Source organism: Cannabis sativa, chromosome 6 (assembly GCF_029168945.1).
Source record: "Cannabis sativa cultivar Pink pepper isolate KNU-18-1 chromosome 6, ASM2916894v1, whole genome shotgun sequence".
NCBI classification, from domain to species: Eukaryota; Viridiplantae; Streptophyta; class Magnoliopsida; order Rosales; family Cannabaceae; genus Cannabis; species Cannabis sativa.
In genome coordinates this window covers 54,047,137-54,191,315 of record NC_083606.1, presented here as the reverse complement: position 1 = coordinate 54,191,315, position 144,179 = coordinate 54,047,137, and the positions used below count along the sequence as shown (strand labels likewise).

Genomic DNA, 144,179 nt, shown 5'->3' with positions numbered 1-144,179 from the left:
AAGTCAAGGTGTGATCCCTTATAAATTCCCTTTGTGTTCTTCTTGAATTTTAAGTGAAAATGGATGAAATGCATGCTTGAATAGTTGTTGTTGTTCTATTGCTGAAATATGATTGTTATTTTGAGTTTAAGCATGTTAGTTTAGGGTTGTTTATGTGATAAAGAAAGCATGTTGTATTGATTGTTTAAAGCTTTTAGTTTATATGTTAAAATAGGTGATTTTTGAGAGAAAATGCCATGTTTTGTTTCTGTGAATTGCTGGATGTTTCTGTTTGTTTTCAGAGATGTTTTTAGGCTTAGTTAAGTAGAATTAAGCTTATGGATTGCATGTTTAGGTGGTTTTGCTCAAGCTTGAGTTTGGAACTCAAAGCTTGAGCTCCTATGGTGAATTTTGCATGTGTGGTTTTTGGGTAGGTTTGATGCCTTTGAAATGTCATTTGGGGCATATAGAACAGGTCTGGAAAGTTTGGGACCAATTGGGATTGAATTGGTCAAGTTATGTGATTTTTAGTTGGCTGCCTGCGAGGAACCGGAATTCCGGTTGAGCATCCGGAATTCCGGATGGGGGTTCAGAATTTCCCAGAACCGGAATTCCGGTTGGGCAACCGGTCTGCCGGTTGGGGGATTTTTCAGAACCCTAGTTTTCCTCGTTTTTGGGTTTTTAGGGGTATTGCCATGCTTTTTATCGATAGGGAAACTTTTAGTTTCAAGTTTTAGTCCCCGGGAAGTGATTTAGCGTGTCACTTATAGCGTTGTGATTTTTATGGTTTAGGAGCCAGTAATCCGCCGTTCAGCTTCAGTTCCAGTCAGGTTGACGGCACACCCGAAATCGGAATCCGGAGTAAGATTAGTATAACGGTATGCATATGTAGATTACATGTTTAGCGTGCATGTAGGAAGCCTGCTAGATTACATTAGATATGTATTTAGGCTTCGAACCACCCAACCCCGTCACGTCGGTACAGCCGGAGTATGACCAGCAGGCGGAGTATGACCGGTTCGACCGATCAGGCTGACACTTGGTTGGTGGTTCAGTGCTATTGACCTATCCCGTCGGTACAGGCTGGAGTATGACCAGCAGCCGGAGTATGACCGGTTCGACCGATCAGGAGGATACTTGTCAATAGTACCGTCCCCTGAACGTTCAAAACTTAGTTTCATGTTGGACATGGCAGTAGTGCTCAGTACCATGTTGGACATGGCAGTAGCGGGACTCAGTATCGTGTTGGACACGGCAGTCAGTTTTATGTATGATATTAGTATGCTTTTCTTACTGAGTCTGTCGACTCACAGTTTATGTTCATGTGTAGGTAAAGGCAAGGCTGTAGCTGATGGACCGTGACCGAGCATATGAGATTGTACATGTCGGGGCGGTTAGGCCTGGAGCGTACGATCCTCGGGACAGCAGGGCTGAGATTTTTGTAACTGTCGTTAGACGACTTTCATTTTGATGTAAAAGTTAAACAGTTAAAACGTTTGTAAATATTTTTATAAATCGGGATCCCGAGACTTTTGTAAAATGGTTTATAAGTTTAATGAAAAAGCAAAATTTTAATTAATCACGTTTTTCCATAAACCTCGTTGATTAGCAACGAGCTGCACAGTACGTTTAAAAATCACGTAATACGCCTAAGATAGTTAGGGTGTTACAGTTGTTGCTTGATTTTATTTTGAAATCATAACAAAATGACTATGCAACTGAATATAACTTATATGTATTGGTTATACCTGATTTGGATTGATTGGGAGCTCCTGATCTTTTCGTTATTTCAGGTAAGTTCTTACTAATTGTGAACCCTGTGCTTTTAATCAGATTTATTTGAATCAGATCATTTTCCAACTATTATAAAACTAATTTATAACTATTTGCATAAAACTTACCATGTATAAATATTATTTGTTGGTACCCGTCAACTAAAATTCCTGCATAATTTATAAACTATTATAAAACGATAATGGAACTATAAGGCAACCACAAAATATAATAAATGGACTTATACGTAACATGTTGTCCCTTAATTCGAATTTGATCTTCTTATTGTGTTTTTAAAAAACTGAATTGCACATTGTAAACCAGCAATCAACCAAAATACAACTGTATATAACGTAGATTTATTATTTATGAGGTTTTTTATTTAAAAAAATTTCATATCATACCTTGTTTTGGATCCGAGGGGGAGCTCCAGATCTGTTTGATACAGATCTACATTGCATGAATCTGGATTTCGATATTAGAGGGAGTTGTTTTGAACGATTAAAACCGAAATCAAATGTTTAATTTCAGTTTCTTCCCAGTTTTTTTGGTTTTTTTTTCTTCGTAATTTTCTGTTTAGATAATTGCAGTTCTTCTTTTCCAAGTGATTTTCGTCGGAATGAATGGTTGCATTACCCTCGTTTTGGTTTCATTCTGGTTGTGTTGCTGATTTGAACAATGGAGGTATGTTCATCTTCTTCGTTCATTCCGTACGGCTTAAGGTTTAGACTATGTGGTATTTTTATAAATATTTTGTTCTGGGCTATATAAATGTTTAATGGGCCGGCCCATAGTAATTTTGTAATTTTTTTTTCGTTTTTTGTATTTTCCTGTTTTTTTTCTCTTTTTTTTTGATTATATTGTAACTTATTAATTTATTAAATAGACTTGGAAGTAACAAAAATATTTTTACAAAAGTAAAATAAAAAATAAGTAACGTAAAAGTATTTAAATAATAAATTACGTAATTAATATAATCTAAAATTAAAAACATAAATTTTAAAGTAAAAAAATTATATATTAAATAATTGGTAAATAAAATAGTAGTTTACTGTATTATATGACAACTCATTAGATTCGAAAATAAATTTTAAGGTTACGCAAATGTAGTTCAAATAAAAAAAATAGCACAATATAACTTAAAATTAGTTAATTGATTATTAAGATATTTACAAATAAGGTTTTAGAGGTAACCAAATTGTATATCAAATTATATAATTTAAAAATAATTTTTTTTTACGTGAAAGTAATTAATTAGTTTCTTATCAGCATTATAAGTAACCAAAATATTATTTTTAAAAACTCAGGAAAATAATAAAAAAAATGGAATTTAGAATTAATTTTGTTTCAGGCATATTATTTTAAAATAATTTTTAATAACGTGATAAGATATTATTGTAATTGAAATTTATTAAAGTAATTTTGTAAATAATTTATATTTTTAAGTATATTATTGAAAAAATTCATTTTTTAATTCATGTTAAATTGGTAAAACCCAGTGGGAAATACAAGCGTGTCGTACACAGTACATATAGGCCCAACGCATATATTGGACCAAGCACAATAAGCAGTACCAAAAGCCCAAAATACAGAACAATTAGGGCATTTTACAAAAATACTGGATTTGGGGTAATACTTTTCAATTTTACTGCCACACGGCAGAATTAACATTTATACTGTCCTCCCCCCCCCCCCCCTTTTTTTTTTTTCTTTTATACTGTCAATACCAAAACAAAAGTATGAGGCCTCCATCTTTGACAATCACAGACATAACCGCCACAACAACACCAAGACAACCGGAAAATAACCATTAATTCCGACAAGATTGAACAAAAGCAGTAAAGTCGACGTCAATAAATAATCATGGCAAAACAATGGTAAAACAACACTAAAACAATCAAACAAAACAAAAGAAAAAAATGATTAAAAAAACAAACAATCTGCTGCACAACCTCAACACCAGATGCAAAATCAACTATATTTGCAAGTCTATTCCTAGAAAATTATAATAAAAAAAAACTACTAAAACAACACTGAAACAACACAAAAACAAATGAAGCAAATATAACTACTTAGAAAAATATAAAAGAAACACACACCTCAAAACTCTCTTGTGAGTGAGCTCGTCAAATATATTTATAGGAGAACCAAAAGAAAAAAACCCCAAAAATAGCCAAAGAGAACGAAGAAGAAATGTATTTATAGACTCCATCTTCCACACTCACATACAGAACCATCACAACAACACGAGAACACCCAGAAAATACCTATTAATTCCAGCGAGATGGAGCAAGGGCAGTGAAATCGGCATCAAATAAATAAATCATGAAAAACAACAGTAAAACAATACTAAAACAAATAAAACAATAAAAGGAAAAAATGATAAAAAATTAACTATGTTGTGCACATCCTCAATACTAAATGCACTATATTTGCAAGAAAGTTCTAGAAAATTAGAACAAAAAAAAACCACACTAACTCTTATATTTTCAAAAAAAAACATAACTAAGAACTTCAAAAAATTAAAAAAAGAAAAAAAAAAGAAGAAAAGAAAAGAAGATGAAGAAGAAGAACTAAACATGAAAAAAAAAAATAAAAATTATGAAAAACAACAGTAGAACAATACTAAAACAACAGTAAAGATGAAGAAAAAAAAAACTTGAAGAAGAAGATGAATATTAGAACATGGGGGTGAGATTTATGTGAAAAGCTAGAAGATAAAGATGAAGAAGAAGATGAATCGTGAGAAATGGGAGTGGGATTTTTAAATCTATTTAAATAAAAGAAAAAGAGTGAGACATAAGGTGTGATTTTTAAATTTATTTAAATAAAAGAAAAAGTAAAACATGTCACTTTTATGACACATCCCATCAACCTTTTCATCAAAATAATAATTACTAAATTATCTCAAAAAATAATAATTATTAAATATTAAAAATAATAAATAATAATTTTTACATCCATTAAAATAAAAAATTAAATAAATAACTTAGCCCATGTCCCAATCAATCAAAAAAAAAAAAAAAAACAAAACAATAACATATACAATTTGGCAGTATACTGCCGAAATTAAAAAAAAAACAAAACAGTAAAAACGTAAATTTGGGCGGGTCACAGTATTTTTGTAATACATGGGAAAAAGTTAGTAAAGAGTGTAAATTTCCCAACAATTATCATATTTCTGTTATCTATCTCCATCTCCATATAGCTTACCAAGAATGAAAGAAAAGATACAAAAAGGGTTGTTTCTATAATTTGATAGTACGGAATAATTACATAAGACACTATTTTTTTTTTTTTTTTTTGTAAAAGAATTACAATTTTACGTTTAAAGAATTCTTTTTTTTTTTTTTTTTTTTTTTATATTTTTACGGTTTTCTACAAAAAAAAAATACTAAAACAACAAAAAACCTATATAAAACTAACAAGAAAATAACATCCAAATAACATCAAAACAACAGCAACAAATTAACAAGAGTACAACATAAAAACACCGTATTTTTTGTAAATAAAATAAAAAAAATCGTACAAATATTTAAAATTCCGTAAAATTGTATTTGTAATTTTTTTGTTAATTTTGTGTATTTGTGAAATAATGGCTTGATAGTAAGGAGGACCGTGCCATATAATTGCAAAAACGACAATCATTGTCAAGCCAATATCGCACAAGGCCAACTTGTTGGGGGAAGAACTTTCTAGCTAGATACACATTTAAGTATAGTAACCTTGAGCCTGACAAGAATATATATACTTTAGAAATACTTTACAAACACATGCAATGCACTTCAATGTATATTAAAAAGGGTTTTTTAACAGTTAATGAAACCAAAAAAATAATTAAAAAAAAATGTAGGAGTTCATAAGGTATATAGAAATCTTGAGTAGATGAGATGATTAGTCATCAAAAAATTCTTAAGAAGTGTTACTTAATGTTGATGGGTCCAATGTAGAATATAAGATACAACTTTTGACACGTCTATTTGTATTTGATTCAGCTACTGGAATTTAAATATTTGAACTTCTAACTTTTAACTACTTCTATAGTCTTATGTACTGTAACCATTAAATTGAGTAAGATGGGGCCACGCTAAAATATGCATGTGAATTCTAACATACTCCAAAAGGTTGCTCTATCTAGAAAATATTAGAACACACAAGTGGACGACGTACGTTAGGTAGCTTTTATGGGCTTATTAATCACCATAATATTTCTTCTGTCTTTACATTTTTAGAAGCATTTACTTGTCCAAAAATAAATGTTGATTTGAGTAGGAAAAATATAATTTTGCAGAATTATAATTGTTTGAAGCCAATATATATATATGTATTGTTATGTTTGAGAAGACAGAAAATGAATGTGTAATATTTATTGATTGGAAATTGAAGCTGATAAAATTGTTTATATGCAAAGGGATTACACCAGCTAAGAGCTAACAGAAAACAATTAGTAGTAGAATTAACAAACTAACTGTAAAGAACAAACTAATCCTAACCAACATCACGAGCTGTATTAGACAGCTCAACAAGTTTTTTTCCTTAATATATAGGCCACCTTAAACTTAGTGTAGTGGAGCAAACCATCTCAAGTTTGTCTCTTAAGAAAGGAAACTTTGAATTCGAGATTGGCTTTGTAAGTGAATCTGCCACTTGATGTTCTATAGGAACACGGTGATCAAGAATTTCCTTCCGAAGCACCTTATCTCTGACAAAGTAGAGATCAATTTTTATGTGCTTGGTACTAGCATGAAGAACCTGATTTGCTGCAAGGAGAATGGTGCTGAGATCTTCACACCAGATGAGAGGAGCAGAGGAAAAAAGCCCATTAAGTTCAGAGAGAAGAGATTGAACCCAACTGATTTTAAAAACCACAGAGGCTAAACTTTTGAATTCAGTTTCAGTTGATGATCTCGAAATAGTTTTTTGTTTCTTTGATTGCCATTGAGATTTTATCCCCAAAAGATGCGATATCCTGTGATAGACCTCCTGTCATCAGGATTAGTTGGCCAATCCACATCACAATAAGCTTTAAATGCAACTGTGAAGAGTTTCTGATGTGTAGACCATAATCTCCTCTCTTTCTCTCTCTCTCTCTCTCTCTCTCTCTCTCTCTCTCTCTCTCTCTCTCTCTCTCTCTCTAAAAGGAAAACAAAGAGCAATTTAAACCTTATTCAGCAATTTAGCAAGGATTTCAATAAGAAATTAAGTGGGGATTTGAAAGAAAAATCAAGGTAAACCATAAGATATTTTCTTCTCTTTCAATTTGTAAGAAAATATTGGTTTTATGTGTGACTTGAGGAATTCAGTTAGTTTTGTATGATTTTTTTTAAGTTAGAATTTGTTTATGGTTAGTTTCAAAGGCAAGTAGCAGTTGTAGGTTGGTTTAAGTGAGTTTGAGTTTTTAAACTCAAACATAGCTTAATAATGATAGATTTTTGTTTCAGTGGATTTTTGGTATCTTTAATTGTTTAATTTTATTTAGAATGTATGTTTTTGATGTTTTGGAAAGTTTGAGCAAGTTTGGGTAAAAGATTGAGTTTGTAATTTCTGCACATGATCAGGTCACTGTTTGACCAGGCAGGACTAGGTAAATGGTTACCCGTTTGGGGTAATTTTTGGGTACCTTAATTTTTCAACTTTTCTTGATACTGAGGGTATTGCAACACTATTTATCGATAGGGAAACTTCAAATTATAAGTTTAAGTCTCCAAAAGTATTTTATTGAGACATTTACTAGTTTTACATTAATGTAGCTTAGGGCCTCTGATCGTTGAGCATTTTTTCTACTTAGGTAGACCGACACACCTGATTATAGAATTGAGGTAAGATTAGTAACACATATTCACATGTTTAGCATGCATGATCTAGAAATCCAACAGATTAATATATCAGGGTATTGTGAACACAGAATTGCACTCAAATACAAACAGATATATGTGCAGCGTTGCAAAAAGTACAAACTAATGCTGCCAACACTAGTTCGCCTAGAGTACTAGGTCCATGTAGTATTATGGTTTGTTATGCTTGTAGTATGAACTAGTATTATTACCAACACTAGTACGCCTACAATATTGAGTACATGTGGTATTATTGCTAGCTGTACTTAGAGTATGATTGATGGTACCAGCACTAGTATGCATAAGAGTACTGATTGCATGTGGTAATATAGTTAAGAACGTTTGAGACTCATACGCATTAGAAGCGTGTTATAGACTAAAGCTAATTAGGTGTACGGATGCCTAATTACAAGTCAGATATATGTTTATGTTTTACGCTTTTCTTATCAACTCGCAAATATATTTTCATGTGTAGGTAAAGGTAAGAATAAAGCTGAATCATAGTGTTTGGAGCTCAGTGAAGATTGTACATATCTAAACTAATAGACATGGTGTGTTCGGATCTTCAAAATAATGCGAGCTTAGTTTTATTAGTGGCTTGGCGACACTTTTATTATATTATATTATGTTCATGTTTGAAAAATATATTGAGATCAAGAGTTTTATAAATAGTTTGTATTTACGATGTATATTTATGAAAGTATTTTGTTATCATTAAGTTTTTATTAAACAGGATTTTATATTGTACCCTTTGAATAACAAAGCTTAGCACACTAATTAAGAAAATATAGTAACGTGCCTAAGCTAGTACGACATTACAATTTGGTATTGGAACCTCTAGGTTGCTTGTTAATGATCGTCAAGATATGTACAATCATCATCAGAGACAAGCTCGACTCATGGTCCATTAAGTATTTACATGCTTTAGTAGTTTAAAATTAGATAAGCATGATAGGAAGCATGTTAGCTGTGTGAGCAGAATAAAAGCATGTTTAAGTTTCCATGTTATGTGGTATAAGAATACGATTAGGACCATCACCTAATTTACCTGATTTTTTATCGCAAATTAAGGTGATCCGATAGGAATCATGGTATAATAATTAGGGTTGATGATGGTCAAAACAGTTAGATTTTCCCCTCTAGTTGTTGCCATAGCATAGGTTGTAGTTTAAGCAATATGAGTGGAGATTTAGACCCACCATAGGCTTTGTCGAATTGGGAACAAAGGGATAAGTTAGAGTGATATATCAGTTCAAACAATATACCCCATAGGGATTAGTATCATGTGTAGTGTGATCAAAAGCAGATGTAAAAGATTCTAAGGAAAAAATCTCGCATTTCAAGGAAAATTCAAATGTTATGTATGCAAAATTGTGTTTAAACACTAATAGATTTTTTAGTTTATGAAAGGTACGAAGGTTGGGTAACTTGCAGTACGTTCCAATTCCAGGAAGATAACCTGGTTTTGTGGATAGGTGGTATCACTTAGTTACAATGTGTTGTGAAAATTCTAACACGTAAGTATACATATCACTTACATGTAATAACCCACAAGAATGAGATCGATCCCACAAGGACTGTAGCTAAGTACTAAATAATTGAATCTTTGTTTATATTTGGCAAACAAATTGTGTGATGTTGATAGTAACAAAAATAATAGAAATAAATGAATAAATAAGAGAAGAAAATAAGAATAATTTAGAAATATAGGAACTTTAACTTCAATTGCATCAACTTTCTATGGCGAAATACAATCTAATTACTCTTTTCATTTCATGTGATAGAAGATTAAAATTCAATCTATATTCTTATTAGGATATATAGAATCTCAATCATATGGAAAAATCTTACACTTCTTGTAACGCCCTAAATAATTAGGCACGCTACCCAATAAACTTATGAAACCATAATCCCCTAATCGGGATTACTAGAAAAATAAGCGCAGAAATTAAATTTTATTAATAAACGGAATGAAAATAACTTGTAATAATTTAAACCTTATAATTTAAAAGTTACAAAAGTTGGGATCCCAAAAGTAATTACAAAACACTATTACAAGTTCGTTTCCTCTAGCCAACCTAAGCGGCAAAACAGAGTCTCAAAATACATCACTGGTAGACCCCAACCCGCTTGGTCTAGTGTAGCCCGAACATGTACATTCCTCGTCCAGCTCCTACACTCATGGCTGATCAAACACAACTTTACCCTTTCCTGCACAGTAGAGCACCTGTGAGCCAAGCCCAGCAAGACAGTATAAAACATAACAATAATATACTCATCATATAATATAAACAGTAATGCCATTTAAATCTGTCTCTGTGTCACAGACCTACATATTAGGCTCACATGCCTGTTTATGTTTACGTGACGTAAACCTACGTGCTACTCTCACACGTCTATTTATGTCTACGTGGCATAGACCTACGTGTTGCTCTCACACGTCTAAATACAATAAGGCCTTAGAATGATTCATCTCGGTTATGGTTACCGAGTCCAACCCGATTACGCCTTTAACGCATAACCCTTAAATCTCAATATAATCATATACTTAGCATGGCATAGCATTTACTCAACTTATATCACTAGGGTTATAACCCTAGGCTATTAACCGCTCATATTAGAGTAATAACCCTAAGCCCAGTTACAATTACTTACATATATCATATTCAACATAAGCGCCACCGCGCGTACTCTATGTGAAAACTACTATCTTACCTGTTGTCCCGCAATAACAGAGATTCCAAACCCCTGGGTGCTCCTGATCAAGTGCTGGTAATCCTAGTCACACAACTCGGGATTTCACAAATAGGCTAATCCCTAATTTCACTTTCACATAATATAAACATGGCATTTAAAACACAGATAATCAAATAGGGCTCGGAATGAGCTTTCTAACGATATAAAGAACGTCCTAAACGGAGTCCCGAGTCAAAAGTTATGGCCAAAACAAAATTGGGAAAAATAGACTTTCTCACTGCCAAACCCAGTCGCGACGGCCAAAAATCCCGTCGCGGCGACTGGGTTTAAAACACCAAAAAACTCCATTTTAAGGCCTAAACATGCCAACTTTTTCATAAATTCGAACCTCAATCATACCATACCCAAAATTAACTTCTTTCAGATAAAATAATAACACAACAAAGAGCTAATAACATCAATTCCAACATTAATCAACAACATCCAATATTTCACCTCATAGTCATCAACATGCACCATTAAATCACAAGAACATCTTCAAGCAACTTATTTTAGAGCTCAGAATAAAAACACTAATAAAATTCTTTCCAAACCTAAACCAAAATAAACTCAAAAGATCGAAGCATAAAGCATGCTAACAACAACAAGAACAACCCAACTATCATCAACATGATCTCAAGATTATAAACACACTAAAACATGCTTAACTCACTTCAATTTCAGCAACAATTAAAAGGCAACAAGAGATAGAAACTACCTCAAGATCCCAAATCACCCTAGCTCCAAAGATTATCACACCTCAAGCTTGAATCCAAGATATTTCTCAACAAAAATCAAAACTTGAAAAGTTGAGTTTTGAGAGAGGGAGGGGGTCGACCAAGAGGAAAATAGAACCCAGAATTTCTAATTCATTTCCTCAAAAATCCAATTTCACAACTTATAACACATAAAGGCCAAATTACTAAAATGCCCTTAGGGCCAAATAACCTTCACTTAAGCATACAAGCGCAAAAATGACATTTCATGCATATTCAATTCCAATTAAATTTCAGATTATCACCAATAAATAAAAATGCCAATTATTTCAATTCAAATTACATTTCGGGCCCGAACCCGGTTCGGCCCGAAATACCCGGTTGTGTTTATATCGCGCCAACCTGTCAGAACACACCTGAAAAGACAACACATGCATACTATATAATAATATAGTTCCATTAAGCACATAATTAAATTAATTTCATCATTTACCCTTCTCGGGTCATAATTACGAAAATGCCCCTGGCTCACCAACGGGGTCTTAACATATAATTAATCAAATAAATTCTGATATATTAAACTATATAATAATATAATTCCTCAATTAGACATAGTTATCTAATTAGGGTTTTGCTAATTCATTTCTTAATTCTAGGGTATTACACTTATGTTGTAAATTACACATAGAATTTGCATTGAACAAAGAAATCTTAATTGCTACATAGACCATACAATTACTTTCGTCTAATATCAAAATCTATGTCTATTTCACTATAGCATAATCAATACCCACTTTATAGATTTGAATTGAAATCATAAGCAAATTATTAGTGATCAGAAAATTATAAGTATTACACACGAATAAAATAGAATGACATAAGGAATTGGACAAAAAACTAGAATTGCATTAAATCATAGTGATATATTAAAAAAATATCCATTAAAAACTCTAAATATGAGTTTAACTCACAATTGTCATTCTAAAAAATTGTAAATAATAAATTGGAAACATAAATTAAAATATAGAAGAGAAGAACTGATGAAGAACTATGGTTGTGCTTGAAAAATCCCCCTTTCCACCCTAATTTTTTTGCCTCCAAAGTTGCCTAATGGAAAACCCCTTGAATTTTGAACTAGGGTTCAAAAATCCTAATCAAGTCAATTTTAAGCATGCGGGCCGTGACATGATAAAACCCATGTCGTGGCCCGTTTCCAATTTATGAAATACTAAAAATCTAAATTTTTGGGAGCGTGCCTCGACATTATCTGGACCATGTTAAGGCGCATGTAGGAACTTTTTGGGTAGTAAGCTTCCTGGTGCGGCGAGCGATAATGTTTTATAGCTAACTCCGTAGGTGATAATTTTTTCAATTTTAATGAAAAACCCTATGGAGTCAATTATTTTGTAATGACCGACTTCGTAGGTGATTTTTTAATTTCAATGAAAAAACACATATGGCGTCGATTATTTTGTAATAACCGTTGCCATATGTCTTTATATAACCCTCTTCAGCTATCGTCTTTCTCAAACCCCAAAATAACTAGCAACCCTTCTTCCTCTTAAACCCACAAAACCCTCGCCCAACCACCCCTTCTTCCTTCCATTTCTTCATTTTTCATCCATTTTACCCATTCTATTAAATCTTGCATTTTTCATACCCAAAAACATATCTCTGGAGTTTTTCATCTTTTGTTTGGTTTTTTAGGGTAAACTGAGCTTAGAGGTGGTGGTTGTAGTGGTTGTAGCTCCGACCGCCGATTTTGGTGGAGAAATCATTGAATCTTAACGTCTATTACGATATAATTTTAATCTCTAAAAATTTTATTGATGTAAATTACTTTATTTTTTATTTTGTAATATTTTTTAGGGTTTTATTTATATTGTTAATATTGTATTCTTGTGGTTGTGCATGGTGGCCGAATTTTTTATTGGTAGTTGGATTTCAATAATAAGGTAAAAAACTAAATTTTAATAGTATGTATGTATGTATTTTGTGTTTTATTAAATGTTTTATGTATGTATTCGTATTTTGTAATTGTATATATATGTATATGTATTATATTGTATTGTATATGTATGTAGACAAATATTGTAATTATATTTTATATTTTTTATGTATTGTATATGTATATATTGAATATTCTAACTAAATAGTTTTGTTAAATATTGTGAATGAGAATGAGATAGAAGAATATTAAAATAAAAATTTAGAAATTAATTTTTTAAAATTAGTTTAGAAATTAATTTTATTTTTTATCATTTTTTTTTTTCAATTTTATTCATGTATTTTTATTTTTTTAGTAGCTAGTAAATAGTTAGTTACAACTACTTAACAAGTTACTAAGTTTTATTCCTATTGATGTATTTTTATTAATTACTAACTAGTTACTCATTAGTAATTAGTTAGTAATAAATTAACTAGTTACTCATAAATTATATAACTAATAACTAGTTTAACAAAGATTTTTTTATTTTTATAGTATTTTTTTTTACATTGTAGGTTGTGAGGTCAATTTGTAAGGATCTTGCTTATTTGGTGTTGATCGGTTTCTAGCTAGCTCGAGGTATACATTTACTAACTTTTATGATTAATTAATCATGAATGCTTAGTAGAGTTTGAATATCTTAAATATTCATCCGTAGTGGAGTAAGTTCTGCGATAAATTGTACTGCGATCAGATGGGTGGAGTAATATGCATGTTAGATGAGTTTGAATATCTTAAATATTCATTCATAGTAAAGTAGGTTCTGTGAATACATATACTTCGGTAAGATGAGTGGTAAATTTTTGTATTGCTAAATGTTATTGTGATTGTTTTATATTAATTTGGATAATGTTTTATTGTTATTAATAGCTTTAAATTTTTGGGAAACGTTCAATTATAGTTGTTATGCTGCTAAAATTTCTGTAGAATTAGGACTAGTTTAGTTAGTAATTTAGTATACTATACTTAGTTGCTAGTCATTAATTTCGTAAGTTTCGAGGCGTTTGACGCGTAAGCCTCACAAATTATATTAAAATAATATTTTAGAATACATATAAGGATGACAAAAATGTCACATAAAATTTAAACATACCAAAGATGTATGATAATACTTAAACTAAAGATAATTATGTTTCTAGAACTAGAACCCTAAATTCTATTATCCTAGAGCACACTTGACTCATAAAAATCAAATTCAAATATTAATGGGAAACACAAAGATGATTAGAAATCATCTAACTCATCATTACTTATTTTTCCTTGTTTTAGATTATTTTTTGTTGTTATTAATAACTTAAAATTTTTTGAGAATGTTCAATTGTAGTTGTTATGTTGCCGAAATTTTAGTAGAATTAGGATAAAATTATTTGATATAAGTTTCTCTTAAACTTTGTTGTCAAGATTTTTTTGTTAATTTTTGTTATGGATAAATTATGGATGCGTGAGGAGTGTTAGTTATTATATAGTTAGTAATTTAGAGTAAAATTAATTACTAGTTAGTTACAAATGATATTTAGTATACTATAGTTAGTTACTAACTAGTAATTTAGTAGGTTCAGCGATATATTGTATTGCAGTCAGATCGATGGGTGGAATAATATGCATGTTAGATGAGTTTGAATATCTTAAATATTCATCTTTAGTGAAGTAGGTTCTGCAAATACATATACTACGGTCGGATGGATGGTAAAATTTTGTATTGCTAAATATTGTTGTGATTTTCTTATATTATTTTATTCGTATTTTTTTTTGTTATTAATAGCTTTAAATTTTTTGAAAACATTCAATTATAGCTGTTATGTTGCTGAAATTTCGGTAGAATTAGGTATGCTTTTTTTATCCTACTTTTATAAGAATTAACAAATACATCCTAAACATTGATTCTAATACTTAACATAAGAATTCTATTAATTTATTTTAAGTAAAACAACAACTTAAAATATTGCACTTATTTATTATTCAAAATACTAATTATTATACAAAATATAATTTAAAGAATTATAAAAATGATACTAATATACTAGAAAAATTCAAACCCATATTATAAAATTAAAATGTATAAAAATATTAAATTACATTAAAATTAAAATATTACATATTATTTATCATTCAATATACTAATTAATTATCATACAAAACATAACTTAAAAAATTTTAAAAAAGTGATACTAAAATAAAAATACAAACACATATTACAAAATATAAAATATTAATAAAAAGATAGCTTATATACAAACCCAGTGGCGTTTGGTTGGAGGTAATGAAATGGAATGGAAAGGAAAGAAAACAATCTCCATTCCATTCCTTTGTTTGGTTGCATATTAAAGCATTGGAATGTCATTTCAATGGAATGGCCTTTCCTGTTGGGATTTGTGCCCTAAATAAAACCCATTTCAATATAATCAGATTTACTAGTTAATAAAGATCGAAATAACATTTTATGTTGCATGGTTCACATGATTTATTTCATGATTATTGTTTAATGTATAAATTCTATTAAGTCCAGAACATATTTATTTGTACATGATTATAGTGTTATCAGCACAGTAGAATATAATCATGATTATATGTTCGAAAGTTTAATTCCCTGATTTGTCAGTCCACTAGATTTAGACTGATATGACAATCAGCGATAGGTATTCTTACACCTTGGATAAGTGTTATGTCCTTTCCAAGGCATTGGCAAAGTTTACCAGTATCGGATGTATGGAGTATACATTGGATGGGACCGATATTGAACTTTGATTAGATATGTTAAATTTACCGTAATATCTATTCAATTCAATATCACCTAGTTGATCCTAGATCAAATGATCTTAATCCTGACATGATTAGGTTCGATCTCAAGAGTATTATACATGTTCTCTGATTTGTTAGTTAAGCCTACTTTCGGGTCAGGGTGATACGCACATTTTGGGAACATGATAGTAATTGAGTGGGAGCGTTAATCATAGATATGGAATCTATAGCTTCTATAGGTATTTATAAGTGAAACGATGATTTCCTTCAAGCTTGCTAAACAGAGATAAATGATAGAGCGCTCATTTTAGTGATTATATTAATTCACTATAATATCATTTATAAGGGGCAAGTTTTTTAAGGATAAAATACATTGAAAGGGTGTAACGGTAATTTTATCCCTATGCAATGTAGATCATCTATAGAGGATCATTGATTATTGGGATTATAACAATGGATAATTTATAGCGTATCTATATCGTGGAACATATAGAGCGTTCTATATGACTGAGAGTGCAATTCTAAGTTCTATGCGTGGATGCAACAAGGAATTAATAAGTCAGTGATTTTACTTGGTAAATTCTTGATCTGCTTATTGGAAGCTCAGTTATATAGGCTCATGGTCCCCATACTAGCTGAGACCATACTGCTTGTAAGACTCACTTTATTGATTTTAATTAATCAATTACAATTCTAAAATTAGACTATGTCTAGTTTATGAATTTTTACTAAGCAAGGGCAAAATTGTAAGAAATGAGATTCTAGGTCTTATTTATTAATTGAAAGACTTTATTAACTCTAATTAATAAATTTATTAAATGACAATATTTGTAACCCCCTAACTAGCATAGGCGTATTACGTGATTTTTAAACATACTGTGCAGCTCATTGCTAATCAACGAGGTTTATGGAAATCGTGATTAATTAAAATTTTTGCTTTTTAATTAAACTTATAAAATATTTTATACAAAATACTCGGGATCCCGATTACAAAATACTTTACAAAAGTTTTACTGTCTAATACAAAATACTTGTCGCCTAGCGACTAATTACAAAAAGCACTGCTGTCCCGAGGATCGTACGCTCCAGGCCTAACCGCCCCGACATGTACAATCTTCATCGGCTCGTCCTCACGGTTCCTCAACTTTGGCCTTGCCCTTACCTACACATAAACATAGCACTGTGAGTCGACAGACTCAGTAAGAAAAGCATAAATCATAATCATACATAAATCCTGGGTTATGATCAGACGCCCATACCCCTGACCATAACCCTAACTGCCATGTCCCACACGATACTGAGTCCCGAACGTTCATAAGACGGTACTATTGACAAGTAACAGCCTATACTCGCTTCACTGGTCATACTCCACCTGCTAGTCATACTCTAACCTAACCGATGTGTTACAGTATCAGCCTATACTCGGTTCACTGGTCATACTCCAGCTGCTAGTCATACTCTAGCCTAACCGATGTGATACGGTCAAATAGCACAGTACCACCAACCCTAGTATCAGCCTATACTCGGTTCACTGGTCATACTCCAGCTGCTAGTCATACTCTAGCCTAATCGATGTGATATGGTCGGATGGCACAAAGCCAACATACATATCTAATGTAATCTAATAGGCTTCCTAACATGCACGCTAAACATGTATTACATATGCATACTGTTATACTAATCTTACCTCGATTCCGAATTCAGGTGTGCCGGTCAACCTGAGTGGAACGAACTGCACGGCGGTTTACAGGCTCCTAAACCAAAACAATCACAACACTGATAAGTGATACGCTAAATCACTTCCCGGGGACTTAAACTAGAAACTAAACGTTTCCCTATCGATAAAAAGCATGGCAATACCCTAAATAACATAAACACGAGAAAAACAAGGGTTCCTAAAAATTTCCCAACCGGCAGACCGGTTGCACAACCGGAATTCTGGTTCTAGGAATTCCTGAACCCCATCCGGAATTCCGGTTGCACATCCGGAATTCCGGTTCCTCGCAGGAATCAATCAAAATTCCACAACTCATTCAAATCAAACCCAAACTACACCAAAACTTCCAGACCTGTTCTAAATACCCCTCTAAACATTTCTAAAGCATCAACACAGCCCAGAAAGCACAGAGTCAAAAATCACCATGTGAGCTCCAAGCTTTGAGTTCAAAACTCAAACTTGGCTAAAGCTCACCTACAAGCCTCAAAACTAGATTTAAACTACATAATCATGCATAATAAAACTGCAGAAATCATTCTCAAACTCATGCAACAAACACAACAACCAATTTCACATTTTCTCTTTGAAAACTATAATTTTTGAGTTAAAAAGATCCAAACTAGGTTAAACCATCTAGCATGCATCAAACCTACTCAAATCCAATTACTTCAAGCATATAAAATCACAGAAAACAACCTAGAACTACAGCAGCAACAACATCATCAAAATTAAACATGCAACCTATCAACATTCCTCAAAACTTCATAAAACTTAAAGAAAAGCTAAGGGAAACATACCAACAACTTGTGATCACCAAATTTGATTAAAACTAGCTTGAAATTCCAAGAAAATGGCCAGCTTCTTGCTGCTCCAAGAGGGCCGAGAGAGAGAGAGAGAGAGAGAGAGAGAGAGAGAGAGAGAGAGAGAGAGAGAGAGAGAGAGAGAGAGAGAGAGAGAGAGAGAGAGAGAGAGAGAGAGAGAGAGAGAGAGAGAGAGAGAGAGAGAGAGAGAGAGAGAGAGAGAGAGAGAGAGTTAACTTTTCTTTCTAATTTTTTTAACTTTTTTCAATTTTGAAATAAAGAATAAAATGAATAATTCCACCCTTATTCAGCCAACAAATAACATTTAAAATTATATCCTTTCACCACATAAAGTCCACTAAAGGACAAAATATCATTGGGGCAAAATGACCATTTTGCCCCTCCACACTAAAATAACATAGGGTACTAAAAGGGTATTTTGGGAAATTCTAAATTCCCGACCACTCCCGACATTCCCAATGTCTAATAAACCGTCCCAAAATACTAACATACTAAGTTGTGATTTTACTGAGCCAAACACCGAGTTCCATGTTGCCAGGCACCGGAAATGCAAAATTATAAAATTCACTATATGACATAAAATGCATTTCAGAATTCAATAAGAACAACATAAATAATTATTTAAATATCTATGAATAATTTTCATAATTAATCATAATTAACTGCTAATTTTCTAAATTAAACTAAGCGGTCTTTAAAATATTATTTAATAATTAATTTTTAGTTATTAAATAATTGGAATTGGTATTTAAGTGGTTAAATTGGAAAATTGGCGTTTTTGAGAAAATGGGATGGAAAAATGATAAAATGGCAAAATTGCAAAGTGGGCCCATTATCTATTCTAGGGCCGGTCACTTAGTGTGAAATTTACCATTTATTTTTCTATTATTTTAATGTCAATTAAATCTAACCTAAACCTAGGTGGTTACCTATAAATAGATAGTGATGGCTCACATTCACACTGAACTCTGTCAGATGAAAGCTGAGCCTCTTTCTATTCTCTATAGCCGAAACCAATTCTCTCTTTTATTCTTCAATAATTTCGAACCTTGAGTGATAGAGTAAGTGCCCACACACATCAAGTGGTATCTCAATCATAGTGTGTAAGACTGTGAAGAATCCAATCAACAAGAAGGAGAATCAGCATCAAGGAAGGAGTGAAAGAGATCCAGGTTCAGATCTTGATAATGCTCTTCTACAGAAAGGAATCAAGGGCTAGAGATCTGAACGGAAGGAGTCATTATATTCTGCTGCACCCAATGTAAGGTTTTCTAACTTGATATGTGTTTATTTCATTATTTTAGAAATTCATATTAGGATGTTAATGAAACATACTTGTTAGTAAATCAAGTTCTTGGTAAAATATTTCCAACAACTGGCCTTTGAGCCATGGTAATGATTTAGTTTCATGAAATATGAATTAAATCGATGTTATGTGTTGATTTGGATGGCTTCATGTGGTTTATGTGTTATTTGATGAATGTATGTGTTGTACAGAACTTTTTTCCATGAAATATACTTTTTTATTTTTGAACATATTTTATTTGGGTTCCTTGTGAAAAATTAAGCAATTTTTGTTTTTACAGAACTCGATTCCGATAGAAATTGAGAAAGTTATGATTTTTTGAAAATTGGGTGCCATGGCTGTCGAGTGGGTGCATCGCGTGCACCAGGCACTCGGACAACCAGGCACACGTGCGCGCATGGGCTTCAGACAAGCCGTGTCTACAGACACGATCAACCCCACGCCCAGATGTTACATCCGCCCGCCTTGCACCCTGCTAGCGCCGAGGTTTCTCGGCGTCCGCTTCTACTCCACCCGCGTAATGGATGTTTTGCAGCCTCTAGAGGCTGCACGTGCAGCCTCCTGGGCAGCCTACACTCCAAACCCGATTTCTAGGGATTTTTTTTTTCCAAAAACCCGATTTTTCTAATTTTCAAACCCCAAATTTAAAATAAAATATTATTTTTAAATATATTTGAACTTAAATATCATATTTTAAATTAATAATATTTATTTTTCAATAGATTATTATTAATTTTGATATTTTGAGGTTTAAATATAAAAATTGATTATTTTATTTTTTAAATTATGGTCAGATTTAAAATTTGTTAATTTCTTTAATATTTATATATTATTTAATTATAAGATTAGATATTTTGATATTTAACATATTTTAAATTAAAAGTTAACTTTATCTTTTTTATTTGAAATATTATATTGAAATTATCTTATATAAAAAATTAAATAATTAATAAATTTGAAATTAACTTAGATATTTTTATAGATATTCTAACCATAATATTTTCAAATTCAAAAATTTATTATTTTGATGAATATTTAATTATTTATAAATTATAAGTTTGAAAATGATATTTTACTATTTTATATCATTTTTTTTACTTATTGGAAGTTTATGAATTATATTTTAAATATTTAAATTACTTAGATATTTTAGTAGAAATTTGAATTATGCTTAATTTAAGATATTTTGACATATAATTAGGATAATTATTATTTTATTCTTAAAATAATAATTATCTAACTATATATATATTTTAAAATTGGTTTATTTTATTATTTTAATTTTATTAGATTATAAGATTTGAAAATGATATTGAAGATATTTTTTTTTTTTCAAATCATTGATCTTATTTGATATTTAATTTAATTTGATAAAAATAATTCAAATAAACCTAGATATTTTAAATTAGTTTTCATTTTTGAATTTTAAATTTTGAGATTTTTAAGGTTGGTTTTAACAACCCTAAATTTTCAAAATTTTAAATTGGTTAGGTTAAGAATAATAATTTAATTATATTAATATCTTATTTCACATCTGTTACATGGACAATGTTTGTTTATTTATTTATATTGTTTATTCAAATTATTTTAAACAAACCTATTATTTATTTGATCTAAATTGCTATGATTAACTTGTTGACATATCCAATGATCTGATTTTAATCATAGTCCTATTGTCAATAGATCTTATAAATAATTTGTAACAGGTAAATTTTGTACTTCTTTCATCTGTGTAAACCTAGTTACATGATAGGGTCCATCCAAATCATTTGACCTGTGTGAACCTATATGTTTGCTATTGGGCTTAGATGCATATAGGAAGCCCATTTAAGTTTTACTAAGTAAATGGACTAGGTTGCTAAAATAAATTTACTTATAAATTTTGACATAAGTAAATTTATTTAGGCCCAATTAGATTTGGGCTTATTCAATGAATAACAATTGTTTATTTAAAGGTTAAATTCCTCTCTTTTGGGCCTTGTGTGAGAGTTAGAGGGCCAATAGCAGTGGGTACGACATACTGAACCCAGCTTTCCCTAACATGAACTACCCCAATTGTGAAGGCCCATTTGCCTTATTTAAATAATTGTATTAGGTTAATTATATTAGTCTAACCTCATTAAAATTGAATTAGCAACATAATTAGCTTTAAAATATATGAATTTATTTTTCATTTAATATTTTAAAGTTAATTTTAGAAAAACACTTATTTAATTGATATATATTCTAGATAGTTATTTTTTGTACTACTTATGTAACGCCCTAAATAATTAGGCACGCTACCCAAAAATGCTTATGAAACCCTAATCCCCTAATCGGGATTACTAACTAAAATAGCGCAGAATTTAAACTTTTATATTAAACAGAATGAAAATAAACTTGTAATATATTTAAACTTCCAAAATAGTTGGGATCCCAAAAAAATATTTACAAACTTATTACAAGTCTTTTCTTTCTAGCCGACCTAAGCGGCAAAACAGAATTCAAAAGTTCAACACTAATAGACCCACAACCCGCTTGGCCTGATATGGAATGAACATATACATCCTTCGCTCTGCTCCTGAAACTCATGGCTGATCAGCTAATGTCTTACCCTTTCCTGCACAGTAGAGCACCCGTGTGCCAAGTCCAGCAAGACAGTATAAATCATAACAATTATAATATGCTCATCATACTATTTAATAGATATGCCATTCACATACGTCTGTATGACACATACCTGATTATTATACCAACATGCCCATTTATGTCTACGTGGCGTAGACCGATGTGTTGCGCTCACACATCTATTTAAATCTACATGACGTAGACCCATGTGTTGCTCTCACACGTCTATTTACATTAAGGCCTTAGAAGTGGTTCATCTCGGTTATGAGTACCGGGTCGAACCTGAATATGCCTTGAGCGCATAATCCCTAAATCTCATTTCAATTAACATGGCATGGCATTTATACACATATATCACTAGGGTAATAACCCTAGGCTACTAGACCGTTCCTATTAGGGTAATAACCCTAATCCCAGTTACTTAAACATTCATGCTTACATTTCATAATATAAGCGCCACTGCGCATACTCTACGTGTTAATCACTGTCTTACCTGTTGTCCCGCAAAGGCAGAGATTCCAAATCCCCGTGTGCTTCTGACCAGGTGCCGGTAATCCTAGTCACACACAATCCGGGATTTTCACAAATAGGGTTAACCCCTGATTTCACATTCATCAAATAAATTCATTGTTGGAATTATTTTACCAGGATCTTAGATCTACTCACAAGTATGTTGATTTAACAACCTAAATATGAACTTCTAAAACGATGGAAAATTAAACACATAAAAGTAAGAGAAATCTTACATTGGGTGCAGCAGAATATTTGTCTCCTCCCACTCAGATCTCTAACCCTTGATTCCTTTCTGTCGCAGAGTATAATCAAGATTTGAGCCCGAATGTCCTTCTTTGTTGAATCTGAATTCTACACAGCCTTACTCACTATGATTGAGGTATTACTTGATGTGTGTGGGAACTACTCTATCACTTAGAGAATTTAGAAAACAGAGAAGGTAGAGAGAGAGAGAGTGGCGGCTTGAGCAGAGTTTTTGTGTGAGAGAAAATTCTATCAAAAGTGTTACAAAAACTGAAGCCTTTACCTTCTATTTATAGAAGACCACTTAGGGTTATGGTTGAATTACTTGGCATTAAAAAATTGAACAATCAATGGGAAAAGGGAAGCAAAGTGGCCGGCCTAGGCATTGTGGAAACAAGGCTTTCCACTTTTCCAACTTTCCTTTTCCTACATTGCTAGTTTCATATTTTGTCAAAAACTGCCAATTCCTTTATTCAACTACATAAATGTCAAATCTAATTATTTAATAATTAAAATTAATTATCAAATAATATATTGTCATTTATTTATTAATAATAAAACTAATTAAAAGTTTCCCAATTAATAAATATACCCTTCAAATTCTCTATTTACTGTTTTGCCCTTAATAAGTGATAAATTCCCAAATAGACACAGTCTAACTTGAGAATTATAATTGATTAATTAAAATCAATTAAATGAGTCTTACAAGTAATATTGTCTCAACTAGTGAGGGGACCATGGGTCTATATATCCGAGCTTCCAATAAGCAGATCAAGAATTTACTTCTTAAATTCACTGACTTATTAATTCTTCGTTGAATCCACGCATAGAACTTAGAATTGCACTCTCAGTTATATAGAATGCTCTATATGTTCCACCATATAGACACATCATTAGTTATCCATTGTTATAATCCTAATTTGATCAATGATCCTCTATATGGATGATTTACATTGTAAAGGGACTTAATTACCGTAACACCCTACAATGTATTTTATCCTTAAAACACTTAGCCCTGTATAAATGATATTTTAGCTAAGTGAAATGAGTACTCCACCATTTATCTTCGTTTGGTTAAGCTCGAAGGAAATCATCGTTTGCTTACTATTCGCCAGATAGAAGCTATAGATTCCATGTTTATATTAGCGCTCCCACTCAATTGCACTACCGTGTTCCCAAAATGTACGTATCACCCTGACCCAAAAGTAGGCTTAACTAACAAATCAAAGAACACGACTAATACTCTTGAGATTGAACCTAACCATATCAGGATTTAGATCATTTGATCTAGGATCAACTTAGTGATATTGAATTGAATAAATATTACAGTAAGTTTTATAAATCTATTTCAAAGTTCAATATCGGTCCATTCCAATGCATACTCCATGTATCCAACCCGAGCTTTACTTTAACCAATGTTCTGGAAAGAACATAGCATTTCTCTAAATGCAAGTAAATTCTGTTGTAGATTGTCATATGAGTAAAACCCAGTGTTCTGATAAATCTAGGAATCCTTTATTCACATAGTCATGTTTACTTTCCACTGTGTTGACAACACAATAAACATGATCAAGTATGTGAAAAGGGTTTGAATGAATTTATAAATCAAATAGACAAACAATTGATAAGGTTAACCAAAACATACACAAATGAATGAAAAATACTTCTGTTACTTTATTGATATTGAATAATCTGGATTACATTGAAATGAGGTTTTATTTAGGGCACAAAACCCAACATTCATGGCATTTCAAATACAGATAATCACATAGAGCTGAAAAAGAGCTTTCCAATGGTATAAAAAACGTCCCAAACGGAGTCCCTAGTCAAAAGTTATGGCCAAAACAAAATCGGGAAAAAGATGGCCTTCTGCTGGGTTTATGGCCGCGGCGACCATAGATCTGGCCGCGGCCACTGGGTTCGAAAAACCCAGAAAACCAGATTTTAAGGTCTAGAAATGCCCACTATCCATATAATCAAACCTTAACCAAACCATACCCAAAATTAATTTCTTACAGATAAAAATCCTCACAACAGAGAGCAAACAACAACAACTCTCAAAATCCAAACTACAGAATCAATTCTAAATCATGCATTAATCCAAGAAAACTCAAGCTCAAGAACTTTGAGCTAAAACCCAATACTCACACCTAATTTCCAGCAACAACCAGCCACAAGCAGTAAATAAATAAACAAATTCAAGCTTGAAAACACCCATGATTTATTCTCTAAACCCAATCCAACACAAATCAAGGATTTAACAAGATTAAGCATCCCTTTTCACAACACATGCATAACTAAACAATCAAACAACCTAAGCATGTTTCTACCACAATATTTCAGCAAGGGCAACATAATTTAAAACCAAGAAAACTACCTCAAACACTTGCACAATTAAGCCTCAAGCCTTCAACACCTTTCTTTCAACCCACAAGCTTCAAATAAAGCTCCAAATTTTCACAACTCAAGTTGAAATACATCAAGAGGGTAAGAGAGGGAGAGGGTTCGGGTGAGATAGAGAAAAGACTAGAAAATAACTTTGATTTTCCTTCAAAATTCACATTTTGTCAAAATAAGTCATATAAGGTCAAAAGACCATTTTGCCCTTAGGGCTAAATAACAAGCATACATATTCTCAAGGGCAACAATGCCATTTCACACTCAAATATTGCCAATATTTCAGATTATTACATATCAAATAAAAATGCCAAATAACCAATCCAACTTACATTTCGGGCCCGAACCCGGTTCGGCTCGAAATTCTCGGATGTGACTATACCGCGCCGACCTGTCAGAACACACCTGAAAAGACAACATAGGCACACTATAGAATAATATAGTTCTATCAAGCACGTAATTAAATTAATTTCATCAATTTACCCTTCTCGGGTCATAATTTCCAAAATACCCCTGGCTCACCAACAAGGTCTTTAACATATTAAAATTCATATAAAATCACATATACTGAACTATATAATAATATAATTCCTCAATTATTCATAATTATCGAATTAGGGTTTGGCTAATCCATTTCTTAATTCCGTGTATTACAATTATCCCCTCCTTATAGAAATTTCGTCCCGAAATTTACCTGAACAAATCTGGATATTTCTGCTGCATATCCGTCTCGAGTTCCCAGGTTGCCTCTTCTACCTTACTGTTCCTCCACAGTACTTTCACCAATGCCACTGTCTTGCTTCTCAAGACTTTTTCTCTTCTATCAAGTATCTGCATTTGTTGTTCCTCGTATGACAAGTCCGGCTGAAGTTCCAATGCTTCATAACTCAGAACATGAGACGAGTTTGAGACATATTTCCAAAGCATTGAAACATTAAACACATTATGTACAGGTGCCAACGCTAGGGGCATAGCCAACCTGTACGCTACTTGCCCTATCCTCTCAAGGATTTCAAAAGGTCCAATGAACCTTGGGCTAAGTTTTCCTTTCCTCCCAAAGCATTTTATGCCTTTCATCAGAGATATTCAGAGAAATACCATGTCCCCGACCTGGAAATCAATATCTCAACGCTTTGGATCGGCATAACTCTTCTGCCTACTCTGAGCCGCGAGCATTCTCGCTCTAATCTTATCAACTGCCTCACTTGTTTTCTGAACAGCTTCGGGACCCAAGAACTTTCTTTCACCCACTTCATCCCAGTGAAGAGGTGATCTACATTTTCTTCCATATAAAGTTCATGAGGAGCCATCCCGATTGTTGCCTGATAGCTGTTATTATAAGAAAACTCGATCAGGGGAAGGTACTTTACCCATGATCCTTCAAAGTCAAGCACACATGCCCGTAGCATGTCCTCTAAAATTTGAATGGTCCTCTTGGATTGCCCATCTGTCTGAGGATGAAAAGTTGTGCTGAACTTTAACTGAGTTCCCATAGCTCGATGCAGACTTTCCCAGAATCTTGATGTAAACTTCGGATCTCTATCTGACACAATGGACTTTGGGATACCATGCAGACGAACAATTTCCCTGACATACAACTCAGCATACTGGTCAATGGAGAAATTCGTCCGAACAGGTAAAAAGTGAGCAGACTTTGTAAACCTGTCCACTATGACCCACACAGAGTCAAATTGTCCCGTGATTGTAGGCATACCTACCACAAAGTCCATAGCAATATCTTCCCATTTCCATTCTGGTATATTCAGTGGTTGCAGCAACCCTGCAGGTCGCTGGTGCTCAGCTTTCACTTGCTGACACGTAAGGCACTTTCCAACATATTCAGCGATGTCTTTTTTCATGCCTGGCCACCAGAACATGGCTTTCAGGTCTTGGTACATCTTTGTCGACCTTGGATGAACTGAATAAGGAGTCGTGTGAGACTTATCCATGATCTCTTTCTTGATGTTCTCATCCATGGGCACACAAATTCGATTCCCAAATCTCAACATTCCCGTTTCATCTACTGAGAAGTCACTAGCCTTCCCAGCCGAAACCCTAGCTCAGGTTTTTATCAATTCCGAATCTTGCTTTTGTGCTTCTTTAATTCTCTCTAAAAGAGTGGATTGCAGGGTAATGTTAGCCAATTTCCCCACAACCAACTCAATCTGAGCTCGAGTCATTTCATTTGCTAACTGTTGGGAGATTTGCTTCATAGAATTCAACTGACTCTGACCTTTTCTACTCAAAGTGTCAGCAACCACATTAGCCTTACCAGGGTGATAAAGGATCTCACAATCATAATCCTTCACCAATTCTAGCCAACGTCTTTGTCTCATATTCAAGTCCTTCTAGGTGAAGAAGTATTTCAGACTTTTATGATCAGTGTATATCTCACATTTCTCGCCATAACGGTAATGCCGCCAAATCTTTAGCACAAATACCACTGCTGCGAGTTCTAAATCGTGAGTAGGGTACCTCTGCTCGTACTCCTTTAACTGTCGAAAAGCATACGCTATTACCCTCCCAGCCTACATAAGCACACAGCCGAGACCCTATCTCGAGGCATCACAATATACCACAAACTTTTCCTTATCTGAAGGACAGGAGCGGTAATCAAGCGTTGCTTTAACTCCAGGAAACTTTTCTCACACCGATCAGTCCAAACAAACTTTTGGTTCTTTCAGGTCAGATCCGTTAAGGGTACAACAATCTTTGAGAAGCCCTTAACGAACCGACGATAATAACCAGCCAAACCCAGAAAACTTCTGACCTCTGTAGCTGACTTCGGTGCTGGCCAATCCCGAACAACTTCAATTTTGGCCGGATCCACCATGATCCCATCTTTATCCACTATGTGCCCCAAAAATGAGACACGAGATAACCAGAATTCACACTTTTTGAACTTAGCATAAAGCTTGTGATCCCGTAATCTTTGCAAAACCGCTCTGAGATGCAACTCATGCTCCTCTTCTGTCTCAGAGTACAGCAAAATCTCATCAATAAACACAATCACGAACCTATCCAGGTAATCCTTAAACACCCGGTTCATCAAATCCATGAATGCCGCTGGGGCATTAGTGAGTCCAAAAGACATCACAAGAAATTCATAGTGTCCATACCAAGTACGGAACGCAGTTTTCAGGATATATTCCTCTCGAATTCTCAGCTGATGATAGCCTGAGCGAAGATCGATCTTGGAAAAGACCGTCTTCCCCTTCAATTGATCAAACAGATCATCAATTCGAGGCAAAGGATACTTGTTCTTAATGGTAAGCTTGTTCAACTCCCGGTAGTCAATACACATTCCCAGGGTTCCATCTTTCTTCTTCACAAACAAAACCGGAGCACCCCAAAGTGAGTAGCTCGATCTGATGAATCCCAGATTCAGTAACTCGTGCAATTGTACCTTCAATTCCTTCAACTCAGGTGGAGCCATTCGGTACAGTGCTTTAGACACTGGATCCACTCCCGGAGCCAATTCAATAACAAATTCAATCTCCCGAACAGGTGGCAATCCCGGCAAATCTTCTGGAAAGACATCAAGGAACTCGCATACCAATCTCATATCCTCAGGCCCTGATGTCACAGGTTGGCTAGTGTCCACTGCAGTAACTATGAACCCTAGACAACCCCTACCCATCAGGTCTTTAGCTTTCAAAAGCGATATTCTCGGTATGCGTGCCCCTTGAACTTTACCCATGAACACCGCTGGGTTAGCACTATCGGGCTCAAACACCACCATCTTCCGTTTACAGTCAATCATCGCTCCATACTTAGACAGAAAATCCATTCCCATGATTATGTCAAAATCAGATAATTGCAACTCAATGAGATTGGCGGTCAACTCACAACCGTCAATCCAAAAAGACAAGGACCGAATCCACCTTGTAGACACTATCAGTATAAATCATAATAAGACAGTATAAATCATAACAATTTGAGCATATTATAATTGTTATGATTTATACTGTCTTGCTGGGCTTGGCTCACGAGTGCTCTACTGTGCAGGAAAGGGTAAGGCATTAGCTGATCAGCCATGAGTTTCAGGAGCAGGGCAAAGGATGTACATGTTCATGCCATATCAGACCAAGCGGGTTGTGGGTGTATTAGTGTTGAACTTTTGAATTCTATTTTGCCGCTTAGGTTGGCTAGAAAGAAAAGACTTGTAATAAGTTTGTAAATATTTTTTTGGGATCCCAACTATTTTGGAAGTTTAAATATATTACAAGTTTATTTTCATTTTGTTTAATATAAAAGTTTAAATTCTGCGCTATTTTGGTTAGTAATCTCGATTAGGGGATTAGGGTTTCATAAGCATTTTTGGGTAGCGTGCCTAATTATTTAGGGCGTTACAAGTTATATTTTCTAATATTTAATTAGAAAAATATTTTAAGTTGAAAATTAATTATTTATTTTAATTAATTTTTGACCAACTTAATTATAGAATATTTTTCCTAGTATTAAATTAGAATTAATAATTAAGTTTCTTTCATACTTGATTATTTAATTCTTGTATTTAATACATTTAATTAAATTAAAAATTAAATATTTAAGTTGATTTCATTCTTGATACTTAAATATTATTATTTTCATGATATTTAATTAAATAGAAAATAATTTTAAGTTTGAAATCTTATTTTAGAATAAGTTAAATTTGAATAATTTTCAAAATATATTTTATTTTATTAATCATTTTTTTTATATATTTTGAAATTGCATTTCTTAAATGCAGAAAAATTTTGAATTTTATTTGAAAAATAAATTAAAGTTGAAAATTATTTATTTTAATTTTAGATCAACTTAAATCATTGATTTTTTCATTTAAATGATTGTTTAAAATAAATGAACTAAAATATATTATAATTAGAAAATGAATTAATTAGTCAATGAAAGTCTAGATAGATATTATCTATTTTGCTTGAAGTATTTTTCTAGTGATATTTAATTAAATTGAAAATTAATATTTAAGTTGATTTTAATCATGATACTTAAATATTTGAAATTTTTCTTAATATTTAATTAAATAGGAAAGTTATATTTATGTTGAAAATTAATTTTTATTAATTAATTTTGGACCAACATAAAATTAGAATAATTTTTCAGGATTTATTTTATTTTATTTTGGAGCATTTTCGAAAATTATATTCTTAAATACATTAATTTTTGAAATGCAATATATATATTTATAGAAAATTAACTTTGAATTGTAAATTAATTTAAATTAATTTTGAAACAACTTAAATTGAATATTTTTCTAAATATTTATTGAAAATTATTACTAAGATGGAAAATAATTCATGTTATTCTTCATATCCATCTAAGTATATTTTATAAATATTAAATTCAAATTTATATTTAGAATTTTTCATTCTAAATTGGTAATTTTAATTAAATTAATATATATATATTAAAATAAATAGATTAAAATAAGTATCAAAGAAAATACAACCCTCTAAAATAATGAGCTTTTAGTTATAAGGATATTCGATCTCCATTGTTGGTCTTACAATAGTTAAATATTTTCAATATAACCTCGAGACGCTAGACTTCGTCCCCCTTATGGATGGTTATTCGTTGAACGCATTTAACAAAGTAAGATCTCATTTGATAAATGTTTTGTAAGTTTTCGTCTCTATTAGACTCTCCCCTACGGTGAATACTTAGATATAAACTTATAAAACATGAAACAATGGTGGAAGCTCATAAAATGAGAATAACCTTGACTCTCGCCTACCGGGACAACGTTGGATTCTTATTTTGATCGAATAAAAAGGTTGCTAGAATGGTTTGTATTTTAGATGAGCTGACAACTCTATTCAGTGAATGATACTTTGACTCTCGCCTATCGGGACACTGTATCAGTTTGTTGGAAACCTTAGAAATTATTTAAGATGTGCCTGTTTTGTATTTTCACATGTCTTTGTTATTTGCTAAATGCTTGATAATTTCTGAATTGTGTATGAATTTATATTGAACCATGTTATTTTCTGTTATTATTTGTAGTTTAATTTCAAATCTTCATTGTTGGTCTAACTAGCCTTGTTGTTTTAATGGGACAAATCCCTAATGGATTTTCATCCATTAAACAAACTTAATACTGTTAGATCTCGATAGATAAATATTGTAAATGCAACATCTAGCTGTTCATCAATTGATGACACCTTAGACTAGTATTTACAATATGAAACAAGAAGATTGTCTAAATAAGAATAACTTTGACTCTCGCTAATCGGAGCATCGTTGGATTCTTATTTAAATACGAAATTATCCTAATTCCTCTTATCTTAGTCATTTCGAATTAGCTCAATAATATATCATTGGATGAATGGTTTATAAATCACATATATGTCATTCTATATTTTCTCTTAAAAAATTGAATGACCAATATGATTATATTCCTGATATTCTATCCCGCAATGATATAAATCCTCAATCTTAGAAATCTCCTGCTTGTATATATATATGGTTACTTTGGGCAAATCAGACTTAAAGTTAGATTAGTAGTGGTAGTACAAGAAAGAAGAATTACTCATGTATATTTGGTATAAATTTAAGTCCTTGACTTTAAATTTCAGATTCCAAATAGAAATTTCTTATATTTCTATTTCCAGAATACAATACAGTTACACTTTCACATGTGTTTAATATCCATTTTTCTATTAATGGATTCAAACTATGTTAAAGTATGGATATGAGTTTAGTATTCTGCGACCAGGATCCACTTGGACTATTCTAAAAACTCTTTAATGTAACTATACCTAAGTCATCGAAAAACCACAACCACATATTTTGTAAATCTATGGCATTTGTATCTTGTTCATAGTGGTTTTGACAAGATCATTCTCTACAAAGAGTCATATGCCTATATCCACTAAAAGTATAACCATCTCATTCGCAGATGGATGTACATTCAGGGGTGGATATGAGTTTTTGTTATGTTCTTAAAACGATCACTCTAGATTTTTACCTTAGGCAAAGAAATTTGAAATCTTTGATAAATTTCATGAATTTCTAGAAATGGTGAATAACCATTAAGGTAAGTGGTTAAAGATCTTGCGAACTGATAGGGGTGGAGAAATATTTGGTAGATATGCAGTTCAAAAATCATTAAGTTGATTTTTGAATTATATCCAAACTTACCTCCCCAGAAATTCGATTTGCATATTGATGATTAGTTACTAGTTATTGCCTAAGTCCTTCTAGGGATATACCCTAGTGATAGGAAAATTTCAGAATGATGAAATGGTTGGGTACTTAGTGTAAACCATTACTAGATTTATGGATGACCTAATCGTAATCTTAAGAAAAGCTAGAACTATTAACCAAGGTTTGCATGTTTGTTAGCTATTCTAAGTGATTAGGGATGGGCCATCCCATAGTTATTAGATAAGAAAGTGTTTGTTTCAACAAATACTACTTTTCTAATAAAATGACTAAGTTTGAAAACAAAGTAGAAAAATAGACGAGATATTTCTTTCTTGTTTCCAAAAGTGATCTATCATCTTATTCGAAACAAGATGATCCCACTGCCTCTGTTGTTTTGACACAACCAAAGAGGACAATACCATTTAGATTCTTAGACAAAAGTCATGGTACCTTGTCGTAGTGGGAGGGTTTCAAGGAACTCACATTGTTATGACTTGAAAGAAACTTGTGATAAAAATCCTTTGTGAGTTTAAACAAGTAATGGATTGTCAGAATAAGAAACTAAGAAGCAAAGCCAAGAAAACTATGGTTAAAACAATTCATGTGGAACAACCAAAAGTTTTCTATTACAAGGACATGAAAGGAAATTTTCGTTAATAAGTCTATTCAATGGACTTAACAAAACTTCCTGTTCCTAGTATTAAAGGTTTGAGTTTATCTAAATCTATGACTTGTGGTATGCCTAGTAATTTACTTACTCTAGTGCAAGCAACTTATTTTAGAAAGATGCAGGAGCATTTTTTTAATGGAAATTTATAGAAGCTTCTTGACTTCTAGACATAGATTTCATTTATCTAAGGAAAAGTCTCTACTATTCCAAAAAAGATAAAAGCCATGAAAGAATTCCTTGAATCAACAGTAAATGGTCTCAGATATGCTTTAGTATGCCTTAGACCAGACACCTGCTGTTGAGTCGGAGTAATGAGTAAGTATCAGATTAATCCAGGAAAGGAACATTGGAAGATAATCAAGTAAATCTTAAGATTAAGAAGAGGAACTATATGTTAGTCGACAAGAGTATATTTAATACTCGTAGACTACACTAAATCAGATTTCAAGACTTGCCTTAGTGCTTGAAGGTCTGCTGATGAGATGGTGATTACTCTGGGGGTGGACTAGTGATTTTGGAGAAGTGTAAAAACCTATCTGAAATCTCTAAGTCTAACAGAGAGAGACTGAATGTTAAAGTTGTAGGAAAGATACTTATTCAGTCTAAGGAAAGTGTTATACATTTTTGGCATTGTTCCAACATTTCTTAATTACTAGTGTTACTTCCAGACTAACACAAAAGTAGTTGCCAATAGTAAGGAATCTAGTATCCCTAGAGGAGTTGACATATAGAAAGGAATTTCACAATGTCAAGTTTTTTGTGATTAAGGAAATGTAATGGTGGAGAAAAGGTTGTGTTCATTCAACATGTCAGATCCCATTACGGAGAGTATACTACATACTACACTTGGTTTGTATATCAAGATATTAAGATTATTTGAACTTTTGTTTTATATTAGTGCAAGTAGGAGTTTTTCGGGATTTGTGCCCTAAATAAAACCCATTTCAATATAATCAGATTTATACTAGTTAATAAAGATCAGAAATAACATTTTATGTTGCATGGTTCACATGATTTATTTCATGATTATTGTTTAATGTATAAATTCTATTAAGTCCAGAACATATTTATTTGTACATAATTATAGTGTTGCCAGCACAGTGGAATATAATCATGATTATATGTTCGAAAGTTTAATTCGTTGATTTGTCAGTCCACTGGATTTTGACTGATATGACAATCAGCGATAGGTATTCTTACACCTTGGACAAGTGTTATGTTCTTTCCATGGCATTGGTAAAGTTTACCAGTATTGGATGTATGGAGTATACATTGGATGGGACCGATATTAAACTTTGATTAGATATGTTAAATTTACCGTAATATCTATTCAATTCAATATCACCTAGTTGATCCTAGATCAAATGATCTTAATCCAGACATGATTAGGTTCGATCTCAAGAGTATTATACACGTTCTCTGATTTGTTAGTTAAGCCTACTTTCGGGTCAAGGTGATACGTACATTTTGGGAACATGATAGTACAATTGAGTGGGAGCGCTAATCATAGATATGGAATCTACAACTTCTATAGGTATTTAGAAGTGAAACGATGATTTCCTTTGAGCTTTCTAAATAGAGATAAATGATAGAGCGCTCATTTTAGTGATTATATTAATTCACTATAATATCATTTATAAGGGGCAAGTGTTTTAGGGATAAAATACATTGAAATGGTGTAACGGTAATTTTATCTCTATGCAATGTAGATCATCTATAGAGGATCATTGATTATTGGGACTATAACAATGGATAATTTATAGCGTATCTATATCGTGGAACATATAGAGCGTTCTATATGACTGAGAGTGCAATTCTAAGTTCTATGCGTGGATGCAACAAGGAATTAATAAGTCAGTGATTTTACTTGGTAAATTCTTGATCTGCTTATTGGAAGCTCGGTTATATAGGCCCATGGTCCCCATACTAGTTGAGACCATACTGCTTGTAAGACCCAGTTAATTGATTTTAATTAATCAATTACAATTCTAAAATTAGACTATGTCTAGTTTATAAATTTTCACTAAGCAAGGGCGAAATTGTAAGAAAAGAGATTTTAGGTCTTATTTATAAATTGAAAGACTTTATTAAGTCTAATTAATTATTTCAAAAAAAAAATCTAATTAATAAATTTATTAAATGACAATATTATTTAATAATTAATTTTAGTTATTAAATAATTGGAATTGACATTTAAGTGGTTAAATTGGAAAATTAGCGTTTTTGAGAAAATGGGATCGATAGAAAAATGACAAAATGGCAGAATTGCAAAGTGGGCCCATTATCCATTCTAGGGCCGGTCACTTAGTGTGAAATTTAACATTTATTTTTCTATTATTTTAATGCCAATTAAATCTAACCTAAACCTAGGTGGTTACCTATAAATAGATAGTGATGGCTCGCATTCACATTGAACTCTGTCAGATGAAAATTGAGCCTCTTTCTATTCTCTATAGCCGAAACCAATTCTCTCTTTTATTCTTCAATAATTTCGAACCTTGAGTGATAGAGTAAGTGCCCACACACATCAAGTGGTATCTCAATCATAGTGTGTAAGACTGTGAAGAATCCAATCAATAAGAAGGAGAATCAACATCAAGAAAGGAGTGAAAGAGATCCAGGTTCAGATCTTGATTATGCTCTGCTACAGAAAGGAATCAAGGGCTAGAGATCTGAACGGAAGGAGTCATTATATTCCGCTGCACCCAATGTAAGGTTTTCTAACTTTATATGTGTTTATTTCATTGTTTTAGAAATTCATATTAGGATGTTAATGAAACATACTTGCTAGTAAATCTAGGTCCTGGTAAAATATTTCTAATATTTCCACCATTTGGTGGAACTACAATTCCATTTCTAGATGGAAGGAAAGACCATTCCAGTGCATGATGAGAAAAAAAATTAATAATTTTTTTATCAATTTTTTTATACATTTAAATTTTATTCCATTCCATTCCTATTCCCATTTCCATTCCTATGTTTTCATTCCGCCCAACCAAACGCCAAGTAATGTGAATGTGTATTTATTTAAATTTTCAATTTAAGTTTTATTTATGCTTATTATATATAATTTATGCTTAATTTAATTAATTTAAAAATAAAATAATATATATGAAAAAAAATAAAATTAGATTTTTATTAAATATAAAAAAATAATATTAAAACATAAAATTTAAAGCTTAAAAAAAATTATAGGAAGCCCCTCCACTCGCTCAACTGCCTTCAAGACGTGATGCGTCGAAGGGAAAAGCTCCGATGCTTTCTCCACAAGGCGGTAGTGCACCAAAAGATGAATTGTTCTCGGAAAAGAAGATGGCCTTGATCCCTAAATCGCTAAAATGGATGGTTCTTGAACTCCTGAGCCTCAAAGATAAACGTGATATAATCACAATTCCTGTACCCTGAGGATTCATAGCACCGCGTACCCAGATCACGTTATCTGGAGAGGATTTGCAGCAGGTTGCTACGTGTGACTTCATCGGCAACCAGGGAATGCTGTTTGGAATGATGTATACTCTTCTTAATCTAATTAACCTCATATATGAAATTCTAGTAAAATTATTGTAAGACACTAACACTTTTTTTGGCAGGCACATCTGGGAGAGCATCAACGGTATGAGAAAAATATTCAAGTTTTACGACCCAGAGCTTCTCGTAGTGCATGGGAACACCGATGAAGAAAAGAGTAAGTCTTTTGACGATGCGACAAGACGATTGGATGATTGGTTATCATTAATGAATAACAACCACCAAATGTTCTTCATAATTCCTTGGAATATCGGGTAAACTCTATTTAATTCTTTAGTGCTAATTGTTCATTTCAATATTATGACTTCAAATTCTTTTTATACTATCTTACTTATATTCCAATATAATTTTCTAGTGCGCATTGGACGCTAGTGGTGGTTACGCCAAGAAAAATTAACCATTTAAACCCTGTACAGTTGGAATTTATTTTACCAGGATCTTAGATCTACTCACAAGTATCTTGTTTAAACACCCTAAATATGAACTTTCTAAAATGATAAATTAAACACATATAAAGTTAAGAAAACCTTACATTGATGCAGCGAAATTAATGTCTCCTTCCACTCAGATCTCTAACCCTTGTATCCTTTCTGTAGCAGAGTATAATCAAGATTTGAGCCCGAATGTCCTTCTTCTTTGAGTTTGATCCTTCACAGTCTTCCAATCTATGATTGAGTTACTGCTTGCTGTGTGTGGGCACTTACTCTTTCACTAGGGTCACGCAATTTATGAAGGGAAAAGAGAAGAGGGATTTCGGCCAGGTATAGAAAGTGGGGAAGGCTTAGTTTTTCTGAAGAGAGAAATTTCTGTCAGAAGATGTTATGAAAACTTGTAATTTGACTGAGCCATCACTTTCTATTTATAGGCAACTACTAGGTTTAGGGTAGGAATTATTTGGCATTAAAATAATGAAAATATTAATTTGAAATCCCACAAATAGTGGCCGGCCATGGTGTGTTAGTGGGCCCCACTTGATTTTGCAGTTTTAACAAATTTTATTTCTATTTTTTCAAAAACGCCAATTTTCCAATTCTAACCATTTAAATGCCAAAACTAATTATTTAATAACTAAAATAGATTATTAAATAATATTGTCATTTAATTTAATTATTAACTAGACATATAAAGTCTATTAATAAATAAATAAACCTAGAATCTCTTTTCTTTACAATTTCACCCCTGCTTAGTGAAAATTCATAAAATTAGACACAGTCTAACTTTAGAATTATAATTGATCAATCACGAATCAATTAATGAGTCTTAAAATAAGAATGTTCTCAACTAAAATGGGGACCATGGATCTATATGCTGAGCTTCCAATAAGTGAACCAAATTTAATAAGTAAATTTCTACTTATTAATTCTTCATTGAATCCACTCTTAGAACTTAGAATTGCACTCTCAGACTTATATAGAGCATTTTATATGCTACACGATATCAATATGCTATCTCATTTAACCATTGTTATAAACTTATTGTGATTTAAAGATCCTCTATATAGATGATCTACATCAAGATGGGATTTCTTTACCGTTCTCATCCCTCAATGTATTTTGCCCCTTAAAACACTTAGCTACCTGTAAATGGTGTTTAGTGATCTAATAATTAGTCAGTTAAACAAGAGCTCATCCATTTACTTCTATTTGCTAAGCTCGAAGGGAATCATCACTTGACTTCTATACACCAGTAGAAGCTATAGATTCCATATTTATGTTCAGCACTCCCACTCAATCATACTATCATGTTCCCAAAATATACGTATCACCCTGACCTAAAAGTAGGCTTAACTAATAAATCAAAGAACATGAATAGCACTCCTGAGTTGAGCCTAACCATATCAGGATTTAGATTCTTTTAATCTTAAGATCAACTACTTATATTGACTTGGAAAGATATATATAACGGTAAGTTTGTAATATCTTAAATTAGTTGCAATATCGGTCCAGTCCAATGTATACTCAATACATTCGAAACTAGTATACTTTACTAATGTCCTGGAAGGAACATAACACTTACTCCAAGTGTAAGTACACATCATCGATGATTATCACATTAGTGTAAATCCAAAAACCTGATGAAACAGGGACCAAGTCTTTTGATTCATATGATCACAAACACATTCCACTGTGTTGACGATACTGTAATTGTGAATAAACATATGATCTGGATTTAACTGATTTTGTGTGTGTGAATGTAATAAACATATTAAACCATTAGCATGTAAAATTCATGCAGACATTAATCACTTCAAATTTCTTGTATTGATAACTAATCAGATTGTAAAGAGTTTTATTTAGGGCACAAAATCCAACAAACTCCCAGTTGCACTAACATAAAACAAACTGTGCAAATAGGTCAATCTGATGTCTTGATCTTCAGATCAAGTGTAGTATATTTGAATCCACCCAAACTTCTGGAAACTAGTCCATAAAAAAAACTCTTATGAAACATCCTTTACTATATGCTTTACTCATCAAGGGATACTGAAATCTTTACTGTTTTAAAAGTACATCTGAATTAACAGAAGACATATCTCTCATATTTTAAAATATGTAATTGAGATAATACAGTGTAGACTTTTCTTCAGTGATATAACATTCTTGGATTTTCGAATACACAAAGTTATAGTTCTTCTCTGGTAGAGCTTGAATTATCATAGAATAATTCCTCCACCCCCAAAGTAAGCACCATCTCATAGATCTCAAAATGAGTTGGTGAGATACCAGGACAACTGATACACAGTTCCTTAATATCTAACATATAAATCACTTTCATAAATCTTTCTTGAATATCTTCTAATGTTCCTTATTTGATTACATCTTAGATAGCTCCCACTCAATAGCAGATGTCTGGTTAAATAATACTTATAACCTCTGATTGTTTAAAGAGTTACCTAGTTGTGACTTTTGTATTAGTCTGAAACTTAAGTCAAGACTAAGTCATCAACATAGCAGGCTAGTATTTGAAGTGAAAAGTACATGCCAGAGATTAAGTAATTAAAATTAAGATACCATAAAATTTTATGAGGATTAAGAATTCTTGGTTCAAGTCATTCGAATAGACTGAACTAGAGTTCTCTATCTTATTCTCATAATTCTGATAAGTTATACCTATCCATGTGTATGGTTAGATTTGCTTTTCAGTAGAGTTCTTAAGTACCTATCAGAAGTATCAACCTGATGAAGATGGGTATAGAATTTTAAAATTCTCCCACTCAATTAAGGTAGTGTGAAACTGTATCAAAGATCTTTTATAGGTATCAAACTTTTACTTACAACAGTAAAATCGAAATGGAACATACAATCAAGATCAAGGCTTTATTTTGATAATAGCTAACTCATTATATTACTTCCATGTTTAAAGAAAATATGTGTTATATCGGGAATTGTGAAATAGACTCCACCCCTAAGTATATACATACATATAGGGTACTATGGATAACCTCCACCCCTAAGTATATAGAGATTATGATCCACCCCTAAAGGCTGTAAAGATCATTATTCTTTAAGTGTGATAGAGTTTATGTGGAGTTGAATACTATCCAGAGTTCATTAGATATAAAAGATCTTTGAACTGCATAGTTTTCTTAACTTTTCTACACCCCTATCAGATCAAAAGATCCTTTTATTAAACAAATTCTTAATAATTGTGTTAGAATTAACAATTATTAATAAACATAGAAATAATCTAGTGTTTATTTAATGTAACTCTATGAAGAGTTGTAAATATTATAGAATTTGCATCAATAATAAAAACACTTACACATACAAACATATAAATATAATGTGGTAATAATTGATGAAGATAAATTAAATGAAGCTCAATCTCATAAATTGCAATTGCGGAATTTCGAAAATAATAAAAACTTTATTAATAATAATAAAAAAAATGTATCGCAACAATATGAGAAAAACAGGGATAAATATCCCTAACTAAAATTTGAAATCCAAATTGTCTTTAAACTAAAACAATTAATTCAAAAAAAAAAAAAAAATTGAAGAGCTTCATCTTCATCTGGACGATTTCACCCTTGGTTCAGCTTTTTGGTCCAACTCATCTGAGTTCAAGTAGCTTGGCCTATAAGAAGAAGAATACAAATAAACAAAGTTAGTCCAGAATCATAAATCCAAGTGGATAATAATTCACTAAAACTCTTAAAGTTTATAAATAGAAATACCTTGTTTCTTTGCAAGATGTTTAGGACATTGGGGTTTCCAATGACCTTTCTCATTGCAGTAGAAACACTTTCCCTTAAGTGGAGCATCACCAGAAGGAGCAGCCTTTTTTATGCTCCATGGCTTTTGTTCGCTTCTTGGTGTTCTTCCACTTCTTCTTCGATTTGGGTTTCAAAGCAGAGGCAATATTTGCTTTAGGTTTGTTCGTCCCATTACCATTCCCAGGATTGTGAGGTTTACTCCCTTTCTTCATGAGTCCTCCAATCAAATTTTCATAAGTTTGAAGGTCATTGACTAATTCATGAAAGTCAATTTCCTTCTTATTCATGACATAATTTGATGTGTATGGTAGAAATGCTGGAGTCAGGCTATTCAAGATAAGGCTTACTTGAGTAGCACTGTCCATTTCAACACCATGATCCTGGGCTTCTTGGAAATAACTTGACATGAGGAGAAAATGGTCACGCACGTTTTGATGAGGTTCCATACGTGCATTAATGTACTTCTTAGTTGCGTCAAAGCGTGACTGAAGTGATGCCTTACCGAATAGCTCATTTAACTTCGTCATAACTTCAGCAGCCTTCTCGGTTTTAGAAAACCGAGTTTTGAGGGTGTCAACCATGCTAGAAAGCATAAAGTATAGAGCTTTGTCATTTGCTTTCTGCCAACGCTCATACTTTTCTTTCACAGCTTTGGATGCATTGTCCCCAGGCACTTCAGGTGACGGCTCAGTTAAAACAAACAAGGCACTTTCTCCTATGAGAGCAATATTAATGTTCTCATTCCACTTAGTAAAGTTAGATCCATTCAGCTTGTTTTCAGTCAACAGTGATAACATGAGATTCATTTTGATAATACAGGATACTACAAGATAATAGAAATCAACAAATAGAAATTAATAATGGTTTACACACAAAATCAATTCAGAAATTATAAGCACATAGCAAGTAAGAATGATATGAGAAAATACTTAAAAAAATTCAATCCTAAATAATTTCCAAGGTTTTTCAATAAACTGATATCAGTGTCCCGTTTAGGCGAGAGTCAAAGCTACCATCTATTGAATAGAGTTGTCAGCTCATCTAAAATGTTAAACATTCTAGCAACCTTTTATTCGATCAAGATTGGATCCAGCGTTGTCCCGTTTAGGCGAGAGTCAAGGCTATTCTATCTTATGAGCTACTACCATTGTTTCGCAATTTGCAAGTCAAATATGGTCGCCACCATTAGGGTGATCTATACCATATAAAACACTTACAAACTACTTATCTTTCGAGATTAAACGGTGCGAAATTGCTAATGAACGTTCCTCCATTAGAGAGGATTACTCACTAAAACAAACGCGATGTAAAACCAACAATGGAGATCGAATATCTTAATAATAATAAAGCTCATTCTTTAAAATGTATTTTCTTTATTATTCTAATAAATATATTCATTAAATTCGAATTTAGAATTAAAAATTCAAAAATAAGAATTTAATATAATATTTATAAAATTATACTTAGATGGTGATTTGAAATAAAATTAATTATTTCCATCTTAGTAATAATCTTAAATATAAATATTAAGGAAATTAATTTAAGTTGTATTAATTGAAATTAATTAGCAACTTAAAAATTTCCTTGAGAATATATTTATTCTATTCGAAAAATAAAGTATAAAAATTATACAAATTTCGAAAATAATAAAAATTAGAAAAGAAATACTTCAAGCAAAAATATCACCTATCTAGATTTTCTTTTGACTAATTAATGCAATTTCTAATAATATATATATATATATTTTAAATTTCATTTATTTTAAATTAATCAATAGATGAAAAAATTATTGATTTAAGTTGGCCCAAGAATTAATTAAAATAAATAATTAATTTACAACTCAATCTATTTTTCAAGATAAATTCAAAAAAAATATTGCATAATTAAAATGCAATTTTTCGAAATTGATTAATAAAATAAAGAAAATATATATATATTTTGAAATTTATTTAAGTTGAAAAATTAAATTTCAACCTAAAAATAATTTTCAATTTAATTAAGTGTCATGAAAAATAAATATTTAAGTATCATGATGAGAATCAACTTAGATATTTAAATTTTTCAAGTTAATTATATGTATTAAATTCAAGAAATAAATAATTAAGTGTAGAGAAGGCTTAATTATTAATTTCTAGTTTAATACTAGGAAAATTATACTTTAATAAAATTGTACCAAAATTAATTATTTAAATAATTAATTTCACAATTTACAATATTTTCCTATTTAAATATTATAAATAATACGTAGTCTAGAAATAACTATCTAGAAAATATCTTATTTGACTAAGTATCTTTCCAACAAAAATTTGAAAACTATCTAATTTAAGTTGTTTAGAAAAAATCTAGAACTTAAATAATTTTAAATTTAGATTTGATATCAAAAATTAAGTTGTAACCACTTAATTTGAAAATATTTTTAAGTTAATATTCGAAAAGATATTAACTCAAAAATTATCTAAAATATTCCATTTTAAGTTAATATTCAAAAAGATATTAACTCAAAAAATATCTTAAGAATCTTTAATAACTAATGCCTAGGATTCCTCAACTTAATTTAAAATTTAAATAAAATATTCAAATTTAAGTTAGATAAGAAAAATCAGTTGATGCAACTGATTTATAACTTAAATAGGAATATTTAATTAAATAAGCTCCAGAAAGAATCTAGTTAGTTAAAATTCTTTATTTAATTAAATACAAGAAAAATACAAATAGTTTGTCTAGAAATAATATCTAAAACTAAAAGTGTTTTTCTTAAAATTAACTTTAAAATATTAAAATGAAAAAAAAAATTCACATATTTTAAAAGTTAATTATGTTGCTAATTCAATTTTATTTGGTCAAACTAATATAATTAACCTAGTACAGTTATTCAAATCAGGCAAATGGGCCTTCACAATTGGGGTAGTTCATGTGAGGGGGTGCTGGGTTCAGTATGTCGTACCCACTTCTATGGCTTCCAACTCTCACACAAGGCCCAAAAGAGAGGAATTTAACCTTAAAATAAATAACTGTTATTAATTGAATAGGTCCAAAAACTAAATGGACCTAAATAAAATCTATCATGGTGTGACATTTTATTTAGCATGGTGTGACATTTTATTAACCTATATGCATCTATATAATAAAATAAACACATAGGCTCACACAGGTACAAACTTGGATGGATCCTATCATGTTGCTAGGTCATACACAGATGAAAGAAGATTGTAAAATTTACCTGTTGCAAATTATTAACTTGACCAAGTGAGCCATCAGATCATTAGATCTGGCAAAAAGTAATAACCATGGCTATTTGCAATCAAGTAATAATAGATTTTAAAAACTTACACACAAGCTAAAACCACATACTCTTGGAACAAGGTTAGCTGGATAGTTGGAAGTAGGATTTATTTAATTTTTTTTAAATAAATAAATTTCGAAAATAATTAAATAAATAAAAAAATAAATATTTAATTTTAAAAAAAATTACTAATAATATTAATTTATTTTTCGAAAAAAATAAAATAAAATTTAATTTTCGAAAAATTAAAAAAATATTTATTTTCAAAGAAAAATATTATTAATTTAAATTTCGAAATTATTAAAAAAAATATTTAAAATTAAACCAACAATTTTGAAAAATTAGGTTTCAACTAACCTAAATATCATTTCAAAATTTGCTAACTACTTTTTAAAAATTAAATGTTGTTTTATAAATAAAAATTAAAAAAGATAAATTAAATATCTTTTTCAGATTTTATATTTAATTTAAATAAATAAAATAACAAAATTTAAAAGTTAAAAAAATATCTTATATCTATTTAAAATTACATGATTATAATTATCTTATTTTAAATTTAAATAAGGTCAAAAAATTTTAAAAAAGATAATTTAAAAAAGTTTAATATCTGACCTTAAATTTAAAATTAAGATAAGATATAATCAAATTTAAAAATAAGATAGATAATTAAGCAAAAAGATAGATATTTACTAATTTCAAATTCAAATTACACTAATAACATGAATTAAATTTAAAAAATATTAAATTAATTCATTATGACAATTAGAGTTGAATTAGCAATAGTAAATATATAAATACAAAACTACAATAAAAATCAGAACTTAAATCCATGAAAAAGCATGAACAAATGAAGAAAAACGAAAATTTTGGGAGTTGTACGGACGGTATGCGTTGCATACCGTCCGCGCGCGCAACTTGGGACGCTGGCCGAGAAACCTCGGCGGACAGGGTGATCTGCAGCATTCCCGCGCACGTAGGGAGGCTTCAGACAGTGATCCGCATGCGCATGAGGGATTCAGACAGCAAGCTCGGTCGTTGCTATCTGAATCCGCGCGCGCGTGAAGGTGCACAGTCACCTTATTTTTTTTTCGATACTTCAAAAAATCATAACTAATTCAAATTAAATCGAAATTGAGTTCTGTAAAAAAGTAACTTGCTTAATTTTTTCCATACTATCCAATAAAAATAATTCCAGAAACAAATTTCAATTATTTTACACGAAAATTCACAAACATCAATCAATCATCATATAACACTCAATACAACATGAAACCATCCAAATAACAAATAGTCGTTTTAAAGTCCAAATTTCTTGCAAGCAAATCAATTACCATGGCTCTGATACCAGTTGTTGGAATTTATTTTACCAGGTTCATAGATCTACTCACAAGTATCTTGTTTAAACACCCTAAATATGAGCTTTCTAAAACGATAAATTAAACACATATAAAGTTAAGAAAACCTTACATTATGCAGCGAAATTAATGTCTCCTTCCACTCAGATCTCTAACCCTTGTATCCTTTCTGTAGCAGAGTATAATCAAGACCTGAGCCCGAATGTCCTTGTTCTTTGAGTTTGATCCTTCACAGTCTTCCAATCTATGATTGAGTTACTGCTTGCTGTGTGTGGGCACTTACTCTTTCACTAGGGTCACGAAATTTATGAAGGGAAAAGAGAAGAGAGATTTCGGCCAGGTATAGAAAGTGGGGAAGGCTCAGTTTTTCTGAAGAGAGAAATTTCTGTCAGAAGATGTTATGAAAACTTGTTATTTGACTGAGCCATCACTTTCTATTTATAGGCAACTACTAGGTTTAGGTTAGGAATTATTTGGCATTAAAATAATGAAAATATTAATTTGAAATCCCACAAATAGTGGCCGGCCATGGTGTGTTAGTGGGCCCCACTTGATTTTGCAGTTTTAACAAATTTTATTTCTATTTTTTCAAAAACGCCAATTTTCCAATTCTAACCATTTAAATGCCAAAATTAATTATTTAATAACTAAAATAGATTATTAAATAATATTGTCATTTAATTTAATTATTAACTAGACATATAAAGTCCATTAATAAATAAATAAACCTAGAATCTCTTTTCTTTACAATTTCACCCCTGCTTAGTGAAAATTCATAAAATTAGACACAATCTAACTTTAGAATTATAATTGATCAATCACGAATCAATTAATGAGTCTTACAATCAGAATGTTCTCAACTAGAATGGGGACCATGGATCTATATGCTGAGCTTCCAATAAGTGAACCAAATTTAATAAGTAAATTTCTACTTATTAATTCTTCGTTGAATCCACTGTTAGAACTTAGAATTGCACTCTCAGACTTATATAGAGCATTTTATATGTTCCACGATATCAATATGCTATCTCATTTAACCATTGCTATAAACTTATTGTGATTTAAAGATCCTCTATATAGATGATCTACATCAAGATGGGATTTCTTTACCGTTCTCATCCCTCAATGTATTTTGCCCCTTAAAACACTTAGCTACCTGTAAATGGTGTTTAGTGATCTAATAATTAGTCAGTTAAACAAGAGCTCATCCATTTACTTCTATTTTCTAAGCTCGAAGGGAATCATCACTTGACTTCTATACACCAGTAGACGCTATAGATTCCATATTTATGTTCAGCACTCCCACTCAATCATACTATCATGTTCCCAAAATATACGTATCACCCTGACCTAAAAGTAGGCTTAACTAATAAATCAAAGAACATGAATAGCACTCCTGAGTTGAGCCTAACCATATCAGGATTTAGATTCTTTTAATCTTAAGATCAACTACTTATATTGACTTGGAAAGATATATATAACGGTAAGTTTGTAATATCTTAAATTAGTTGCAATATCGGTCCAGTCCAATGTATACTCAATACATTCGAAACTAGTATACTTTACTAATGTCCTGGAAGGAACATAACACTTACTCCAAGTGTAAGTACACATCATCGATGATTATCACATTAGTGTAAATCCAAAAACCTGATGAAACAGGGACCAAGTCTTTTGATTCATATGATCACAAACACATTCCACTGTGTTGACGATACTGTAATTGTGAATAAACATATGATCTGGATTTAACTGATTTTGTGTGTGTGAATGTAATAAACATATTAAACCATTAGCATGTAAAATTCATGCAGACATTAATCACTTCAAATTTCTTGTATTGATAACTAATCAGATTGTAAAGAGTTTTATTTAGGGCACAAAATCTAACAAACTCCCAGTTGCACTAACATAAAACAAACTGTGCAAATAGGTCAATCTGATGTCTTGATCTTCAGATCAAGTGTAGTATATTTGAATCCACCCAAACTTCTGGAAACTAGTCCATAAAAAAAACTCTTAGGAAACATCCTTTACTATATGCTTTACTCATCAAGGGATACTGAAATCTTTACTGTTTTAAAAGTACATCTGAATTAACAGAAGACATATCTCTCATATTTTAAAATATGTAATTGAGATAATACAGTGTAGACTTTTCTTCAGTGATATAACATTCTTGGATTTTCGAATACACAAAGTTATAGTTCTTCTCTGGTAGAGCTTGAATTATCATAGAATAATTCCTCCACCCCCAAAGTAAGCACCATCTCATAGATCTCGAAATGAGTTGGTGAGATACCAGGACAACTGATACACAGTTCCTTAATATCTAACATATAAATCACTTTCATAAATCTTTCTTGAATATCTTCTAATGTTCCTTATTTGATTACATCTTAGATAGCTCCCACTCAATAGCAGATGTCTGGTTAAATAATACTTATAACCTCTGATAGTTTGGAGAGTTACCTAGTTGTGACTTTTGTATTAGTCTGAAACTTAAGTCAAGAGTAAGTCATCAACATAGCAGGCTAGTATTTGAAGTGAAAAATACATGCCAGAGATTAAGTCATTAAAATTAAGATACCATAAAATTTTATGAGGATTAAGAATTCTTGGTTCAAGTCATTCGAATAGACTGAACTAGAGTTCTCTATCTTATTCTCATAATTCTGATAAGTTATACCTATCCATGTGTATGGTTAGATTTGCTTTTCAGTAGAGTTCTTAAGTACCTATCACAAGTATCAACCTGATGAAGATGGGTATAGAATTTTAAAATTCTCCCACTCAATTAAGGTAGTGTGAAACTTTATCAAAGAACTTTTATATGTATCAAACTTTTACTTACAACAGTAAAATTGAAATGGAACATACAATCAAGATCAAGGCTTTATTTTGATAATAGCTAACTCATTATATTACTTCCATGTTTAAAGAAAATATGTGTTATATAGGGAATTGTGAAATAGACTCCACCCCTAAGTATATACATACATATAGGGTACTATGGATAACCTCCACCCCTAAGTATATAGAGATTATGATCCACCCCTAAAGGCTGTAAAGATCATTATTCTCTAAGTGTGATAGAGTTTATGTGGAGTTGAATACTATCCAGAGTTCATTAGATATAAAAGATCTTTGAACTGCATAGTTTTCTTAACTTTTCTACACCCCTATCAGATCAAAAGATCCTTTTATTAAACAAATTCTTAATAATTGTGTTAGAATTAACAATTATTAATAAACATAGAAATAATCTCGTGTTTATTTAATATAACTCTATGAAGAGTTGTAAATATTATAGAATTTTCATCAATAATAAAAACACTTACACATACAAACATATAAATATAATGTGGTAATAATTGATGAAGATAAATTAAATGAAGCTCAATCTCATAAATTGCAATTGCGGAATTTCGAAAATAATAAAAACTTTATTAATAATAATAATAAAAATGTATCGCAACAATATGAGAAAAACAGGGATAAATATCCCTAACTAAAATTTGAAATCCAAATTTTCTTTAAACTAAAACAATTAATTCAAAAAAAAAAAATTGAAGAGCTTCATCTTCATCTGGACGATTTCACCGTTGGTTCAGCTTTTTGGTCCAACTCATCTGAGTTCAAGTAGCTTGGCCTATAAGAAGAAGAATACAAATAAACAAAGTTAGTCCAGAATCATAAATCCAAGTGGATAATAATTCACTAAAACTCTTAAAGTTTATAAATAGAAATACCTTGTTTCTTTGCAAGATGTTTAGGACATTGGGGTTTCCAATGACCTTTCTCATTGCAGTAGAAACACTTTCCCTTAAGTAGAGCATCACCAGAAGGAGCAGCCTTTTTTATGCTCCATGGCTTTTGTTCGCTTCTTGGTGTTCTTCCACTTCTTCTTCGATTTGGGTTTCAAAGCAGAGGCAATATTTGCTTTAGGTTTGTTCGTCCCATTACCATTCCCAGGATTGTGAGGTTTACTCCCTTTCTTCATGGGTCCTCCAATCAAATTTTCATAAGTTTGAAGGTCATTGACTAATTCATGAAAGTCAATTTCCTTCTTATTCATGACATAATTTGATGTGTATGGTAGAAATGCTGGAGTCAGGCTATTCAAGATAAGGCTTACTTGAGTAGCACTGTCCATTTCAGCACCATGATCCTGGGCTTCTTGGAAATAACTCGACATGAGGAGAACATGGTCACACACGTTTTGATTAGGTTCCATTCGTGCATTAATGTACTTCTTAGTTGCGTCAAAGCGTGACTGAAGTGATGCCTTACCGAATAGCTCATTTAACTTCGTCATAACTTCAGCAGCCTTCTCGGTTTTAGAAAACCGAGTTTTGAGGTGTCAACCATGCTAGAAAGCATAAAGTATAGAGCTTTGTCATTTGCTTTCTGCCAACGCTCATACTTTTCTTTCACAGCTTTGGATGCATTGTCCCCAGGCACTTCAGGTGACGGCTCAGTTAAAACAAACAAGGCACTTTCTCCTATGAGAGCAATATTAATGTTCTCATTCCACTTAGTAAAGTTAGATCCATTCAGCTTGTTTTCAGTCAACAGTGATAACATGAGATTCATTTTGATAATACAGGATACTACAAGATAATAGAAATCAACAAATAGAAATTAATAATGGTTTACACACAAAATCAATTCAGAAATTATAAGCACATAGCAAGTAGGAATGATATGAGAAAATACTTAAAAAATTTAATCCTAAATAATTTCCAAGGTTTTTCAATAAACTGATATCAGTGTCCCGTTTAGGCGAGAGTCAAAGCTACCATCTATTGAATAGAGTTGTCAGCTCATCTAAAATGTTAAACATTCTAGCAACCTTTTATTCGATCAAGATTGGATCCAGCGTTGTCCCGTTTAGGCGAGAGTCAAGGCTATTCTATCTTATGAGCTACTACCATTGTTTCGCAATTTGCAAGTCAAATATGGTCGCCACCATTAGGGTGATCTATACCATATAAAACACTTACAAACTACTTATCTTTCGAGATTAAACGGTGCGAAATTGCTAATGAACGTTCCTCCATTAGAGAGGATTACTCACTAAAACAAACGCGATGTAAAACCAACAATGGAGATCGAATATCTTAATAATAATAAAGCTCATTCTTTAAAATGTATTTTCTTTATTATTCTAATAAATATATTCATTAAATTCGAATTTAGAATTAAAAATTCAAAAATAAGAATTTAATATAATATTTATAAAATTATACTTAGATGGTGATTTGAAATAAAATTAATTATTTCCATCTTAGTAATAATCTTAAATATAAATATTAAGGAAATTAATTTAAGTTGTATTAATTGAAATTAATTAGCAACTTAAAAATTTCTTTGAGAATATATTTATTCTATTCGAAAAATAAAGTATAAAAATTATACAAATTTTGAAAATAATAAAAATTAGAAAAGAAATACTTCAAGCAAAAATATCACCTATCTAGATTTTCTTTTGACTAATTAATGCAATTTCTAATAATATATATATATTTTAAATTTCATTTATTTTAAATTAATCAATAGATGAGAAAATTATTGATTTAAGTTGGCCCAAGAATTAATTAAAATAAATAATTAATTTACAACTCAATCTATTTTTCAAGATAAATTCAAAAAAAATATTGCATAATTAAAATGCAATTTTTCGAAATTGATTAATAAAATAAAGAAAATATATATATATATTTTGAAATTTATTTAAGTTGAAAAATTAAATTTCAACCTAAAAATAATTTTCAATTTAATTAAGTGTCATGAAAAATAAATATTTAAGTATCATGATGAGAATCAACTTAGATATTTAAATTTTTCAAGTTAATTATATGTATTAAATTCAAGAAATAAATAATTAAGTGTAGAGAAGGCTTAATTATTAATTTCTAGTTTAATACTAGGAAAATTATACTTTAATAAAATTGTACCAAAATTAATTATTTAAATAATTAATTTCACAATTTACAATATTTTCCTATTTAAATATTATAAATAATACGTAGTCTAGAAATAACTATCTAGAAAATATCTTATTTGACTAAGTATCTTTCCAACAAAAATTTGAAAACTATCTAATTTAAGTTGTTTAGAAAAAATCTAGAACTTAAATAATTTTAAATTTAGATTTGATATCAAAAATTAAGTTGTAACCACTTAATTTGAAAATATTTTTAAGTTAATATTCGAAAAGATATTAACTCAAAAATTATCTAAAATATTCCATTTTAAGTTAATATTCAAAAAGATATTAACTCAAAAAATATCTTAAGAATCTTTAATAACTAATGCCTAGGATTCCTCAACTTAATTTAAAATTTAAATAAAATATTCAAATTTAAGTTAGGTAAGAAAAATCAGTTGATGCAACTGATTTATAACTTAAATAGGAATATTTAATTAAATAAGCTCCAGAAAGAATCTAGTTAGTTCAAATTCTTTATTTAATTAAATACAAGAAAAATACAAATAGTTTGTCTAGAAATAATATCTAAAACTAAAAGTGTTTTTCTTAAAATTAACTTTAAAATATTAAAATGAAAAAAAAAATTCACATATTTTAAAAGTTAATTATGTTGCTAATTCAATTTTATTAGGTCAAACTAATATAATTAACCTAGTACAGTTATTCAAATCAGGCAAATGGGCCTTCACAATTGGGGTAGTTCATGTGAGGGGGTGCTGGGTTCAGTATGTCGTACCCACTTCTATGGCTCCCAACTCTCACACAAGGCCCAAAAGAGAGGAATTTAACCTTAAAATAAATAACTGTTATTAATTGAATAGGTCCAAAAACTAAATGGACCTAAATAAAATCTATCATGGTGTGACATTTTATTTAGCATGGTGTGACATTTTATTAACCTATATGCATCTATATAATAAAATAAACACATAGGCTCACACAGGTACAAACTTGGATGGATCCTATCATGTTGCTAGGTCATACAAAGATGAAAGAAGATTGTAAAATTTACCTGTTACAAATTATTAACTTGACCAAGGGAGCCATCAGATCATTAGATCTGGCAAAAAGTAATAACCATGGCTATTTGCAATCAAGTAATAATAGATTTTAAAAACTTACACACAAGCTAAAACCACATACTCTTGGAACAAGGTTAGCTGGATAGTTGGAAGTAGGATTTATTTAATTTTTTTTAAATAAATAAATTTCGAAAATAATTAAATAAATAAAAAAATAAATATTTAATTTTAAAAAAAAATAAATAATAATATTAATTTATTTTTCGAAAAAAATAAAATAAAAATAAAATAAAATTTAATTTTCGAAAAATTAAAAAAATATTTATTTTCAAAGAAAAATATTATTAATTTAAATTTCGAAATTATTAAAAAAAATATTTAAAATTAAACCTACAATTTTGAAAGATTAGGTTTCAACTAACCTAAATATCATTTCAAAATTTGCTAACTACTTTTTAAAAATTAAATGTTGTTTTATAAATAAAAATTAAAAAAGATAAATTAAATATCTTTTTCAGATTTTATATTTAATTTAAATAAATAAAATAACAAAATTTAAAAGTTAGAAAAATATCTTATATCTATTTAAAATTACATGATTATAATTATCTTATTTTAAATTTAAATAAGGTCAAAAAATTTTAAAAAAGATAATTTAAAAAAGTTTAATATCTGACCTTAAATTTAAAATTAAGATAAGATATAATCAAATTTAAAAATAAGATAGATAATTAAGCAAAAAGATAGATATTTACTAATTTCAAATTCAAATTACACTAATATCATGAATTAAATTTAAAAAATATTAAATTAATTCATTATGACAATTAGAGTTGAATTAGCAATAGTAAATATATAAATACAAAACTACACAAAAAATCAGAACTTAAATCCATGAAAAAGCATGAACAAATGAAGAAAAACGAAAATTTTGGGAGTTGTACGGACGGTATGTGTTGCATACCGTCCGTGCGCGCAACTTGGGACGCTGGCCGAGAAACCTCGGCGAACAGGGTGATCTGCAGCATTCCCGCGCACGTAGGGAGGCTTCAGACAGTGATCCGCGTGCGCATGAGGGATTCAGACAGCAAGCTCGGTCGTTGCTATCTTAATTCGCGCGCGCATGAAGGTGCACAGTCACCTTATTTTTTTTTTCGATTCTTCAAAAAATCATAACTAATTCAAATTAAATCGAAATTGAGTTCTGTAAAAAAGTAACTTGCTTAATTTTTTCCACACTATCCAATAAAAATAATTCTAGAAACAAATTTCAATTATTTTACACGAAAATTCACAAACATCAATCAATCATCATATAACACTCAATACAACATGAAACCATCCAAATAACAAATAGTCGTTTTAAAGTCCAAATTTCTTGCAAGCAAATCAATTACCATGGCTCTGATACCAGTTGTTGGAATTTATTTTACCAGGATCTTAGATCTACTCACAAGTATGTTGTTTAAACACCCTAAATATGAACTTTCTAAAACGATAAATTAAACACATATAAAGTTAAGAAAACCTTACATTATGCAGCGAAATTAATGTCTCCTTCCACTCAGATCTCTAAACCTTGTATCCTTTCTGTAGCAGAGTATAATCAAGACCTGAGCCCGAATGTCCTTGCTCTTTGAGTTTGATCCTTCACAGTCTTCCAATCTATGATTGAGTTACTGCTTGCTGTGTGTGGGCACTTTCTCTTTCACTAGGGTCACGAAATTTATGAAGGGAAAAGAGAAGAGAGATTTCGGCCAGGTATAGAAAGTGGGGAAGGCTCAGTTTTTCTGAAGAGAGAAATTTCTGTCAGAAGATGTTATGAAAACTTGTTATTTGACTGAGCCATCACTTTCTATTTATAGGCAACTACTAGGTTTAGGTTAGGAATTATTTGGCATTAAAATAATGAAAATATTAATTTGAAATCCCACAAATAGTGGCCGGCCATGGTGTGTTAGTGGGCCCCACTTGATTTTGCAGTTTTAACTAATTTTATTTCTATTTTTTCAAAAACGCCAATTTTCCAATTCTAACCATTTAAATGCCAAAATTAATTATTTAATAACTAAAATAGATTATTAAATAATATTGTCATTTAATTTAATTATTAACTAGAAATATAAAGTCCATTAATAAATAAATAAACCTAGAATCTATTTTCTTTACAATTTCACCCCTGCTTAGTGAAAATTCATAAAATTAGACAGAGTCTAACTTTAGAATTATAATCGATCAATCACGAATAAATTAATGAGTCTTACAATCAGAATGTTCTCAGCTAGAATGTTGACCATGGATCTATATGCTGAGCTTCCAATAAGTGAACCAAATTTACCAAGTAAATTCCTACTTATTAATTCTTCGTTGAATCTACTCTTAGAACTTAGAATTGCACTCTCAGACTTATATAGAGCATATTATATGTTCCACGATATCAATATGCTATCTCATTTAACCATTGTTATAATCTTATTGTGATTTAAAGATCCTCTATATAGATGATCTACATCAAGATGGGATTTCTTTACCGTTCTCACCCCTCAATGTATTTTGCCCCTTAAAACACTTAGCTACCTATAAATGGTGTTTAGTGATCTAATAATTAGTCAGTTAAACAAGAGCTCATCCATTTACTTCTATTTGCTAAGCTCGAAGGGAATCATTGTAACATCCCCGCTTCAAGCCTCCATTGGGTCCTTACACCCACGGAAATAATGGCTCTTATACACGAGTATGTCACTCTGGCTGCATCATGGACTGATGACTGACCCTACAGATCAACACAAGTGTTTTCAGCGTGCTTTGTCCTCACTCACACGCATCCTGGGAAAACTTCCCAGGAGGTCACCCATCCTAAAATTGCTCCAAAGCCAAGCACGCTTAACTGTGGAGTTCTTTCGAGATGGGCTACCGAAAAACAAGATGCACCTTGTTGATATAGGTAGTACCAATCAATCCATTTAAGCTCTATTCAACTGTGTAGTCCCATACCTACACAGTCTTAGAATCATCCCACTTGACCTTCCCCAGGCGGTGTGAGATTGTACAGCTTACCCAGTGTTTCCCCTTATGGATCACGGGACTACTGACTGTCACAATCACCCCCCCTTACGGGGTCCGACGTCCTCGTCGACCACACTTCCGGCTGGGTCAAGGCTCTGATACCATTTGTAACATCCCCGCTTCAAGCCTCCATTGGGTCCTTACACCCACGGAAATAATGGCTCTTATACACGAGTATGTCACTCTGGCTGCATCATGGACTGATGACTGACCCTACAGATCAACACAAGTGTTTTCAGCGTGCTTTGTCCTCACTCACACGCATCCTGGGAAAACTTCCCAGGAGGTCACCCATCCTAAAATTGCTCCAAAGCCAAGCACGCTTAACTGTGGAGTTCTTTCGAGATGGGCTACCGAAAAACAAGATGCACCTTGTTGATATAGGTAGTACCAATCAATCCATTTAAGCTCTATTCAACTGTGTAGTCCCATACCTACACAGTCTTAGAATCATCCCACTTGACCTTCCCCAGGCGGTGTGAGATTGTACAGCTTACCCAGTGTTTCCCCTTATGGATCACGGGACTACTGACTGTCACAATCATCACTTGACTTCTATACACCAGTAGAAGCTATAGATTCTATATTTATGTTCAGCACTCCCACTCAATCATACTATCATGTTCCCAAAATATACGTATCACCCTGACCTAAAAGTAGGCTTAACTAATAAATCAAAGAACATGAATAGCACTCCTGAGTTGAGCCTAAGCATATCAGGATTTAGATTCTTTTAATCTTAAGATCAACTACTGATATTGACTTTGAAAGATATATATAACAGTAAGTTTGTAATATCTTAACTTAGTTGCAATATCGGTCCAGTCCAATGTATACTCCATACATTCGAAACTAGTATACTTTACTAATGTCCTGGAAAGAACATAACACTTACTCCAAGTGTAAGTACACATCATCGATGATTATCACATTAGTGTAAATCCAAAACACTGATGAAACAGGGACCAAGTCTTTTGATTCATATGATCACAAACACATTCCACTATGTTGACGATACTGTAATTGTGAATAAACATATGATCTGGATTTAACTAATTTTGTGTGTGTGAATGTAATAAACATATTAAACCATTAGCATGTAAAATTCATGCAGACATTAATCACTTCAAATTTCTTGTATTGATAACTAATCAGATTGTAAAGAGTTTTATTTAGGGCATAAAATCCAACATGTACGTGGCCACCCAATTCCCGAAGAAATTACTCAAATGATCGGAAGGTAATAATTTAATGACTTCTTATGTAACAAATTTAAATTTACTAACGAATTGAAATGCTAATATAATTTTTCAAAATTGTGCATTCAGATATATAGGGGTCGCACATGAGTATCTTGGCCCGTGGCTAGGAATTTCACAAGCAAACTGTCCAAGACAACCTAAAGGCCAAGAATGTGGTTTTTATGTTTTGAAATATATCGCTCACATCGTCGCACGTGCAAACCCCAGCCGTTACATACAAGATCAAAAAGCTGTAAGTTTTAATTATTGATTATAGTATTTATTATAATAACAAATATATAATATACAAATATATATAAACTAATATAAATTTTTAATTTTTTTAACAGTTTGGGAGTAAGAAGCAATATAATCCAAAAACTGAATTGTCACCATTACAACGAAAGTGGATAGAATAATTGATGGCGCTGATTCACGTTGACGATTGAGGTTGAAAGGCTCAAGAATTTTTCTTCATTATGTAATTTTTATAGATTAACTTGTAGTTTGATTTATTAACTTATTAATATTTTTGACTAATTTTACATTAGTGTTTAAGTAATATTTAATTACTTTTATGAAATGAAATTATGTATTTTAGCCAATTTTAAAATTAATTTAAATAATATTTAATTTTCATTTCAAAAAATAAATATGTAATTTAAATTAAATAAAATAATATATAAATTAATAAATATATAATTAAAATAAATTATGTAATTAAATTTGAAAAAACTGAAATTTGCTCCCTTTTGGCGTCGGTTGCTACGCCACCTATGGCATTGGTTATTGGCTAGGAACCGACGCCATATGTACCCCTATGGCGTCGGTTCCAAGCCAATAACCGACGCCATAGGGGTACATATGGTGTCAGTTCCTCAAAACCCTTTAGCGTCGCCCTGATCAGCGCCGATAGCGAATTTCGTGAAAACCGACGCTGAAATAGCTTAAAAACCGCCTCTAAAGGGGGTTTTTGTAGTAATGATAGAAAATTAGTTAACAGTAGAATTAACAATCTAACTGTAAAGCAGAATAAACTAATCCTTACCAATATTATGAGTTGTATTAGACAGATGGTCAACATGCAAGATTAGGTGGCGTTTGGTTGGGAGGAATGAAAACATAGGAATGGGAATGAGAATGAGAATAGGAATGAAATGGAATAAAATTTAAAATCCATAAAAAATTGATAAAAGAATTATTAAATTTTTTCTCATCATGCATTAGAATAGTCTTTCCTTCTATTTCAAAATGGAATTGTCATTCCACCAAAATGCTAGAAAGGTCATTCTGTTGGAATGACATTCCAACAATTTAATATGCAACCAAACAAAGGAATGAAATAGAAATTATTTTATTTCCTTTCCATTCCATTTCATTACCTATAACCAAACGCCACCTAATTTCGTTAACATGTATATTATATCTCACATATCATATACATAGTACTATGGTGAACTAATTCATTATGAGCCCGTTTGGTACGCAGGATTGGACTGGTTTGGACTGAAAAGGATTGGACTAGACTGGACAAGATTGGATTATGCTGAAAATAATCCTATGTTTGGTATAAGAATAGACTGGACTATTTTATTTATTTCTTTTTAGAAAAAAAAAACTTAAATTAAAACAAAAATATATAATATTAAATTAAAATTAAAATATATAATAATAAACAAATAAAAAAATGAATGATCCACAGCAAAAATAAAAAAAATAAAAAAAAAATGAAAAATAATTAAATTATAAAATTAGATTTAATAATATACCCTATATAATCAAGTATATATCTCATAAATATATAATAAAATAGTTTAGCATATTTTTTATTTAATAAATAAATAAAATAGTAAAATAAAATTACTTGAATAATAGAAAATTGTTTATGTTAAACACTAATTTAATATAAATATTAATTTTTTTAAAATATTTATACAAATTTTCTAGTCATTTAAAAATAATATATAATTTTATTGTCATATTGTTTCTCTTGGAATCAATTTAAGTAACAATTGTTTAATCAACAATATTTTAAATTTTGAAAACTAATGTATAATAATTTAAAATTATACATTTTCACTAATTTTAATGAATAAGTTTTTGATAAAAAATATTATAAATAAATGTGTGATAATTGTTTCATTTAAATTCTTATTAAATTCAAAATATATTAATAAAATCAAAATTAAAAAAACGATAAAAAAATTCTCATCTGCATGAGATTAATTATCCCACCCTGCTGGATGGGATAAATAATCCCAGAAAGATGAAATTAACTGGATTAATTATCCAGACTTCTGCCATGCCCAAACACTGGATTGGACAACTTAGGTGGCGTTTGGTAACACTTTTTTAATCAGTTTTCTATTTTTAAAAGTGGAAAAGTGAAAATATTTTTCAAAAACATGTTCTATAAAATTGTTTTTACTTTTCAATTTTATAATTAGAAATCAAAATTTTAAAAACAAAAAATAAACACTTTCAATATTTTTTTAAACAATATTTTTTCTTAATCAATCTTTTGGATTACAACCAGACCCGGACCCAAATCCCCTCCTCACGGCCTTGGCGCTGAACCCGGCTTCTAACCCGAACCCGAAGCCAACACCGGATCTTGACCCGACTTAAACAAAATCAAAAAATGAAAATGAAAATGAACTTTACAGAACACACTTTTGTTTTCTGTTTTTAAAATTGAAAAACAAAAGTGGTTACAGAACGCATTTTTGTTTTTCAAAAGTAAAATTTTTAAAAACAAAAATTTTACTTTTATTTTGTGATTAAAAAATTAAAAAACAAAAGTGTTACCAAACGGCACCTTAGTTTATCTAATTCAATCCAGTTCTGCGTACCAAACGGGCCCTATGAGTATTGATCGTTATAATTTTCTTTTTTGACACAAGATAAATTTTAACTGTCAATGTTATTAGGTTTTACTTTTGTAGGACTAAAATTGAAGATATTTTTTTTTTTTTGACATGAAAATTGAAGATATTTATTAAATGTATATTATTCTGTCCGTATTCTTAATTATTAGAAAGATAGACTTATACCTATACCAGTCCACAACATTAAATTACATTCATCTAATCTAAAAACTCGTCTCACTCTTTCCTTTCTCTTCACAAAAACCATTCTGGATTCTGCTTTTTCAAGACCCTTCTCTATTTTTGTCAGAAAAAAAAAGACCTTGCCTTCTCTATTATGGTACGTAAAGTATTTATATATATATATGCTAAGTATTATTATGTATCGTACGTAGTTTCAGTGCTATTATTATTATTTGATACATTTTATCATTATTTTTTTTTCTCCCCGATTAATCTCAGTACCAGAATAACTGTTCTGTGATAAATATATGTATTATGACTCACCATCCATGAAAAACTGGCTTTACTAATATAGATGGTATAAGGATGAGTTTCATTCCTATATATGGTTATATATATATATATATATTTAATTTATATATGTATATATATTCATATCCATATTTCTTTTTAACAATAGGAGAACAAAAATTAATGACATATAAAAATTATTTCTATGTTTGAGGTGTTAAATATATATTTGTCCGGCCTACTATGTTTTACACTATTTGGTAATTTAGTCCTGGAAATATATTTTTGGCAGGCAATTAAATTTTTCCACTTTTAATATTACAACTAGTAGGTAACATATGGTTGTTTCTTCAATTAATTATTTATTTGAAATAGAATTTATTATTTCTTTTTTAGAAAGAATTGGCCATTGTTAAAACCAAAAACAAAAGTTGGTGCACATACTATTGCTGATCATCTTCTTAAATCAACTTATATAATTGTAATTCTGTGAATAACATGTATATATAAATTGTTCTGACTGTTTGATAACGTGTTACGTGGCCATTTTATAGTCCATAAATATTAGTCTGAAAATCTAAATATTCTATATCAACTCCTCATTAATGTATGAGAAAACAGAAAAATGTCAATGTTTTTGAAACAGTATATTTATTTAATATTGTTGTCACTGTTTATTTTTTTTTTTTTAATTATGAATTGTGCATTTTTTTTTTTTTTTGATAACTGTTACCTCCAAAAGGTGCAACACAAGAACACACGAAACAGAGCAAAACAACACAAGCAGCTAGAAGCTAAAACAGAACAAAACTAAGGGATGAAACCCTGCTAGACGCGAACTAGGACAGAAAAATAATACAGTAGAAACAAACAGCAGTAAAAAATGAAAAGCAAAAACAACCAGATTCAGCCATCTGCCTCCCAAGTCGGCAGGGAACTGACAAAATTGGTCAATTCAATTGTCCCAAACTGCCTAGATTGAATTGCCAAGTGAGCCACAAAATCGCTTACACCGTTGAGGCTTCTCGGAACCCAAGTAGCCTCCCATAACTCCATACGATGAGCAATGGTGTGGAACCTTTGCACAAGCGGTTGGTGTTAGACTATATATATAGTGTATGTAATATAGCATATACAATGATATGAAATGCGGAAAATAAACTTTAATCATATCAATAATATATGCAATGAAAGGATCGATGTACCTCCAGCCATTGATCTTTGAGCTTCAATCCCTGCGATAGCTTCGGTATTGGAGTTCGGGCTTCCTCGCTCTCTCAACTCTCTTTAGATGGAATTTGCTGAATGGATTCAGAATGAGTGAGGAGCTCGGGGACCGAGACCCTATATTTATAGGTGAGATACTCCATCAAGATACGCGCCACATTAATTGTCAGAATATTTTGACAATTAATTCAGGAAATCAAATCAGGTAATGAATATAGAAATCTGACCATATATAGAATATTACATAATTGATTTTGTTCAGATTCAATGAATATAAAATATTCATTTATCAGAAAATCAATTATTTATTTATTTCCTTAAATAGAAAATCATTTCCTTAATTAGAAAATAATTTCCATATATAAAATATTCTAATATTCTCCCACTTGGTCAGCATTTAAACTAAAATATTCAAACCCAACGTTCCTCATTATATAATAAACATACGAATCATAGCGACATGTCCTCATTATGAATCGAGTATTATCTTCCATGTATTACAATACATTTATTATATAACAATGTACTTTATGTGGCAATGAACTTAAGTGAATAAACCCTAAACCTTATGTTTATTCAGGTCCTCTGAAATTTTTCTCAAATGTAAAATTAAGATGCGCATAAATATGAGAAAAATCAAAATAAGAGTTTCATTAATAATAACTTTATTTGTACAAATTACATAAGGGAACCAAGTCCCATGTTCTCTACATGATCCTTGAATTTATGAGGTGGCAAGCCTTTTGTCATAGGATCAGCAATCATCAATTCAGTGCTAATGTGTTGAATGACCACTTTATTTTCCTTAACACGTTCTCTAATAGCTAAGTACTTAATGTCGATGTGCTTGCTTCGACTTCCACTTTTGTTGTTCTTAGCCATGAAAACAGCAATCGAATTGTCACAGAACATCTTTAGCGGCCTTGCAATGGAATCAACCACTCTAAGGCCTGAAATGAAACTCTTTAGCCATACACCATGTGATGTAGCCTCAAAGCAAGAAACGAACTCAGCCTCCATAGTAGAAGTAGCAGTCAAGGTTTGTTTGTTACTCCTCCAGGACACAGCTCCACCAAAGAAACATAAACACGTAACCGGATGTAGATTTACGTGAATCAAAGTGCAACCAGCGAAATGCGAGTCCGAGTAGCCAACTACTTCTAGATTGTCAGGTTCGTTTGAACATCGGTTTGTAATCCTTAGTACCCCGAAGATACCTCATTACTTTCTTTGCGGCTTTCCGGTGGTCTATCCCCGGGTTACTGCGAAATCTTCCTAACATTCCGACGAGAATAAGCAATGTCGGGTCTTGTGCACACCCGAGCATACATTAGGCTTCCGACGGCGAAGCATAAGGAATGTTCTTCATTTGTTCTCTTTCAAAATCATTCTTTGGGCACTGGCTCAAATTTAATTTATCACCCTTCACAATTGGAGCAATGCTCGGTGAACAATCTTTCATATGAAATCTTTCTAAAACTCTGTTGATGTAGGCTTCTTGAGATAAACCTAAGATACCTCGGTATCTATCTCTATGAATCTTAATGCCTATGACATAGGATGCTTCACCCATGTCTTTCATCTCAAAGTTCTTTGAAAGAAATTGTTTCACTTCACGTAGCAACCCTTTATCATTTGATGCAAGAAGAATATCGTCCACATATAAAACAAGAAAACAGATCTTACTCCCACTTTCCTTCAGGTATATGCATTGATCCATGACATTCTCTTCAAATCCAAAGGAAGAGATGACATCATGAAATTTTAAATACCATTGACGGGATGCTTGTTTTAATCCATAGATGGACTTCTTGAGCTTGCATACCAAATCCTGACCTTCACTAGAGGTGAATCCTTCTGGTTGTTTCATGTATACCTCCTCCTCTAGATCACCATTCAGAAAAGCAGTTTTTACATCCATCTGCTCCAGCTCTAAATCAAAATGAGCAACTAATGCCAAGATGACTCTCAGGGAATCTTTCTTTGATACGGAGAAAAAGTCTCGTATAGTCAATTCCTTCCTCTTGAGTGAATCCTTTAGCAACAAGTCTCGCTTTGTACCTCTCGGTGTTGCCTAATGAGTCTTTCTTAGTTTTATAGACCCATTTACGCCAATGGCTCTCGCCCCATTAGGCAAATTTACAAGTTCCCGTACTCGTTGCACCTCATAGAATTCATTTCATCATCCATAGCATTGTACCACAATTTTGATTCTCTACTGTTCATAGCTTGTAAAAACGTTTCTGGATCATTTCCAATTCCAATATCAGATTCTAATAAATACACAACATAGTCTTTATAAATCCTTGGTTTGATAGGTCTAGTAGATCTTCTTAAGACTTCACCAACAGGCTCTTGTGGAGCGACGGCGAGTTCGGCGGGTTGTTCAACAGTTGCAGGCAACTCTTGAACATTTTGATCTACTGGATTATCATTACCAACTTGTGGATCTTCAGTGATTGGTAATGGTTGTTCAACATTCGTTTGAACTATAGGAGTGTTAACCATTATCAATCTTGCTTTTGAAGTGGAAGGTTCTGAAGGATCTTTCTCAGGACCTAAGTCCTTTGATTGATCACTCCCACTGATCAAGGCATTCTCAAGAAATTTTGCATTCCTTGATTCCACAATTCTTGTGCTATGAGATGGACAATAAAACTTGTAACCTTTAGACTTTTCAGCGTACCCTATAAAGAATCCGCTTATGGTCCTTGGGTCCAATTTCTTCTCTTGTGGATTATATATTCTGACTTCAGATGGACATCCCCAAATGCGTACATGATTCAAACTTGGTTTCCAACCTTTCCATAATTCAAAAGGAGTTTTTGAGACTGCCTTTGTTGGAACTCGGTTTAATATGTACACGGATGTCTTTAATGCTTCAGTCCACAAGGATTTAGGAAGGTTAGAGTTGCTACTAAGCATACTCCGCACCATGTCCATTAATGTTCGGTTTCTTCTTTCTGCAACACCATTTTGCTCGGGTGTACCAGGCAAGGTGTAATGGGCAACAATCCCATTTTCTTCAAGAAACTTCGCAAATGCACCAGGTGCTTGTCCATCTTCTGTGTATCTACCATAATACTCACCTCCTCTATCTGATCTCACTATCTTAATTTGCTTGTTGCATTGTTTCTCTACTTTAGCTTTAAATATCTTAAAGACATCTAATGCTTCACTTTTATTATGAAGTAAGTAGATATACATGTAGCGTGAGTAATCATCTATGAATGAGATGAAGTATTTCTGACCATGTGACTCCATATCTGGACTACATATATCAGTATGTATGATTTCTAATATTTCAGAACTCCTATGGACACCAGTTTTGACAGACTTGGAGGTTTGCTTTCCCTTAATGCAATCCACACAAGTATTAAAATCAGTAAAATCTAAGGTATTGAGCACCCCATCTTTTACCAACCTTTTAATTCTATCAATGGAGATATGTCCCAATCTCCGGTGCCACAATGTACAGGAATCCTCTTTCATAACACATCTTTTAGTGCCAGCGTGAACATGCATAACATTATTAGTGATATTATTTTGTAAATTAAGGCAGTAAAGACCATCAGACAAAATACCATTTCCAACACATTCAGATTTATAATATAAATTAAAATATTTGTCTGAAAATGTAAAGGAAAAACCAAAGGGTATAAGTCTTGAAACTGAAATCAAGTTTCTAGAGAAACTTGGTACATAAAAGGTCTTTTCTAACTTTAAAATAAAACCATTACTTAAAACTAAATTGCATGTTCCAATAGCTTCCACATGTGAGCCCATCTTGTTTCCAGATAAGATGCTTTGCTCACTTGCCACTGGCTTCCTTAGATTTTGAATATCCTGCAAGGAATTTGTTATGTGAATTGTTGAACCGGAATCAATCCACCATGTGTTAAGATTAACATTAGCCATATTAGATTCATAACATACTAAGGAAATTGGATTACCTTTGTCATCCATCCATTTCTTGAACTGGCTGCACTCCCTTTTAGCATGTCCCTTTTGTTTACAAAAGAAACATTTGATGGAATCTTTCTTTATGGCAGCCTTGGGAGCCATGGGCTTTTTCCCTTTGTTCTTTTTGAATGGCTTGCGTTTCTTAGGTTGAGTGGTCAGGTGAACACTTTCTCCTTGCTCTTGTAGGAGCCTGGCTTCCTCTTGAACACACATGGTCATCAATTCATTGATAGTCCATTTTTCTTTATGTGTGTTGTAGGAAATTTTGAAAGGCCCATACTGTGAAGGAAGATTGTGAAGGATGTAATGAACCAGGAAGGTATCAGGAATGATAACGTCGAGTTTCTTCAAATGAGCAGTGATGTCCCTCATTTTAGAAATATGTTCTCGAACTCCTTTAACACCGGTGAGTTTTGTGGACGAGAACTCTTGGATGAGGTTGATGAACAAGGATTTATCTGAAGTGTCAAACTGTTCATCCATAACTTTGATAAAGTCTTTCACCTTCTCAGGTGGCTCCACCGATCCACGCATTCCCATAGGAATTCTGGACATAATGAACATGATGCAGAGACGATTAGATTGCTCCCACTTTTCACGTAGTGCAATCTCAGCAGCAGTGCTAGTATCATTGATAGCAGCTGGTTCATCTTTCCTTATTGCATAATCCATGTCAGTGCAAGCTAGGTGGAGAAGAACTCGTTCCTTCCAGATTTTGAAGTTGTCACTCCTAAGCTCAGGGATTTCACTAGTGATTTCAGCATATTTAGAGGTGGATGAAATAGCTGCAAGAATAGGATTACAAAAAATTTAGATGTTTAAAAGAATTGAGGCTTTAATGAATTCATGTTTTACCAATGTAGAAACATGATGAAGATGAAAATTTTATTAAATCTAAAATTGCCTGTGGGCTAAATTTTAAATCTAATAAAATTAGATGAACTTTATGATAGATTTAATGAAGTATTTAATTTAGAAATAATGGAGGAATGAAATCTATCTTTAATTAAAATTTGTGATAACACTATTAATTCAAATCCTCATAACTCCCTGTGGGGTAAATTAAGAGAATTTAACTTAATATATTATCCTAATTAATTATAAAAATATAATAAAATCCCTGTGGGGTAAAATTATTATATCCAAATAATTAATTACAAGTTTTGTCCATTAAGGTGAATTTTAATTAATATATAATTTTATATAATTAAAGATGCTGTGGCTACTCCCTAATTATAAAAAATTATATTTTCACTTTAGACATTAGGTATTGGGCTCTACCTAAAAGTAATTTCGTTATTAACATAATAGACAATCACTGAGATTAGTGCTCCTAGTGTGGTCGTCCGAAGATCATTAAAAACCGTTCTAGATATGAGCATTTGTCTCAGGTTCATGTTTTCTTATGTCAAACCACAAAACTACTTACGTTTTATTCATATTTTATTCATTTTATAAAGTTTTATGAATATTTTATGAATAATTTTATGAAGTTTTATGAAACTTAATTGCTAAATAAAATATTCAACCTATCTTAATGTTTGAATATTTCTAAATATATCTAGCACTATAAAAGGAATTTATGAATAGCATTTAAATCATACATATCTAAAGTAATTGCATTAAACATAAATTTATCAAATAATTACAAAATAATACAATTAATGTATGATAATTAATTAAATGCAAATTCCTTAATATGAAATTAATGGCAGATTTTTCAAAATTAATTTAGACAATAAATTGCAGAAATTTGGTAATATATAATTAAATGCACAAATTAGCACAATTTTTACATGCCTAAATAAATCATGTAATAAATTACCAAATTTAAACAAATTTCCATTTTCAATTTATACTATATATATGTATTAAACAAAAATGGAAAATTAACTAAATGCAATTTATTGACTAAATTAACACTGAAATGGGAAAATAATTAATATTCCAAATAAATAAAAATTTATAAAAAAAATTCGGAATTTTTCCCTTTTTTTTTTTTTTTTTTTTTTTTTTTTTTTGAAAAATCCATACTGCCAAACGACATGTCGTTTTTGCAAAGAGCAAAACGACACGTCGTTTTTCCAAAATTTGAAGGGCTGAAAATGAAGAAGAAAACGACACGTCGTTTTCCCTAACAGAAAAACGACACGTCGTTTTTTCAATGCGAGGGCGATTCATAAGAGTATAAACGACATGTCGTTTTCCACAATGTGAAAAACGACATGTCGTTTTTCAACAACGACAGCTGCAATGTGCCATTCAAACGACACGTCGTTTTACGCCAAACGACACGTCGTTTTCTCCAAACGACATGTCGTTTTGCGTCGTCTTCTTCAGCGAACCGGGTCGATTTTGACCCGTTTTTCTGCACGCGGGTCCGTCGAACCCGACCCAAACCCGATCGGAAATTGCGTTTCTGACGACCAAATTGTGTGTTTTCAAATCTAAAATGTTCTAAATCAAATAATAAAGAGATCCACATAGATTTTATGCACGAAAACACGAAAAAATATATACTTTAATATCACGAAACTAATCGGGTCCGAAAAAGTTTTAACTGAAAAATTTTTCCATCTTTAAGTTTTTCAATGAATTTTCAATGCTTAGATCGATCTATAATACTATACGAATATAGTAATGTATATAGAATTCGAAATAAACACCAAAAATGAAAAAAGGAAAAAACAAAACCATGGACCAATCGTGATTATATATACGCATGTATATATATATGCATGTATATATCACATAATAAAAAAATGAATATTATGATTATTATTATGTGACAAAACATATATATAATATACAATATATATATAAACATATATACATATAAAATATATATATATACACGTACGAATGTATGAGTATATAATATATATGTATATATGAACAATAAAATATATATATATATATGAAACTCAAATAAAATCAAGGCAGAGATTAATCCGCTCTGATACCAACTGTTAGACTATATATATAGTGTATGTAATATAGCATATACAATGATATGAAATGCGGAAAATAAACTTTAATCATATCAATAATATATGCAATGAAAGGATCGATGTACCTCCAGCCATTGATCTTTGAGCTTCAATCCCTGCGATAGCTTTGGTATTGGAGTTCGGGCTTCCTCGCTCTCTCAACTCTCTTTAGATGGAATTTGCTGAATGGATTCAGAATGAGTGAGGAGCTCGGGGACCGAGACCCTATATTTATAGGTGAGATACTCCATCAGTATCTGCGCCACATTAATTGTCAGAATATTTTGACAATTAATTCAGGAAATCAAATCAGGTAATGAATATAGAAATCTGACCATATATAGAATATTACATAATTGATTTTGTTCAGATTCAATGAATATAAAATATTCATTTATCAGAAAATCAATTATTTATTTATTTCCTTAAATAGAAAATCATTTCCTTAATTAGAAAATAATTTCCATATATAAAATATTCTAATAGTTGGATGTTGTGATTGAGATCCTTTATCTTTGAGTGATCAGAGGTAATTGCTTCAATTGCGCCCTTGGAGTCCGACTGAAAAATAACATTGTTGTAGTTCAGATTAACAGCTATTTCGGCCCCCTAGTTTATAGCAGCCACTTCACCTGCAAGTGGTTCACTATACTGTAGCTTTTTAGTGGATATATTTAAGACGACCCCTTCCTCATTCCTAAACACCGCTGCCCCAACTGAGAGGGTTTCTCCTATGGCTACATCAGTGTTACACATTGTCCAGCCTGTTGGGGGGGGGGGGGGAAGCCATTTGTTGTGAGTTGGAGGCTGCGCATTGTGAACCTCACACATTTCCATTAGCCTTCGATTGATCCTTTGGAGGAGGATGTGTATCGGTGTGATCGTGTTTTGATGAACACGGGTATTTCGTTCTTGCCAGATTTTTTCAAAAATGATGGTAGCTCCACTTAGTATCATGTTGAAGTCAGTACGAGCTAGCCTACTACCTCCCATGTGGAACCATTCGATCCACTCCTCCCAATTAGATGCATTTACTTCCGAGGTGCGGATATTCCAGATGCTCCCAAACCAAAGCGCTCTAGCAACTTCGCACTCCCAAAAGATATGGAAAGTGTATTCCACTTGTCGAGAGCATAAAGGACAAGAGGTATCATTGAGATTGAAAATAAACATGAGCTTACCCCTGGTGAGAAGGCAGTCTGCTAATATTCTCCACCAGACCATTTTAAGCCGGTTATGCATAGTGGCTCCCCAAATCCGCCTCTGCTTGGAGTTTTGACTCCGAGTGTCATGAAGAGTTTTGATTGTTCTGTATGCCGACTTTATGCTGAATTTCCCATTTTGTTCTGGTAGCCATAACCATGAGTCCCTTGTAGGGGAGTTGGGAAGGGAAATATTTAGGATTCTTCTTGCATCATCCGGTTGGAACCAAGTCCTGACCATCTCCTCATTCCAAGAATTATTGTCGATGAAGTTATTCACCAAGCTTACCCCTTCCGTAGCATCGAGCCGTGGTTGTGGTTGAGGTACAGGACCCAGCACCCAAGGATGAAACCAAATAGATGTAGTCTCACCATTTCCAATTTTCCTACATAACCCTCCCATCATGTCATGTCTAGCGAGAAGTATGGCTTTCCATATAGGGGAGTCCTTCGGTTGGGTTTCCAGGTCAAGGAAGCTTGTGCTTTTGCCATACTTCGCCTCCATCACTTGTTTCCATAAGCTTGCATCATCTTCGAGTACCCTCCACACCCACTTCATGAGAAAAGCTTTGTTAATGGATTCCATGGATCTAAATCCCAACCCCCCATGTGTTTTGGGCCGGCATAGTGTATCCCAAGCTACCGGGTGTATCACTCTTTTGTCCTTTGAGTCACCCCACCAAAAGTCTCTAAGTGTTTTGTCAATTCGGTGGGCCGTGGGTTTTGGTAGGACATCTGAGGACGCAACATAATTGGCTAGCGTAGTGCCCACTGATTTGATGAGGCTGGCCCTCCCCGCACAGGATAGCATTTTGGCCTTCCATCCTTGGACTCGGTTGAGTACTTTATCCACTATTGGTTTATAATCTTCCGTTCTTTTGATGATCTGAAAAGAGGAAGTCCGAGATATATCGTGTCGGTGGTCATTTTCCTCATTCCCCAATACTGTGAGATTGCTTGTACTTTGTCCCGTTGCAAACCTTTGGAGAAGTAAATAGAAGACTTCTGAATGTTAATCTTCTGACCCGACCATTGGCAATACAAGTCTAGACACTCTCGGAAAGCCTTTGCCTCTTTCATAGTCGCTTGGCCAAAGAGCATGACGTCATCAGCGAACATAAGGTGGTTTACCTTCACTCCTTGTCTGCCCATTTGAAATCCCTTAATCCGCCCCTTTTCTTCCTTTAGTCGGAGTAGTCTTGACAAGGTTTCCGCGACAATGATGAACAGGGTCGGGGATAGCGGATCCCCTTGTCTAATGCCCCTCTCCGGCTTGAATTTCCCAACTACTGCCCCGTTGAGAAGCAACCTAATTTGCTTTACCGAAATGCAAGCTTGCACCCACTCTGTGAAGGGGGAAGTGAAACCAATGTGGTGCAACACATTTAACAGAAAATTCTATTCCATTCTGTCGTACGCCTTCTCCATGTCCAGCTTAATCATCATGAACCCTCTCTTGCCTTTCTTTCTTGAGAAAGAATGCACTATCTCACGAGCTATCATTGTGTTTTCGGCTATGCATCTCCCTTTGACAAAAGCCGCTTGATTCGGAGAGATGATCTTTTGAATGACACTCTGAAGCCTTGTAGCTATTATCTTGGAGATTACTTTGTATGCCACATTGCAAAGAGCGATGGGGCGATAATCCTTTGTTAGAGTCGGGTTTTCCTTTTTTGGCACCAAGACAATTGAGGTGTCATTTATGTATGCAGGCAGCTCCTTGTGGACGAAGAAGAAGGAGACCATCTCTACAAGATCCGCATTAACCGTTGCCCAGTGATGCGTGTACAAACTTGGAGGCGGCCCATCGGGTCCCGGAGCCTTGTCCTTGCCCATTTCAAAGATCGCCGCCTTTACTTCTGAGGCGTCCGGGATGGTTTTGAGGAGGAGGTTGTCATTGTCGTCAAGCTGCTTGGGGAAAACTTCACTTAGGACAGGGTTCAGAGGGGTTGGTTGCCCTTTGTATAATTCTTTGAAGTTGTCTAAAAAACACTTAGCAATCTCATCTTGATCTCGAATCCAGCTGTCTTCAGGAGATTTCTTTATGCATTGGATGTAATTTCTTCTTCTTCTTATTATCGTTGGATGTAATTATGAATTGTGCATTCTTTTCATAATAATGGACAAACTTCCCCGTGTTCATGTTAGAAAAAAAAATTATACAATAATATTTATATGTATAATGTGTAAAATAACAATAACCCACAATGTTTCAACTTTATTGTATTATATATAGTACAACAACCCATAATAACCTATAAAAAAAAATCAATATAATTTTAAAATAAAAATCAGTTTAATAATATGCTTCTAAATTTTGAAATAAACATTAAGAATATAAAAATATATTTTGGTCAAACTTGCTTTTACGGTAAGTAGTAGTATATGATTTGGTGCAAAGACATTACTATAAAATTGGGTTTTATAGGCAGTTTTATGGGCTTTTAGTATAAATTTTGGCAAAATTTGCTACTGACGCTGTTCCAAGCGACACGGTAAGGGTAAAAACAACCTACATCATAGGGGCCTTATAGCGTCAGTTATTATGAAATAACCAACGTCATAGGATCCCTATGCGCTATGCCGTCGGTTATTGTATAATAACCGACGCCGTAGGATTTTTTTATGATTTTTTTTCAGCTTTATAATTTTGTGTTTTAGCATAATTTTTGTATATATATAATCATTTTATTATTAATGTAATTCAATTAAGTATAAATTATATATAGTAAGCATAAATAAAAATTAAATTAGAATGTTAAATAAATACATATTAACGTTAGGTATTAATTTGAGATGGTGCAGATTTTAGTTTGAGTATGTGATGGGTTGCAAAAAGTGAGTGAGTGAAGAACACTTAGTAGCTTTTGAATGACATAACTTTCTCATTTCTTAACTAATTTAGCAATCACTTGTATTTATATAATTTTTCAAGACCAATAAAATGAAATAATAATTTAAGGGCAAGAATAAATGGAATAAATCAGAGAAAATGACTAAAATTTGCATTTTTTGAAAACTTTGAACATTAATAACTTTTGATTTGGTAGTCCGTTTGAGGTGATTTTTTTTTTTTTTGAACTTGGGTACTTTTTTGCGTTCTACGTATCCCAAACAGCCTATGACGGTTTGGCCAACTATTTTGTCTAAAAAATGCTCTTTTGTAGAATAAAATCATATTATGCACCCCTATCACATAATTTTTTGTATTTTATTTTACTTTTTTACTTAAAATAAACTAATAGAATTCTTATGTTAAGTATTAGAATCAATGGTTTATGATGTATTTGTTAATTCTACTACAATGAAATGTGAAATACTAATTTTTTTTTTATATCTCTTCTAATATTTAAATAAAATCATAATAGCTAATTTATGCACAGATAGTATTTTGGTATATTAGTAAAAACTTATCAGTGTATCTTTTTGATCACAAGTTCAAATTCCAATAGACCTTTTTTTTTTTTTTTGTAGCTTACTATATCAATCTTTAGCACTCAACATTATCTATCCTATGTATTACATCAATATTATTCAAAAATTAATCTAAGTATTTAAGGATTAGCTAAATATATATATAAAAATATTTTTATAAAAGTAGATTAAAGAAAGCATACCTTATACCAAAAATTATGTACCTGACTTCCGATAAAGTCATTTCCGATAAAATCCTAACAACCAAGTTTAAGCGAAACTAAAATCAAATAATTTTATCCTAATTTTACTGAAATTTCGGTAGCATAACGACTATAATTGAATATTTTCAAAAAATTCAAACCTATTAATAACAACAAAATACAATTCAAAATAATATAAAATAATCACAACAATATTTAGCCATATAAAAATTTACTACTCATTTGACTGCAGTACATGTATTTGTAGAACCTACTTCACTACGGATAAATATTTAAGATATTCAAACTCATCTAACATGCATATTATTCCACCCATCGATCCGGTTGCAGTACAATATATTGTAAAACCTACTTCACTGTACAGATGAATATTTAAGATATTCAAACTCTACTAAGCATTCATAATTAATTAACAATAAAAGTTAGTAAATGTATACCTCGAGCTAGCAAGTAACCGGTCAACACTAAATAAGTCATATCCTTACAAATTGACCTCACTACCTACAACATAAAGAAATACTACAAAATTACAAATTTCTTTATTTAGCTACTTACTAGTTATATAATTTTTGAGTAACTAGTTAATTTGTTACTAACTAGTTACTAATGAGTAACTAGTTAGTAATAAAAATACATGAATATGAATAGTAATAAACTATTTACTAGCTAATAAGAAAATAAAAACACATGAATAAAATTAAAAATAATAAAAAAAGATGATAAAAAATAGAGTTAATTTCTAAACTTTTGTTTCTAAACTAATTTTTTAGAAATTAATTTCTAAACTTTAATTTTCATACTCTTCTATCTCATTTTCATTCACAATATTTAACAAAACTATTAGTTTAAAATATTCAATATATACATATACAATACATAAAATACTCTCTTATATCACATTCTCATTCACAATATATATACACACAACACATATTCAATACAACACAAAATACATACATATATATATATATATACTATTAAAGTTTAAATTTTTAACTTATTACCGCAATCCAACTACCAATATCGACCGAAATTCGGCCACCACGCACAACCACAATAACACAATCTTATAATATAGAAAAACCCTAAAAAAATTTATAAAATAAAAAATAAAGCAATGTACATTACTAAAATCAGTAAAAATTAGATTTATACATTAATGGACGTTGAGATACACTGTTTTCTCCACTAAAAACGGTGGCCAGAGGTATAACCAACACAACTACTACCTCTACCTTCGGTTTACCCTAAAAATGAGAAAAAATGTGATCTTTTTAGGTATGGGAAATAGAAGATTTAGAAAGAAAAAAAAGGAGCTAAAATGGTAAAAAATGGTGAAATGGGGGTGATTTTTTATGGTGGTTGGCGGAGAGGGTTTGGGGTTTCTCTGGTTTGGGGGTTTCTGGGTTGGCTGATCGAATGAGGAAGACGAAGGGCTGGGTAAGGTTATAAACCTCTTTTGGCGTCGGTTATTTGGAAATAACCGACGGTATAAGGGGCACACAATACAAAATCTATATATCTTTTTTACAAAAAAATGTGGTTCAAACACAATAAACACATTATAAAAGAAAGTCATCAAAGCAATATACTATAAAATTACTTATTATCAATCATTTTCAATTCATACATGAGTATTGTAATATTATATTTATCCATATTTATATGTAGTCATATATATGTTTTTCTTTATATTTTTAGGCTATATTATGTTATGGCTAATTAGGATTTTTGCCCCCTGAACTTTGACATGTACCAAATCATGCCCCTTAAACTTTTAAGATCATTGAAAATGCCCCCTGAACTATTGAGATTGTTGGATTTAAGGACTTTTTTCTAATTTTAGTAAAAAAGTCTAACATGGATGAAAGTTCAGGGGGCATAATTTAGTACATGTCAAAGTTCGAAGGGCATGATTTGGTAGATATCAAAGTCTAGGGAACATGGTTTAGTACATAAACAATAATTGAAATAGTAAAATTGAATAAAATTAGACAAAAGTCCTTAAATCCAACAATCTCAATAGTTCAGGGGGCATTTTCAATGGCCTTAAAAGTTCAGGGGGCGTGATTTGGTACATGTCAAAGTTCAGGAGGCAAAAATCTTAATTAGCCTAATGTTATTGTATTGTTTGAGATACATTGAGGTTACCTTTTTTTTTTAATCTAACTCATATGATGTTTCAGATACTATTCAATTTATTTACAAATTATTTTATAAATCTATTAAAATGGTTTTATAAAAATAAATCTTTTTATTTAATCTTGTAATGTCTAAATATACCAATAAAAAAAATTAGTAACTTATTAAGTTTTTTGATACATTACATTTTATTTAAAGTAAATCGTTTATTGTTATATATTTTATGAAACTATGTGGTTTTCTTATAAAATATTTTGAAACTTATTAAATTATTCTATAAAATAAGCTAATGTTTAATATAATTTAGTAACTATTAAATATTAAGAGAGAGAGAGAGAGCTAATGTATAAGATTATTTTATAACGTTTAGAAAATATATAAAAAAAAATTAAAAGAAAAACTCTCTATTAAAAAAATGTAATAAAAAACAATACATAGCAAAAAAATAAAATAAAATAACAAAAGACACAATTTTTCAAAAAAAAAAACAAAAGGTTTGACAAAAAAAAAAAAAAAAAAGAAGAGGAATTTACGCTGAGTGGCGTAATAGTGTAAAAAATACCACATTTAAAACTACCTAATTAATTTTAGAATATATCGTTGTTTAATTAATTTCTTTTAGGAATGTGTATACGTACTTATATTCTCTCTCTTCTTATATGTGTTATGTAACAAATCAATTATCATGCTGATAGACATTTTATTTTATTTTTGTTTCTTTCGCTTTTTTCTTTCGTTTTTTCTTCTTTGTTTTTTTTTTGTTTTGCTGATTACTTTGTTTTGTCTTAATGTAACTCATGAATAGACAGTGAAGTTATTTTTTTTAATAATGATTTACACTTGTCAAACATTCTTTTTATTATTATTATTATTATTAAATATTTTAAGTTTTTTTATATTTTATTAATAAATAAATGAATAATATTGAATATATATCAAACAACTTAATAAGTTACTAAAAAATATTTTTTTTATATTTTTATATTTAGACATTATAAGATTAAATAAAAATAAACTTATTTTTATAAAACTAATTTAATAATTTTATAAAATAATTTGTAAATAAATTGAAAAGTATCTGAAATATCATATGAGTTACATTAAAAAAAAAAGTAACCTCAAGGTATCTTAAACAATAAAATAACATAATATAGCCTAAAAATATAAAAAAAGAAACAAAAAAGTTTCTTTTAATATTAGTCGTCCTTTTTTGGAGATAGAAAAATATATGTTTCTCACATATTAAAATAGTTATTTTATTATTTATATATGTGTAAAATTCTGAAATAAATTTTTAATGGAAAAGTAACCAATTGTTATTTTATTTACATCAAAAGTAACTAAATGATTGCTTTTTTCAAAACTCCCAAAAAGTGAATTTCAGGAAACGAGATTTCTATTTTCGGTAATTGTTTTGTATTTCGGTATGTATGCTGATGTGGCACAACGTTATTTGTGCAAATAATTTTCCTAAAGGTATTTTTGTAAATAAAATTAATTTTAGGTATAATATTGAAAAAGCCCCCCCAAAAAAAAAGGATTAATTACACCAACACACGCTAATTGTATTTTATTTATGAATATATGATTACGTAATTAATTTATGTATATACCAATATGATTTTCTTTACATTAATATGCGGTATACATTTAAGTTAAAATAAGTTTTATTTGCTTTCTCTTCCGTAAAAACTTTTATTAACCATTTAATATTAACTTTTTTTTTTTTCTTTTTCTAAAACGTGCTCTCTCTCCTGTAAGCATTCAAAATCTTTTTATTGGCCATTTCATTCCATTGAAACAATAGCCTCCACCGAAGAGAAAGTAGTAGATTTAAAACAATATATACACCACATTTATATAGTATACTCATAATTTTCTTACACTATATTCATAATTTTTTTAATATTAAAAAATAAATCTTTCTCTTTTCTATTTTTAAAAAAAAAAGTTTAATTTTTTTTTTGGTTACACCAGTAATTATTTGAGCTCAAGTTTTATATCACCACAATTTATATTTTAGGAGATCATTTTAACATATGGGAAGCATATATTTCATTATCGTTGTCAGAAAAAATAATTAAAATCAGAAGTAATATTTTAGTTTCTTTACTAGAAAATTAAATTTTTAAATATCAACTAATTTCTAAAATATCTTATAAGAAACCAAATTTTTAAACATGACTTCTTCTTTGCGTAGAATATGTTGGTGTTACTTATTTAAAGTAAATTTATTTAGATACTAAAAAATTTTTAAATATGAAATATTATAATATTTATTGTAGTAACCTATAAAATTAAATGGTATACTTATTTTATTTAAATATAATATTTTAGTTACTTCTTTGTTAATAATCTATAAAAGAAAGGGATTTGTTACTTTTATCTTGTTCATCATTTTTTATATCAAAAAAAATATATGTATTGTTTCCCACAACTCAAAATATACTTTAAAATTGCTAGAAAAAAATAAATAAAATAACATATAATATAGCTTAAAAATTAAAAAATAAAATTATAGTTTTCAAGTTATTTGATAAAAATAAGTAAGTAAATGTGTATGAGAAAAAATTATCTTGAAACATTTTTTTTTTTTTGAATAAAAAGTAACTAATTGATAAATTATTTACATCAAAAGCAACTAAAAAGTTACTTTTTTAAAACTTGAAAAACGCTGAAATTTCTGAAAGCGAGAATTTTCAAGTTTTTTTCATTTTTGGTAATAATTTTGAATTTCGGTATTAATGCTGACGTGACACATCGGTATTTGTGCAAATAAATTTGTTGAAAGTATTTTTACAAATAAAATCAATTTTAAGTATATTATTGAAAAAACCCCAAAAAAAAACCAAAAAAGACATTTAGTGTTTTCCCAATAAAAATGATTTCTAAGTTTATTAAAACTAAAATTGTTTTATTTCCGTATTCACGCGTACAAAATAATTAAAAAATTGACAGTATTATTTATATTAATATAAATAAGTGCATTTCTGAAAATAAAATTAAAAGTAGGTATCTTTACGCAATTAATTCAAAAAATAATTGCAAGTTAAAGTTATATATCATATAGTTTATTATTATCATGAATTTTCACAAATCTTTCATAATATTTTAATTATAACTTTTTATCTAGAAATCTGATTTGAATAAATTAAATATATTGGAAAGTTAATTAAACTTCTATAATTTTGTGTGAAATAATATTTTACATATTCTCAGGAGCAAAAATTTAGTCACATATTTAGTTAATTTTGAAATTTTATATTTATTCTAAATTAAAAGTTATTTGATTTAATTTTAGAGAGATATTTCTAAATATTTATTTTATTTGAGTTGTTTTTTTCTTTCTTTTTTTCTTTTAAATTTTAAAACGATGACAAAATCATTCAATTAAAAATACTATTAAGGTATTTGATAAAATTACATTTGAAAATACTGTATGGTAAAATAATAATGTTTTTTTTTTACTGACATTATACCTGCAATTAATAATGTTATTTAAGGAGGAGATATGGAGTACGAAGGAGGAGACGAAGGTTATTTTAACGAAACCTTTATCACTAGAGTTTGCTGATTCACATGATGAATACAAGGCCCCCAATCTCCTTCAACTCGTTCTCAGTCTATTCAAAAATATACGACGAGGATCTGATTTAATCCAATTGCAGGCAAGTTCAAGTTTATATATCATTCTTATCATTACTATATATTTTGTTAAAGATAAATTATGCCTTTATATTTTTTAAAATGATACAAAATAATACTAACTTCAATTTTCGTCATTTTCTTAATATAATAGTGAACTTAATTTTTAGTTGAATAAAAATAATAAAGTAAACATTCTAGTTAATATTTTAGATCATGTTATTATTAAGTTTTACTTTCACAATAATTAAACTTAGCGTATTATTTTATATCATTTTAAAAAGTACAAAATCCGATTTATCATTTAATAAAACAAAAAAATATCTTTAATTAATTAGATAACTAAGACACAACTTTACTATAATTAGAATTTGGTATTTTATTAATAAGTACACTTTAGAGAACACTCATTTCAAATGCTCTAAAGTTGGGATTCTAAAGTATTTGAAGTAACAAATAAAATAAACATCACATGCTTTAAACTCATTCTTCATTTTTATGTTTCTTTAATATTTATTATTCATGCTCTATATTTATAAATACTATTCATTTTTCTAGACATATTTTATTAATACCATTCTTTTTATATGTGGATATATACATTAATATTATATATTTTTAATGGATAAATTAAATATATTATTTTTTTTTTTTTTGAAAAAAAAGTAAAATTTTGGTGATATATTTAAAAGAAACTAATGTACAAGCTTCAAATAAAATAGAAAAGTGAGATTTTTGAAATATATTTTAAAGAATAAAGTAGGGAAGACTCTGCCCCAAAAGTGGATGCATTACTGAAATATGCCAACACTGCCCTCATCCTAGAAGGGAGGAGAAGAGGGCCAGGCACTTAGCTCCTCAGGGATCTAGATCTGCCAAAGCGGGACGCCTTCCTGCCCAAATCCAACAACCACCTTCATCAACTCTATCACCAATCGACATAGCAAATGAAAGGCAACTGGTCCTCATGACCAATAATACTTTAACCCAAATTCAGTTGAAACAACAATACAACCAATCTAAACCACCCAACCAAATCTCAAGAAACCAAGTAATCTCTGCCTCAACCTCCTTAGCTAACCCAACTAAGCTAGCTTTCCAAACATCTTGCCCTTACCATTTAAGTTTCTTATAAAGCCCACTCATCTTTGGGCTGAGGTCTTGGAGTAGGTACGAAAGGCAGATGCATACATCAAGCGTACGCTTGCAGAGGGTCAAGATCACAGAGGGCATTTTTAATTTGGGGTACTTCGACACCTATAACAGACCTCCCTGCTATGGGAAAATAGTTAGTTCCTTGCTTTTGTATGGAGTTAGTATCCTTCATTTCTGATGCAATCAAGGACATTAAGGTCAACCTGACCGATTCAACAATTGAGAAGTGGGCTATTGGCAGTAGCTTGACCTCGTGCTCCTGGCCAACACTTTGAGGCAATAAGTGGCTGGGTTATTTCTCATCTCCACCTCATTTTTCCTTTTCACTTAGTGCAAAACATCACTCTTTTCCCAGACTTATTCAATTTATTCTAGATGGCATTCTTCACAGAGAAAACTTGCAAGGAGGTGCAGACAATAGTGGTCCAGCTGGACCTTTCCTTGACTGCTCGGAAGTACCTAGAACTCTGAGTTGAAGCCATCAAGAAAGAGGTTGAATGACATTTCAAGGAAGCTGACGCAATAGCCGATAAGAAGTACTTACAAAAGTACAATGAGTATAAGGCATCCTTCACATCCCAAATTAAGGAAAAATAAAAGGCTCATCTTAAGGAGTTAGAAGCTGCCAAATCCACTCTCACTCAAAAGCTTGAGGAAGTTGTGAAGGCCAAGACAGACCTTGAAAACTAGGCAGTAACCAGGAATCTTAAACACCAAAACGAAAATGAATACATCAAAGGGTTGGAGGCCAAGGTCAACACGGTCGAGGCACTGATAAAGCTCATAGAGGATTAGGTCATAACTCTAAAAGTTTGCGTTGAGGAGAAGGACAAGAAAATTAAGGCACAGTCCAAAACAATAAATTGATTGCAGGAGACTAAACTCCTTTCTTAGTGAGGCCGGGGAAATGCTTTGAAAGAGTTCACCTCTTTGCGCATAGATCTTTATACAGAGAGGGAAGAGTATCAAGAAGAGCAATAATCTCACCAATGAGCCCTAACCAATTTCGTGAACCTAGCCAATATTCTTTTGCTGGCTCACCTTGAGGAAAGTATCCCCGACATCTATAACCATTTGTGTAAGGATGCTGAGGAGTTTTCAAAAAGAGTCAAGGTTTACAAGCACAATGTCGATGAGTATCTCGATACTTATGACGGGGTCACGGTCGTGAAGGATGGTGAGGCTGAAACTATTGCCCAAGGGACTTAGAATGCACCAGCTGGTGAAGATCAATTGCTAAAGATCATAGACATTCCCTTAGGAGAGAATGATCCTTTGCCCCAGAATACCTCAGAAGTGCCAGCTCAAGATCCCAATGCCAAATCGAATGCTCCATCCCAATAGTGGGCCCCTCGATCCATCCATTAATTTAAACTGAAAAGTTCCTTGGCATACTTTTTCAAGTATTTCATATGGGCCTTCCCAATTTGGGCCAAGTACCCACAGTCCCAATTCTTGCAAAGCTACGAATACTCTTCTCAAGACGTGGTCTCCAACATCAAATGTAAGACTCTTCACCTTTGGAATTAATGTGCCAAACAATATTGCCTTGGTACATTTTAAGTTGAACCTGTGACTGTTCTCAGAGTTCTTCAATTAAGTCCAACTATTCCTGGAGCAGGGAATGGTTTTGAGAAGGGTCGTAAGTGTCTTGTTGATGATAAGGGATCGTGGCCTCCATAGGGATTACTGCTTCACACCCATAAGCCATTGCATATGGCATGTGTCTCGTAGAAGTTTTCTTTATGGTTCTATAGGCCTAAAAAACTCGCAGAAGTTCCTCTGGCCAATGAGCTTTACGGGCTTGGAGCTTTTTCTTCAATGTTGTTTTTAAGATTTTGTTTATGGCTTCTACATGTTTGTTGGCCTACGACCAGGCTACAACTGAAAAGTTCTTCACGATTCCGTGCTGGGCACAAAGTTTGATAAAGTGCTCGCTGTCAAACTGCTTTCTGTTATCAAAGATGATCTTGCAAGGAAGTCTGTATCGACACACAATGTTCTTAATAACAAAGTCCAGGGCTTTCTTTGATGTGACAATATTCATTGGTTCTGCCTCAACCCAATTCATGAAGTAATCAGCTGAGACTATCCCGTATTTGACTTCTCCTTTTCCTGTGGGGAGAGATCCTACCAAGTAAATTCCCCAAACTGTAAAAGACCATGGGCTACTCATGAGTGAGATCTCAGTAGGGGGTGCACGCAAAACCTTAGCATATCTCTGGGATTGCTCGCACTTCTTTACATACTCTACGCAGTCATTCCTCATTGTGGGCTAAAAATTCTCCTGGCAAAGGATTTTCTTGGATAAACTTGGTCAGGAATTATGGACTCTGCAAAAGCCACCATGAATCTCATGGATCATGGTGCTAATTTCTAATCCAGCGATGTACCTCAAGTATGGCATTGATAGTCCCCGGCGATAAGGTTTCCCATCCATGATCACATAACATGAAGCTTAATACTGAACCTTTCTGGAAGCAGCCTTATCCATGGGAAGCTCTCCTAAATTCAAGAAATTGTAAATGCATGCCATCCATGAGTGAGAGTTGTCGACTATGACATTTACCCCTACACTTCAAAGCTTGGCTTCTATAGGTGACAAATTAGGACTACTCAGTGTTTGATGATCTTAGGGTTCGTTGCAAGTTTTGCTAACATGTCCACAAGCAAATTTTGTTCTCTCGAAACATGGAAGACGCTGTAACTTTTGAATTCTTGCAACAACTCTTAGGACATCATGGCGTATATAGCCATTTTTTTGCCCTTTGTCTGGTACTCACTAGAAATTTGATTCACCACCAGCTGGCAATCACTGTGTATTTTGATATATTCAGCTCTTACTTCCTTACCTAATTTTAAGCCTGCCACCATAGCTTCGTGTTTTGCTTTGTTGTTGGAAGCACAAAAACTAAAATGTAGAGCACTCTAGAGTTGGTGCCCTTATCGGGAGATCAGAATGATCCCGACTCTGAATCTTTTTTCATCATAGACCTTCAGGTGGGCAGTTCTAGGACTAGATCTTCTAGGTGGTCATTCAAGCTAGAACACTCTACTATAATATTAAAAAAGGCTTGACCTTTGATAGATACCTGCAGCTGGTACTAGATATCGAACTGGCTAAGTTCCATGGCCCATTTTAGCAACCTGCCATAGGACTCTAGATACCGAAGCACCTGGAGGAGGGGATGATTCGTTAGTACTTTTATGGCATGGGCTTAGAAGTATGGTCTTAATTTTCAGGACGCATTTAGTAAGCAAAATGTCAACTTCTCGATCATGGGATATCTGGATTCTGCACCCAACAATCTTTTGCTTACGTAATAGACCGAGAATTGGACCATTTCTTCCTCTCGCACAAGCACGACACTAATAACATGATCAGACACTGCCAAGCAAAAATACAAATCTTCTCCTTCCACGGGCTTTAATAAAATGGGAGCTTGAGTCAAATGCTCCTTTAGGTTCTGGAAAGCAACTTTGCACTCTTTAGTCCATTCAAACTTCTTGTTGCCTCACAATACATTGAAGAACAGTATACACTTATCCGTAGATTTTGAAATAAACCTACTAAGTCCAGCAATTCGACTAGTGACACTTTGGGTATCCTTGTGTTTCTTGGGAGAAGGCATGTCGATGAAGGCTTTGATCTTCTCTGGGCACGCCTCAATTCCACAAAAGCTGACAATGAACCCTAAGAACTTCTCGGAGAAAACACCAAAGGTACATTTCTTGAGATTTAGCTTCATCCCATACTTCTTAATTACTACAAAAGCTTCCTCAAGATCTTGGCCATGTCCTTTAGAGGTATGGGACTTAACCAACATGTTATCGACATATACCTCCATGTTTCTCCCTAGTTTTTTTTTAACATTCAGTTGGCCATCCATTGATATGTCGCTCCAGCATTCTTAAGCCCAAATGGCATCACCTTGTAAAAATAAATACCTTTGTCAATTTTAAAGCTAGTGTTCTCCTCATTCGTGACATGCATTTTAATTTGATTATACCTGAAGTAGGCATCCATGAAAGTGAGAAACTTGTACTCGGATGTGGCATCTACCATCTGATCTATCTGTAGGAGTGGAAAGAAATCTTTATGGCAGACATTGTTTAGATCGGTAAAGTCAATGCACCTTCTCCACAAGCCATTGGGTTTCAAAACCAATACTGAGTTTGCAAGCCATACTGGAATAACAATTCACGAAGGATATCATTGGTGGTCAACCTATATACTTCCATTTTAACAACTTCAACCCTTACCAGATCTAAAGGTCTCCTCTTCTTGCGGACTTGCATTCTGTCTTCTTGAATGTTTAAAGCATGGAAGATGGTGCTATAGTCAATCTTGGTCATATCAAAATGGCTCCATGCCAGCACATCATAGTTCCTTTTGAGTGTGTTTATGATATTCTCTCTTATGGACGGGGGTAGGTTTCTTCCCATTCTAATAGTCCCCGTGGGGTCTTCATAACTGATGCTTACCTCTTCTACCTCCTCCATTGGTTCTAGGTTTCTTTCATTCCAAACCATGGGATCCACTTTGTCTTGAAAATCCTCCCAGACAGCCTTAATGTCCATTAGATTTGTCGTTCTGGGAGACGTAAGTGTCTCTTCCGGGATCATGTACATGGCTCGTGTTTAGAGGTTGTAGCAATTACTCGCACTCTTCATATCACCTTTGTTTGTGCCAATACATCCATTATCACACGGGAACATCATGTATAAATGCCTAATAGAAGTCATTGCCCCAAAACCCACTAGAGTTGGCTGCCCTAGTATTGCATTATATGCGGTTGGACAGTCTGTTACCATAAAAGTTGAGTGCTTGAAAGGGCTTGCATTATTTTCTCCTTTGAGGGTGATAGGTAACTAGACCTTCCCCATCAAAATGAGGGTATCTCCATTGAAGCCTTGCAATTGAATGGGGGAAGGGGTTAAGTCTGTCTCGGTAAGCCATATCGCTTGGAATGCCAATTTGAATTGGATGTTCACAGAGCTCCCATTAACCATAAGAACCGTGGAAACTCGTTGTTGGAAATTTATGCATCAATCACTAAAGGATTGTTATGGGGTAATCGCACATTTTTGGCATCATCCTCGGTAAAGGTGATTGAAATATTCATCATTTTGGGGCACTGTACGGGAGATTGCACCAGCACACACACTTTCCCTTCTACTACCTCTTTCAAGTACAATTTTTGCGAGTTTTGAGTACTTCTTGCAAGATGGGGTCCACCTTAGATTGCAACCACATGTCCGTCCACTAAAGGTGGAGTGAGTCCAAGAGGATATGGGGTTCCCGGTCCTGGTGCAAGTAATGCCACCCCAACCGAGGCTGGTAGAGCAGGGAGTACAGGCAATGATGCTCTTTGAGCTTGAGAACATCCAACCCCCTATAGAGGATTTACAACGTTCTACTATTCGAGAACAATCATGTGTCCGTGTATGACCCTCTATCTTGGATAGATGATCAGGATTTGGACCCAGTGTCTAGAGATCCCGCTTGGACCAACATTTCAATCTCAACTTTTAAATAATCATACTCATTTTGATCACATCTATTCCTTCCTCCATGTGACATTCATAGAGGTTTCCTGTAATGGACCATGTTATAGGTCTCTTTGTACATGTTTTCTTGAGTGTCTATTAGACTTGTATACTCAGTGTACTTTTGGTCATACTCCTTTCGTGGCTTTTTTAAAGAATCATTCTAATTGTGGCTTTTACCCCCTATCTTTTTTCAGGGTTGGCTCACATTAGACTCTTGGGCCTCAGTTTTTGCTTATCCAAGAGCTACACTACATCCCGTCTATGCTGCCCCGTACCTAGAAAAATTGGTCTACGTACCAAATAGATTGGAAGTAGCAGGTCCATAAACGGTTGGGGAAAACTAAGATCGTAGAAGAGTTAAGGCCGGAGCCAGAACTTTGGGTGTGAAGTTTAGAGTATCAATGGAAGGAGGTGGAGTTAGAGGAACTCTAAGATCCTGTATGTAGGCATCCTCTAGGTTGATGATTCCTTGGGCCTTCACCATAAACTCACTCAAAGTTTTGGCTCTCTTTCTGTGCACCTCTCCCAATAGCAGAGAGCCAATAGCTAATCCAGATTGGAGGGCCATCAATTTCATGTCATCGCTAACTTTAGTGTGAGGAACTACCTCCATCATCCTTTGAATTAAAGCCTTTAAGATTTAATTAGGTTGTTGTTTGACATTAGTGAGAGAACCAACTTCCATGTCCTTGTCACATGCAACAATAAACTATTTGCTGAAAGACGACTGTAAGTCCCTCTAGCTATCAATTAATTTTTGGGCTAGTCGCTTCCACCAATCTTCTGCAGACTTAGTCGAGGTTAAGGAAAAACATAAGCACTTGGCATTGTCACTGACTCAGGCAACTTGCATCATTTTTTTGTAATTTTCCAAATGCGCTCGCGAACTAGTTCTTCCTTCATCTAACTCAATGTGGGGCACTTTGAGTTTTCTAGAAGTGCGATCTCTACAATCCTCCTTACACAAGGTTCTGGGTCTTCATCCTCTGAGTCCGAGAGGGCTCTGCTTTGTTTTTTAACCAACTTGGTTAGAGCAGCTATATGCTCCTCCAACCTCGTTATGTCACTCTCAGGAAGATCACATCCTCTCATCTTATCGCTTAAGTGGTTCCTAAGGTCACCCCCACGTGGCCTTGCCTTTTCACCCTTGTACTTCTCGTACTTGGCATTGATTCACTGTCGAAGGTCTATAGTGGACTAGTTGTCCTTAGAATGTCCCACGATCGTCCTTATGTCTTGATTGACAGAATCACTAGGGCGGTTCCTTTGCCCTTTTGGCTTAGTTACTCTTGCATTTTTCCCCTTAGCACGATCTTTCCTCTAGGATCAAAAGGGTGTTCAGGCTCGAAAGCACCGCTGGCCCTTTGCATCCTTGAGGGTTGTTTGAGTGGATTTGTGTCTTTTTGTTTAGGAATGGACTTTTATGGGAGCTCATCTACCTTGCCTTTATATTTATCCTTGCAAGGATTCAAGGTTTTGACTTTTGGTTGTTTGTGAGCACATCCTCCAACCATTACTTCAACTGAAGGGTCATCTTCGGTCTTTGCCAAGTCTCTAAACTTTGTCTAGAGGCATTACATCATCTTTTTCATTTTCTCAGTGAGCTTCCTTTGTTCTGTTAACTTTATCTGAGTAGCCTCTTTTAGTCACTTACATTAAGTTTGGGTCGTGGTCATAGTAATAACCATCTTTATAGTTCCCATTTTTTATGTAGTCTCTGTTGTCGTCTACTTTTTGCCTGTTTTTAGGGTTCTGGTCATCGTCGAGGCTGTCAAACACATTCTCGACATCTTCCCTTCGATTCTTGACATTGGTTGCACCTTCTTATCCTATACCGCATGTTTGGGAACCAGAGGTGAGGGAGTCTGCTTCCTCCATAACTGTATCTAATGGGGTTTTCTTACCTCCGTTCTTTCATGTTAACACCATGGTTGAGGTGGTATGACGACTAGAAAACTTTCCTTAGCTCACAATGAAAGCACTAAAATATTTAATAAGATTTTCAGAAGCTGATTAATTAGATCTTAAGGAAAATATAGAATAATAAACAATAGACAAATAGTTTTTTACATGGTTTGAGGTTAATAATCCCTAGTCCATGAGTCCATTGTATTAGCCTAACCGTCAAGTGTTTAAGTATTACAAATGTTTACATTATTAGTATTAATTCTACATTCCTCTTGTTTCTCTTGGAGAAGAAGAAAACTCATAGGAATTTCGACAGAGATTTTGTAAGTAAAAATTGTTCACTCTTTGCACATGAAAAATAGGGCTATTCATATGAACATGTGTGGATGAGGGCATACCATCCACCCACGTAGAGTTTCTTACAAAGCACATTTCTATGGCTATTGTGTACAACATGGCGATCTTACCGTTGGTGGGATGGGAGTCTCCTCATTGTGTGGTGTACGGTTGCTGCAACCCATTTGATGGGACTAAGGACACGTGTCGCCCAAAGATTTTACCTTACAAAGTTGGTGTCTAGACAAGCCATTGGACAAAGAGAAGCTATAAAGCATGTACGCACACTACCATAGTCTGACGCAGAGGAAAAGATGTGATTTGGTGTCAAAAGGTATACAACCGTCATATTTAGCTCAAAATAGGACACACGCGAGTGAGTTCTAGGAACATCTGGCTAAAGCTTTCCTGGACTAGGCTAACATGCTACCATCTTGGAGCGCCTATAACTTATGGTCCTTTATAATAGTTTTACTAATGAGAATCCTGGAGTCTGTTTCACCTTTACTAATAGGAAGAGCCTCTAGATAGGTTCTGGTATATAACATTTTTCGTGATGCCGAGGGGTAGAGGTTATATACTAACCATGCATAATTCAACGTGGCACTCTTCCACAATTGTAACATATATCTCATCCGGGAATACGGATAAAAATAGTGTTTATACATAATGTCACATTTAATTGAAATTTCATTTTTTTTGGTAAATAAGTCAATTGTATTCCTTCAAAAGTTTGTATAATTACATTAGTTTAATAATCAATTGAAGGAGTTCCCTCAATAGGACAAACATCACACACCACAAAACAAAAAAATTTAACATTTTTGTCAAGCCATCTTCTATACATATCACTTATATGTACAATTTTTAAACATGTAATTCTTAAACTTACTGTATACTTTACCCATTAGATGAAACTTCCTATTGTTTGAACTTCATTATCCCATAAAGCCTTGTTCTTCACTCTCCGAATAAGATATATAAGCATTAAAAACCATGACAAGAATTCCTTTCCTCAACTTGCTTTATTTACACCTTTAGATCCAATTCAAAACACATTTGAATTGAAGCTGATTGGAGCCAATTCCAACCTTTGTTAATAGCTTAGAAACACACTATTTATTGTAGGTGCATCTAGAGAAGAGATGCTCATGTGTTTCCTGCTCCGTTCCAAGCAAGCTGCTGGGTCTTGGACCCCATGCTGTAGCAGCGTATCCCCTATTTTCAAGTTGTTCCAAGCTGCCAACCAAGTCACCATTCTATGTTTTAGAATACTATACCTATTCCATATCTTGACAAAAAACCAATTACTCTGTTGATCTTTGTGCAATAACATCACATATTTGTTGTATGGAGTACTGTTGCCTTTCTAGTTGGTGTTTAGTGTAGAAGTTCTTGAGTACATCTCTCACCTATATTATTTTCGCACAATACTAGTTGTTGTCTTGTTGGAGAGTATACTCCCACCAGTATTTTTGATCTTTCATATACACTTCATGAGCCCACTTCGGCTATAGATTATCTTTCTTCTGAGCTAAGGTCCACACATGTTTCCCTATTACTCCAATATTCTAGTCCTCTAAACACCTAAAACTCAAACCACCCTAACTTTTTGATTTACAGACTACGTTCCAAGCTTTTATTCTAGTAGCTTTATACCCCTGCCCCATTCCTATAAAAACTCTCTACAAATTTTATCTATGACTTGTGAAACCTTTCTTTTGGAAGAATCATATCTTGGGCCCAATAGGTGTGAATACCCATAAGAATTGAGTTGACATGAACAACTATTCCTGCTCATGACAGATGCTTTGTGCTCCAGAGACAAATTCAGGCTACCATCTTCTCAACCAACACCTTATATTTAGCATTAGATGTCCTCTTAACACAAATAGGAACTCCCAAACATTTAAATGGCAACTTACTATGACTGAAACTGGAAGAAACGAGAATATATTGGACATCTTGGTAGACCATTCCTATATAGTATACCACGGTTTTAATTGCATTTTCGTGTAGCACTAATGTAATTGAGAACCATTTAAAACTTTGGAGAAGTAGCATAAAGGATTTGACATTACCATGATAGAAAGCAATATGTCATCAGTGAAACAAATATTTGTTAACTTCAATCCTCCACACCTATGCTGAAATTAAAAATTATTCCATGTTGCTAGTTTAGCCAGTAGTCTACCTAATTATTCCATACCCAATACAAACAAAAGGAGGATATCAGATCACCTTGTATTCAACCACGCTTAGAATCAAAGCAACCATGTAAATATCCATTGAAGAATATGGAAAGCTTAGGTGTTTGAATACAAACCATCATCACCAACTTAATAAACTGTTCTTCAAATTTCAAGGCCCTTAGCATCTCTTCGATAAATCTCCAGTCAATAGTATCATAGGCTTCCTTTATGTCCATTTTCTTTATGCAAGAAGGCCTACAATTCTTCCTCCTATAATGTTTGACAATGTCTTGACAAACTATTATGTTGTGCGGAATGAATCTCCCATGAACAAACAATCCTTGACTCTAAGTGATTAAGGGAAGAAGAATAATTATAAGTCTAGAATAGATTACCTTTGTTGTATTTTTATACAGTACATTGCAACATGAAATGGGCCAGAAATATGCAACAGTGTCAGAGCATTTAACCTTCGGCACCAATGGCAAAGTAACGTTGTTTATTTCTTTCAATAGCTCTTTTGTATTTTAAAAAGAAATTATAGCTGCAGTGAATCCTTAAAACCAATGCTCCATGTTCTCTTAAAGAATGTATTATTCAAACGATTCGGTCTCAGGGATTTTGAATCCAAAAAAGAAAACACGACCATTCTGACTTCCTATTTAGTATAAGGCCTACTCAAAAATAGGAGTCTCCTATCTCTCTATTACATTGCTCCCCTATTGGACAATCTTAACATTAATAATTTTCCCATTTGACATTTTAGAGCCAAGTAAATCAGCTTAGAAATCAACAAAGGCTTTTTTGACAACCTCAATTTTGTCTGTAATGCCTCTTGAAAATTCTTCATCTCTTGAAGAGAACTGTAGTATGTATCATGAATGTTACCAATTTATTTATTTGTATTAAAATCCTTTAGCATGTTTTTTTTTTAACTTTTTAAGGTTATGAACAACACAGAACATCTCAATCCCATGGTAAGGTTCTTACCAAATAGCCTCCACTTTCCAGAAAAAATCAGCATGATAACTCCACAAATTAAAGATCCAAAAGGCTTCTTACCTCTAGGATTAATAGGATACACAATTAGGACACTTGAGCTATGGTCAAAATCACCTTTAGGGAAGAAGGTAACTTCAACACTTGTGTACTTATCTAGCCACGATTGATTTGCATTGACTCTATCAAGCTTCGCATAGACTCTAGCCTTCCCTTCTTTCTTATTGTTCAATGTATGAGAATTACCATTAAGCTTGACATCTATTACTTGGCAATATTCCATATGTTTCTTCAAAACCTTATAGTCTTTAGTAAGCCCATTGAATTTTAATCGTTCTTTAGGATTACAAACAACATTAAAATCACCTAGGATAATCCATGGACCTTTTCTGATGGTTGAAATAACTCTTAAATATTCCTAGATGACTACTCTTCCCGCTGCTTCATTAAAAGCGTAAACAAAAGTCTATCAAAAAATTATTCAATGAATTGGAGCAATCTAACAATGAATTAACTGAGTTGTATCCTTCACAATATCCACATGAAAAGTAGTAGCTTTCCAAGATAAAACTATTGCTATATTAGGATTATAGAAAAGATTTGTTTTCAAACACCACACTGGAAATACATTCAAGTATAAATCTCCGAATATAGGAGATTTCACATTGCTTTCAAGGAGACCAACTAAACCCGCACTCTTTAGAAAAACCTCCTTACTTCTTGTTGTTTTGAGCGACTATTGATCCCCTAAAATTCCATGTGATGATTCTATCCATTAGGGGCTAGAGGATCTCCCCATTCGCCCTTATTTGCCCCTAAATCACATAGAACTTGACCAACTTTAATCTTCCTATCATTTAAGTCGTTCAGCACTTGGAAAGAATTTTTAATAGGAGTCGGTAACCCTGTTTTATGCCTATCTAAATTAAAATTTGTTTGAGAGGGTCCTAGTCTAAGAGAAAACTCCTTACACCCTGCTCGAGTGTTCTGAGTTGCTTTCACTTAAACTGTATGTTTTGACATTTGTAGCTTTTCGACAACCTCATTAGTAATCTCAACTATTTTTCCTTGAGCCTTAGGCATCCAAAAAAATTTAGGCTTATCATTCCTATTACGAATTCTACAATGTTTGGGAAGTCTTGATCCATCTTAAAACCAATTAGCAATGAGAGGAGTAGCCCATTCATCTTATATATCACATTTTATTTCCACACATTAGCAATGTGGGACTAAATCTTAATACACCCTCCTCACGTTTGGGCCTGGAAAGTGTGGGTATAACGAACGACCTTTAAGAGACCACAGGACCAAACATGACATTTGAAAGAATCCCTTAAGGCCAAATATTGGGAAATTTATGGATGTACGTCGGGAAATTTGTGGATTTTGAAACAGGCCAAAGACTCCAACACTGGAAATTGGCACACATTGGCCAGAAGGTCCCAAATGGAGGTTCAAGGGGAGACAGCGGAAGTATCTTTTTTGGACTGGCAGCACTTTGGCTCACAACGGATAACAAGTGGCTTTTTGGATCGGTGGCACTTTAGGCTCACAACGGATCACAAGTGGCTCTGATACCATGTTAGAATTTAGGGATAAGATTAATGTGGTTTCATCTCAAAACCAATTGGCAATGGGAGGAGTAGCCCATTCATCTTATATATCACAATTTATTTCCACACATTAGCAATGTGGGACTAACTCTTAATAATTCTGTAGTGTTGAACAGAATAAGAAAAATATCATGTTCTATCATTCCAATCTTCTATATTCCTTTGTTCTTCCAAACACGCCAACAGAATCCCTCCATCATTGAAAGAGGCAGGTTAGCTCCAAGCACATAACACTCAAGTGTTGAAGCCCATTAATTCACCTCTTCAATTATATCTTCATTCTGAATTTTCACTTTTATTCTACTAGAAATTCCTACATCACCTCCAATTTATCCATATACAAAATAGGACAGGGATCACAGATTGTACTAGACATAGCTTCTGTATCTGCAATTCCTGAGACTGCTTTCCTTTTTCTGAATCAACGACATAATCGTAGCAAATTTTTCCTATATCTCTAACTTCTTCTACTCACGAATTAAATTATGTGCTAATCGATCTAGATTTTCAGCTTCTTCATCTGATTCTGATTCAGAGATCTACACCGCTTCATATCCCACAAATTTAGCCATAGATTTTGTTAATGGATCTGACAAATCAAGGCATTCCGCCCTCCATCCTGAGCCGAAACCTTCCCAGCCTTTGCTGCCATTCTAGGGTCTTCCCCTCCCTCCCATGGTTCCAACTAATGTTGAAGAGGAGAACACATCAATATCGCAAATCTGCAATCGTCCATTCACTGAAATCTCCCCGCCCTATTAGAGTAAAGGAGAATTTTAATAGAAAAATTGGTACTATAATATATTTTGTTTATTTTTAATTTTTTTTGAACAATTAATAAACATGTGTTTATTCAAAATAATAAATCAGTATAAGTATTTTATTTTTGAAGTTGTTGATGAACTAACATAAATAATATTAGTAAATATGTTTATATATTTTCTAAAAATTCCTATTAAATTTTAGTAACATAATATTAGCAATATATCAATATATAAATATTTATTTATGTAGTTATATATTTAATTTTATGTGTTTATTTTTTTAGAAAATTAATTAAAAATAATCAACATGTTAAAATAGTAAATATATAAGTTTATTTGTAAATATTTATAAATTGTATAAAATTATGTAATTATATTTTTTTTACATTTTTTTTTTGTATATAAGTGAAAATTGTCCTAAATATGTGATTTGAAATTCTTCGTGGTACTGTGATTGTAGTTTTTATTTTTCTCAAACTGTGAGATATGGTGCGATATGTGGTTTAGAATTAAAGAATTAATAAATGTTCAAAAAGCACCGCACACACTTTTAAGAAAATACAAAAATTCAAATGTAATTTTCTATAATTATTTCAATCTATAGATATTAATATCTATATATATATTAGAAAAAAGTTATATGCAAGGCACGCATGCTTAGTTTTAATTATATTAGGTGCTATATAATTTAATTATATATAATATAATAAATAATTATATATAATTTAATTTATTAATATGGTCTAATTAAATTTTTTTAATATAAAATGATTAAGACAATAAAAAGTAATATAATTATTTTGTGAAATTATTTTTATGTATATTCAATACATGTAAATAATTAATTCTTAGATGAAGAATATTCTATCATTCTTTATAAAAATGTATCTTCTAATGCATATAATATGCTGTTTGCCAAGTAATAAAATGTTTACTTTAGTGTAGTAATGTCTTAAATGTTCTGTCTAAAAAGAAACACACAGTATTTCTTAATTTGTGCATATACATATACATATATAAATATATATTTCTATCAAAAAGAAATATATATACTTTTAATGAAACGTATTCTAAAAGATGCTTACATTGATGTTACGTGTAATACACGTATAATTAATTTTTTTTAATTAGGTTCAATTAGGTGATGTTACGTACAATACATATATGTTTAATTTTTTTAATTAGGTAATGTATTTTTTTAAGGCTAATTAACAATTTTTCTTCCCGAACTTTGACATATATCAAATCATGCTCCCTGAACTTTTTTTGTCGTTAAAAATTCCCCTTGAACAATTGAGATTGTTAAATTTAAGGACTTTTGTCTAATTTCATTCAATTTTACTGTTCCAAGTACTAGATCATGCTCCCCAGACTTTGATATCTACCAAATCATGCCCCTCAAACTTTTATATGTATTAAAACATGCCCCCTGAACTTTCATCCATGTTAGAAATTTTTTACTAAAATTAGATAAAAGTCCTTAAATTTAACAATCTTAATAGTTCAGGGAAAATTTTTAACGACCAAAAAAGTTCAGGGGGCATAATTTAGTACATGTCAAAGTTCAGGGGGAAAATTGCTAATTAGTCTTTTTTTAATTTTTAAATGGGGTTTGAAATTTCGATCTTTAAAAAAAATTTAGCTATTGCTGTTAGAATTTATTGGGGTCACAATTGTATATATAAAATGTGTGTTGGGTCATCAAATAAATAAGTCAAATTTATGTGGTCTATTTTGGAATAAAGTTTATGACTTAAGGGCATGATTGTTATGATTTTAATATGTGGATACCATAAAGACAATTTCTATATTGATGAGGGGCCAAATAGAAATAGTCAAAAATATTGCCAACAGGTTTGTCTGTTGGTAATATAACGGGTAATGGTCCCCATTTGCATCGTATCTTTTCACTCTTGTATCCCCATCACCAAGAGCAAAAAGTTTACAGAGAAAGATTTTGATGCAAATTGGAAGATCATACCAATAAAGATCATTTAAAGGTCGATTCTATGGACTCCGGTACGCTTCCGCTATTCTTTAATCTTATTGTTTAATTCTCATGAATTAATTAGGGCTATATTAAGTTTTACAGTATTCCTAACATGTGGTATCAAGAGCATCCCTAAATTAGTTCTTGAGAATTTATGGTAGTATTGATCTTCCATTCAATTATTATTTTTACATTTGGAATATTCCGTTAAGTATTCACTCCGAATATATATATATACAAATATATATTTGTTTTGGTTGTAATCGTTAGATTACTCTGTATATATGTGTCGTTAGAAATTTTTTGTTTCTTTCAATCGTTATCGTTAATTGCAGGATACATATGCATAACTCTGTCTGGAATTAAATTTGAGAGAGATTTATTCCTTTCAGAATTTACAATCGTTTTGAATATATATATGCATATTACATAGGCTTGTCAGTGGTCCATCTTTTCCAGAATATTGATATATGATATCAGTATATAACTATTTTCTCAAGTATATATATACAGTTTTTTGGTGATATGTATATTAATAATAATTACTTTTGGTTTGAAGTCAAACAAGAAATTTAGTACTTTAGTTAATATATTCATGTGATTCAGTCGTTGGGTTTAAATTATTATTTTGGTTGGCAGTACATATATATAAATTGTTGTAATTCAATGCCATTTATATATATTGTTTGTCCTTTTGTTCTGTTGTTGGAGAATGCGATTAGCATTCTGATTTCTTTATTATTATTATTGTTATTATTATTATTATTTTAAAATATATAATAATTTTAATAATAATAATAATAATTCAGTAACAATTAATTCAAATTTTGGTTTAGAAATTTATTAAGGATATTTAATATTTTAGTTAAATTAATTGAAACAAAATATCACCAAAGTGATCTCTTTTGTGTAGATTAATTTAATAAAAATATTAAGATAATTGTGTGTATGTAATTCATAAATTTATTAACTAACCCAAAGGTGAGTTAATATTTGGATGAATTTCATGCATGTTTGTGGTAATAAATGTGTGACAATTATAAGGTATTTTGTGTGAATAATATGTTAGTCCAAAGATTGCATATTGTTTGACATAATTTATTGTCAATATTTGATCACTACAACAAGAGTACCGCTTACAATTAATATTACTGTCCAAAGACTTAATATTAATGTTGTGTTTGGTATCTTGAGATGGGATTAACCAATATTTGAATTTATTGTTTTATTCGGATTCTTATATGAGCATGTTATTTATGTAATTGTATTGTTCTTTTCAGCTGTTGCTAGTGTATCTGCTAACCTTAATTCGGTACCGGTCCTTATTGGTAATAACTTTAAGGACTGGAAGGAGAACATTTTTATTGTTCTTGGCTGCATGGATCTTGACCTTGCATTAAGGATGGATCGTCCTGCTTCTCTTACGGATACCAGTACCTCCGAGCAAAGGAGGATTTATGAGAAGTGGGACCGTTCAAACCGCATGAGTCTTATGATCATTAAGCGCGGCATACCTGAGGCTTTTAGGGGTGCGGTATCCGAGGAGGTCACCGATGCCACAACTTTCCTTGCTGAAATTGAGAAGCGCTTTGCAAAAAGCGATAAGGCGGAAACAAGTACTCTTTTAAAGAAACTTATTTCCATGAAGTTTAAGGGCAAGGAAAACATAAGGGAGTACATTATGGAAATGTCTCACCTTGCTTCAAAGTTGAAGGCACTAAAGCTTGAGCTTTCGGATGACTTGCTTGTGCATTTAGTGCTTATCTCTCTTCCTCCACAATTCAGTCAATTTAAAGTCAGTTACAACTGCCAAAGGGAGAAATGGACTCTTAATGAGCTCATTTCATTTTGTGTTCAAGAGGAAGAAAGATTGAAGCAAGAGAAGACTGAAAGTGCTCATTTGGCAAGCACCTCTAAAGATAAGGGCAAGAAAAGAAAGAATGAGGCTGCTAAGGATAAAGGTCCTGCACATAAGAAACAAACTCAAACCAACAGTGATGATGGTTGTTTCTTTTGCAACATGAAAGGACACATGAAGAAGGAATGTGCTAAGTATATTGCATGGCGAGCAAAGAAAGGTACATTTCTTACTTTGGTCTGTTCTGAGGTAAATTTAGCTTCAGTACCAAGAAACACTTGGTGGTTAGATTCTGGTGCTACTACTAACATCAGTGTTTCTATGCAGGGTTGCCTGAGTTACCGAAAGCCAAATGATGCTGAAAGAAGCATTTATGTGGGAGATGGCAAGTCGGTAAATGTGGAAGCAATAGGGCATTTTAGGTTGTTGTTAAGTACTGGTTACTATTTGGACTTAATAGATACTTTTGTTGTACCGTCTTTTAGACGGAATTTGGTTTCTGTTTCTTGTTTGGACAAATTGGGTTATTGTTGTTCATTTGGAAACAATTGCTTTAGTTTATCTATTAATTCAAATACTGTTGGAACTGGTTCACTTATGGTTTATGACAACTTATATTTGCTTGACATTGTTGCTTCTTATAATGAAACCTTGAATGTTGAATCACGTGGTACTAAGCGTAAAATGGATAATGAAAAATCAAGTTCCTTATGGCACAAACGGTTAGGTCACATCTCTAGAAATAGAGTTGAACGACTTGTGTCTGATGGAATTTTAGATTCAATTGATTTTTCAGACTTTGATGTTTGCATTGAATGCATCAAAGGCAAACAGACCAAAACAAAGAAATTGGGTGCGAAAAGAGCTATAGATGTCTTAGAGTTGATACATACGGATATATGTGGGCCATTTCCTACACCTTCATGGAATGGTCAACGATATTTTGTATCATTCATAGATGATTACTCAAGATATGCGTACCTATTTCTACTTCATGAAAAGTCTCAAGTGTTGGACGTGTTCAAATCTTTTAAGGCTGAAGTTGAGAATCAACTTAGCAAAAGAATAAAGCAAGTCAGGTCTGACCGTGGTGGTGAGTACTATGGCAGATATGACGGATCAGGTGAACAACGTCCAGGACCTTTTGCCAAATATCTAGAGGAGTGTGGAATTGTCCCACAGTACACTATGCCAGGATCTCCTAGCATGAATGGTGTTGCTGAAAGACGAAACCGTACTCTTAAAGATATGGTAAGGAGTATGATCAGTCATTCAACCTTACCAGAATCACTCTGGGGAGAGGCACTTAAGACAGCAGCCTACATTTTGAATAGGGTACCAACTAAAGCAGCTGCAAAAACACCTTATGAGCTTTGGACAGGGCGAAAGCCTAGTCTTAAGCACTTTCATGTTTGGGGATGTCCAGCTGAGGCTAGGCCTTATAGGCCAAATGAAAAGAAGCTGGAACCTAAAACTGTGAGCAGCTACTTTATTGGATATTCTGAACGATCTAGGGGTTTCAAGTTTTATGATCCCAAAGTAAAGAATATATTTGAAACGGGAACTGCAAAGTTCTTTGAGGATATTGAGTTTGGGGGGAGAAATACGGTTAAAGACTTTGTTTTTGAGGAGGATTTAGAATCAACCACTCCTCTTGAGGATGAGTTGATTCCTATTCCAATAGTTGCTTTTGACAATATCCAGGATTCCATTCCTAATATTGATCAAGTTTTAGATCAAGAGCAACCAAACATAGTCAATCAAACCCCAGAGGTACAAACTCAACAACCTCAAGAACAAGTGCCTTTGCGACGATCCACTAGAGAAAGAAGAAATGCTATTAATCCAGATGAATACATAGTGTATCTTCAAGAACATGAGGATGGCATTGGAATGATGGAAGATGATCCAATCAACTTTCATCAGGCCATGAAATGTTCTAACTCTCAAAAGTGGAATGATGCCATGAATGAAGAGAATAAGTCTATGCAAGACAATAAAGTTTGGGAAGTTGTTCCATTACCAGAAGGTGTAAAACCAATTGGTTGTAAATGGATATTTAAAACCAAGAGGGATGAAAATGGTAATGTGGTGAGGTTTAAGGCACGTCTTGTAGCAAAAGGCTATACTCAGAAAGAAGGCATTGATTATAAAGAGACTTTCTCTCCGGTTTCATCGAAAGACTCTTTTAGAATAATAATGGCACTTGTTGCTCACTTTGATCTTGAGTTACATCAGATGGATGTTAAAACAGCGTTTCTCAATGGAGACATTGATGAGACAATTTATATGGAGCAACCAGAAAACTTTGTGGTTGGTGACCCAAAGAAAATGGTTTGCAAATTAAAAAAATCCATCTATGGACTCAAGCAAGCTTCCCGTCAATGGTACCACAAATTTCATCAAGTGGTTCTCTTATTTGGTTTTGAGATGAATGCTGTTGATGATTGTGTGTATCATAAGTTTAGTGGGAGTAAGTGTATATTTCTGGTTCTATATGTCGATGACATATTGCTTGCCACTAATGATATAGGCTTATTGCACGAAACCAAGAGATTTCTATCGAAGCATTTTGAGATGAAAGATCTTGGTGACGCCTCTTTTGTTTTAGGAATTCAAATACATCGAGACCGTTCTCGGGGTATTCTTGGATTATCACAAAAGGGCTATATCGATAAAGTACTCAAACGGTTTGGCATGCAAGATTGTAGACCAGGTGATACCCCTGTCGTTAAAGGAGACAAATTTTGTCTTAAACAATGCCCTAAAGGAAGCCTTGAAATTCAAGAAATGCAAAAAATTCCCTACGCTTCGGCTGTTGGGAGTCTAATGTATGCTCAAGTTTGTACGCGTCTGGATATAGCGTACATTGTTGGAGTGTTAGGCAGATACTTAAGCAATCCAGGAATTGATCACTGGAAAGCAGCCAAAAAGGTTATGAGATATTTGAAGAGAACAAGAGAGTACATGCTCACATATAGGAGGTCAGATCACTTTGAGATCATTGGGTACTCTGACTCTGACTTTGCGGGATGCCAAGATAGTAGGAGATCCACTTCGGGCTACATATATCTGTTAGGTGGTGGAGCTATATCATGGAGGAGTGCAAAACAAACACTCATAGCTTCATCCACCATGGCAGCAGAATTTGTTGCATGTTATGAGGCATCCAACCATGGTATATGGCTGAGAAACATTGTCACAGGACTGCGTATTGTGAATGGAATTGAAAGACCACTTAAGTTGTATTGTGACAATAAGTCAGCTGTATTGTATTCCAACAACAATAGGAGCTCGACGAAGTCAAAACACATTGACATCAAGTTCCTTGTTGTAAAAGAAAGGGTACAAAGTGGACAGATTTGTATAGAACACTTAGGTACAAACTCCATGATTGCAGACCCCCTTACTAAGGGTTTGCCACCCAAGGTCTTTCATGAGCACACTGCTCGTATGGGTGTTTTAGATTATGAGGATATCTAGATTCAGTGGGAGTTTGTCTTTAGTGTGTTTTATTTGTTTCATGAAACATGTGTATTTGGATATTTTTTTTTTGATCAGAAATTATGTTATTCAGTTTATTTCACTTTGTACATTTAAGCTAAAGTTTTGATCTCCATAAAGTAAAGTAGGACCAATTGAAAATTGACATGAATAGATCACCATGCATGTAATTTTCATACCACATTATCATGATTGATCTATGTCATTTGGCTATATTGATGTATGTGATCATTGATGGGTTTAGTTGTGATTGATACAACGAAAATCGCTTTGATCCTATGTTGATATAGTTAATGGACGAGATTGCACATGCCTATGGTTATGATGACAAAGTTATGAGCTCAATAAGGTTAACACATTTATATGTATACATATGTGACCAGTGGGAGATTGTTAGAATTTATTGGGGTCACAATTGTATATATAAAATGTGTGTTGGGTCATCAAATAAATAAGTCAAATTTATGTGGTCTATTTTGGAATAAAGTTTATGACTTAAGGGCATGATTGTTATGATTTTAATATGTGGATACCATAAAGACAATTTCTATATTGATGAGGGGCCAAATAGAAATAGTCAAAAATATTGCCAACAGGTTTGTCTGTTGGTAATATAACGGGTAATGGTCCCCATTTGCATCGTATCTTTTCACTCTTGTATCCCCATCACCAAGAGCAAAAAGTTTACAGAGAAAGATTTTGATGCAAATTGGAAGATCATACCAATAAAGATCATTTAAAGGTCGATTCTATGGACTCCGGTACGCTTCCGCTATTCTTTAATCTTATTGTTTAATTCTCATGAATTAATTAGGGCTATATTAAGTTTTACAGTATTCCTAACAATTGCTACATTGGAGTGTCATTTGGATATGATTATATATATGTATTTTTTAAATTTTTAAAATTTTCTTAATTAGGAAACGTATCTTATAATGCATATATTGTAATTTACTATATTCTTAACCAAAATTCACATAATTAAATTTGAGTGTGTTTATATATAAACTGGATTCGTAAATTTGATATAAAGGTTTTTTATTCCCAAATTTTACGAAAAATATAGTGCGTGAATCAGTTTACTATAACTAAAATGAAAAGCAATCAATTCCTTATAGTCCAACCATTTCAATTTAAAATATAAAATATAAATAAAGAAGTTAAAAATATGGTTAAAAATATTTACAATATTTTAAATTTAAATTTCTTTATATAAAATATTTACATAATTGTTTTTATTTTCATTTAAAGTTAAACCAATAAATTTTAAAATATGATTAAAAATATCTATAATATTATAAGTATTTTTAATTTAAATTAAAATTTCTTTATATAAAATATCTATATAATTTTTATTTTTAAATATATATAATAATATTATAAAATTTATAAAGAATATTCTGTTAAATTTAACGTAAAAATCCAAAAAAAAGCATCGTTAAGCTAAAAATTCTGTTATATAGCCACACTTTATATATAATATATATAATAGTGACGTCCAGTACTTTTTGGAAAATAAATTTACATTAGATTATTAATAAAGTACTTATTTATTATTATTTACCTTATATACTGTTTTTCTTAACTTTTTTTTTTTTTTTCAAATTTACGGTTTGGGTTTCTAAAGTGGTTGCAGCGCTAGTTGCAATAGGGGTTTCTATATGATTTTTTATTACAATTTAGATTGCAGCGCTAGTTGCAATAGGGGTTCCTATGTAGAATTCAGTAAAAATGCAAAAAAAAAAAAAAAACTATTTTGAAGTGTAAAAGTAAAAAAATTCCTTATTATTATTATTATTATTATTATTATTATTTTATAGAAAGAAAGAAAAATATATACTAAAACCGCATGCATGATTTTCTTTTAACAGTTGCCGCCTACATTCAACATGCCAAAATCACAATTACAGTGTTATGGTGAGTTAGTGTATTGTGTTGGTGATGATTTATTGAATAAATGCAATATTGGAGAGAGCCCGATAGAGAGATTCAAAGCGGTTCTTGCATGGAACTTTTCCACTCTGCGCCCTTTAATCTTTGGAGTTGTACCTTATAACCCTATTCTTGGAGAGACCCATCATGTATCTAAGGGAACTCTTAATGTTCTCGTTGAACAGGTACACTTTTTAATTTTCACTTATATAACCTCTTAATATTTTTAGAGTTAATTATATATATATAAATATATATATTTTATAATTACATTTGAATATAATTATAATTTAGCTTCTTACTCAGGTTTCACATCATCCATCTGTGACTGCACTTTACGCAACAGATGAGAAAGAAAATATTCAGCTCTTATGGTGTCAATATCCAGTTGCAAAATTTTCTGGTACGTGTACATTATAGGATAGTTCACCAGTAAATAAAATATTTTAATTCTAATTTTAGTATTCTAAATTATTTAGATTTTTTTTTTTTAAGAAAACTATTTATGTAACAATATAAATAATAAAATAAATAAAAAATAGACATTATAATTATTAGGACTAACAATTTGTATTTTTGTATAGATACAATTATGATAAGACACAATTAAAGTAGATTCGAACACAAATACAATTATTAAACGTGTCCAAAACTAAAACTCGCAAACACAATATGATTAATTTAGCAGGTCATAAGATAGTGACATGATTTAACAAATTAATTCAGTTAATTAGTGTGAGCTGACAAGTTAGTTAATTAAGGTAGTGTTTGGTTGGGAGGAATGAAAATATAAAAATAGGAATGAGAATGTGAATAGGAATAGGAATGGAATGAAATAAAATTTAAAATGTATAAAAAAATTAATAAAAAAATCACTAAATTTTTTCTCTTGTTACAATGGAATGGTCTTTCCTTCCTTTTTAAAATAGAATAGTCATTCAACCAAAATGGTGGAAAGAGAATGTCATTCCAATACTTTAAAATGTAGCCAAACAAAGAAATGGAATGAGCATTGTTTCCTTTCCATTCCATTCTATTTCATTACCTCCAACCAAACGCCACCTAATTATAAATTTTAGCTTGTAATTGTAACAAATAGCCTAACACTACTTGTATATAAGTTATCATTTGGATGACTAATTTAGTAATTAGAACTCATTCTCAAATCTTTATTCTCTTTCAATTCTTTTTTTTTATCTTTACTCTCTTTTATTGTCTTTTAAGTTTTACAATGCCAAGTGTTTTAACATGGTATCAAAGCGAAAATTTCCTTGTTTATCGACCAACACAGTACATATCCACCAACTCTGAATCTTGCCGGTACAAATCTAAAAAACTAGAGATGAATCTGCTCTAGTGTTCTTCAATTACAACCTTCGACTTAATGATCAAAATTTTTTGCTTTGGAAACAATAAGTTTTTTCTGCAATTAAAGGAAATAAATTACAAAGGAACATTCATGATGCTCCCCCAGCTCAGTCCTTGAATGATAAAGATCGAGTTTTTCATAATGTTAGTGCTCCATACAATGATTAAGAAATTCTAGGTAAAGTTGTGATTTCTTGGCTATTGTCTTCATACACAAAAACCCTCCGCACTCACATGGTAGGCTATGATACTACTCAACAAATTTGGGAAATTTTGGAGAAACATTTCATGCTACAAGTCTCATCCAAGATTCTAGAATTTAGAACTTAACTCTAATAGCTCAAGAAAGGATCTATGAACCTCAACGAGTTTCTTCTAAAAGTTAAGCATATGGTAGATTTACTTGCCCTAATTGGAGAAACATTAACACCTCGTGATCACATTTCTTCTATCTTCAAAGGGTTACCATGAGTATGATACCTTCATCATCTCTTGTAGTACTTGAATAGAGGGCTACTCTGTGGCTGAGATCAAGGCTTTACTCCTCTCATTTAAATCTCATATTGAAAATAAAGATACAGAAATTGTACCGAGTGCAATCATTTTTCAAGATGCTGATCTTCTTAAAGCTAATCTTGCTTATCGCAATTCAAGGTTCGGATATCAATCTCCATCTAAATACAATGGATCTCAGTACAATGGTCCCCAATTCAATGGTTACTCCATTAGAAAAATAAATTTAGAGGGATTTCACCTAATCCCTCACCTTATGCTCCTCTAGGGTTTCCTATTCTGAATCTCAAAAATTTCAACAAAGGGCCACAAATGAACAAGTGATATGGTAAGTTTATGGATGCTTGCAATTGAACACAATGTCAGCTATGTCTAAAATTGGGACACACAGTTCACAACTGCTTCTACAGGTTTGATAAGTCTTTCACAGGAAACTCATCTAACATGTGTCAAGCACCATCTATCAAGCAAATGTAGTTAATCCTAGTTGAGGATCAAATGCAAACTCGTACCTTGTTTTTGGAACAACAAACCACTACACTCTTGATTCTCAAAACATTATATTTTCCAACAGTTATGATGGTCCAGAGAGTGTTGGAACTTATTTTACTAGGATATTAATTTACAAACATGTATGCTTGATTATACATTTATAATATAACATCCTAAATATGAAAATCCTAAAACAATAAATAAACTTAAAAGATCAAGATACCCTACATTACTTGTAATAGAATATAATGTCTCCTTCCTTTCAGTACTATAATCCTTGTTTCATTCTATTGTAGAGTAACAAGTACTGAACCTGAATCTCCTTCATTAACTCAAAGAATTATAGTTCTTCATAATCTTCCATAAAGGTCTAAGTATCACCTTCAATAGTGTGGCCTAATGCTCAACTCACCTTTGGAACATATTTTGAGAGAGAAATAGGCTATTGAATTTCAAAAATATAAAAAGAAGAAGAGAGAACTTTTCTTGTGCCAGATCTAGAAATTAGGTTAGAATGGAATCACCTAAGCTCTCTCTCTCATCACTTCCTTTATATAACCAACACTTACAGGTAGATTTAGAAGAGATGGGCTTAAAATAAATACAATGGGATTAAAAATCACCTAGGGCAAAAATTCACTTAAGAAAATTCATGGATTTGATTTTTGCCACTTTATTTTAATTTAAAGAAACAATGTGTCTTTTTCCAATTTTACCAATTATCTCTTCTAATTATTTAAATACTAATTTGAATTTAATAATTATTAAATAAAATAAAATTTAAATACATTTATTAATTAGACCCACAAAGTGTACTAATTAACAAATATACCCCTATTTTTCTTTTCTTCTCAAAATGGCCCAAACTTGGTAAAAATTCTTAAATAAGACATAATCTATTTTTGAATTCTAATTTACTAATTAAATAAATTAATTGAGTCAAAAAGATGATATTATCCTAGAGAATTTGAGAACTATGGGCCTATGTAGCCAAGTTCCTAATAAGTAGACCTAAAATTTATTAAGTAAATTTCTTAACTTATTAATTCCTCCTCACTCCATTATAGATTCAGAATTGCACTCTTTATTACATAGAATGCTCTATATACCAAATATAGATACGCTATGAATTATCTAATAATACAATCTACACAATTATTTATCCTCTATAGACGATTTACATTGAGTAGGGATAAATTTACCATTTTACCCTTCAATATATGTTATCCTAAAAATACTTAGCTACTTGTAAATGATATTTCAATAAACTAATGTAATTACTAAAATGAGCGCTCTATCATTTATCACATTTAGCCAAGCTCAAAAGAAACCACCGTTTCATTTCTAAATACTTATAGAAGCTATAGATTCTATATCTATGATGAATGCTCTCACTCAATTGCACTAATGAGTTTACTTTCTATTGTGTGGACAAACAACAATCATAAATAACAATATGCTTGTGATTTAATAGAATTTATATATTAAACATATAATCATGAAAGTAATTATGTGAACCATGCAACATAAAATGAATTTTGATCTCATATTAATTAGTAAATAAGATTATATTGAACTGAATTTTATTTATGGCATAAAATAGCAACAAATTTCCACTTGCACTAATATAAAACTAAAAGTGAATTTCAATTAATCTCACCTTTTTGATGTCTAGATCAAGTGTAGTATGTGATATTGTCATTGTAATAAGATTTGACAGGTTGTATTCTGCATCAACCTTGTTCACTATTACATCTTCCTTAGTTATAAAATCCTTGACTTTGAGAAATTCTTATCAATATGTTTACTCCTCTTAGGGCACTGGATTCTTTACTATTTGAAAATTATTTCTATATTATAGGGAGGTAACACTAGTGGTTAATCTGTGACTGGAATAATACAAAAAGTTGTATAGAAATTTCCTTAGGCTGAATAATTGTCTAGTGGTCGTCGGGGCCACTTTAATATTCAATCTCACTGGTACAGTGAGAGGCTCCATATAAGTTTTCATACTCCTTCAAAATTACTGCTCCAACGCTAGGGTAATCACCATCCTAAATGTAGACTTCCTATCATTAATGCAAATATAGAAATTTGAGTCAGTGTAGCTCAAAGAGCTTCATAAGTTCCACACTTATATGCTAACATATAGGTCCTCCTATAATCTTAACATTTATTTGAATTTCTTCCATTGTTCCTATCCTTGATTATACTAGTACCTACTCATAACTCCCACTCAACATCAGATGTCTAGTCGAATGCATACTGGAGCATACATGAGACCTCCCTGTTGGAAAATATTTTACCAGGATCTTAATTTAATAATCTAACATCTTAATATGAAAATTCTAATAATGAAAAAACACGTAAGAGTTGTTGAAAACTTACAGTGGTTGTAGCGGAATATTATGACTCCATCCGTTCAGATCTCTAACCCTTGATTCTTGTATGTAGAAGAGTATAGTCAAGATCTAAACCTGAATTCTCTTTCTCACAAAAATAGACTACATGGTGTTCCTCACTACACTAACGAGGACAAATTTTTGTGAAGACAAACAAGAGAATTTTTGAAAAATAAAATAGAAAATATTAAATAATTGTCTTTCTTTTGATTCAGTTTGTTAGACATGAGAGAATCATAAGTCTAAGAATCAAAGGCCATTATGTTTTATTTATAAGGAGATACTAGGGGTTAGGTTTTAGAATAAATGAGCTGAATTAAAAAAAGCTATAATGACTAAAAAACACAAGCCCATGGCCAAAATCTCTCTAAGGCCCATGAGTTTGAATTTATTCATTATTTTGTTTCCTTAACGAAATAATATATCATTTATCTATTCTAATTACTTAAATGCTAACTTTATCTATTTAGTAAATATATTTAATTATTAAAAAAATTAACATTTAAATATATTTATTAATTAGATCCCCCAAGGTCTCTTAATTAATAAATAGCCCCTAAATTCTCTTTTCTTCGCAAATATACCCTTTCTTAGTAAAAGTCATAAATAAGACATAGTCTTATTTAGAATCTTAATTAATAAAATAAATAAATTACTTGAGAATACAAAATAATATTATCTCTGCTAGTGTGGGGACCATGGGCCAATGCGACCAAGCTCCTAATAAGCAAATCTAAAATTTATCGAGAAAATTTCCTAACTTATTAATTCCTCCTGACTCCACTGTAGATTCATAATTGCACTACTGATTACATAGAACACTCTATATACCAAATACAGATACGCTATAAATTATCCATTATTTCAACACAATAGTTATTGATCCTCTATAGACGATTTACATTGAGTAGAGACAAAATTACTATTTTAGTCTTTAATGTATTTTATCCTTAAAACACTTAGCTACTTGTACATGGTATGTTGAAAAGCTAATATAACTGTCGAAATGAGCACTCTATCATTTATCATGTTGAGCCAAGCTATAAAGATATCATCGTTTCACTTCGAATAAACATAGTAGTTATAGATGTCCATATCTATGATTAACACTCCCATTCAATTTTACTATCAAGTTCCCAAGATGTAAGTATTGAGCTTGTTCCATGGTAAGCTTGTAATAAACAAGTCAAAGAACTCGCGCAAAGTTAGAGCTTAACCATCTCATGATTTAGGTCAAATGATCTATGATCAACTAATTGATATTGACTTAGAAAAGATATAATGGTAAGTCTATGATATCTTTTCTGTTATCAATATTTGTCCAGTCTGATGTATAGCCGATACATCCGATACTAGTCTACTTTACTAATACCCTGTAAAAGACATTCCACTTATCCAAGTGTAAATAAACCTTATCACTGACTATCACCTCAATGTAAATCTAGTACACTGATAAATCACGGGACTATATAATTTGAAGCATAGAATCACAATTACTTTCCAATGTTATGACATCACTGTATTTGTGAATAACTATATGTTCGAGATTTGATAAAACTTATATACTAAATATATAGTTATGTATAAAACATGTGAACAAAGCATATGATAAGGTCAAATTATGATTTCTGATCTTTATTGAAAGTAAATAAGATTACAATGAAATTGGATATTATTTAGGGAATGAAATCCCGACAAACTCCCACGTGCACTAATATAAAACTAAAATTACATTTCAATTTAATCTCATATACTCGATGTCTTGATCAAATGTAGTATTTGGCATAAAATATGTAATAGGATCTGATAGGTTGTATTTAGCAGCAACCTACTCCACCATCACATTTTCTTTAGCCACAAAATTCATGATTTTGTGAATTCCCCATCTATATGTTTTACTTCTCTTAGGGTATATGATTATTTATTATTTGGAAATTGCATTTGTGTTATCGTGGAGTCACACTAAGCAATTATTCCATGTTTGGAATTATGCCAAGGTCTGTGTCAAACTTTCCCGAGTCTAAATATTTCTCTAATTTCCATTAGGGCAGCCTTATTATTCCACCTTACTATAAGAGTTTGTGATTCTATACAGGCTTTTACACTTCTCCAAAACCACTGCTCCATCCCTAGAGTAATCACCATCTCTTAAGTAGACTTTTTAGCATTGACATAAGTCTAGAATTTGATTTGGTGTAGCCTAAAAGTTTTGATAGAACACTAACATATATTTCCACTTATTGTATTTCAAGATATGTTCGATTATCTTCCAATGTTCCTTTTCTAGTTTTAATTGATACTTACTCACAGCTCCCACTCAACAACAGATATCAAGCCTAGTGCATACAAGAGCATACATAAGACCCCCTAATATTGATGCTTAAAAAATTCTTTTCTTGGCCTTTATGTCTTAGAAATAGCTAGGAGTTAGTTGATCATAACTAACTTACCTAACATACTGAACTAGAGCCTAACTAAAGGACACGTATACATTAGGGACCTAAACAATATATCACTAGTTCTAATTTTTCAACTACGCTACTATAAATACAAACATTATTAAAGAGCTACTAGGCAATACGAGTGTTGGATAGGATGGTAAAAACACTATCTACACTAAATGGGTCTTGATTTGTTAAAAGATAATACTAAAATTATATAATTTGTCCCAGTTATAGTTGTTCTAACATGTGATCGAAAAATTTTGTTTTGGTTGGATTATTCAACTTTAATAGAATAGGGTCAAAGGTAAAACAACTCTTCTCCTATGAGGATTTTCAAAATTATTAGTTTTCCATAGTTAATTTGTGATTAAGATGTCTCAAGGAAATATTGTTAGATGAGGTTATGATGGCATTTGGGATAGTTTTTTACTCCAAAATACAACTTCATATGTTGGTTAGCTTTGAAGAATTGTTTGCCAATTTTTGACATACTTTGCCAGTTTAGTTATACCAACTCTTCCTTGTATTTATTGTGTGGAAGTGGAGTGTAGATCCATTCTCACCTCTTCTTAGAATATATTTATAGCAGTATAGTGCTTTAACAAGTGCGGCACTTGACTGGTTCTTCTAGTCCAAAATGATATTTTTATGATGTTCTTAAGTGGATTAGAAAGTCAAAATCTTAGGTCAAAAACGGTTCTTTTGAGTGTCATTACAGCCACAATTATCTCATTTAGCATGCTAGGAATAATGTGCTTTGGGTTCAAAAGTTACTTACTTTTAAGGTCACTTTTAATTGAGGGTTTTTGAATATATGCCTCATTTGCTTACCCCGTTCTAATAAAGTTAATTTCTCAATTAGAATAGGGTATTTTTGGTCATTGGCTGAAATAAACATCGAACATCAAAGTCATTAGTAACAAAATTATTGTGAACCACTAGTGTTGATTTAATGTAAACTATCATAAGCAACCTTTAACGTTGTCTAACACCTCCCTAATAATGTACTTTAAACATTGAAGTCATTAGTAACAAAGTTATTGTGAAATAATTTATTAGTAAAAAATTGCACATTATAAACAATAACGTTTGCTACAAAATTTGAGGCTACGAGATTCATCAAGGTGAACAAGCATTGACGACAACACATGTGCACCTTGGCGAATTCTACATTATTTCATCAAGAAGACTGTAATCATTTCTGATGGATTCAAGTTACTAAGTGTGCTCTTGACTAGAGTTTCAAGCACATAATCTTTGTCTGCATCATTCTCACTCTCAATGGCTGAACTTAAAAGCTCCAAGGCTACTCTTTTTTCACCGCTTTCAGTTTCTATGGTCGTAGATTTAGGCACTCTGTGCTTTGCTCTAATATATTAAGCAATGTGAGGATCAAGAAGGGCTTGTAATCTTCGAGTCTATTTTTTACAGCCCATATCTCACCATGACGTGATTCATCTTAGCTCAATTAGCTTAACTCTAGCTCGGTTCATCTCAATTTATCTTGGTTTAGTTCAAATGAAGATGTTTCTAAACGCTTGAAATGGAAATGACGCTTCAACAAACAAGGAAAAATTTCTTAATTTCTAATTGGAAGGGGAATGCTTTGTCATAATGATATTTTTTCGATTCCATTGAAATCATTGACTCATTTTCTTCGAGATTAAAAAAAAAAAAGTTTACTTGTGGAAACAAAAATCTCGAGGCAAGTTGAAGTAAGCCCTGGTAAAGATCTCCAAACTAATATAAGCATGTGGACTAAAAGCTGGGAAGAAAAGAGAGTGATGCGAATGAAAGTGTATTTACACCCAAATTAGCCCTGATGATGTGGACATCAATGTTTGACACATAGCAAGAAAGATGACATCTTAGAGTTGAGTAGTCTCGAGTGATAGCAAGTCGACCTAGGAGGGGTCCTCAGCCTTGCACCCAAATTGACTTTGAAAACTCTAGGATGAAAGTTCAGACTTCAACAACTTGATTCCAACTCACTATCTCTTAGTATTCTATACCATGAAGATATGGAGCAATCAAATCCATGTCCCAGGAGCTAAAATTAAACGAACCTACACCCCCAGAAACCACCTAGGCATTTAGGATTTCACCCAGCGTCTAAGTGGATATCCTCAATTAGGGTTTCATTTTTTAAGACTATCTTAGTGCAAATGGGTCAAAATTTGCATTTGGACATGAACTAGATATACCACAGATATATTTGAGGCATTAGAATTAGATTCGAAGAAATTTAATTTTTGACCACTCGATGCCCGGGCACCCTAGTGCCCAAATTGATAATTTATCAATCTGGGCGCCTTCCAAGTATCAGATTGACGATCCACCTTTTGTATCTTTTTCATCTTCATCAAAATAGGAAAATAGGTACTTTCAAGAAAGAAACAACACTTCTTGGGTGCCAAAAGCAAGGTCCAGCCCCCACGTGTACACTTGAGGCTGGCGCAGCGCCTAGGTTGACATTTTGTCAAGCTGGGCCCTTCTCAATTTTTAGAAAGATTAAGATTCAGCTATTTCTGGCGACGAAACAGAACTTTCGAAGGGCCATGACTAGGACCTGACGCCCAGGTTGGTACATATTGTTAACCTGGGCTATCTCAAAAAAGTATTTCGAGCATTTTTTTCCATCATCAAAAATAATGAAGATTCAAGCAAATTCGGGGAGAAAACCACAAACCCGAGCCCCTAGAAATACGGCCCAACGCCTAGGTTGACCTAGTGTTGGGCCAACGCCCAAGTTGATAATCAACATGGTGAGCGGATTTTGATCATTCAATTGCCAAATCTAATTCAGCCAATGAATCCTGAATGGTCAAAAATAGGGTAGGAGACCTCTTTCACAAGTTCAAGAAACTTGGAAGTATCAAAATGACATATCGGGAGCTCGCGAATGAGGGCCCAGTGCCCAAATTGACAAATGGCCTGCTACACTGGGTTTTGCTTATCCTAATTGGATTCCAATTTGACCGTCCATCTTGTTATTTATAATAACTAAGATGAATTCAGAGAAGAGAAATTTACAACTTTGATTTCTCAATATTCACATGGAAAACTCACTCAGAAATGAAGAGTTTCTAGTCTCTCATTTCCGTAGAACAACAACATCTCCAAGAACTGGTGACCAACATTGTCAAAACACAAAAACAGATTGAGTGATGATAAAATATCACTTAGGCATCTTAAAGTACATCTCATGGAGGTTTTTCCCCTTACCGCAACATCTAGGTTAACGTCATAAGTCAACCAGGGCGCTGGGATGTCAACCTGAGCGTTTGGTCATGAATTGCCTTCAATAAAGCAGCCATAACTCATTCAATATTGATCCAATTGATGTGATTCAACTTTTCTTCTAAAGATAGTTAATGCTCTATCAAGTCATGTCTCCCACTTTACTCGCAATTCTGAAGCTATCGACCTCAAATTTCACCCCGAGGGAGATACAAAAATAACCTTCGAGTTAACCACAACGGGTCCTGTCGAGCTCCAAAAAATGACTATAAAATTTAGAAGGTAATTTTTATCGTTGGATCATCATCTACAGTAAAAATTATCCAAATTATATATATATATTTTTTCATATTTTGAATTTATTTTTCCTATAAAAGGAGAGTTCCAGTTCCCTTATCTCATTTTTTACATTCAAAAAACTACCCATAAGGTCAGATTACTCTCTCTAGAAAGTAGAGCTTAAACACTAAGCATTTTTCTGTAATATCATCTCAGGAGAAATGAAAACTTAAACTAGACATTGCTCCATTACCATCGGGACATGGGGATTCAACTACTATAAATTTTGTGTCTCTCAATTTTTTTACTTACATTCATTATTCTTCTCACCAATCTAGTGAGCTGGTGTTGGCTACTTTTGAGTGTTAATAAAGTGAATAATGAGTACTTGTATCTTTAGGAAGATCTCACCTATTTCTAAAACTATGAAATTATTGAAAAATTATATTTTTTTTTTTTTTTAATTTTTTGAAAACTCCTAGATCATAGAGAATCGCAGTTGGAGGCTAAAAATGAAGGTCAGATGCTAAAAAGTGATGCCAAACTGGTGGTCATACATGAACATGCATAGTATATGTTAGAAAGTCAGTTTGACACCTTTGTCATACTGACTTTGGGGGGGGGGGCGAATATTTACCCAAAAATTTGACCCGATGACATGGGCAACAATTTTGAAATGTTGAAAGAAGGAAGCAACCTTGGGCCCTAAAAATCGGGACTAATGGACCAATTGTGGTCAATTTGAGCATTTGAAACTGTGTAGCTGCTCTAGTTGACAGTAGTCAGCGCCCAAGTAGGCACTATGATTTATTAAAGACGTTTCTAGCTGCCATCCTTTGACAAAGTTCAAGTGAATAGATCCTATAGTGACCCTAAATCAATGAACCGTGAAGCTGAGGATGTCACATGGACATCCCAGGGCTCAACCTAATCAAACAACAGTACTGGGCACCTAGGTTGACATCCTGTGCACCGTCACACATTAGTTTTTGTTCCTATCAACTTGTTATGGGCAATATGCTTAGACATTGTCCTAAGATACATGAGAGACATGCCTCAGCCAAGTTTTAGACTGTGGATATGACTCAACATTAAATGGAACCCTGAAGCCGTAATGTGTGCCAAGGTTGACATATAGTCAATCTAGGCACACCATTGCAAGGGTTTAGATTTTTGGGGACATACTTAGACCCCAGTTCCTCAAACCTAAAAAGGAAAAATTCAAGGACATGATATTTTATGAAAAACATCCCGAATGAGCCCATCTACAACTATGGGTGCTCAGGTTGACATTTTAACCTGGGTACCAAATTTGTTTCACCAAGTTCTTGTTAAGGTTTATGCCCTAAAGAGCCTATAAAGATATTTCTGATTATTAAATAGGAGTTGAACATTTTGATGTATGCACGAATATTAAATTATTAATATTTATTATTGAATAATTTATATATATTAGAAAATTCCATATTCAGATATGAGGTTTTGACTTGCAGCTCTATAGAGAACTAAGATCACTTAGCTATAAATGAAAAAGTCAGCAACCTATTGAAGTTTGGGAATTTTTAATCAATGGTTGCAGTACGGTTCACTGATGCCCGTTCTTCGATGCAAGTAATATTAGTTTACATTACTGATGTAGTATGACGTCTAAGTTAATGGGTTGCATATAATATAGATTATATATCACAAGGACTGATAGGAATAAAGTGGTATTGATCAAGCATACCATTTACTATAAATACCTAATTTAGATCATAATGTTGATCAATAGTAGATTAGCCTAAATCCTAAGTAACCATGAACTACTGTGTTAATTCTAGAACTAGAAAGTAGTGCGCAAATTTAGATGGGATCGAAAGTATACTTCCACTAGTGAATTAATGGTACTAACAGATAAAGAAGTAATTAGAAGGGGAAAATAGTAATTTAATCAAAACTAGTTACGGGGTATCACAAGGAAGACTAATCACTAGAATTGATTATATCAATGGACACTACAGTAAAACTCAATAAATACAATTCTATAATTACTAAGATTTCAATTTCATATATACAGTGGAGTAATCGTGAAATTAATAAATAAGTTTATTTTGTTGATGAGACTCAATAAATAATCTAGTTTATTGGAGTTTAGAATTATATGTACATAGTCCTTGAATTGCCTCCTCGAAATACTGTCAACGGTAGGGATAAAAAGTTGTACAATGTTGCTCAAAAAATATTATTTTGAATTGGCAAAATAATAATTATTTATTTTTGTAATAAGTAAATAATTTTTCAAATAAATTTAAGAGGGAAAAAGACAAAAGTTGTTTAGAAAAAATTTGTCAAGACAATAATTGTTGAGACAAAAGTTGTGAGGACAAAAGACACCATCCTTGTCGTAATTGAGACAAGGTAGGCACCTACCATACAGGAGGGTGTCCCTATTTGTTTTGTCTTTTTGGGTTAATTAATTATTTAGTTTATTCAATTAGATAAATATTTGAATATGAAAAGTGGTTAAAGATATTTCAAGTTAGTTGAGAGATTCCCTCATATGAAATTTCAGTAATCAAATTCGGTTATAGATATTTATTTAAATAATTAAGTATGATTTAATTAATTAAAATTAAGTACTATAAATAGAAGTCAGATTTGAGAAATTAGAAGAAGCTTTTCACAATATCATTTGCAAAATAAATGGAGAAAAAGAAAATTATTTTTCTCTCTCAAATTATTCTTGGTCATGTTTGAGAATTTCAACAAGAACACATTATACACTTTATCGTAGTAGCTCACACTAGTTCTTGTGTACGGTGGATCGATTTGGATGACTACGGTGTGAGTTTCTAATCACCCAAAAGGATTCAGCTTACGAAAAGTTTAGAGGATACCCTGATAGTCATCAAGAACTATATATTCCTTTCATGTAATTTATGTTTTGATTTAATGTTTATACATCTAGAGATCCGTTGGGTCTATGGTACAATGATAATCAGATATACAAATACTTCCATTGCATACTTGATTTAGTACAATAAAATCAAGAATTTTTCATGTGAAAATTTGATGAAACTGAAATATGTGAAGGACTTTTCACCAAAAAGAAGATTGAGCATCAACAAAACCTATTTCGAAGATGATGCTCAACACTTGGGCACCCAGTACATGCCTAGAAGACATTATGGGTGCCCAGGTTGACACATCTAAACCAAGAGCACTCCAGGACCTCTTTCTAGATAAATATTCCAGGAATTTCCCTCATTTTTGTCCACGAGGGAGATACAAGTGCTTTCAGGAAGCAAACAAAGCCATCTAGGCCCCAGTTGGAGAGTTGGGCACTGAATTTGACATCACACCAGTCACTAGCCGCCTAAGTTAACATAACCACCCCATTGGTGGTTTTGTGGATCCAATTGTGATTCCATCACGAGCATTCTTCCTATATTTCTCCAATAATAGATATGGAATTTAGAATCAAGAGAAAATATTGGTAGAGTAGCAAGTTAGTCCCCAACATCACCAGGAACCAGTGTGCAAGCACATGGGGTGCCCTGGTTGACATTGGCATGGGCCTCAGTGTTATGTCCTTCAAACAACAATTCTATTTTAATCAGTCCTATTTTGTTAAGATTTGGATTCTTCCACATGTCAGTATCTCATGTACATGTGTCACGCACAAGTCCACCAACACCCATGTGCAGTAGTGATCACCCGTGGGTTACCTAGTCGTCACTAGTGAATTACCGAGATCCCCGATATCAAGTAAAATTGGCAAGAGAACTTCCCCAAGGTCAAATAATAAACTAAGGATAGCTATCACATCATTGAAGCATTTTAAGATGTACCTAAAGCCCAAGAAACAAGTCTTTGGCCCCCATGTTGACGTTTATGTCAACCTGGGCGCCCAAAAGTTAGGCTGATCTTGTAGTCACTTTTCAGTAGTGCATATCACTCAGTAAAATGGCCATAATTTTCTCAAATGATTCGATTCAAGTGGCAAATTAAAGCTCTTTTCAAGGAGCATTTAAGTGTGTATCACACCATCACTACAATTCTGAAGTTTGGACCTCAAAATTGGCTCATGATCTAGGGCATGATTTTCAAGTGAATGTTGTGAATATTTTTCTATTATTTTATTGTTATTTAATTGGAAGTCCTTCCCTATAAAAGAGAGCTCTCCTAGCTCATTTTTCACACTTTACATTCTTTCTACAAGGTGAGAGCTTCTCTTTCTTCACACTTTATCTCTCTAGAAATTACGAAGCAGAGCTAGACTTAGTTATTTTTGTCGAGCTCTCTTGTAAGGCAATTGACTTTTTGTGATAATAAAATCTTTAAATAGACGTAGCTCCATTACCTTTGTGATAAGGGGAGTGAGCTACTATAATTGTAGTGTTCTCTTTTTACTTTCTATTCATACATTCATTGGTTGCTACTGCTTATCAGACGGTACGAAGTTTATCGCTTTTTAGCGTCAACACCTAACAAAAGAAGGAATCTTATCAAACCATAGTTCTCTATCCAACCAAAAGAGCATGTCGAGCTAATGTTAGACAATTTATATGTATAAACTGAAATATATGTATGTGTATATAAAATGCAGAATTAAACAAATATATACACTATATAACTTAAGGATCGAAATACCTCCAGCCATTGATTCTTGAGCTTCAAACCCACATAAGATTTGATCTGCAAGGGAAACTGGTTGATGTGGGTAATCGGGCTTCCTCGCTCTCTCAACTCTCTTTAGATGGATTTTGCTGTTATAAACAGAATGAGTGAGGAGCTCGGGGACCGAGACCCTATATTTATAGGTGAGATACTCCATCAGTATCTGTGCCACATTAATTGTCAAAATATTTTGACAATTAATTCAGGAAATCAAATCAGGTAATGAATATAGAAATCTGACCATATATAGAATATTACGTAATTGATTCTGTCCAGATTCAATGAATATAAAATATTCATTTATCAGAAAATCAATTATTTATTTATTTCCTTAAATAGAAAATCATTTCCTTAATTAGAAAATAATTTCCATAAATAAAATATTCTAATATTCTCCCACTTGGTCAGCATTTAAACTAAAATATTCAAACCCAACGTTCCTCATTATATAATAAACATACGAATCATAGCGACATGTCCTCATTATGAATCGAGTATTATCTTCCATGTATTACAATATATTTATTATATAACAATGTACTTAATGTGGCAATGTACTTAAGTGAATAAACCTTAAACCTTATGTTTATTCAGGTCCTCTTATGATAATTTTCTCAGATGAAATTAAGGTGCACATAAATATGAGAAAATATCGAAATTAGAGTTTCATTAAATAATTTTTGGTTGTACAAATAAAAAAACTGCATATGGGTTAACTGAATCCCATATTTACTTTATGATCCTTGAATTTGTGTTGCGGCATGCCTTTAGTCAAGGATCTATGCGATCACCCAATTCAGTTTGCGTGATTAATGACCACTTATCACGCCTTTTTATGGCTAAATACTTAATGTCGGTATGCTAGCTTCGACCAGTACTCTTAGAGTTATTAGCCATAAATATTGTAGCTGAATTTATCGCAAAATTTTCTTAATGGCCTAATGAAACTGTAATTCTGAACTCTAGGCCTACTATGAAACTCTATAATACATCATACGAGATGTATCCTCAAAACAATAAATGAATGTGACTTCTATAGTGGAAATAACAATCAAGATTCTCTACAATATAACTTACTGGTAATCTTAAGGACGTAATAAAATATTGATTTACGTGAATCAATACAACCAGTGAAGTACATTAGAATCTAATTGGTTAACTATATTTCCAGATGGTCAATTCATCTTAACAAAATATGTATGAATATAATTTTTTTTTTTTAGTATCTTAAAGACACCTCATCACTTTGTATGAAGAATAAAGTGGTCTTAACTTTAGTTATTCTGATACTGCTTAACGATCCTGAAACAAATGTAATGCAAAGTCTTATTCAGACTCTTAGGCATACATTAGGCTTCTAAAATAGAAGCGAATGAATGTTCTTAATTTATTCTCACTCCAGATCATTTTTCAGATGCTGGTTCGAGTTGAATTTATCACACTTAAAGATAAAAGTTATATCAGATGAATAATACATAATTTTATTTAATCAGAGATGCTGTGGCTACTCTCTAATTAATTAAAATTATATATATTATTTATATTCCTTATCTCAAAATAATAATTTGAGATATGAATTATTTTAACTTATATAGAAAACTTTTATCATCATTTGCAAGTAACATATTGTCTACGTATAAAACAAATATTACTCCCACTAACCTTCTGGTATATAATTATTTCAATAATTCTCTTTTCAAACCTAAAGGAAAAGATGATATAATACCAATTTGTGAGATGTTTGTTTTAATCTACAGGTAGACACCTTAAGCTTGCATATGTTCACCACTATTAGAGGAAAAATTTATGGCAGTCTGTATACATTCTCCTCTAGTTCACTGTTTGGAACTGATTAATGAATTGAAACGAGCAACAAATGCCAAGGTCTATAATAGAATCATTTATAAAAACAAGTGAGAATGTAAATCTCCTTTGTTATTGATTCTTAGTTCAAAATAAACTTCTTAGCAATGAATATTCTTTTATATCTTTATGTTTCTCAATGTTGCCTAATGAATATTATTGGTGAAAAAACTTATGCTTAATTAATGTTCTCCACCCCATTAGGCAACTTTACTAAAGATAAACTTTATTAATCGCTCTTTAAGATATTTATTTCTTCATTCATGGCATGTTGTACTACAACTTCAATTCTTTATCATTCTATAATTTAATTTATGTCTCAAATTAATATTGTAGTTGAACTCTTATTGTACAAAATGTAATCACTAGAAAACATTGATCTTATTGTTCTAATAAGTCATCTTAAGGATGGACCAACAAACTCTTAAAAGAGCAAATGGTTCAATATGCATGTTATTTTAGAAATTATAAGCAATTACTAAATAACATAACTTATTAGAATTTTATCAATGACTTGTAGACTATTAATGATTAGTTATGAATTCTCAATAACCATTAACCTTAAGGGTTGTTGTACTAAATCATAATTAATCTAATACTTGAGGTGGAAGTTTGAGAAAATATGAATGATCTTTCTCGGAAACTAGGTTCCTAGATTGATCACTCCCACTGATCAAGTCAATTCTTAATTCCACAATTCTAGTGTTGTGAGATGGATAATAAAATATGTAACCCTTAAACCTTATAGCTTTTCAAATGAAATATGCTCATTTATTGTTTAGGGCCCAGATCTTTTCTTTGACAATTGTACTCTAACTATATATGGGCATTTATAAAATGTGTACATGTCATCAAGTCGGTTTTCAACCTTATCACAACTCAAAATATATTTGAGAAACAACTTTGGTTAGAACACGATTCGATATGTACACCCCATTGTTGAGTATCAATAGACAAAGATTTAGGAAAGATTGGAGTTTGCTATGTAGGCTCCACCCCATGTCCAAAAAATGCTTAGTTTCTTAAATCTGTTACACACTATAATTTGGGTGTACCAAGCATATGTATCGGGCAATGAACCCATGCTTTTAAAGAAACTTTACAAATAGACTGGGAGTTTATCCATACTCACGAATTTTAATGTAGTATTCTCCATTTTATATTTGATCTCACTATCTTAATATGCAAAATGCACAATTTCTCTACTTAAGATTTAAATGTCTTTGAAACATATAAATCTATACTTTTGTAGAAAAATTATTTATGTGAGTAATCGTTAAAAAGGAGATGCAAAATTTGAGTCCATGTCTTCAAAATTAATTGACTTGTATGATTTCTAATATGATAGAATTCTAGTATGCACCGATTTTAACTTGTTGGAATACATATTCTTAATGAAATTCACACAAGTTCTAAATAAAGTTAGTAAAATCAAGTGTAATGAATATCCCCACCATTTACTAATATTTATTCTATTTATGGAGATATGTTCCATAATCTTTGGTGCTATAATGTAGAAGAATTCTTATTAATAACACATTTCTTATTGTCAGATTGAACTTGCATATCTTTATGAGTGACATCATTTGTAGTAAAGACCTCTAAATGTGTCTAAATCAAGTTTCAATAGAATCTTGGAACATAAAGGTCTTTGCCAATTTTAAAATAAAGCCACTACTATATTGCTTGTTCCTTAAACTTCTAAATGTGAGAACTTATCTTGTCTGTGGATAAGATTTGCTCACAGTTACTAACTTTCTTAGGTTTATTTGTAAACCTTGCAAGAAATTATGAATGTGGAATAACAATCTAAAATAATCCACTATGTGTTAATAATCACATTAACTATATTAGAATGAATTCATACACAATAAATTAAAATTTATTGGTGATAATAAAGTGTGATTTATTTTTCTTAATTATACAGTAAAAACTGTATATGCTAGATGAAGTTATCAGAATAAATTTTGAAAATTTCTACTGTTATGGAAGAAATTTTCTACTAGTATGGAAGAAATTTATGAATAGTGATGTAATAAAATTACATATATAGTTTTGAGGTTCAAATGAATCATGTTTTTACCAATGAATAAACATGCTTAAATATGAAATCTTATTAAACAAAAATTACCTGTGGGCTAAATTTTTAATTTAATAAGATTAGATTTAGATGTAGATTATGATAGATTTACACAATTTATGAAAAACTTAAAGTTTAATATTTCTATCTCAATGAAAGGTATGAAACACTTAATTATTTATAAATGTTTCAAAATTTTATACTTTATGATAAAATTATTAAATTAAATCTACATAATTTCCTGTGGGATAAATTAAGAGAATTTAATTTAACATATTAATCATGTGAATATAATAAAATCCATGTAGGGTAAGATTATTATGTTCACATAATTCATGTCCATTATGTGATCTTAATCCACTTAATATATATAATTTTATATAATTAAGGATGCTGTGGCTACTCTCTAATTATTTAAAATTATGTGGTTCACTAGACACCAAAGTATAAACTGAAGATTAAAATTTTACTAAATCCAAAATTGCCTGTGGGCTAAATTTTAAATTTAATAAAATTAGATGAACTTTATGATAGATTTAATTAAACAATTAGTTTTGGAAAATGAAGGTTTATTATCTATCTTTAATTAAATTTGTGATAACACTATTAAATTAAATCCCCATAACTCCCTGTGGGGTAAATTAAGAGAACTTAATTTAACATATTATCCTAATTAATTATACAAATATAATAAAATCCCTGTGGGGTAAAATTATTATACCTATATAATTAATTACAAGTTATGTCTATTAAGGTGAATTTTAATTAATATATAATTTTATACAAATAAGGATGCTGTGGCTACTCCCTAATTATATAAAATTATATTTTCACTTTGACATTAGGTATTGGGCTCTACCTAAAAGTAATTTCGTTATTAACATAGTAGACAATCACTGAGATTAATGCTCCTAGTGTGGTCGTCCGAAGATCATTAAAAACCGTTCTAGATATGAGCATTTGTCCCAAATTCATGTTTTCTTATGTCAAACCACAAAGTTACTTACATTTTATTCATATTTTATTCATTTTAGGAAGTTTTATGAATATTTTATGAATAATTTTATGAAGTTTTATGAAACTTAATGTGCTATATAAAATATTCAACCTATCTTAATGTTTGAATATTTCTAAATATATCTAGCACTATAAAAAGAATTTATGTATAGCATTTAAATCATACAAATCAAAATTAATTGTATTAAAAATAAATTTTCCAAATAAATACAAATTAAAACAATTATTGTATGATAATAAATTAAATGCTTAATTCCATGATATGTAATTAATTATGCATTTATAACCATATAATATCTTAAATATTTGTACTAATAATTAGTTTGTATAAATAAGGTAAATATACAAATTAGTACAATTAATTATATGAAATAAATTAAATGCAAAATTAAAGAATATACTTAATGGCAGATTATCAATTAATTTAATCAATCAATTACTTAATTGGTAAATAAATATAATAATTGCGCACTTAATTGTAGAATAATTAAATATTCACATTCTTAAAATATCACAATTATTGTAATTACATGTAAAAATAAAGCATGTAATTAATTTACCAAATTAAAAACTTTCCATAATAATTTATTACTAAATAACATATAATATATGAAGATATATGTTAAATAAGAATGGAAAGTTTAAATAAATGTAATTTAATTGACTAAATAAACAAAAATAAGGAAATAAAGTAAAATTTCAAAAATAAATCAAAATAATAAAAAATTTGGAATTTTCTTAAATTTTTCTTAATTTTCCTTTTTTTTTTTTGAAAAAACTGCCCTGAAAAACAACACCGACGACTAAAATTCATGAAATCAATTCAAAAATGATCTAAATGAATAAATTAAGAGATCCATATTGATTTCAAGCATCAAAAAATACGTAAAATGTAGACTTTAATTTCATAAATATTCTTTCGGGTCCGATCGTGTTCTTAAGAGAATTTTTCAGTTTTCAGATGGTTTTCAAATCCTTTTCATTCATAAAATAGATCTAAAATATTATATGAATATAATAATAAGTAGAGGATTCGAAATAAATACCAAAAAATGAAAACGAAAAAATTACAGACCGAAAAATAAAACCTTCATGTATATATATACTCGTATACAATGTATATACTGCATAAAATCATCATTAATGTATGGAAGATAATATTACATACAATTTTATGCAATAAAAATATGAAAGCATTGAGTATTATATATAAACATATATACATGAAAAATTATATGTATATACATAGTATATGAATATAAATATGAATGTCTGTATACATATGAACATATAGATTATGAAATATGAATATAAAAGTGTATATATATAAATATGAATATATATACGTAAATGAAAAGAAAATATATATATATATAAAATATATATATATAAACAAAAACTAATACTGTATACATATATATACATATATACTTGCATATACATATTAAACCATATAAATATCATACAAATATAAAATAGAATATGATAATTAATTATATGGAAAGAAATCAATGAATAAATGAATAATAATATGAAAGTATACTGAGAAATATATATATTATACGGTATAAATGAATGTATATAATATATATATATATATGAACGTAAATATGAAGATGAATATATATATGTATATATAAAAAATAAATTGAGTATGAATATATATATATAATCGGGATTATATAATATAAAAGTATATATAAAATATATATAATTTATATTATAAATGAAGAACCCCGTAAATGTATATATATATATATATGAAACTCAAAAAAAAAAAAAAATCAAGGCAGAGATATATAATCCGCTCTGATACCAACTGTTAGACAATTTATATGTATAAACTGAAATATATGTATGTGTATATAAAATGCAGAATTAAACAAATATATACACTATATAACTTAAGGATCGAAATACCTCCAGCCATTGATTCTTGAGCTTCAAACCCACATAAGATTTGATCTGCAAGGGAAACTGGTTGATGTGGGTAATCGGGCTTCCTCGCTCTCTCAACTCTCTTTAGATGGATTTTGCTGTTATAAACAGAATGAGTGAGGAGCTCGGGGACTGAGACCCTATATTTATAGGTGAGATACTCCATCAGTATCTGTGCCACATTAATTGTCAAAATATTTTGACAATTAATTCAGGAAATCAAATCAGGTAATGAATATAGAAATCTGACCATATATAGAATATTACGTAATTGATTCTGTCCAGATTCAATGAATATAAAATATTCATTTATCAGAAAATCAATTATTTATTTATTTCCTTAAATAGAAAATCATTTCCTTAATTAGAAAATAATTTCCATAAATAAAATATTCTAATAGCTAATCCATATGCAACTTCATTGGCCATTTGACGTACTTGGATTATGGACACTCCAAGAAAATTGGACATCAAACTTGTTAAATCCTCTAACAAAAAACTAAGTTCATTGAGGAAAGAAAAGTAATTTTGAAAACGCATTAACAACCACTAAACAACATGATTCAACAAAGTGTAAAGAAAAGACCATTCATGAAAGTCCAATCCAATGCTACAAGTTAGTCAAACATTCTGCCTAAATAATTAAACAAACAACCTAAAAAAAAATCATCAAAAATAACATGAGCACCCTATAAAAGAAAAGTGAAAAATATAACATTAACAACATGCCGAGGACAACCACACAATGAAATAACATTAGTTTGCTTAATATAAATTTATATATATTAATTATAAAAATTTGTATATTAGTAAAAATTGAATTATATATAGTTTGTTTAAATAATTAAACACTTTGCCAACAAACATTTATGAAAACAGGTACTTTGATAGAAGCTGAGACGAGAGGAAAAAGAGAGTTGAAACTTATGAATCATAAAGAGACTTATGTAATGAACTCTCCAAATTTTTTATTGAAGTTATTTCCACCTGGAGTTGGGTGGGGTGGTACTTACCAAGTGAGATGCCTTGAAACTGGTCTGGAAGCAGAGTTAACTATTGGAGGAAGATCATTTGTAGGACTAAGAGGAACTCCTAAATCTATTATAGGAAAGATCTTTCATTCCTCTTCCAAGAATGAGCCCCTTTTTGATATCAATGGCCACTGGGATAGGTACGTAATTAACTCAATATATAGGGTATCACTGTATAAAATAGTAGTGATTATTATTTATAGTATTTTTGGTATATGGTCAAGTTGCAACTCTGTTTATATATATTTTTCACATGACAAATATAATATAATATAGGAGACCTAAAATAAATTTTAAGAAATTATGGGTAATTAAAGATTTTTTTTTTTTTTTAATGAATATTCATAAGTTTTATTATACTTCAAATTCTGTTACCAAACATGATAGCAGCTTAGTTGGGAAATTCCTCATACTAAAATTACATTCAGGATATAAACTAGAAGCTCTTGCAAAAGCATGAGCCACTACGTTTGCTGAACGCTTAATAAAATAAAAAGAAATATTTTTTTAGTTCTGCAAGCAATTATTTACAATCCTTGATAATCAAACCCAACAAAGAAAGCATTTCAAAACAGTTCCGCAAAACTTGCACAACGATCAAACAATCTGTCTCCAGTACAACTTGATTCCACCCTTGATTTTTAATCCAACTCAAAGTCTCTCGGAATCCAATAGCCTCAGCTATTTCCGGCCGAACCACTCCATTATAGCACCCTAAATATCAAAACAAGCGCATGTGTATCAAGCTGTTTGATTTTTTTTAGCACCCTAAATTATTTAGGTTATCTTGAAAATTTATGAATGATTCCTTGTCATTAATCTTATGTCTTCTTCATATAAAAAAATGACGCCACAATTTATTCATTTATCGAAGATACTAAAATTTCTTATAGATTGTGAAAATATATGAACAAATTTTCATATATATATATATATATATATAAATCTAGTTATAGTAGGGTTATATTATTGAAAATTATAATTTTTTTTATTTTTTTCCTATCTTAATTGTCAACATTTATAAGTTCCATCTAAAAATTAGTTTTAGTTAGCTAAGTATCCTGGTTCAATATTCGTAAATATATTTCTATGCAAACACCATATATACTAAAAATAGTATCCATTTTGCTCACCAATCTTTAGTTACTAGACTACAAGTGATATTTTCTTAAATGTCTATTGTTGGATTTTAAATTGAGTAATGGGATCTTAAGAGGCTTGTTGTCAGCCGCTTAAAATGAAAAGACACTTGAGATTCAAAAATATAAGTAAAAAAAGTTGTGATATAAACAAGACTTGCAAGATTAACAACAAAAATAACTTCCATTTTTAAGGGATATTAAATTATTGTTTCTCCGGTGATTTTTATGTGGGTTGTTATATGAATTTTGGTTGTGATTTAGATTTCTCTGTTAGTTGCAATAGAAATTTATATGTGAAATTCCGTAAAAATGCAAAAGAAAAAAAAAAAATTATTTTGAACTATATAAAAAAAAAACCCTTAATGTAATTATTAAAAATAATTTATATTATATTTACTCTTGATGCAGAAGTGTCACACTCAAGGATCTTAAAAGTGGTGAAGTAAATATTTTATATAACGCAAAAAAAGCAATTTCAGGACTTAAAACTCCCATTGTTAAGGATTTAAAGGTACTATATATAAATCATACTATAAAATAAATTACTTAAAATAGTTGTTGAAATATGGTTACAATTTGCTAATACAACATAAACTTTCACCCTTGGCATGTCAGCTTATTTTTTGCTCAAGTTACATAGATCAATAACTTAGCACTAACTAACTATAAATAATTTTCAAATTAATTGTTGTTCATTCTTGTCAGGGAAAATGAGAATGTGTATTGTATTTCCTCAAGAAGGCCAATACAGTACAGAGGTCTTATATAGAAGACAAAACAGAGGACCCTAAAATGAAAAATACAACTGTAAAGTAAAGGGAATACAACAAGCATAACAAACTTAGTTAACAAATGCAATTACTGTTTAACATCCCCCCTCAAACTCATTGGGTCGGGGAGGATAGTGAGTTTGGTATGAAGCTCCTGAAAACGAGAGATGACCAAAACATTGGTCAAACAGTCTACACGTTGATCAGAGAAGGGAGTGAAGGCAAGAGACAGGGATTGTCGTTGAACAAGTTCACAAATAAAAGGTAGTGAATTTCAACGTGTTTGGTTCGAGCATGGAGAATCGGGTTGGAGGCACCATTGGCAAGAGCTCGTTATTCAGATTCGATGCTTTAGTGGGAGAAGACTTTCTATTTTGAAAAGGATCACAAGATTAGATTCAAACCAAGAAAAATGCAGTAAGCATTAATGCTTTTCCGGTGATCAGGGCAAGACGTCCAATCCGCACCAGTAAAGCAAATTAAGGTTGAAAGTATTGTCTAATCAAATCAATAAGCATAGGTGGACTAACCCTTTGAGATAGCACAAGACTCTCTTAGTAGTTTCAAGATGAGTGGTAGTAGGAGAGTGCATGAAGTGACAAAGTTTGTTAATGGGGAAGGTAATATCGGGATGGGTAAAGGTATAGTATTGGAGGACACCTGCAATATTCAATGGAATCTATTAGGGGAGAACCATCATGGAGGGAGAGGGGAGTGAGAGATAGAGGTGTATTGACTAGTTTGGAATCCAACAGATCTATTTTGGTTAATAAGTCTCGTATGTATTTAATCTGAGACATGTCGAGTCTGGATGGAAAGCGGAGGATTTGGATGCCAAGAAAAAAATGTAAGGAGCCTAGATCCTTGACCACAAATTTGGAATGCAAGTAGCACAACAAGGACTGAATAATGGTAGAAGAAGAGCCCAAGACGGTGATATCATCGATATAAACCAAGAGGATCAACATGGTGCAACCTGACTTCTAAATAAACATGGATGTATTAGCTTTTGAAGCATGAAAACCTCATTCTAGAAGAGCAGTACTAAGCTTGAAAAGCCATGCCTATGGAGATTAGTTTAAACCATAAAGTGACTTTGACAACTTACACACATGGTGAGGGAATTTGGGATCAACAAAGCCTTGGGGTAGTATCAAGTAAACTATCTCAATCAAGTCTTTGTGGAGAAAATCATTTTGAATATCAATCTGTTGGATGGGACAGTGAAAAGAGATAACTAAAGATAACACCAATCGTATAGTAGTGTGTTTGATGACATGACTTAAAGTCTCATGGAAATCAAAACCCAGAGTCTGATGAAACCCTTTAGTAACAAAGCAAGCCTTGCAGCGATCTACCAAACCATCAAAACTAAGTTTAATACAGTATACCTATTTGTAGCCAATGACTTTGGAGCTAGGAAGAAGGAGAACCAATGTCCAAGTACGTTGGGAACGTAAAGCAACAAAATCATTATCCATAGCATGCAATAATACTGGATCAATGGAAGCCTCTTCAAAAGAGGAGGGTACAATCGGGGTACCTGCAGCCACACTATAAAATAACAAGGGCTTATGAATGTCCACTTTAGCATGAGTAACCATAGGATGTAAGTTAACAATGGTAGTTGACCATGTAACTCTACTACTAAAGGAATAGAGGAGGAATAGTTTGAAGGAGGCATAGTGTTGTTAGAAGATGGAGATTTGAAAGAGGAGACTGTGTGAGGAGTGGAAGAAGTAGCTAACAATGGAGAGTGAATAGAAGTATTAGGGATTGGAGTAGGGGACAAAGAGGGAGATTTGACAGTGGTAGTAAAGTTTAGAGAAGGAAAAGGCAATGAATTAATTATAGTGTGGGGAAAATTAATGGGTGGGGAAATAGAAGATGAGGAGGCAAAATGAAACATATTTTCATTAAAAATAACATGAAGAGTAATGTAAATGCGACATGTGAATGAGTGAAGACACAATTAACTCTTGGTTTTGATGATGTGGCTGAGGATGACGCATGGGGAAGAGAAGATCAAGTTTATGGGCATTAAGGGGCGCAAGAAAGGAAAACACTCAGCCAAAAATATGAAAAATGAGTATAAGAGGGAAGTTCGTCATACAAAACCTGAAATGGGCTATGAGACTTAAGGACACAAGTGGGAAAACGATTTATAAGATAAATTGCTATGGAGAAAGCATATAGCCAGAAGTTAAGGGGCATGGAATTATGAACTAAAAGGGTGAGACCTGTGTCAAAAATATGAAGATTTTTGCTTTGAACACGACCATTTTGTTGTGGAGTTTGAGGGAAAGAAATATCATGAAGAATGCCATGAGAGTGGACGAAAGTTGAAACGGAACAAAACTCCCCACCCTAGTATGAGCGGGTTCATTTAATTTACCGTTAAATTGAGTGAAAATCATGGGTTTAAAAGTAAGAAAAGTTTGGAATACTTCATCTTTTTTTTTGAATAAATAAAACCAAGTAAAACGAGAAGAATCATCAATGAACAATTCAAAATAACAAACACCAGAAATTGTAGTAACCGGGGAAGGACCCCTAAGATAACAATGTATTAGTTCAAAAGAAAATTGAGCATGAGATACAAAATTAGGAGAAGCAAGACGGTGTGAATTTACAAATTGACAAGACAAACCAACAATACTATAGTAATATTTTTTTGAAAAAGAAAAATTACACCACGAAGCAACATTAACACACGGTTTCACTAGCGGGATGACCTAAGAGGAAATGCCACAAGTGAACATTGGTTTTGGAAGATAGTAGAAGCTAGACAGAGGATGTTGAAGATGAAGGCTACAAGGAGGATGGAGAAACATAATAGATCCCTTAATCAAGAAGATCAGTGAGAAGGAGTTAGTGGCTGACTTAGTGTATGACATAGAAACAATAAGGATAAAACTGGACATAAGCATCATTATCTTGACAGAGCTTAGAGAAACTGAGAAATTTTTTTGAAAAGGAAGGAGAACGGTAAACTTGACACAATGTGAGGAAAGAATCATTACCAAGTAAAGTTCGATAATCTACATTAGAGATAGGAGAAAACATACCATTAACAATAGTTATTTTATCGCCTCCATGATATGGATGGGAAGCTCTCAAAAGGTTAAAATCGGGAGTGTAGTGGTGGGAGGCACCCAAATCCATCACCACTTAGGGTCATGAATTGAAGAGGAAGTATAAGGGCTTAGGGATGTGGCAGATGGTGAGGGTTGCGGTTGGTATGAAGAGAAAATAGGAGAGAAGGCAGGTAAAGACGTTTGATGTGTGAGATAGGCATCAAACTGTTTGTAAGGTGGTTGTGGAGGAATGAACAGAAGATTTTTGTGATGATAGAAATAGGGTGTTGTGTGGCTTAGTTTGAAGAAAATTTGGAATTCAGGTCTATAAGGGGGCCAACGGTGAGGTGGTGCTAGAGAAGGTTGGTGACTCCAGTTCAGAGTAGTAGGTCAAGATTGAGGTGGAGCACGAGGGTAAGAAGGTCAGTTTTGCAAGGGGTTAAAAAATGTATTAGGAGGTTTGGGTGCGTTTATAGGAATGGATTTTGGGTGTTAAGGAATTTAAAATAACTTGTAGGGAGCAAAGAGTAGTGGTTGTATTTTGCTTGTCTAAACATGCATCATAGCTAAGCAATAATGATTAATCTCTTCTATTAGGGGTTTTTTAGATTCGGTGAAGATTGGAGAAACAAAGGCATTATATTTTGGACTTAACCCATTGAAGAGATAGGTTAAATGGTGAAGTAAGAAACAAAGGCATCATTCCATTCTTTAGATTTGAGAGCCTCCTCATTGCAACTAGGTACACCAAGGCTCGGGTTCCATTTGGTTTTACCAAGGTAGACTTTAGGTTTAAAGATCCCAGCCTTGGCACGGGTCACAATGGGGTGAGATGAAACTGGTTGTTGCACTACTAGTTCAACAGGTTCTTGTTCCTGCATTTCTTGTTCAACAGCTGGTGCAGATAAACTTTCAGAATAATTAGTGTGTGCTACAAATATCAATGTGTTCATTACCTTCAGTTGTATTGTTGGTTGATGCTGCTTCCAGGGAACTTTGAGAGTGAGAGGTTGCACCATCAGGACTAAAATCAGTAGGGAATGAAGTGTTTTCAGCACCAAAAGGGTGCAAATTAGGTAGCTCAGACCATTGAGGATAGTGAACAACAGTTTACTGTTCAGCAGCATAAGTGTTTAGGAAACCACTCCTAGAAAGGAATTCTGTTTTCATTGAAAATTACATTTCTAGATATGTAAATCCTCCTTGTTGAACTTAGGCATTTGTAGCCTTTGTGAGACTCACTATAGCCAAGATTCACAAATTTTAGTGAGTGAAATTGAAACTTTTGTGTTTGATAGGGTCTTATACAAGGAAAACAAGCAGCCCCAAACACTTTTAGGAAGGAATAGTCTAGTTTGGTGTTAAGTAGGACTTCAAGTGGTGATTTTTGATTCAAAACAGGTGTAGGTAACCTATTAATTAGGTACACAGCTGTTTGGAAAGCATCAACCCAATACTTGAGTGGCATATGAGCTTGAGCCAAGAGTGTTAATCCCATTTCAACTATGTGCCTATGCTTCCTCTCAGGTCTACCATTTTGAGCTGAAGTGTGAGGACAAGGATGAGTGAAATTGATGCCATGTTCAAGGGTAATATCAGTAAAAGATTGGTACCCACCACCCCAATCTATTCTGATAGTTTTAATGGTCGTTCCAAATTGGTTTTCAGCAAGTGCTTTAAAGTGTGTGAAAGCAGCGAGTGCATCAGATTTGGATTAGAGTGGGTAAATCAAAACATATCTACTAAAATCATCAACAAAATGAATGTAAAATTTGTAGTTTGTGTTTGACATGATGGGGGCTAGACCCCAAAGATCTGTATGCACCAGATCAAGAACTTTAGAGGCACAGTTTGCTGAATTTTTAAAGGGAAGGGCATGGGATTTCCCATACTGACACGCATCACAGAAATGATAATTTTCATTGCTTGAAGGATTAACATTAACATTGACATTCTTTAGGACTTGTTTCAACACTCTACTAGACGGATGTCCAAGTCTTCTATGCCACATATCACTAACAGAAATTGAATGCTCATTGACAACAGGTTGAGCTACACTTTCATTTTGCAAAATAGAAACACCAGTGAACATACTATACTGATTTTGATTGTTTTTGACAGAGAGAATAGAATGATGATGGTTGGACTTTGAAACTGGTGGTTGAAGCTGATACAACCCATTTTTAAGTGTCCCTTGAAGCAGCACCCTCCTTGTTGCCTTGTCCTTCACAAAACAAGAATTAGAGTGAAATTCAATGAACACATTGTTATCAGTAGTTAGTTTAGACACACTAATTAAATTCTTAGCAATTTTAGGGACAAGTAGCAGCTGTTTTAAAACCAAATCACTAGCAGTGTTGGTTTTTAATTTATAGCTGCCAATGTGAGATATAGTCACTTGACTACCATCTCCAACAGTTAGATGATCCTTACCACCATGCATACTCCATTTTTTGATTGACATTGTTTGATGAGGAAGTGACATGGTTGCTGGCTCCACTGTCAGTATACCATTGATCAGTATCCACGATTTTAGATGAGGCTATGAATGAACTGTGACTGCCTCCACTTTGCTGGTTTTGCTTTGTTTTAGGGTCATGTCCAATGTAAGATTCATCGTATCTATTGTAGTAGATTATAGCTGAATGACCATACCTGCAACAAACTTGGCAGGTTGGTTTTGAGTTGTTGGACCTTCCTATTCCGCGACCTTGGTAACCTCCTCTATTGTTGGATGAACCACCACGGTTTCCAAAGTAACCACCATGATTTCCTCTTCCTCGATTCGGATTTGTTGTTGATTCCCAAGTATGTTGGCTGCTGCTAGATTTGCTGAAGGTCTAGTACAAATCCCAGATGTGCCATTGCCTTTGTTGTTCCCTCCTACAGCATGAAGTCTCTCGAATTTGCTATCAAAACTCAGTAGCATATCATGTGTTTCCTGCCATGAAATGTTAGATCTAGCCTCAATTTGAACAACAATAGCAAGATATTGAGCATCCAAACCAGAGGTCACATTGGAAATAAGATGTGCTTCTGGGTAGGGATCTCTAGCAAGGGCAAGGCTGTCTAACCACATTTTCTTCTGTCTGAGGTATTCGACCATGGGAGTTGTTCCTTTTCTTGTTGTATGAATCAATGTTCTGGTGTCGTCGATTTTTGCTCGAGAGTGAGCCCCAAAGAGATTTTCTAGGGCACTCCACAAAGTAGCAGATGAGGCACAACCCATGACCTCGGTAGCCAAAGATTCAGTCATTGAGCTATAAATCCAGCCCATGAGCAGCTGGTCACTGAAAATCTAGTGCTCATAGTCGGGGTTAAGACAAACTTTAGGTTTTTCATCAGTTGAGGTTGGTGCTGGTATGAACTCCGGTGGACAGGGGCGACTGCCATTGATGAAACCATCGAGTCTGTTACACAGTGTGTAGTTGTTGCGATCGAGTTTGAGAGAGAATTGTTGGTTTAGGGTATTAAAGGGTTGAGTGAAGTTGTGAGTGTAGGTATTAGAGCTGCTACCATTTCCAGTAACAACTCCATGATTACTCTGGTTAGGATTGGTAGGGTGGAGGGGAGTCTGAGAGTTGCCTGTAGACATTGGCGAAGGCCGGATTGGCTCTGATACCAAGTTAAGTTTTAGAGAAAAATGCAGCAATGGATTTCTCAGCTCAATTTGAGATTGAGGCAAACTTTTCATTAAATAGGCATTTCCAATACAATGGGAATCAATACAATAGTGACAAGTGTCATACACAGAAAACAATGCATAACCGTAAAAGGAAAGAATATTCCCTTAGCAATGATTGCATAATAACAACCTGTCAGCTTCAAGGAATTAAGCCATGCTGCAGTAGAGTGTAGAGAAAACAGAGTGCACCCTCACATACTCACTCATGGTTTCTAACAATCACATCAACAGTCTTGCTTCACAAGTATAATTAATTAATTAATTAATTCGATTTTAATTATTGTACATGACTTTTGTTGTATTATTTGCTTTAGGGAGTGTGGCAAAGTGAATCTGGTGTGGTTTGGAGGGAGGTGAGCCAATGTATCATGGAAAAGAATTGGGCAAAAGCTGGAGAAGCAAAGAAAGATATTGAGGAAAATCAAAGAATGCTTATGAAAGAAAGAAAATCCAAGTCTGAAACATGGGTTCCTAAATATTTTAGTGTCTCCTATAGCAAGGAAAATGGATGGGACTGCTCACCTTTGCAAAAGACTATCCCACCTGCTCCTATTGTTGTCCCATTGAACAATTAAATATATCATGATAGAAGTAATGTATCTTGTATTGTAACCTACACTGACATATCTCATGTGGTTTCGATTTGATCTTGCTATAATTAAAAAGTATTAAAAATAATATGTGTTTCTTATGTTGAGACTGATTCAATACGATGATTATGTTGTATAATACGATTTGTTGTAAAACACTTAACGATATCACTTATGTAGAAGTGAAAATATGTGAATTTTTGTTATGGCATTTTGAAATGTACTTTTTTAACCTCTAAAGTCGCACAATGAGGTATCTAAGGTTGAGATTAGTTAAATAATTATTATATGTTTAAAATAAAAAATTATTACTTGAAAAATATAAATTAACACTATATTTATAAAAATACCTTTATACACATTATATACATATATAAATAAATTTAAAAACCCTAAAATTAATATATATATATATATCTAAATTATTAATAACCCTAAAAAAAATCAAAAATCTTAAACACTAATATATTGCATCTGGTATTTACTTTCAATGGTCAAAATTATAAATTATATTATTTAGATACACATAATAATAATCTCACCTAATAACTAACAATATTTTTCTTTTAATTTTTATTTGTATCACTTTTAAATAACGTAGAAAAAACTAGCATAAAATTTAGTATACGTGCCTCGCACGTAGCTTTTTGCTAGTATATATATCTCAAAAATTATTAATAACCCTTAAAAAAATCTAAAATTAAAATAAAATGAAATAAATAATGAATAATAAAATATATATACCACAGAAATAAATTTAAATATTCTCATATACACAAACTATATCTCAAAAATTATTAATAACCCTAAAAAAAATATAAAATTAAAACAAAAAGAAACAAATAATGAATAATAAAATATATATACCAAAGAAATAAATTTAAATATACCCATATACACAAACTAACAAATATATACACAAAATTAACATATATATAAATAGATTTAAAACATAAGAACTATATATATATCTAAAATTCTTAAAAAAAAAAAAAAGAAACTACATATCTGAAATTTTTTTTTAAAAAAAAATAAAATACTTACTAGCAGAAGGTGGAGAATTTGGTGGTGGTGGTGGTGGTGGTACGAATGGTTGAAGAAGGTGGGGTTTCGGGGGAGTTACAAATTTGAGAAGAGGGGGGAAACAAAAGTTAAGAAGAGTGTTTGGGGTGGTATATATAGACTATTATTAGTGCTGGAGCCTACCGCTATTGCCTCCCTGCTAATAACAAAAATAATATTTTATTTATTTTTTTATATTTAATAAGTATTAGTGGTCGGACCCCGCAGCTAATGTCCCGCTGCTAATACTTTTGAACTGGAAGGGCAAGATTTTTACTGCCTAATTATTAGCGACAGTATTAGCGATGGAGTTCCCCGCTAATAGTATTAGATGCGAGCAATAGCGGCGGGCTCCGCCACTAATACTTTAAAAATTAAAAAAAAAATACATATTATTTGCGGTGGAGTCTAGACTCCGCCGCTAATACTACTATTATTAGCATCAGATTTTGCCCGCCACTAATAATTTCGAAACTATTGGTAATAATTGTTGTAGTGTGTGTAATGACATAAACTTTCACGAATTTTTCAAAAGGATTATTACAAAATTGTGTACCTCCATCACTAATGATAGTTCGTAGTGTTCCGAAATGGGAAAAATTATTTTCTATCAAGAAACGAACCACCACTTTGTGGTCGTTTGTGTGACATGTGATAGCTTCAACCTATTTTGAAACATAATCAACTCCAACAAGAATATACAAATTACAAAAAGAGTTAGTGTAATGTCCTACTAAATTAGGCATGCTATCGTATTTTTTAATTATTGTGCACAAATTTGCTAATCAAAGGGTTAATTAAAAAATTTAGATAATTAAAGTTTTTGTTAATTAACTTTAATTAAATTAAATATATATAAATACATGATTTGAGATCCCATTTAAAAGTTACAACTATTTTCCAAAGTACTTGTATACAAAATTTGTTGCCTAACGACTATTAACATGAAGCCCTATTGTCCTAAAGATCTGAACACTCTAAGTCTAACTGCCTCGATATGTATAACCTTCATCTAGCCCGAGCTCACTATTGCTCAGCCTATACTTTACCTTTACGTACACATATAAATAATAATTGTGGGTTGACAGACTCAGTAAGAAAAGTATAAACAAAAACATATAATCAGATTGTAACCAAGCACCCATACAGCTAATCACAACTCTATATGCTTCAGTATCCAGTGCATCTCTATGTACATCGATACAAATCTTACTGATATGCTAAACTAATGGCTTTAAAATTGGCCTAACATATATTCATCGATATTTAGTGCAGCTCTATGTACACAAATTTCCCCTCTTTCTAATATGTTAACTGTAATGACCGCATGCTAAATTATAGATTAGTAAAAATAATAAGCATTAATTATTAGCGCTTTCTAATTATATATGATTTTATTTTGTTGTGGGCTCCATTTTTAGAAATGGGAATTGGAGTTATAATTTCTCAATTTTGGAGATATTATTAAACTCTAAGAGTATTATGTAAGCTAAATATGAATTGTGTAATTTTTATAATTTTTGCTCGGGGATGACCAAAAAATGCGATGGATGGTCGTTAGACACTACTTCAAAAGGGCTCATTAGCGTCGATCAATGCATCTCACCAAAATGGTTGGCCGAGGCAAAAAAATAAGCAGAGACTTTATGCTTCAGAGTATGACCGAAGCTAAAAAATACCAATTTGTTGATAAGTTAAGCATCTAGATACATATTCAACCACATCCTTCTTCATACCGCACTACTAGTAATAGGGTTTAAAAATTGGTACATTTTTTGTTGTACTAAGATTTAATGAATAGGGAATTGTATGAGCTTCATCAAGAATTTCCTTTCTAAATTCGCCACTGCTCGAAATGCAAACTCAGATTGAAAAAGTAATATCTTGTTAGCTGGTAATAAAAAATCTTTAGCTCGGCCAGCTATGACTTCTTCTCGAATCTTCACCAATTCTGGATCCACCAACTGAGCATTTCTAATTCTTCCTAACAAGTCTGATTGAAGAGCCAAATTGTTAAATATGCCAACCACAAACTCAATACCTGATTTGACCATATCAGCTGCCAATTGAGGAGAAATTATAGTTGTTCTGAGAACCTACCCGTGACCTTTCTTGCTTAATGCATCTGCCACTATGTTGGCCTTTCGAGGATGATAAAAAATTTCACATTCATAGTCTTTAACTAATTCCAACCACCACCTCTGTCTCATATTTAAATATTGATGAGTAAAGAAATATTTGAGGCTCTTGCGATCGGTGTAGATTTCAAGCTTTTCTCTATAGAGATAGTGTCGCCAATTCTTCAAAGCAAAACCAACTATGGAAAGTTCTAAGTCTTGAGTTGGGATATCGTCGCTCATACTCCTTCATTTGATGAGAATCATAAGCAACAATCCTATTAACTTGCATCAGAGCATCAGAATGCTTGCTAGACCCTTGCTGGATGCATCACAATAAACTAAAAAATTTTCTTGATTGGATGGTAGAGCTAACAGAGGATTTGTGATCAATTATTGCTTTAACTCTTGGAAACTTATTTTAGACTAGTCTGTCCATATAAACCGCTCATTCTTCTTGGTTGACTTTGTTAAAGGCATCAAAATTTTGAAAAGCCCTTCTACAATAGAATACTTTTGACTTCAGTGACTGTCTTCGGCCATCGCTAATCCCTAACGAATTCAATCTTTCTCGGATCAACCATGATCCCCTCTTTACTAATAATGTGCCCTAGGAACGACACTCGGGATAACCAAAAATCACACTTCTTAAACTTGTCATAAATTTTATGTTCTCGTAGTCGTTGTAGAACCGTTCGTAGATACTCCTCTTGCTCTGCTTCTGATTGAGAGTACACAAGGATACCATCGATAAATATAATAACACTTATATTGAAGAAATCCTTGAATAGTACCTATTGTTGGAAATTATTTTACCAGGATCTAGATTTACTACCAAGTATGTTTCATTAACATCCTAATATGAATTCTAAAACAATGAAATAAACACATATAAAGTTTAGTAAACCTTACATTGAATGCAGCGGAATATAATGACTCCTTCCGTTCAGATCTCTAGCCCTTGATTCCTTTCTGTAGCAGAACGTAATCAAGATTTGAACCTTGATCTCTTTCTCTCCTTCCTTTGATGCTGATTCTCCTACTTGTTGTTTGGATTCTTCACAATCTTACACACTATGATTGAGATACCACTTGATGTGTGTGGGCACTACTCTATCACTCAAGGCTATTTCAACATTGAAGAGAGAAAAGGAGAGAGAGAGGGGCGGCTATGGCTTTCTCTGAAAGAAACAATGTGCAAGTCATAGTTTTAGAAAGCCAACACTTTCTATTTATAGAATGTCATCTAGGTTTAGGTTAGAATTGTATGGCATTAAAATAATGGAAAAATAAATGGTAAAAGCTTGTGCATAGTGGCCGGCCATATAAGGAAATTGGGCCTCACTTTGCAACTTTCCCATTTTGTTATTTTTCAATCTCATTTTCTCAAAAATGCAAATTTTCTAATTTAACCATTTAAATGCCAATTCTAATTATTTAATAACTAAAAATTAATTATTAAATAATATTGTCATTTAATATATTTATTAATTAGACATATAAAGTCTCTTAATTAATAAATAAAACCTAGATTCTCCTTTCTTTACAATTTCGCCGTTGCTTAGTGAAAATTCATAAAGTAAACATAGTCTAACTTTAGAATTATAATTGATTAATTAAAATGAATTAACTGAGTCTTACAAGCAGTATGGTCTCAACTGGTATGGGGACCATGGGCCTATATAAACCGAGCTTCCAATAAGTCGAACCGAATTTACCAAGTAAATTTCCTAACTTATTAATTCCTTATTGAATCCACACTTAGAATTTGAAATTGCACTCTCAGTCATATAGAATGCTCTATATGTTCCACGATATAGATACGCTATTAGTTATCCATTGTTATAATCCTAAATTGATCAATGACCCTCTAATAGATGATCTACATTGAATAGGAAGTAAATTACCGTTACACCTTTAATGTATTTTATCCTTAAAGCGCTTAGCTTCGTATAAATGATATTTCAGCGAAGTGAAATAAGATCTCCACCATTTATCTCTGTTTAGCCAAGCTCGAAGGATATCATCGTTTCACTTCTAAATTCCTGTAGAAGTTATAGACTCCATATTTATGTTAGCGCTCCCACTCAATTATACTATCATGTTCCAAAAATGTACGTATCACCCTAACCCAAAAGTAGGCTTAACTAACAAATCAAAGAACATGTATAATACTCTTGAGATCGAACCTAATCATATCAGGATTAAGATAATTTGATCTAGGATCAACGGGCGATATTGAATTGAATAGATATTACGGTAAATTTTAATATATCTAATCAAAGTTCAATATTGGTCTCTTCCGATGTATACTCCGTACATCCGATACTGGTAAACTTTGCCAATACCCTGGAAAAGACATAACACGTATCCAAGGTGTAAGAATACCTATCGCTGATTATCATGTCAGTATAAATCCAGTGAATTGACAAATCAGGGAATAAACTTTCGAACATATAATTAAGATTATATTCCACTGTGTTGACAACACTATTATCATTAACAAATTCATATGTTCTGGACTTAAATAGAATTCATACATTATATATAATCATGAAATAAATCATGTGAACCATGCAACATAAAATGTTATTACTGATCTTTTTTAATAAGTAAATCTGATTATATTGAAATGTGTTTTATTTAGGGCACAAAACCCAACAAACTCCCACTTTCACTAATATAAAATAAAATGTGCATTTCAAATAATCTCAACACCTTGGTATACAAATCAAGTGTAGTAGTAGTAAACTCCTCGTAATAGGATCTGACAGGTTGAATTAAACACAACCTCTTCTCCACCATTACTCTTCCTTAATCACAAAATCCTTGATAATGTGAAATTCCTCTCTATATGTCTACTCTCGTGGGATACTGGATTCTATACTTTTGGCAACTACTTTTGGTTAATCAGGAAAATAACACTAGTAGTTAAGACAAGTTGGAACGGTGCCACAAATGTATAGAACTTTCCTTAGACTAAATAAGTACCTTTCCTGCAACTTTAACATTCAGTCTCTCTCGGTAGACCTAGAGACTTCAGATAGGTTTTTACACTTCTCCAAAATCGCTACTCCACCCCCAGAGTAATCACCATCTTATCAGCAGACTTTCTAGCACAAAGGCAAGTCTCGAAATCTGATGTGGTGTAGTCTAAGAGTTTTAAACACACCCTTATCGACTAACATATAGTTCCTCTTCTTAATCTTAAGATTTACTTGATTGTCTTCCAATGTTCTTCTCCTGGATTAATCTGATACCTACTCATTACTCCCACTAAACAGCAGGTGTCTGGTCTAAGGCATACTAAAGCATATATGAGACCTCTCAATGTTGATTTAAGAAATTCTTTCATGGCTTTATCTTTTCTGGAATAGTTGAGACTTTTCCTTAGATAAATAAAATCTATGCCTAGAAGTCGAGAAGCTTCTATAGATTGCCATTAGAAAGAAAATGCTTCAGCATCTTACTAAAGTAAGTGGCTTGCATTAGAGTAAGTAATTACCAGGTATACCACAAGCCATAGGTTTAGATAAACTCAAACCTGTAATACTAGGAACATGAAGTTTGTTAAGTCCATTGAATAGACTTATTAACGAAAATTTCCTTTTATGTCCTTGTAATAGAAAACTTTGGGTTACTCCATGTGAATGGATCAAACCATAGTTCTCTTGGCTTTTCTTCTTAGTTTCTTATCTTGACAATCCATTACTTGTTTAAACTCACAATGAATTTTAATCACTAGTGTCTTCCAAGTCATAAAAAGGTGAGTTCCTAGAAACCCTCCCACTACGACAAGGTACCGTGAATTGTGTCTAAGAAAACTAAATGGTATTGACCTCTTCGGTTGTGTCAAGACAACAGAGGCAGTAGGATCATAATATGTCAAATAAGATGATAGAACACTTTTGGAATCAAGGAAAAATTATCTCCTTTATTTTCTACTTTATTTTCAGACTTAGTCATTTTCTTAGAAAATTAGTATTTGTTTAAACAAACACCATCTTATCTATTGACTATGGGATGTTCCACCCCTAATCACTTAGAATAGCTAACAAACATGCAAACCAAGGTTAACAGTTCTAGCTTTTCTTAAGATTTCGAGTAGGTCATCCATGAATCTAGTAATGATTTACATTAAGTATCCAACCATTGCATCATTCTGAAATTGTATTACCATAGAGTGATTTAGGCAACGACTAGTAACTAATCATCAATATGCAAATCGAATTTCTGGGGAGGTAAGTTTGGATATAATTCAAAATCAATTTAATGATCTTTGAACTGCATATCTACTAACTATTTCTCCACCCCTATCAGTTCGCAAGATCTTTAACCACTTACCTTAATGGTTTTTCACCATTGCTAGAAATTCATGAAATTTTTCAAACATTTCAAATTTCTTTTGCTTAAGGTAAAATCTAGAGTGATCGTTTTAAGAATACAACGAAAACTCATATCCACCCCTGAATGTACATCCATCTACGAATGAGATGATTATACTTTCAGTGGATATAGACATATTAACTCTTTACAGAGAATGATCTTGTCAAAACAACTATGAACAAGATACAAATGCCATAGATTTAAAATATGTGGTTGTATCTTTTGATGACTTAGGTTTAGTTACATCAAAGAGTTCTTAGAATAGTGCAAGTGGATTCTGGTCACAGAATACTAAACTCATATTCCTTACTAACATACAGTTTGAATCCAATGATAGAAAATGGTTATTAAACACTTGTGAAAGTGTAACTGTATAATGAGTAATTCTTTGTTGGACCACCACTACTAATCTAACTCTAAGTTTGATTTGCCCATACAAGTAGGAGATTTCTTAGATTGAGGATTTATATCATTTTGGGATAGAATTTCGGGAAGATAATCATATGCGTCATTTAATATCTTAAGAGAAAATATAAAATGACATGAAATGATTTATAGACCATTCATCCAATGATATGTTATAGAGCTAAATCGAAATGAATAAGCTAAGAGGAATTAGGATAATTTCGTTTTTAAATAAGAATCCAACGATGCTTCGAGAGTCAAAGTAATCTTATTTATACAATCTTCTTGTTTCATATTGTAAATACTAGTCTAAGGTGTCATCAATTGATGAACAGCTAGATGTTGCATTTACAATATTTATCTTTCGAGATCTAACACTATTATGTTTGTCTAATGTTGACAATCCATTAGGGATTTGTCCCATTAGAAAAACAAACCAAGTTAGACCAACAATGAAGATTCGAAATTAAATACAATTTACTAACAGAAAATAACATGGTTCAATATAAATTCATACACAATTAAGAAATTATTAAGCATATAGCAAGTAGGAATGACAAGTGAAAATACTAAAACATATAGTCTTAAAAAAATTTCAAGGTCTTCAACAAATTGATATCAGTGTCCCGTTTAGGCGAGAGTCAGTGATACCATCCATTGAATAGAGTTGTTAGCTCATCTAAAATGATAAACATTCTAGCAACCTTTTATTCGATCAAGATTGGAATCCAGCGTTGTCCCGTTTAGGCGAGAGTCAAGGCTATTCTATCTTATGAG

At 32.1% G+C, this 144,179-nt stretch overlaps 1 protein-coding gene across 1 annotated transcript; it reads left to right on the top strand.

The window, feature by feature from the left end:
• Nucleotides 1–59,917: 59,917 nt before the first annotated feature.
• On the top strand, nucleotides 59,918–135,641 carry LOC115694999 (oxysterol-binding protein-related protein 4C). The gene is made up of 7 exons (XM_061117297.1): nucleotides 59,918–60,097; nucleotides 78,897–79,061; nucleotides 102,782–103,027; nucleotides 103,149–103,245; nucleotides 126,017–126,308; nucleotides 127,719–127,821; nucleotides 135,157–135,641. Exons 1-7 carry the CDS (start codon nucleotides 60,095–60,097, stop codon nucleotides 135,415–135,417), a joined length of 1,167 nt encoding a protein of 388 aa, XP_060973280.1. The 5' UTR covers nucleotides 59,918–60,094; the 3' UTR covers nucleotides 135,418–135,641.
• The last annotated feature ends 8,538 nt before the right edge of the window (nucleotides 135,642–144,179 follow it).

What these genes read in the sequence shown, in the direction of transcription:
- LOC115694999 (XM_061117297.1), top strand. An exon ending in CTGATTTAATCCAATTGCAG is followed by an intron (nt 79,062 to 102,781) that starts GCAAGTTCAAGT and finishes TTCTTTTAACAG; the next exon opens with TTGCCGCCTACATTCAACAT. An exon ending in TTAATGTTCTCGTTGAACAG is followed by an intron (nt 103,028 to 103,148) that starts GTACACTTTTTA and finishes CTTCTTACTCAG; the next exon opens with GTTTCACATCATCCATCTGT.